The sequence below is a fragment of the Zootoca vivipara genome, chromosome Z (genome assembly GCF_963506605.1).
Source record: "Zootoca vivipara chromosome Z, rZooViv1.1, whole genome shotgun sequence".
NCBI lineage: Eukaryota > Metazoa > Chordata > Lepidosauria > Squamata > Lacertidae > Zootoca > Zootoca vivipara.
In genome coordinates, this window is record NC_083294.1 from 47,177,148 (window position 1) to 47,321,326 (window position 144,179).

The following is a 144,179-nucleotide window of genomic DNA, read 5'->3' on the forward strand; positions in this document are numbered from 1 at the left end:
CCTTCCTCCAACTGGACAGGCTTGGCACGTTAAATTTAGGACACAACCGTCTCTCCGATTTGCCTAACCAGCTCTTCAGTGGATTGACACAGCTCAAAAGCATCCACCTAGAGGCCAATCGGCTCACCAGGATCAGCTGCCCTTTCGACAGTCTCCAGAACTTGAGGAGGCTCTACCTCAACAACAACCGCATTTTGTCCATTGCAGGTAAGAATGGACAGGTCTTGTCCATTTCAGTTCATCTTAGTTCATCATGCCTCCCTCCTCCCATCTTAAATTCTAAAATCTCCCACATTTCTGTAGGAATTTGTGGTTTTAAAAGCAACAACAGCCTTATGAAAGTTCATCAGCATTTCCATGATAATTGTACCTAATAAACACATTTTTTGTATACATTATGCTAAGAAACAATGGACTAATATGTTGTTGTTGTTTGTTGTTGTTGTTTAGTCGTTTAGTCGTGTCCGACTCTTCGTGACCCCATGGACCATAGCACGCCAGGCACTCCTGTCTTGCACTGCCTCCCGTAGTTTGGTCAAACTCATGTTCGTAGCTTCGAGAACACTGTCCAACCATCTTGTCCTCTGTCGTCCCCTTCTCCTAGTGCCCTCAATCTTTCCCAACATCAGGGTCTTTTCCAAGGATTCTTCTCTTCTCATGAGGTGGCCAAAGTATTGGAGCCTCAGCTTCACGATCTGTCCTTCCAGGGAGCACTCAGGGCTGATTTCCTTAAGAATTGATAGGTTTGATCTTCTAGCAGTCCATGGGACTCTCAAGAGTCTCCTCCAGCACCATAATTCAAAAGCATCAATTCTTCGGCGATCAGCCTTCTTTATGGTCCAGCTCTCACTTCCATACATCACTACTGGGAAAACCATAGCTTTAACTATACGGACCTTTGTCGGCAAGGTAATGTCTCTGCTTTTTAAGATGCTGTCTAGGTTTGTCATTGCTTTTCTCCCAAGAAGCAGGCGTCTTTTAATTTCGTGACTGCTGTCACCATCTGCAGTGATCAAGGAGCCCAAGAAAGTAAAATCTCTCACTGCCTCCATTTCTTCCCCTTCTATTTGCCAGGAGGTGATGGGACCAGTGGCCATGATCTTGGTTTTTTTGATGTTGAGCTTCAGACCATATTTTGCGCTCTCCTCTTTCACCCTCATTAAAAGGTTCTTTAATTCCTCCTCGCTTTCTGCCATCAAGGTTGTGTCATCTGCATATCTGAGGTTGTTGATATTTCTTCCGGCAATCTTAATTCCTGCTTGGGATTCATCTAGTCCAGCCTTTCGCATGATGAATTCTGCATATAAGTTAAATAAGCAGGGAGACAATATACAACCTTGTCGTACTCCTTTCCCAATTTTGAACCAATCAGTTGTTCCATATCCAGTTCTAACTGTAGCTTCTTGTCCCACATAGAGATTTCTCAGGAGATAGATGAGGTGATCAGGCACTCCCATTTCTTTAAGAACTTGCCATAGTTTGCTGTGGTCGACACAGTCAAAGGCTTTTGCATAGTCAATGAAGCAGAAGTAGACGTTTTTCTGGAACTCTCTAGCTTTCTCCATAATCCAGCGCATGTTTGCTATTTGGTCTCTGGTTCCTCTGCCCTTTCGAAATCCAGCTTGTACTTCTGGGAGTTCTCGGTCCACATACTGCCTAAGCCTGCCTTGTAGAATTTTAAGCATAACCTTGCTAGCGTGTGAAATGAGCGCAATTGTGCGGTAGTTGGAGCATTCTTTGGCACTGCCCTTCTTTGGAATTGGGATGTAGACTGATCTTCTCCAATCCTCTGGCCATTGCTGAGTTTTCCAAACTTGCTGGCATATTGGGTGTAGCACCTTAACAGCATCATCTTTTAAAATTTTAAATAGTTCAGCTGGAATATCATCACTTCCACTGGCTTTGTTATTAGCAGTGCTTTCTAAGGCCCATTTGACTTCACTCTCCAAGATGTCTGGCTCAAGGTCAGCAACCACACTACCTGGGGTGTACGAGACCTCCATATCTTTCTGGTATAATTCCTCTGTGTATTCTTGCCACCTCTTCTTGATGTCTTCTGCTTCTGTTAGGTCCTTACCACTTTTGTCCTTGATTATGGTAATCTTTGTACGAAATGTTCCTTTCATATCTCCAATTTTCTTGAACAGATCTCTGGTTTTCCCCATTCTATTGTTTTCCTCTATTTCTTTGCATTGCTCATTTAAGAAGACCCTCTTATCTCTCCTTGCTGTTTTTTGGAAATCTGCATTCAGTTTCCTGTATCTTTCCCTATCTCCCTTGCATTTTGCTTGCCTCCTCTCCTCCGCTATTCGTAAGGCCTCGTTGGACAGCCATTTTGCCTTCTTGCATTTCCTTTTCCTTGGGATGGTTTTCGTTGCTGCCTCCTGTATAATTTTACGAGCCTCCATCCATAGTTCTTCAGGGACTCTGTCCACCAAATCTAAATCCTTAAACCTGTTCCTCACTTCCACTGTGTATTCATAAGGGATTTGATTCAGATTGTATCTTACTGGCCCAGTGGTTTTTCCTACTTTCTTCAGTTTAAGCTGGAATTTTGCTATAAGAAGCTGATGATCTGAGTTACAGTCAGCTCCAGGTCTTGTTTTTGCTGACTGTATAGAGCTTCTCCATCTTTGGCTGCAGAGAATATAATCAATCTGATTTCGATGCTGCCCATTTGGTGATATCCATGTGTAGAGTCGTCTCTTGTGTTGTTGGAAGAGAGTGTTTGTGATGACCAGCTTGTTCTCTTGACAGAACTCTATTAGCCTTTGCCCTGCTTCATTTTGAACTCCAAGGCCAAACTTGCCAGTTGTTCCTTTTATCTCTTGATTCCCTACTTTAGCATTCCAATCCCCTGTAATGAGAAGAACATCCTTCTTTGGTGTCATTTCTAGAAGGTGTTGTAGGTCTTCATAGAATTGGTCAATTTCACTTTCTTCAGCACCGGTAGTTGGTGCATAAACTTGGATTACTGTGATGTTAAAAGGTCTGCCTTGGATTCGTATCGAGATCATTCTGTCATTTTTGAGATTGCATCCCATTACAGCTTTTGCCACTCTTTTGTTGACTATGAGGGCCACTCCATTTCTTCTACAGGATTCTTGCCCACAGTAGTAGATATGATAGTCACCCGAACTGAATTCACCCATTCCCTTCCATTTTAGTTCACTGATGCCCAGGATGTCGATATTTATTCTTGTCATCTCATTTTTGACCACATCCAGCTTACCTCTATTCATGGTTCTTACATTCCAGGTTCCTATGCAATATTTTTCTTTACAGCATCGGACTTTCCTTTCGCTTCCAGGCATATCCGCAACTGAGCGTCCTTTCGGCTTTGGCCCAGCCGCTTCATCAGCTCTGAATCTACTTGTACTTGTCCTCCGCTCTTCCTCAGTAGCATGTTGGACGCCTTCCGACCTGAGGGGCTCATCTTCCAGCGTCATAACTTTTATATGCCTGTTGTCTTTGTCCATGGAGTTTTCTTGGCAGGAATACTGGAGTGGCTTGCCAGTTCCTTCTCCAGGTGGATCACGTTTAGTCAAAACTCTCCACTATGACCTGTCCATCTTGGGTGGCCCTGCATGGCATAGCTCATAGCTTCTCTGAGTTATTCAAGCCCCTTCGCCACGACAAGGCATTGATCCTTGAAGGGGGACTAATATACATATGGCTAATGTATTGTCGGCACATGTGACTTTTACTAATGTGAATTTTGCACACGGAATTTTCATCAATATTTATTAATTTATTATTTGATCTGCTGAATCTCTATTGACAGAGCATTCTACAGCACTGTGCTGATAACACTAAAGTCTCTTTTCTTGCTGTTATCAAATGAGCCTCACCAACTCAAAGAATGATCAATAACATGGGCGTAGACAAGGGGGGCAGGAGGGGGCAGCTGCCCCCCCCTAGAAGCAGAAAATTATTGTATTTTACAGACCATAACCAGCTCTTTCCCCCTCCAAAAACTGAAGTGGAAAGGGCTTTGCTTTAGCAAGAGCAGCTCTCCACTTGCTGGGGGCGGGGGGGGGCGGAAACACAGCTGTAACAAAAACATCAAATAAATAAAGCAAAGTGGCTACCGGTACTTAAGCAGTTAAGACAATGGAGCAGAATATCCCTTCAGGCAAGGTTCACCCTATTCACCCTATTGTTCTTCAATGGGAGTTGTTAATGAGCATTCAGGGATCGCATTAACAGTTCTATTGGCGATTTAATGAGGGTGCAGAGGATTCAATTTGACTAAGGTGGCCCTGCAAGGCTAAAAGGAAGTGAATAAGAAAGGGGGGGCTGTAGCTTTGATAGACACAGTGATGTTTATAAAAAGCAGTGGTGTCCCAGCCTGCCCCTCCTCCTGCATCTGTATACTTTAAATCAGGGGTGGCCACCTCCCAAGAGACTCTGATCTACTCACAGAGTTAAAAACTGGGAGTGATCTACCCCCTTTTGGGGGGGTTCAGGTCAAAGCTGTTTTTTTAAGGAAGGGAAGCCTTGTTTTGGGGGGTTTAGGTCAAACTTGTTGAGCTTCTTTTAGGAGGGAGGGAGGCCCATTTTTGTTTAGGACTTCAGGTCATAGTTCAGCTTTTTTTAGGGAGGAGGAAAAATTTGGGTGAGTTTTTTTTAGGGGTGCCAGTGATCTAGCAGTGATCTACCACAGACATCCAGTGATCTACTGGTAGATCACAATCTACCTGTTGGAAGTGCCTGCTGTAAATCAAGCAGAGAGAAAGCTGCTTACAAGGCTCCTGTACAGGTGTACCGGTATCTTCCTCTTGCTGCAAAGTTCCAGCATCACAGCGTCACCCAGAGGCACCCACAAATGTGAGTTATCCCTCTCTCTATTTCTTCCTTCCTTCCCTCCCTCTTCCATCCTCAATAAAATACTGGTGGGGGGGAAGATAAGCCCCACATAGAAAGCCCATCAACATGGGGGGGGGGGTAATGACTCTTTTAAATACAGTATTTACCAGTAATTGGGGTGGGGGAGGCACCTAGGCCTCTAGGAGTTGGCTGCTATGCCTAGGAGTAGGACAATTCAAGAAAGCAGAATGATGCATATGATATGGCAATATATCAATAGAATCATAGAATTGTAGTCGGAAGGGACCACAAGGGTCATCTAGTCCAACCCCCTTTTTCCCAAGGTGGGGCTTGAACCCACGGCATGGTTGAAATATTATCCTGATATGCAGCAACGCCTCGAAGCTGTCGTGACTGCGGCCATGCCTTCCCTCACCCTCACCCTTGCCCGCCCTGCCACCCCCTCTCGCCTGCCCGACCCTCCCGTCCTCTTGCTGCAGAGTTCCAGCATCACAGCGTCACCCAGAGGCACCCACAAATATGAGTTATCCCTCTCTCTATTTCTTCCTTCCTTCCCTCCCTCTTCCATTCTTAATAAAATACGGGGGGGCAGATAAGCCGTCGTGGCTGCGGCCTCGGAGCCGTCGTGGCTGCGGCCGTGCCTTGCCTCACCCTCGCCCACCCTGTCGCCCCCTCTCGCCTGCCCGACCCTCCCGTCCTCTCCAGCCAAGCAGGGTAGCCGCCGCTGCCAGCCCCAGAAGTACAAGGTGGCCGCTGCCGCCACCACGATGTCATTAGGCCAGCTGGCTCTGTAGCCCTGCCCACGTTCCCACTTTGTGGCCCTGCTCCTGAACGACCATGGTTTGCCCCCCCCCCCTAGTTTTGATCCTGGCTACGCCCCTGATCAATAACCCTCCTACTGTTGATCTCACTGATCAAGCAAGGAGATAAGGGTTTAGGTGGTCCCTGAGCTGCCCTAGCCCAAGTTGTTCAGGGCTTTGTAAATTCATGCAAAGACCTTGAACCTTGTGTATATACAGTGGTACCTCCTGTTACAAACTTAATTAATTCTAGAGCAGGCATGTCAAACCTGCGGCCCTCCAGATGTTTTGGCCTACAACTCCCATGATCCCTAGCTAGCAGGACCAGTGGTTGGGGAAGATGGGAATTGTAGTCCAAAACATCTGGAGGGCCGCAGGTTTGACATGCCTGTTCTAGAGGTCTGTTCTTAAGCCGAAACTGTTCATAACCCCAGGTATGCTTTTGCTAATGGTGCCTCCTGCTGCCGCCAATGTAACTTCTGCTTGCATCCTGGGGCAAAGTTCACAAGGTGCATCTACTTCCGGGTTAGCGGAGCTTGTAACCCCCTAGTGTTTCCAAGGAGGACGGTACATAACACAAGGTTCCACTGTATACAATATGGTCACAGCTTATGTGTGGGTTAAGTTCAAAGGCTTCTATGTATACTCGAAAATGTGTATGCTCAAACTGTGCCCTTGGAACTGCCGCTGCACAAGCACCCACAGCCTTCTGGAGCCAGAATGCTAAGTGGGCCTTGCCCCCCCCCCCCAGTGAGGCAGAGAGCTTAAAAGCTCTTTCCACACCTGGAAAATGCAGTGCAAAAAATTCTTCCAAGTTCTCCATCTTGCTTGCAGAGTTTCAACCAGCCAACCTACAACTGCACACGGTTGGAATCACGCCAGTTAAATGCTTGTAAATTGTGATTGTACTGTGTATATTTATGCACATTTCTGCCTAATCTGTGCTTTCGTTGCCTGTAGAACCACATCACAAAGTTCTGAGAAGGGCAGGTGTCAAAAGACCAGCTGCATTTCAGTCTGCCTATTGGTTTGAGAAGCATGAATTTGTCTGCTTGCCATCGAAATGTAAATGAAATCCAGTTTCTCTCCCCTCCCTGATTCCAGGCCCTGCTTTCGCTCCCTTGAAGGAACTGGACTTCCTCCACTTGAACAGGAACAACCTGAGCTACCTCTCCAGCCACCTCCTGGTAGAGCTCCCCAAGCTGAGATACGTCTTCCTGTCACACAACCCTTGGCAGTGTGACTGTGGAATGTTGTGGTTCGCCACTTGGATCCTCACCTACCAAGGGGTCATCGAGGGCTTGCACTGTGCCTTTCCCACCATTTACAACACATCTCTGCTTGGCCAGCATGCTCAGGTGGTCTTACCCAGCTGCCCGCCGCAGTCTGGGGTCATGAAGGAAGAAGGCTGCGATGGGCCCTACCCAAGTGGGGCATCTCACCTGGTTGTTGCTGCTGCTGAGAAATTGTGTTGCCTCCTCCTTGCCTGTTGGGCCTCATACTCAGCTGTGTTCTCCATACCTAACCAACTAGGTATCCACAATCTCCTTGCCAAGGCTTTGTAACCCACCTCAATTTCTTCAAGCTGCCTGCTATAAAGGGACAGATCATTTTTCTAATCCTTTTGGGGGGGGGGGTTGTTCCCTGTTTTACATACTGGGTTAGCCCCCGCCAAGCGACCAACTAGCAAAAGTGTGATTAATGCTGCAGGCAGTGGCATAGTGTGGGGGAGGGGCACAGGGACAGCTGCCCAGGGCGCAAAATTGTTAGGGGCGCAAAATTTCAACACCCAGTGCTGCCTCAATACACCTGTGTGCTTCTGTCGCTGGGCTTCTCCATGCAAACCAGGAAGTGGCCTCTCCAGGGAACAAACAACTCTTCTTTTCAGATCTCTGTGGCTGCAATCTCCTGGGTGATGCAGGCGGTGTTGGGCAGTTGAATGTGCATGTGTACTTTGTCTGTTTCCTTCCCCTCCCCACCGCTCCTTGTGGCCCTGGGCACTGGCAACCTATGCCACTGCCTGCAGACATGCTTGTGAGTTGCTAATTTCATGGTGGTTTGGCTGGGCATATGGATACTTAAGAGAGCCAAAAGTTCAGTAGGTCAAGTTAGCCGCCAGGGTTCTGGGCTTTTAATCTGGAATGCTGTTGCCTGTTCCAAAACAACTGCGAAAGGATGCTTTGGTGTGGGACCTGTGAGCTGCAGCTCAGCTTCCCCATACAGGTCTTATGCAGAGAAGGGTCCTTCCCAGGACCTCCTATCTGAGCTTTCTGTGTGATGATGTCAGGAATTAGAGTTGAGTCTTTGTGTGCACAGCATGGGGATCATGGGTTGTAAAGTTGGCTTGTTTCAACAGGCAGTAGTTAAGATTAACCACAGTTTAGGGTTTGAGCATGGGGCACTGTCTTTTCTTTGAAGCATTGTAACAGCCTGCAGGCATAATTTCAGTTCTTCTGTTTTGGTAAAATTCTACTCAGTTCTTACTGTATTTTGATACTCTATACCTTTCTCTTTTTTTCCTTGTGGTATCATGATTGCAATCTGTCAAACTATTTGAAGATGTTGTTATATTAAGTGGATATTTAAGTTATTAAAATAATGATGAATATGACAAACAAACAAACAGAGGAAGCTGCCTTATGCTGAGTCAGATCTAGCCCAGCAGTGTCTGCATTGACTGGCAGCAGCTCTCCAGGCTTCCCTGTCCTACCTGGAGATGCCAGGGGTTGAATCTGGGACCATCAGCAAGCAAGGACCATCAGCTTTGCCGCTGAGCTTATGACCGTTCCCCAGAAAGTGCGGTGCTGTTGAGCTACACCAGTGGCCAAAATTATGGGAATGTTTAGGAAAAGTTGTTTTTCTGAGGCTTGATGGCTTATAACATCAGTCTCTTTTGGAATAAGATTATAATGCAGAATATAATGCAATAATCTGGGTTGAATTATGTTTATTCTATAAAAAAAACTACTGTATAGCCAAATAAAATACAGTGGTACCTCTGCTTACGAATTTAATGCGTTCCGAACGCACATTTGTAAGTCACAAAAAATTGTAAGTCGAATCCCATAGGAATGCATTGGGAGAAAAAAACACAAATCGAAGCAACCCTATCTAAAAATTTGTAAGTAGAAAAAATCCTATCTAAACTGCATCCAAGATGGCGGACGGAGCTCCGTTCGTAAGTAGAAACATTCGTAAGTAGAGGTACCACTGTACTGTAAGTTAAACACAAAACAACATGATAAAGGGTATTTTATAACTTCTCGCCATTTCTGTTTTAATACTTTGTATGGAAACATTTTGCCACAATCACAGCCCTACATCACCATCCCATGGAGTGAAACAAGCAGTTTAGGTCATCAGGTGTTATAATGTGAAACCAAGATTGCATTATTGCTTCTATCAATTGTGCTTTATTCCTTGATTGCCTCTGACTAAAAAAAGTTTCTTTCATTGGCTCCACAGATTTTCTATTGGATTTAGTGGTCTATGACACCACTTTGTAGGTGACTAGTCAAGTCTTTGCACTCCTTTTGCCATGGTCAGTTTTGAGTTAAGGAAATCTACTTCTTGCCACACAAGGCAGTTGTGCTTTCTTTTTCTGGTCATTTGGCTATACCTTTTGATACAATAAAGATGATTCAGCAAAATTTGTTGCATTATATTCCACATTAAATCATCTTTCTATTGCTATATGTTTTTATGGCATCATTTTCTCGTATTATTTCTAAAACAAGATTTAAATTATGAGCCACCAAACCTTAGAAATACAACTTTCCCTAAAGGTTTCCACAATTCTGGCCACTAGAGTATGTTCTTTGCCCCCAAATTACAGTACAGGAAGCCATCTCACCAGATCCTTTCAGATCTATCCTTTCTTCTTGCAGAATATTCTGGTCCTGATGCCTTCACATGCTCCACAAACTCTCTGAGGACCATTCCCTAACTTGCAACATCTTGGAAGCAGGTGGGTTTGGTCAGGGATGGAGAACCTGTGGTCCTGAAGATGTTGCTGGGACTACAATTCCCACCACCCCCTGAACATTGGCAAGGGAGTTGTAGTCTGATAACATATGTAGGGCCACCAGTCTCCCATCCTTGGGGAAAGGGGAAGGAAAACCTAAGAACAGGCAGGGCAAACGTAACAGTGGCCCCTTCTAAGTTCTGAGTTTGTCAACAGATACCCCCAAAAGGTTTTCATTTTGTTCCATCTAATAACGACTAGAATCTTTGATAACCCTCCAAAGTGCAAAATGTCCTCTTTCATTGCAGAGAATAATTTCACTTTTTAGGATACTAGGAGCCTTCCTAAGATTTCCAGCAAGTTTGCAAGGTATGGATACATATTATTTACAAGGTATGTTTTGAAAGATGCATGCTTCTCCAGCTAGTAGTAAAGAAATGCAACTGGTACAGAATAATCTGTGATAGGTATGCCAGAGGGATGAAGAAATGTACAAAGCAGCACCATTTGGGCTTCATTGCAACCAGAGACACAGGGCCAAACTACACATTACACCAAGTGAAACGTTATTGAGCTTCTGAATTCCGCACCCAAAATACAGCCATAAGGAGAGCTGCCAGTTTGTTTGCAACAGGAGCACTGGGGTCATTGTTTTGTGCCATTTCACAATCAAAATCCCAAACTGTTTGTTGCAAAAAATTTTGTCCCCAGAATCTCTTACATAGAATGTTGCTCAGTCCTGTGTGCATTCCTGGGTGAGTTGGTTCAGCAAGCTGTTCCTACAGGAATGGTGAACACCTCCAATGAAGGAGCCCACATCCTAATTTAGGGTCTCCTATCCCGTCATGTGAGTGAAAAGGAGTGTTCAGACTTTGAATTGAGAAGCAGGGTTGCAGCTGCATGCCTCCCTCCCTGTGCCAACACACCTCTTACGAGCCACGTGTTTGATGATGCAGGAAAGGGCTATTACATGCGTGGAGCTGAATTTCACTGGGCATTCAATGAATCTGAATTTAGGGCAGACAAAAGGCAGTACCTCCTTCACACAGTGTTACAGAGTTAAATTAAGGAATTTACTCCCCTAGGAAGCAATGATGGCCATCAACTTAGGCAGAGAGGGCTGTAAAATGGGATTGGACAAATTCATGGAGGAGAAGGCTGCAAACAGCCACCGGTCATGATGGCTATTCTCTGCCTCCACGGTGAGAGGCAGCCATGCTTCTGAATACCAGCTGCTGGGAAAGGGAGCAGGGGGGAGCTGCTCTTGTGCTTGGATCCTGATTGTGGGCTTCCCACAATCTCTGGTTGGCCACTGTGAGAACAGGATGCTGGATTGGCTGGGCCACTGGCCTAGATCCAGCAGCAGGCTCTTCTGACATCCTTATACTGGGCTTGAACCAGGAGGTGCGAGAAACTGGTACGCTGACAGAAATCAGATTTGGTCTGTATTTTAAACAACTTTATTTCAACTTTAAACAACTTTTGCTTTGTCTCCATATTACATCGTTTTGAATAGCTCAGAATAACAATATGACCTGAAGGGTAGCTAACAGCTCGCCAAAGCCAGAATACACTTGCTCCTATGGATAGAATGCCTTCTCATTGCTGACAACATATCCCTTTTTTATTTATATAAAAAAATAGTTTTTGAAATCTCAGCACATTCCGCAATTACTGGTCCCTGCTGTTTGTGGAATAGGCCTGGTCCCATCCACCATGCTTTTCTCCACACACACACACACACACACACACACACACACACACTCACACATGTTGTTTTTCTACAAAAAGAGGTGCTGGAACTCACCATGAACACCTCCCTTGCTCTCTTATAATGGCAATGGTGCCCACCTGAGAGGGCCAGAACTGAGTTCCAGTGAGCTGGGTTTGGGAAAGCCCTGTAGATAGATAGATAGGTGTGTGTGTGTGTGTGTGTGTGTGTGTGTGTGTGTGTGTGTGTGTGTGTTTCGCATGCATATTCTGGGGTTAAACAACAAAGATCTCTAGCAAAATACAAACTGAACCAAGATAATATTACCCAAAAAAATGCATTCATTTGGTTCTTTTGGTTTACTGAAGCAGTTGGCAGTAGCCTTTGAAGGTGGTAGTTCTCAAAACAAAAGAATTTGTTTTATATATGAAGAGAAAACTTAGCCAAAAAAGGGGGGAACCCTGATATGCTTGTGCCTGCGAAGGAATAAAAAGCATCGTTAGGCTGTACAGAAGAAAAATAAAGGTAAGAGCAGCACCATGTTTTGAGAATACTGCTGGAAGACTCATCTTTGGAAGTACCATTTCCACCCTGTTCCTTCCTGTCTGTGTCCTTGAGACAAGCTGTGTGCAGGTTTCCATCCCACAGGACCACTGGGAAAAGAACTGGGTGAGGTTAATTGGGCTTTTGTTTTCAAAAAACAAGTTTCTAGCTTTACAGAGGGGGTTGGACTGGATGGCCCTTGTGGTCTCTTCCAACTCTATGATTCTATGATTCATGTTTGAGGAAGTGTAGGCCATGCTAGCTGAAATTTTAGAAACCACTGGCATTTTACATCAAGATTACCAGTGTGAAAGTGGTAGGGAATAAGCACCTGGCATAGCCTCTCCCCGTGACTGTCACTGCAATCCTAACCGTGCCCACCCAAAAGTATTATTTACTTCAATGGGGCTTACCCCTCGCAAGTGGGGTTAGGGTTGTGGCCCAAATCATACAGGACAAATTAAACCTACCAGCTTATAATTGCTGAGAAAATGATGCAGAATTACAGAACGTATACAACCTCACCCAGTTCTATAATTTATAACTAGCTGCAAAATGCAGCCTTTTATTAGCCAAGATCCATCCTTCCTTCCTTCCTTTTTGTGCCTGGGGTAACCCACAGTTCTGGTTACTGCCTTTGCCTCAATGGAACTGCAGCAAAAATTCAATGGAAACTCAGTGCTGTCACACATTCTGTCACACTTTCTAAGACCACCTTAAAGAAAATAAACACTAGATTCCCCACCCCCTTTTGTTAAGACAGAAGAGTGAGATGCATCACTATTAAGGACTGATGTCAGCCACCTCCGACAGCCCACTAAAGAACTGAGCATCTAAGGAAGGAAGCCTCAGCTGCCAGCCCAGCAGTCTGCTCCACAAAGATATCCAAATGCTTTCTTTCAGGCACTTGAGAAAACAAACCTTTCTAAAAAAAATCTGGGGGAAGAAAGCTCTTGTGGCTGGTTAACGCTCCCATCATCTCTTTCTCTGAGAATTCTCATCGCATTTCTGCCTTTTGCAGGACAAAATACAGAGTTCACCTTTAAAAACAAAACAAAACAAAACAAAAACCACACCAAGAGTTCTGTTGTTGTTGTTGCTGCTGCTGCTGCTACTGTAGAAGCTGGCAGCCTTTCCCTCTGGAATCAGCTGCTCTTGCAAGACACAAACTGGGGTGGGGGTGGGGGTGGGTTGGTCTGGGTGCTTTGGTTTTGGTGCTTGGGCTCTTAAACTCTCTTCATTCCTCGGCCCATCAAGCAGGCAAACACCGTCATTACCATCTTGGGTTTCACCTCCACCAGGTCCTCGGGGAGAGCATACACACGGGCCCCGATTCTCCTAGCCATCGACACAGCATACCTAGGAGAAAATGAGGGGATGTCAGGTGTCTTGAACCCTTTTGCCACTTCACAACAATGATGGAGGAGGAGGAGGAGGAGGAGATCTACACCCAAACATCTGGGGCCTGCAGTGCCGGATTTAATAATAATAATAATAATAATAATAATAATAATAATAATAATATATTTATTTATACCCCGCCCAACTGGCTGGGTTTTCCCCCACCACTCTGGGCGGCTTCCAACAAATACCAAAATACATTAAAATATCACAGATTAAAAACTTCCCTAAACAGGGCTGCCTTTAGGTGTTTTCTAAGTGTCAGGTAGTTGTTCATCTCCTTGACCTCCAATGGGAGGGCGTTCCACAGGGCGGGCGCCACTACCGAGAAGGCCCTCTGCCTGGTTCCCTGTAGCTTTGCTTCTCACAGTGAGGGAACCGCCAGAAGGCCCTCGGCGCTGGATCTCAGCGTCCGGGCTGAACAATGGGGGTATATAGGACCCTCGGTCCTTCAGGTATACAGGACCGAGGCCATTTAGGGCTTTAAAGGTCAGCACCAACACTTTGAATTGTGCTCGGAAACGTACTGGGAGCCAATGTAGGTCTCTTAGGACCAGTGTTATGTGGTCTCGGCGGCCACTCCCAGTCACCAGTCTAGCTGCCGCATTCTGGATTAATTGCAGTTTCGGGGTCACCTTCAAAGGTAGCCCCACGTAGAGCACATTGCAGTAGTCCAAGCGGGAGATAACTAGAGCATGCACCACTCTGGTGAGACAGTCCGCGGGAGGGTCTCAGCCTGCGTACCAGATGGAGCTGGTAGACAGCCGCCCTGGACACAGAATTAACTTGTGCCTCCATGGACAGCTGTGAGTCCAAATGACTCCCAGGCTGCGCACCTGGTCCTTTCAAGGGCAGTTATCCCATTCAGGACCAGGGAGTCCCCCACATCCGCCAGCCCCCTATCCCCCAAAAACAGTACTTCTGTCTTGACAGGATTCAACCTCAATCTGTTAGCCGCCATCCATCCTCCAAACGCCTCCATGCACTCACACAGGACATTCACTGCCTTCACTGGTTCTGATTTGAAAGAGAGGTAGAGCTGGGTATCATCCGCATACTGATGAACACCCAGTCCAAACCCCCTGATGATCTCTCCCAGCAGCTTCATATAGATGTTTAAAAGCATAGGGGAGAGGACAGAACCCTGAGGCACCCCACAAGTGAGAGCCCAGGGGTCTGAACACTCATCCCCCACCACCGCTTTCTGAACACGGCCCAGGAGGAAGGAGCAGAACCACTTATGACAGTCCCCCCAGCTCCCAGCCCCTCTAGACGGTCCAGAAGGATGTTATAGTCGATTGTATCAAAGGCTGCTGTGAGATCCAGCAGAACTAGGAAACAGCTCTCACCTTTGTCCCTAGCCTGCCGGAGATCATCAACCAGCTAAACAAACAATAGCTTAGGGGCCCACTCTCTTGGGGCCCCCCAAAAAAATGAAAGAAAAAAACCCCTGGCTGTACATTTCCAAAACAAATAAAATAAAACCTACATACAGCAACAGTGTTTTGTGTTATGTAGGCTACTATTTGTTATGTGCAAATGACTTTGGATACCTATTAGTTCCATAAATTACCATATAGCATATATTCAACACAAAAAACAGCGACAATTTGTTGTTGACAAAGGACAGCTGGACATATAAAGGGCCCCATTACCTTCAGTAGCTTAGGGCCTCATCAAACCTCAACCCGGCCCTGGGGGTCTAGAACTGTCAAAGAATAGCTTCCCCCATTTTATCAACTATGGGCAGATCCACAACATACATGAAAGCACATCCAGCTCACATTTAAAGCACATGATTTCACCCTCCTAGGAATCCTTGGAATGGCAAAAGGCCCATTTAGTCGTGTGTCCTGTTCTTACAGTGGCCAAACCAGGTACCCCACTGGGAGGAAGAACACAAACAAGAGCCCTTTCCCCTCCTGCTGCTTCCAGCAACTGGCCTTCAGAAGCATTGCTGCTCCCAAGTGGGGAGGCTGAGCACCACGGCTAGTAGCCACGGATAGCTCCAAATTTCTCTGTGAATTTGCCCAATCCCCTTTTTCCACCTACTTGGCGACCCTCACTGCCATCTGTGGGAGTTCCGCAGTTCAACTAGGATTCTTTTCAGGGAGTCATGTGCTTTAAATGTAAATGTGGAATCCTGAAAGCAAAAATTCTGGGATCGGAAAATATTTTTGGACTATGAAGTCTGCACACTAGACCTGGAGCCAGAGTTTCAAATGAGGATGCATTTGGTACAATGCTAAAAAAAAAAAAAGGACATTAAAGAAGAAGGAAAGAGGCTTACTTGGCATTATTGTGTTTATCTTCCTCTGACAGATCTCCTGTCTTCACAAGATCATAATTTATACAACCAGGTTGAATGGCATCAATTAAGTCCACAACGGCTAAGCTGCTACTAATACTCTTGTCCTAGATGAGAGAAGAGGGGCAGTATGTTAACGTAATTTAAAATTTGAGGAAGCGGGTGACAGACAATTCATACACAGAACACACATAGTTGAATTTAATAATAATAATAATAATAATAATAATTAATAATTAATAATAATTAACTAATAACTAATAATTAATTAATAACTATTAATATTATTAATATTATTATTATTATTTATACCCCACCCATCTGGCTGGGTTTCCCCAGCCACTCTGGGCGGCTTCCAACAAAATATTAAAATACAATAATCTGTTAAATATTAAAAGCTTCCCTAAACAGGGCTGCCTTCAGATGTCTTCTAAAAGTCTGGTAGCTGTTGTTCTCTTTGACATCTGGTGGGAGGGCGTTCCACAGGGCGGGCGCCACTACCGAGAAGGCCCTCTGCCTGGTTCCCTGTAACTTGGCTTCTCACAGCGAGGCAACCGCCAGAAGGCCCTCGACACTGGACCTCAGTGTTCGGGCAGAATGATGGGAGTGGAGACGCTCCTTCAGGTATACTGGACCGAGGCCGTTTAGGGCTTTAAAGGTCAGCACCAACACTTTGAAATGTGCTCGGAAACATACTGGGACCCAATGTAGGTCTTTCAAGACCAGTGTTATGCGGTCTCGGCAGCCGCTCCCAGTCACCAGCCTAGCTGCCACATTCCGGATTAGTTGTAGTTTCCGGATCACTTTCAAAGGTAGTCCCACGCAGAGCGCATTACAGTAGTCCAAGTGGGAGATAACCAGAGCATGCACCACTCTGGTGAGACAGTCTGCGGGCAGGTAGGGTCTCGGCCTGCATACCAGATGGAGCTGGTAGACAGCTGCCCTGGACACAGAATTAACCTGTGCCTCCATGGACAGCTGTGAGTCCAAAATGACTCCCAGGCTGCGCACCTGGTCCTTCAGGGGCACAGTTACCCCATTCAGGACCAGGGAGTCCTTCACACAAGGGGAAAACCAATAAAATGGAACAAACAGAAGCTCTTACACTTGGGAAGAATCATTATTTCTTTCTTGAGGTATACAAAAATCTCTCATCTCTAAGAATCTGGCATAGAACCTGATATTCAGTGCTGTTTTTCTAGAAAAAGAGGTGCCGGAACTCCCCATGAACATCTCCCTTGTTCTCTTATAATGTCAATGGCACCCACCAGAAAGGAACTGGAGCTGAGATCTGGCGAGTTCTGGCTGAAAGGAAGCCCTGCTGATATTCAATATCTACAGGTTGTATCCAGCCAAGTCCAGCTACTCACTCAAGTGCAGTTCCAGTGAAATTAAAGCATCTTGGTTAGCCATGCCCATTTTTAATCAGTTTACTCTGAGTTAGGATCAGGACTAGTGAAGCCCTATAGCATTGAGAACCGTGTGGAACTATGTGTTGGGTGAACCAGACTGCAGATGGGGGCCACTCAATTGGTGGGTTGCACCTCCATAAATAAAGAGCAGTAGCATGTCACAGAGGATAGTTTGAGTGTAGCCTCCTTATCTACAAGCAGGGAGATGTTTAAATGGAGGAACAAGAACTCATGGCAGCCACTCACACCCAGATACTGCTAACAGCCTGAAGTCTCACAGACTTCCGTTAGAACAAGGCCTAAGTTATTTGTGGATGATGTCAGATTTAGAAGAAGCTAGCAAACTGCTCAGTCAGAGATGTGTCTGCATGGGGAAAATTATTCCACAAGAGTAGCCTCCTGTTTTTCCCTGTCAGGATGGCTACTTATGCAGGGCCTCAAGCCGCAGAATGTGACTTCAGACACACCCACCTAAAAATAGCAGGCCACACCATTCCAGGAATATTTATGCAAGCATAAAGGCAAGAAATGCAACACCCATTTTAAAAGAAAGAGAGAAATGCTTTGCACCTTAAAGCTCTGGATAGAACTTGATTTTCCAGCTTCTGCCAAGGTCCTGTTTACCCAACTTACGATAATGTCATCATTTGCCTTCTGACCGTCTCCAAGATCCTCTAGGACGTTCAGAGTATATCTAGGGGCAAGAAAAGGGAGATATCATTGTTCATCACAGAAAGGCAGATGAGAGCTTTCAAATAAAATAACCTGCTTGGGGCTTAGCAGTGAAAAGCAGTGAAATGAGCAAGAAAAAACCCTCTGTCTCCCAAGGATAACCAGGGACAAGAGTTGCAGGCCTTGGGCTAAATCAGGAGGGGGCGCCCTCAATACGCTGTGGGGTTGTCAGCTCTTGATTTGTCAATTTCTGCTCATTCAAGACATTTCCATAGTCGTTCCCATACAGCTGGAGCTTGAAATTCTTTCCAGACCCTAATCTTCCACATGAATAAGCAAACAATTTTTTATTTCCCTTTTTTAAAAAAAAGGAAAAGAAAGAAGCTGCACCACTAGAGCTTCTGTTTTTCTGTGTGAGAGCAGAAGCTGGGTTAACAACAGCAAAAGCAACAACACCAGACACAAAAGGCCCCAAGCCCTTTCTGAAATGTTTGCAAACAGTGGAAGCACTGTGGCTAGCCCACGCCAAGGCCTTAGTCCTGCAAGCAAGCATTTGCACATGTCAAAAACTAAAGCTCTACGATACCTTCTCATCAGCTGCCACACTAAAGCCAGAGTGAGAGTTGGGTTGCAGTCATTGAGGTCTTGTCCGCCAATGCCAACCAGGGAGAACTTTGCCGGATGCTTCCCTAGGTCGATGGCATAATTGCAATTTTCCAGCTGCTCGTGGGGAAAGGGGGCAATTGTGGGGAGAGGGAGAGGGAGAGAGAGAGAGAGGTTAGATTGTGTGATGTGCCTTATACTGATGCAATCCAGCTAGCCTACTATGGTGCAGTCCCACCTGGGCAGACACATGGAGTTGAATTGCAGTTTAGTGTGTCAGGCTAGGACCTAGGAGACCAGGGTTCTAATCCCCACTCAGCCATGAAGCTCTCACATGGTGATTTTGGGGGCCTCTCAGCCTAATCTACCTCACAGGGTTGTTGTGGGGATTAGAACAGGGAGGAGGAGAACTATGTATGACACTTTGAGCTCCTTGGAGAAAAAGGAGGGATACAGATTCAATGAATAAATAAAAAAATCTTGGGAGTTACCTGGAATGATATTCCCCAGCTGCCAAATGCCTGGGTAAGAAGGAAAAGTTTTTGAATTGCTCCTGAATGTTAATAATAATGGAGACAGGTGCACCTCACTAGGGAAGGCATTCCACAAATTGGGGAACCACCACTGAAAAAGCAAATGTTCTGCCACTGAGTTACAGCCCTTCCCTTTCCTTCCTCCATGAAAACAGCAATTATGGGCAAACCTTCCTGGGAAGAATCTTTGTTGTGATGCCTGCTCTACTCCTACCATGCACAGCTGTCAGGTGTTGTGTGTGCTGTAGAACACTATTGGCTTGTGCAAGCTGGGGAGGCGGGGGAGGCGGCATGCTCTGTCAGTCTGTGATGTGAACTGAATCTGAACCCTGAATTTGTACAAAACAGTTTCTAAGGCAGCAGTGCCTCCAGCAGGCATCATTACCTTTTTCATGTTTGCTCCAAGTTTTGGGTACGGGGGTTTGTTGACCTTACTCCAGTCAACAGGAACTTTTATCTTTTCATAGAGCTGCAAGATAACCAATGCATCCTGCAGATCACTGGAAACAGAGAGCATCAATTAATGGTTGATGTGTTTTTGCCACATGAGACATTTTCTTTTTAAAGCAAAACCAGCTCGGTTTTTAAAATACAGACACTACCCCCACCACCCCGCAGTTACATGCATTTGACTCACACACAACTGGACATACACACAGTGCCAAGAAATAATTAAATAGTTCAATTCAAACCCAGAAAAGGTGGGAGAGAGCTGGAGTCTTCGTGGCTCATGAAGAGACCCTCCCCAGAGCCCAAAAAGGACAAGTGAGGAGGGAGGAAGTCCCAAAGAGACTGGGGGCACTGAAGCTTTGTTTATACTGCTCAACCTCCCCGCCTAACAGCTGATGTGTGGGGTAGCGCAGCAGCAGCAGCAGCAGCAGCAGCAGCGGCTTTCTCCCCAGAGCTTCAATTCTAGTTGTCGATATTTTTGGATACAGTATTTTTGGTATGGATTGAAGAGGAAGTGGCAGAGAGGGTGTTGAAAGGACATTTAGAGGGTGCTTCCAATTTTACACAATTGCATGCACAGGGCCCCAGAACATAACCCCCACATAAGTACAGAGTCACCTGTGTGTTCCAGCAGGGATGAGGAACCTCTGTGGCTCCCCAGATGCACCTGGACTTCATGACAGCAAGGCCAATGGTCAGGGACAATGGGAGCTCCCCTTCTATGTATCAGAACCCGATTGCTCCAAACAAGGCAGGGAGAGTGAGCCTGCTACTTACCCGTAGAGATGGTTCACATGGGGGTTCACGCCAAGAGAGTTCATCCAGTTGCGAAATGTTCTTTCTTCTCGGGTCTCACCTAAGTTAACGGGGGGGGGGGGGAGGACAGGAAATTAGATGCCCCCTTTACAAAACAACAACAACACTGAAGGCAGCTTACAAAGTTAAATATCAGAAAACTTTTAATGCAACCACAGTGAAAATTAAAGTTATCCTAGTATACGAGAAAAAATGCATTTAATCCTAAAAATCTGCAAAGCTTGGGCAGAATGGGGCAGCATGGTTTCTGAGAGAGAATGGTGAACACACCAGGTGAGTCTCCAGGAAATGCCTTCTTCCCAGTGGCCCCCTGCATAACTTCTGAACATAAGAAAATGTGCATGGCTAATTCTTTGAGTGCAGGAGAGAGAAAAACACCTGCAGCTGTCCATCTCTGTAACACACACACACACACACACACACACACACACACTACCCTCTTCCCTCCACCAATAACCCTGGAGAGGAAATCCAGCCCTTTCTTACCTTCCAGCAGTGTCCAATCAATGTCCTGGTTTTCAGGCTTGGTGAGTGCCGGGTACTTGTTGAACAAGTTGGCCACAAAAGCTAAGTTCAGTTTGGGGTTGCCACTCACAACGTCTGCTGGGGTGACAAACTGACGGCAGCCCAGTCTGTCTGCCTGCTGAAGCATGCACTCAGCCCTCTTCAAGTCGTCTTTCTCCTGGAAAAGCAGGGATAGCACCATGAACTACCACGAGGACCTCCTTCAACCTCATCACAGGGCAGTGATGATTGGTAGACTGATCGCCCAATCCCACACCTTCAGGGCTCGTCGTCCTCACCACCCACCACCCACAAAAAAGCTGGGGTGGGGGAGGTCCACAGCTCAGTGCTAGGACACCTGCCTTGCATGCAGAAGGTTCATTCCCCAGCATCTTCAAGTAGCGCTGCAAAGCCTAAAACCCTGGAGACTGCAAGTCAGTGTAGGCAATGGTGAGCTAGATGGACCAACAGTCTGAATCAGTATAAGGCAGCTTCGTATGGTAGGGGAAGCAACTGCTCTGCATGCAGAAGACCCAGGCTCTACATAGGGCTGTCCCATGCAAAATTCAGTGGGAGGGTGCCACTTCTTTAATTTCTTTTCAACAGCATCTGGTGTTTTAAATTAACGAAAGCCAGGCAACTATAATGTCCTGATGCTAAAGATATTTGTAGCAGCCTAAGAATGGGGATGACTTACACTGAAGCCAGACATGTTGATGTCAATTTGCAGCTCCCCTTCCTTCTGTCCTTTGGGTGCAATTTGGTTGAGCAGATGGTAGTATGCTCTGGAGTCCTGGAGCAGACCAAAAACGAGGAAGAAGAGAGTCAGCAAGTGATTTGCCTACTGCAAGGCAGAACACACATACAAGACCAGGCACCATTAAATTAGTTAAAACACTGAGGAGGTATACATTGCTTTGATACCTTAACAGAGTTATTGAAGTCAGTGAGCTTGCAAAAATAAAAGCAAGTGGAGAGGGAGGGAAAGGAAGGCAAGAGAGCGAAGGAAGGACAGCAGAAATCCAGGAAGCATGAGAGAAAGAGAGAGAGAGAAGAGAGGTGGTTAGAATGAAACAAGTGGAAAATAGTTTCAATTCAAAAAACTAGGGAATATTCCCTAGTAGATAATCCAAACCAGGCAGCCTCAGCAAAACCCCTCAACCCAGAAGAGATGTGCGTGAAATTCTCCCCCGTTTGCATTCTCTGTAGAAAGAGAGAACTATGCCTGTAGCCAGATGTTTAAGGTGGGATCATTGCAAGGCAGTCAGAACATCAGTTGGAGTAGCCCAGGCATCCCCAAACTTTGGCCCTCCAGATGTTTTGGACTACAATTCCCATCATCCCTGACCACTGGTCCTGTTAGCTAGGGATCATGGGAGTTGTAGGCCAAAACATCTGGAGGGCCGCAGTTTGGCGATGCCTGGAGTAGCCCATTTCTTTATTGCTTAGACAAGGCACCCCACTGTCTCCAGCCCCACAGATACCTTGATCTCTGAGCTGAAGTTGTTGATCTTGTGCCACCCAGCATTTTCCAGGTGGAAGTTGGCCCATCTCAATAGCAGCTCCTCTGGAGACAACTTCATCAGGTCTTCCAAAGTCTCCCCATCTCGGAGCAAGGCAGCCAAGGCTGAAACCGAAGGATGGGGTCAGGGATGTTGAACAGCACCATTGGGAGAGGCTAGGTTTGCATTTCATTCCTCCCAAATGAAGCTATCTTAATTTAAAAGAGGCACAATCACATTTGGCAAAGGGAGGAAGGAAGTTGTCTTAATACTGAATGAGGCCCTTGGTCCATCTAGCTCAGTACTGCTACACTGACTGTCAGAGGCTCTCCAGAGTTTCAAGCAGGGAGTTGTTGCCAGCCCTACCTGGAGATGCCATTGGAGATGGAATCTGGGATCTGCTGCATGCCAATCAGGTGCTGTGCCACTGAGCTATGGCCCTTCCCTGGCACTGTTGAGCTATGCTTTCTGTCCCCAACTACAGAATCCAGAGTTCTCCACCTAGATATGTGATGGACTGAATCTGGGACTTTCTGCAGGAAACACAACTTTGACCCTCCACTTATTGTAGGGAACTGCCTTATATAAAATCAGACTGTTGGGCTATATGTATTAGCTCAGTCTCCCTCAAGAGGTTGTGGACTTTGCTTCTTGGAGATTTTAAAGAAGAGGTTGAATGGCCATCAGCCATAGATGCTTTAGTGGTGATCTTTGTGTTGCAGGGAGTTGGACTAGAGGACCCTTGGAGTCCCTACCAATTCTACAATGCTATGATTCTGTTCCATCAGCCTCAACAAGCACAGCCAATGGCCCAGGATGATGAGAGCTGTCCTTCAGCAACATCTAGCAGGTGAAAGGGTCTCCACACCTAGTCTACACTGACTGACAGAGGACCTCCAGGGTTTCAAGCAGGAGGATTTCTCAGTCCCACCTGTGAAGTTCTGGGGACTGCACCTGGATATCTTAAAACATCTTTGGGATACCCTAACCATGGCAAAAAACCAGCGTTCTAACCATGGCATCCTACTGGCTTGCTCACTCCCACAAGCAGGGGCCAACCTCTTTCCAAAACAGCAGCAGCAGTGATGACAATGAAATGCAAAACTTGGCCTGCTCAAAGGAAAGGAAAGCGTGTTGCTGGGTCCAGCAGTGACATTTGCTGAGTAGTTGTTAGGGCAGCCTTTGGCTTACCTTCATTTCTGCTGAGTTCTATGTCTGCAAACAAGCCAATCTTGATGATCTGCCACAGAAGCCCTAGGACCAGATGTGGCTTCCCTTCCCTCAAATCTTCTGCTCCAATGTTGACCACATGACACCCAATGGCAGAGGCCGAGTTCAAGGCCAAGTTCAGGTTTTCCTGAAGACAGAAGGGGCTCAAGTCAGAAGGGATCCCTTTCATACCGTTCTCTCTTGCCTAAGAGCTGTCCCCTCTATGGGTGGTCAGGTGCACTGTAGCTAAATTACTGAAGCCTAAAATTGCTTGACTGTTCCTTCACCCACTGCCTCTCTCCACGAAGGGGCTATTTGTGCAGTGGTTCAAATGAAAATGCTAGACCATTGTTGTTGTTGTTTTAAAAAAATCCTGTCTTGTGGATCTTGAACCCTATGCTGGCAAACTGCAGGAGCACAGGAAGCTGCCTTACACAGAGTCAGGCCATTGGGTCCATTTAGCTCAGTGTCGTGACTGGCAGCAGCTCTCCGAGGAGTCTTTCTGAGTTTTACCTTGAAGATGGTGGGGACCAAACCTGGGAACTTCTGTGTGCAAAACAGATGTTCCAGCACTGAGCTATTTAGCCTTCCTTAACATTTAATGCTGTTTCACTGAAAGCAACATTAAATACGGTAGTTAAAGCTTTTTCTGCCTGTTGAATTGGGTTTTGGGGCCCTGATGGGGGAAAAACAGAAACGAATCCAACAGGTTTTGGGGGTGGGGTGGGGTAGGGCTCAAAAAGACCCTCCCCAAAAGGTGTTGCTACAATGCATTTCCATTTAATAAGCTTCAAACTCAGTGGTGGTTTTTTCACCTGTTATTTAACCTTTATTAATATTATTAATATTTTCGAAAGCACGTCAAAATGCAAGTAGATAAATAGGAACCGCTACAGCGGGAAGGTAAACGGTGTTTCCATGTGCTGCTCTGGTTTGCCAGAAGCGGCTTTGTCATGCTGGCCACATGACCTGGAAGCTATACGCCGGCTCCCTCGGCCAATAATGCGAGATGAGCGCGCAACCCCAGAGTCGGTCACAACTGGACCTAATGGTCAGGGGTCCCTTTACCTTTACTTCGAACCTAGCAGTTTGAAAGCACGTCAAAGTGCGAGTAGATAAATAGGTACCACTCCGGTGGGAAGGTAAACGGCGTTTCCATGCACTGCTCTGGTTTCGCCAGAAGCGGCTTAGTCATGATGGCCACATGACCTGGAAAAACTGTCTGCGGACAAACGCCGGCTCCCTCGGCCTATAGAGCGAGCGAGATGAGAGCCACAACCCCAGAGTCGTCTGTGACTGCACTTAACCGTCAGGAGTCCTTTACCTTTATACTTTTAGATATAAAACAAAAGCACAGAACAAGAGGCCCCTTCAATAACTAAAAGCAAAAATACCCTTCATCCCCTTGGGTCAATGAACAACTCCTGTATTATTTTAACACACTGGGGAGGGGGGGGGGGAGAGAAAGCCAGTTGGAAGAGGATTCCCTACCTGAATTATGAATGGTGTTAGTTTTTTCTTGTTGATCGCTCTTTCATCAATTGTGTCAGGAACAGAAAGGTTGATCATTTTACTGGTGGAAAGAAGCAGGGGAGAACAAGATTCAAACTGTGATTAGTCAGGATCTATGCACTCATGTGAGAGGAAGTGCAGAGCATGTTTAACGACGTTTGCAGAATAACTCCCCTCCTTTAAATAATTTTAGTGCTATATTACTGCAATGTTGGTCAAAGAAGCAAGGAATTTTAAAAAATGAATTCTTCATTAATATATGTGAACTTATAAGCAGCTGTTTTTCTTATAAGCAGATCAGTGTGTGGAGGATTTATTTCCTTAAAAAAAGTTTTCCCCTCCTGTGATCTAAATTATTTTTAGCAAAGTTACCCTTAAAAGCAGGGGTGCAGAGCCTTTTTTGCTCCGTGTCCTGGATTCTTACCAGGACTGGCCTTGCAAACCAAACTGGGCAGGTAGATGGGGCCACACAACCAGCAACCACACATCCTTATGATGCCACATGATTGACAGGTGGCTTATCAAAATCGCTTGTATGAGGCCTGTGAAATGTGTGAGAGAGAAGCCTGGAATTTAAAATGCTGGCCTCTTTCCTGTGCTTCCCATTGATGGCTGCAGGTAGAGGCTGGAGAGAGGGGGATACAGTATTATTAGTAGCATTAGAATTAGAATTAGTATTTATATCCTGCCTTTTTCCTAAGCTGGGATTCAAGACAGCTTCCAACAATTGTTAAACGACTTTATAAATACTAAGTTATAAAACAAACCAGTTAAAAACAACATTTAAAAAACCTCAACAGGATGAATTCAGAACCAGCGATTAAAATGCAGTTTGCCCTAACAGCATCCCAGAGATCAGAACAGTCTGCACTTCCATTTCAAAAGGTCTGTTTGAATAGGAAGGTCATAGGCTGCCGGAGGAAGAATACCAAGGAGGGAGTCAGTCCAGCCTCTCTTGGCAGCGACCACAGAAATGGCTCTTTTGCATCACCACCAGCTGGACCAAGTCATGGGAGACCCTATTCAGACATGAAGCCCCCCCGGGTGACCTTAGGCCAGCCCCTGCCTCTCAGCCTAACTTACCTCACAGGGCTGTTGTGTAGATGAAAAGAAGAGCAGGGAGAACTAGGTACGCCACCTTGGGCTCTTTGGAGGAAAGTAAGGTACAAATGTAATGAAGAAATGATGAATAAACTGCTACTCTGAAGTTGATGGGACGAAGAGAGGGCGATGAACAAAGGATCTTGGCACCCATGTAGGTTCGTATATGGAGAAACGACTTTTGGGTAAACTGGATCCAAGCCATATACTTAAGGCTTAAATCATGTACTTTTAGCCAGGGAATAAGGAAAGTGTTAAGGAAACTGGGGGAAACAACCATGGGGTTTGCTCTCCATGAGTTGGCAGAAATGTTATTTTGCCCATGTGCAGCTGCAGGCATCTTGTGACTGTCATGTCTCTGTTGCTGGGCCAACTACCACTAGGCACAGGGTAGATAAGGGCTCAAGCTGCAGTGCTGGGGTTTGCAGGAGAATCTGTGGGAGATGTGGAGATTGTTGGAACAATCCTGTGAAAATGTGGAAGACGTTCTAAAGGGTTTGTCTGACAGAAGTCGGACAACTTGCAAGACCTCTAGACTCAGAACTTCTGACTCTGAGAACTCTGGAAGTTGCAGGACTTTGTTAGCAACTAGATTTTGCATTTGCCTTGTGGACTCTGCAAGGAATTGGCAAGCAAAGAACCCCTCTGGGCTCAGAGAGAGAAAATTTACTGTAGCAACTTTAAATAGTGTGTGCATATTTTGTGCATGTGTCTGTGTATGCCAAGTAAAAGCAATCTCTGCTACAGTTTTTTTTTCTTCCTGTGGTGAGCCCCTTTCTGCACCTTTCTAATTGCATCCATAACTCCAGAGAACAAAAGCCCTCTAAAGAAAAAACTCACCACAGCACAATCCCATCCGCAACAGCTTTGAAGAGATCGTCTGTATTTGGATTCATTGGAATGACATGCTTACAGTCCGGATCGTTCTCCAAAGCCTTGTTTATCCAGTTCACAAAGGCATATTTTTCTTCCTCTGAAGAAGAAGGAGACTGTTAAGTTCATTGTATGTTTAGTGCTCACACAGGTGGCAAGCAAAACAAGAGGACTCAGTGCCTCATCAGGCACCAGAAAACCCTGGGACAGGCTCCCCCCATCCACATCTAATCACTTTCAATACAGCAGAAGGTGGGGGCAGGCCCATGGGGAGGTTCAAGGCCTTGGAGTTTGTGTGTTCCACAATGAAACACCAAACGGGCTCAAGCGATCAACTATGGGCTTCCCACAAATCTGCAAAACTTTTAACAGTGTCACATACGCAGAGATGACTTTTCAGATAAAACTCCTCCCCAGTGCACCCCATCTTTGATAGAGAATTATTCACAATAGCAGCTTCCATGACCCACTAAGGCAGTTGTAATAAATTCAAAACAGTAACGCTTAATTGCACATTGACTTGGAATACAATTAAATTGATTTAGTTTAATTAATTCCACGAAACTGAACTTTGATCCAATGGTATCTGGGGTTAAATCCCCCATAGTACACAGCCAGCTGATCTTACTGCCCACCAGGGAGCGCTACCAATCACTTTGGGAACTACTACTGCAAACTGAATTCTTGAGTTTTTATCCGTTCCACCCTCTGTGACTTATTTAGCCTTCACGTGTCTACCACAGATAACTGATGGGATGGCTCTCTCTTTCACCCTCACAAAAACACAGGGAGGCAAGCTGGGTTAGGCCAAGAGAGCATGACTGGGTGAAGAAGGCCCAGTGAGATCCCTGGCTCCACGAGGCCCCCCTTAGAATCTCACACCCAAGGGGGAGTGCATTCCAGTAATGGCTTATGGCAAAGCTGGGGAACCTGGTGGCCCCCAGGTATTGTTGGACTCCAACTCCCATCAGTCCCAGCCAGCTTGGCCAAGGGTCAGGAAGGAAAGGAGCTACAGGGCACAACATTCATCACCCTGTTCCATCATGGGCACCCAACACAGCTGAATGCTGGAAGATTCACGACAGACAAAAGGAAGTCCTTCTTCACACAGCGCATTGTTAAACTATGGAACTCCCTCCCACAGGAGGCAATGATGGCCACCAATCTAGGTAGCTTTAAAAGAGGACCACCAACCATGACAGCAATGATCTGCCTCCACAGTAGGTGGCAATAGCGCTCTTAAAATATCTGTTGCCGGGCAATTGTTTAATTGTGGCACTTAGTGTCACGTGACAAAGACACATGAGAGCAGAAGCAGCAAAGCAGGCTGGGAAGTGCTGGGGCTCCACTATCATTCGGGCCTACTAAAGTTATTCAGGCCTAACTGCTGAGTCACTCCGACATGTGACTCCTTCTCCTTATAAGGAGCAGCCATTTCTCTCTCTGTGTTTTCAGTTAAGTTTCAGTCAGAGTCGTGTTAGTATGGAACAGAGTCTGTACTCAGCACGTGATCTCTTAAACGTTTTTGGAACTATGTTATGAAGATGTTTATTTTAAATTTAGTAAAGATTTCATTGCTTCAGTGAAGAACTCTGCGTCATTAATTAACGCTGCTTGAAACTTAGATCCTAGTTTTTCCCCTCCAAGGAGCTCAGGGTGGGATACATGGTTCTCCCCCTCCTTATTTAATCGCCACAACCACCCTGTGAGGTAGGTCAGGCTGAGAGGCAGGGCCCGGCCCCCAGGGTCACCCAGTGAGCTCCATGGCTGAATGGGGATTTGAACCCTGGTCTCCCAGGTACTAGTCCCAGCAAGCTAACCGCTACACCACACTGCTGTGGTGTGCGACTCTGTGCATCATTTCAGCCAGGGCACATGGATCCCAGGATGCAGCTGGAGCTAGGGATCTGCATCACTGGCGTGGAGATAATTCAGGTGGTGCCTGAAAGTAACTGATGGGGTCTTCCTAGGAGTGCCGTCTCTGCACCCAATTTACACCTCAAGGGCACAAAAAAGCAGAGAAAATAAACCTCAGTAGCATAGGATGCAAGAATGCATTTCAACTTAGTCCAAAAGATTATTTCAGGGGTTACCTGAGTAGGAGTGCTGGGTGCCTTCACTGGAGAGCTCAGATGTCCCACCGATAGCACAAATGCCTTCTTTTCTGTTGATGGCTTTTCTGAAAGTCTTGGCGATGTCACTGCTTTTCACCTCTTGGAAGATCTGCACAAATAAAAACACATGCAGCCAATGATAGGCCTGGCTCTTAGAGACATATTAAATCTATACCTGAAGTGCACCATGTCAGACTTGAAGCTTGGAGCTGATTGTGGTTGTACGCTTTGCCTACCTCAATAATAAGGAGTTTCAGCAGGTAGAAAATGGGGATCCAGGTGTTTATGTGGAGCAGAATGCTCAGCATGAAGGAGCACCCAATCCTGGAAAACCCTTAATAGATGTCTCAAATACTGCAACCTCAATCTGGGTTTGCCTCCTCAGTAAGAACCAGCTCACAAGACAAAACACTGCAGTGTCTTTTCTGTTCAGGATTCCAGCTACTCCATTCTAGTGCACTTGGCACATGTTTTATGATACCCCACCCATAAAACAAACAGTAAGCATTTCATGACCACTGAACATAGTCTGCATTGGGCAGGTATTTTCGAGTCTCCCCACCCCCACCCACAAGAGTCCCACCCCTAAATATTTCATGGTACTTCTACAAACTTTGGAGCTTCTACAAACTAGCGCAGTTGGTAGAGCATGAGACTCTTAATCTGGGATCAACAGGCAAAGTATTCCTACATTGCAGGGGGATAGACTACATGACCCACACGGCCCCTTCCAACAACAATTCTATGATTCTACACAACTTGCTGATAGTACTCTCTTATCCCTGGGTGGTGCTGTTTTGGCACTTGGAGGACTGAGATCAGGACTGGAGAACCAGCAGCCCTCCAGATGTTGTTAGAGTCTAGCTCCCATAAGCCAGGGCCAGCACAGACAAACATCAGGGGTGGGGGGTGGGAACAGTAATTCAGCAACATGTGGTGGGCTGCAAATTCACCTCTCCTGAAAGATATGATGATACAAGCACTGAATAGTCTTCTGCGCTTGTTGGCGCAGGCTCCAAAGCACAGCAGGTAGGCATCCTGCATGCTATTAGATCAGAATCAAATAGAACACCTAAACAAGTCAAAGGGCTAGAGGACGTCTGGGGAGATTTTTGTCTTTGGATAGCAGAGCCCCCGACTGCCAAAATACCATACCACAAACTGCTTTTGAGACTCCCTCAAGTTTTCCCAAGTGGTATTGGAGGTGGATGTGGATGACATTGTTGTTTGGGAAAGAGAAGCCCAGAGGTTTAAGGCCTTTAAGAAGTGGAATAAAAATTTTAAACCTTGCCAAATTTCAGATCAGCCATTCAGCTCTACTGTGTGTGGCACAATGCCTCCTTACCATCACAGATAAAAGGCTGGGTGCCTTGCAACCGAAACAGGCACCAAAGTTCTATGACTGGAAGAGACATGGAGGACTAACAGCAGGGAGTTTTTTTAAATGCTTACGTAAACAAACTCTTCAAAGCTGATCTTCCCATCTTTGTTCTTGTCCCCGTCTACCATCAGTTTCTGGATGATCTCCCTCACTTTGTATCCAGGAAGGGGAAGGTTGGCTTCTCTGAAGAGTTCGTGCAACTCATAATCACAGATGAATCCATTGCTGTTGAGATCTTTAATGCAAAAGAAAAAAAACACGAGGCACTTGAGAAAAATGTTGAATGCATTTTGTGGAGTGGAGTTTTATTGTTTGATATTAGGTTGTTCTAAGCTGCTTCTAACTCACAAAATATAGATTCATTCATTCATTCATTCATTCATTCGCTTGCTTACTTACTTACTTACTTACTTACTTACTTACTTACTTACTCAAACGAGTCCACAACACCCACATTTATTTATTCGGTTATTTATTTAAAAACATTCTTAAAACAGTTAAAAAATTTTAAAAACATTATTTCATCCAGTGATCTTAGGGTTGCCAGGAACTGTATTTCTTAGCCAGCAAATCCCTGGGTAAACAGGAAAGTTTTCAAATGACTCCTGGGAGTTCATAATGATGGAGACAGGTGCACCCCATTAAGGAGTGCATCCCATAAAATGGAAAAAGCAAGTGTACATTCTCATATACAAGCATGCATTTGTAGCCTGCACTTCATCTTGCGGTCCCAGGGTGAGGCTACATACAGCTCAACGCAGCAAGGGAAAAAAGTAATATACAGTATAAACACTATTCAACCAAATAAACAGCAAACAGAAACCAAAGCAACATTGTAATGGGAGGGACAGCCTGATCTTATCTTCCATCTCTCCAAAAGGTGCTTCTTGACTTGACTTCCAAAGCACATCCCATGCTGAGGCCACAGGCTCCTTAGAAAAGGAAGGCAATTTGCAGCTTGGGGAGTGCCGCAGAGAAGCCCCTCTCATGCCCCATGAATCTCACAAGGGCGGCATTAAAGCAGTAGCAAGGCTTCCATTGCAGATCAAGACCAACCCAAGTATACTTGGAAGGAAACACTGCTTTTGCTATGTTGGGTCAATGTTGCGGGGAAAATACAAGATGATGCTGGGTCACAACCTCAGGTGCTTTTAATTCTGTTGGGAGCCACCCAGAGTGGCTGGGGAAACCCAGCCAGATCGGTGGGGTATAAATAACAATATTTATTATTATTATTATCTATATATATAAAGTCCATGTTGTCCCTGCGTCCAGTTGTCCCGTGTGTCCCTGGGTCACTGCGCATGTGCCCCAGGGATACAGGGATTGGACAGCAGAGACTGCGCACGCGCACTCTCCCCCCACTCTGCCTCCTCCAACCGCCGCTCCCGCCGGACACCGCCTCACTGCAGGGCACGTCAGGGAAGCGAGGGTGGAGGCCGGCGAAGGCCTCCTCACAACCCTCCGGCGGTTGGAGGAGGCGGGGGGGGAGAGTGCGCGCGTCCTTCCTGTCGGCGGCTGGGGGAGAGGAAGGAAGGAGGAGAAAGCAGCGCTTTCTCCTCCTCCGTTCCTGTCCCCCTGCCGCCGACAGCAAGGACGGGTCCCAGGGTTCGGAGAAGCGCTGCGCAAGCGCTTCTCCGAACCCTGGGATGTCTGCTTCCCTGTCCCCCTGCCGTCGACAGCAAGGACGGGTCCCAGGGTTCGGAGAAGCGCTGCGCAAGCGCTTCTCCGAACCTTGGGATGTCTGCTTCCTGTCGGCGGCTGCGGGAGAGGAACGGAGAAGGAGAAAGCAGCGCTTTCTCCTCCTCCGTTCCTGTCCCCCTGCCGTCGACAGCAAGGACAGGTCCCAGGGTTTGGAGAAGCGCTGCGCAAGCGCTTCTCTGAACCCTGGGATGTCTGCTTCCTGTCGGCGGCTGCGGGAGAGGAACGGAGGAGGAGAAAGCAGCGCTTTCTCCTCCTCCGTTCCTGTCCCCCTGCCACCGACAGCAAGGACAGGTCCCAGGGTTCGGAGAAGCGCTGCGCAAGCGCTTCTCCGAACCCCAGGATTCTAGCGCCCGTTATTGAACGGGCTGAAAACCACTAGTTATTAAATATTTTCAATAAATATATCCATCTTTCCATGGTTATTTAAATAGCATTGGTTCCTTTCAGTTCAGACTTTTGGCTCAGTCCTGTATTATCTGGCTGCTTGGCTAAGATCACCCACTAGGGGGCAGCACTAACAACCTGGCACAGAGAGACACTATGCTGGAGAGAGTTTGGGGTCCAGTTTGCTGCTCCCAGAGCAGAGGCGCCCACTCCTGACACCCGGATGCATAATTCATGGTGCTGTAAGCCATAACAGACACTCACCGACTTTGGCAAAGGCCTCCCTGAGTTCCTCTAGCTCATCTTTGGATATCTGTGTAATGCTGGCCATTTTCATGCATTAAAACAGGCACCTGCAGGGGAAAGGGAGAGGGGAGGTGGAAGAGAAGCAGGAATACTGAATAAATCAGGAGCACCAGTCCAGTTTTGAAATCCCTCCTTTCCCAACAGATTGCAACAGAAAGTGGGCTGCTGTGTCTGGTATTCCTACAGTGGGATTTCTCCAGTCATGAGAGAGCAGTGTGCTAGCTAAGCCATTAATGTTGTCAATATCTAACCATCCCCCTGTTTACTTTTGAGAACAGGGCACACTGTGGCTGCCTGTTAAGCCAAAGAATTCGCTCCCGTCAGAAGAAGCGCCAAAGGCCATCAACTTGGATGGCTCCAAAAGACTTATAGACAAATTCTCCTGCTCTGTAAGGCAGGACTCGAACCAATGGCTTCAAGTTACAAGAAAGGAGATTCCAGCCAAACATCAGGAAGAACTTTCTGACAGTAAGAGCTGTTAAGACCATGGAAGACACTCCCTCTCCTTCTTTGGAGGTTTTTTAAAGCAGAGGTTGGATGGCCACTTGTCATTGATGCTTTAGCTAAGATTCCTGCATTGCAGGGGGTTGGGCTAGAACTCTACAGTTCTGTGATTCTATAATTCTATGAGTATCTCAACAAGGCTAGTAAGAGAGAAAGTGTAAATCAAACACAACAGAAGAAGAAAGAGAACATGGAGAGGTGGAAAAATAAAAAGGCAAGATTATTATAGATTCTGATAAAGGACACTGAAGATATTGCTTCTGTTCCCAATAATTAAATTTTACTCAACAAAGTGTTTAGATTTATGGTCTCTTGTTCTTATTGCAAAATAAAAAGGATTCTCAATTAACATGCTATCCTGTTATCTGCCTTAATTAAACCCTGCCATGTTTTCTGTCTACAACCACTCCCCACAACATGGCATTCTCCAGACATTTTGGACTACAATTCCCACCATCCTGAAACATCTGGAGGGGAACAGGTTGGGGAAGGCTGATGTATATATCCCATCCCAGATTCTTATTATCCAAGTCAATCAACAAGCAGAGCTGAAATCTCCTATTTGGCTTGGAGATCTCACCAGCTCAAGGGTTTTGCAAAGGAACGACGCTGTACCCTGAATAGTATCAAGGAGGAAGCTCTTTAGGTACCTCCATTAATACTGCCAGCCAGGATGCTTCCATGTGTGATTTATTCACAGTCTGGTTTGGGGGAGAGTGTTTCCTCAAGGCTCACATAGAACCAAAGTTTTGGCTTATTATCACTGACTGCATGCCGGGCAGCTTCTTCTCTACTCTTAACTGGTTTAGGTGTCATGGCTTCTGTTCACCCAGGGATGGAAATGTTTAAAACAAAACTTGCAAATCAATGGTTCCCAAACTTTTTCACGCCACCACATCCTTGGTTCCATAAACTCCTCTCCAAGTGCTCACTGCCCTATCTAATAAAAAGCATTATTCAAAACAGCGTTTTCCACAACCCACTAAGGCCGTAATAATAACACTGTAAAATTCCAAGTGGTGGCAATTAACTGTGCAGTGCTCCAAAACACAATTCAAACTACTAGTTATCACTGCTCCATTGTGCACACCTGTGTATGTCCCTTTGCTTTCCACTGTGGAATTCTGGGACACTCAATGCAGCTGAATGTTGGAAGATTCAGGACCCACAAAAGAAAGTCCTTCACACAGCACATAGTTAAACTGGAACTCACTCCAGGACGCGGCATAATTAAAATGTCATGACCAGCCAATGGTAATGAAGCAACATCCACTATTTGCCCTCAGGAACAAGCAAGACCTTTTAGAGAGATTTTGTGGTGCCTGGTCAGCTTTGTAAGAGAAGTGCCATTCATAGACTATTTTATATTACCTTGCATGAATATAAACCTTATGTTGTGAGAATATAGGAAGGCAGTATAAATGCTGGGGTTATAATTCTTTGCTTATGGTGCAGAACAAGTTACCGCTTTACACAGTGTGCATATTCTTGGAAATGTAACAAATAAGTAAGTAAATTGGGGTGAGGAACCCTCTTCAGCCAAAGGGCTGCATTTCCTTTGGGGCAACTTCCCAAAGGTCACAGGACAATGGTGGGAGGGGCTAGAGGAAAAAATTGGGAAATTTTACCTATGCACAGGAGGGTACTTTCTACACATCCAGGTGAGCAAGAGGCATGATCAGAGTTCAAGGCCATATTTCCAACCAGGCAAAAGCGCTCAAGGAGAGTACATAGCAAAGGGCAATGAAAGGCTGTTGCCTGGGGAAGAATCCCAAGGGCCAAAGAGAGGGGCACATTTGTGCCCTGGCCCTGAGGCTCCCCACTCCTGAATTTAATAAATAAAAAGGGTTGTGTGTTTTCAGGTGAATATGGGCTGCCGGGTACCACTCAGGAGAGGAAATCAAAGCAGAGTGTTTTGTTGTGTGGCTAAAGGTGGCCACCTGCCAGGATTCTTTGTTTGAACTGGCACCAATGAACATTCCCCCTGCCTCTGTTTGCAGAGCAACTCAATAGGCCCCACTTGCTATTCCAAGCTAGAGGCTTCAGCATGTGCTCCCAGGCGATGGAGATGTCTGGAGGCCCTGTTTGTCTGGGGTTGCAAACATTTGCTGAGGTTTGGTGCTTTGTTGTTGTTGTTTTTATTCTGTGTGCTTAAGAATCCATTTTCACAAGGGTTGTGGGGGAGAAGGCAAAAAACAAGAAAAGGTTAAATAAACATGGCACGTTCAGTGCCCCTTTCCAGCCCAATAATTATATATGCCATGCCCTGTGCCATACATGTCACCAGGTGTGGCAGAGGCGGTTGCCTGCCACCGCCAATCTGCTGATCAGCAATGCCTTCAAACCCCCAAGAAAAACACTCTGTGAGCTTGAAAGTAGCTTCTTAAGACCCAAAATACTGGCTAATTGTGGGATCTGGAGAAGCAGCATTTTGAGCAGCACTTTACAAAAACACCCCGCACCATGTCGTCATTGTGACACTGGGTTACTGGCAGGTGGGTGGCTCCAACCACCTGCCAGACTTGGCCCACAAGTGGTGGGGGGTGGGAATGTCCTGGTCCACTGGTCAGATGCAGCTTCCCCACCTCTGATATTTGGGGTGACCTTTCTTTACTTCCTGCCCAGAGTCTGGCTGCTGCCATTGAGCACCAGGAAACAATTCTCTACTCCATCCAGCCCCAGATCACTGCAGCAGGTGACCAGGATAGGTAGAACATGGGGGGCATGGCATGAAGCTTGGCTCATGTGCTTCAGGGATCCTTCACTGTGAGGCACCGTGGCCAGAATGCAGACTGTGATCTCCCCTGCTCTCAGTTTGTGCCAAACACATGGCATGGATGAACCAGTGATAGGGACACCTGCCTTGGTGCTGAGGTGGTGGAAGCAGCCTTGAATTTATTAACCTTCTGACCCAGGGCTTGCCCATCTTTTATGGCCAGGTGGCACATCTGCAAATCAAAAAAACTCTGAAGGGCACAAAAACACAGGACCCAACCTACACCTTTTAGGCTTAATTTCAGTGCAGGAGGGCCCCCTGTGGGTGCTAGGCAAGGTCTCTGTTGGTGCAGGTGCACCTCTGGGTACCATGCTAGCAATCCTCATTCCAGCCCTTACTGTCCCTATATATATACACTTTAAAGCCTGACGCTCAGTTTAGGATCTGTCAAGAAAGGAGTGGAACAAAACATTCCCTCTTCCCCGTTTGCTTAACAAAAGCTTTTATTCTGCTAAGCTTTGCAGTTTTCACCTTTTGCAATCAGGACACACTGAGCTCTGCACAGGGAACACACAGAGGTCAGCTGAATAGAGCAAGACCAGCCTGCTTGCCCGTCCATCACTGTAATTCCATAAAATCAAAGGGGAGGGAGCATAAGGCTACTAGTGACCACTAGCCACAATGGCTGTGTTCCCCTCCTGCTGCTGAAGGCAGTTTGCCTCTGAGTTCCAGCTGCTCAGAAACAGGAGTTGGGGAGGGGGCTGGTGCACTGGGGTCCTGCTTCTCACAGACACCTGGGTGGCCACTGTCAGAAAAGGGTGCCAGACTGGGTAGACTCTTCTTAAGTTCTCACCTCCCACCAAGCAGGCAATGGGCTTCCAGAATGATCTTGGGCAGGGTTTCCCAAACTTGGGTCTTTGTTGGACTACAACTCCCATCACCCCTAGCTAGCAGGTTCAGTGGTCAGGGATGTTGTGAACTGTAGTCCAAAAACAAGAAGTTTGGAAAGCACTGGTCTACCCTGACTGGCAGCAGATCTACAAGCTTTCAGGCAAGGTTCTCTTCCAGCCCTACCTGGAGATGCCATTGGAGACTGAACGCGGGGCCTTCTGCATGCAAGCCAGACCCTCTGCCACTGAGCTGCAGCCCTTCCCCAGCTTCAGTTTATGAGGTTTATGAGGAAAGGCATTTGGGGCTTTTTACTTAAGAAAAAAGGCAAGTTTAAGAGGGGACGTGATAGCAGCGCATAAAAATTACACATGGAATGGAGATAGTGGATAGAGTTGTTCTCCCTCTCCCATACACTAGGATTTGTTGACATCCAAGGAAGCTGCATGTTTGAAGGTTCAGGACAGATGTGAAAAAGGTACTTTTTCATGCTGTTCAAAGTTAGACTGTGGAACTCACACCCACAAGAGGCTGCTATGGCCTTGGATAGCTCTAAAAGAGGATAAAGTTCTAAATGGCTAATAACCCTGACATATACGTTTCACCTTTATGCTTCTGAATACCAGTTGCTGGGAATCGCAAGTGAGGAGAGCACTGTGGCGCTCATGTCCTTCTTGTGAGAGTCCAGAGGCAGCTGGTTGCCCACTGTGAGAACAGAGTGCTGGACAAGGCGGGCCATTGGCCTGATCCAGCAGTTTCTTCTTCAGCTCCTTTCCCCTCCAATGATGACTAGAAAAGACAGCTGCTTCTGTGCAATCACACACACAAAAGTTGTCTCAGTTCTTCCAGCTCAAGCCAAAACCCAGTCAGAAAGGGATTTTCCCCATGCATACAGGATCTTTGGGGATTTCCTGGCAGGAATGGAGAAGTGCCTCAAAATATACATATATATCAGGCATGTCCAACAGGTAGATTGTCATCTACCGGTAGATCACTGGACGTATGTGGTAGATCACCAATAGATCACTGGCTTCCCCCAAAGAAGCTCATCAACTTTGGCACCCCCCACAAAAAGCTCAACAACTCTCCCCATTACTCCTAAAAAACAGGGTTTTCCTGCTCCGTAAAACAATCTCAACAACTTTGACCTAAACCCCTAAAAAACAGGGCTTTCCTTCCAAAAAAAAGCTCAAGAACTTTGACCTGAACCCCGCAAAAGGGGGTAGATCACTGCCAGTTTTTAACTGTGTGAGTCTCTTGGGAGTTGACCACCCCTGATATATAGAACTAGCTGGCCTGGCCACGTGTTGCTGTGGCTCATCACTGTGACTGCCCCCACCCTGTTCCGACCCATGACCTATTCTTCCCCCTACTCCCCCCACCACCAGCTCATTCCTGTGATTGGTCCCACCCTGTCCTGACCCATGACCTATCCCGGCCCCTCGGGCCAGTCTGCAAAGCCAAGCCAAGATGCTGTGGAGAGGGAAGCTTTCCTAGGTGTAGTACCAGTGTAGCCGTCCCTAGAGGGCACTGTTTTGCAATCTCTCCTGTGCTCCCAGCATCCCCAGCTGTCTGAGTTTTGTGTTCCGGAACAGTGGGTTTTACCTGCTTTACCTGGCATAGGTGTGACATCTATCTACGCAACCTGTATATGGACACTCACATATTCACTTGAGACGCTGTGTCCAAATTTGAACGCAATCGGTCAAGTGGTTTCAGAGAAAAGTGGAGACTAACCCACATGCCCAATTTACATTCATATATATACTAGCTGGCCATGCCACGCGTTGCTGTGGCATTGTTTGTTAAATGGCGGGTCAGAGTCCCCCTTCAGATTCCCCAGACCATCAGAGTCCCCCCTGTGTTATGTTTAGATAGGGGGATACCTGTGTCTCCCCACACTCTGTAGCAACCCATCCCAGGGAAGGTCTTAGTTATCCCTGTCAGCTATTGACAGACCCCCCCCCATCCCAATCAGGGAAGGACTTACCTATCCGTGTCCCAGGGCCGTCTCTAGCAGGTCGGGTGCCCTGGTGCGGAGATCGCTCCGGCGCCCCCGCCCTCACAGTGCGTGGCACGGCTTCATCGCACAGCGCCCCCCCCCTGCCGGCCCCGCGCCACCAGGACTGCACCTAGAGCCGGGCCTGCCGTGTCCTCCATTTTGAACCCCAAAACCCACCCCAACCAGGGAAGGGTTTACCTATCCCTGACCCCTATTTGCGCCCCCCCCCCCACCGACTGAAGGTAATATGGAGGGGGTGGGGTTTGGGTTTGTTCAGGGTGGGAGGACGTCGTGGGAGGCAGCTGAATCACCGGGGGCACGATCCATGGGGTGGGGGGGTGTCTGGAGTTGCTCGGGGCCTAAAAGCGGCTTAGGCCTGAGGTGGTGGGTGGGGTAGGCCTGGGGCATCGGGATCAGAGGGGTGGTCCCCGGGAGACGTCGGGATCGGTGGGGGTGGAATCCGTGGGGTAGGGGGTCCGGAGTGGGTTTGTTCGGGGTGGGAGGAGGTAGTGGGAGGTGGCGGAATCCGGGGGGGCGCGATCCGTGGGGTGGGGGTGGGTGGAGTGGGCTTGGTCGGGGGGGGAGGGGGTTGCTGGTACGTGATCTTCTGGGCAGGCAAGGGTCCCTGGGGAGCAGCCTGGTCTTGGATGTGCGATCTCCGAGGCGGGCTTGGTTCCCTGAGGAGTGGCTTGATCTCCGAGCTGTTTGCTCTGTTGGAGGTGTGGTCTCCGGGGAGTGAGGGATTGTGGGAGTATGTTTGTCCGTTGTTCATTGAGTGTCCACTGGTGGGCGCAATGTTTTGGACCACAAATCCAGGTTTATACCTGTCTTAGGTATGTTAGCTAGTCAGTGTAAGTACATGATGACCTGCTCACATGTGAGTTTGAGGTGAGGTAAGGTTGTGGCCAAATTTCAGGACGATCGGGTAAGTGTTTGTGGGAGAAAAGTGGGGAATAACACACATGCACCTTCACCATTTTTATATAGATAGATAGACACATACACACACAGTGCTGTAGTGAAGGCAAATCACTACATATTAGTTGCAAGAGGAAAATAAAAAGGGAAGGAGAAAGAGTTTTCCATATTCTGCCACGCCTCACTCTCCAGCAGCTCTCTCTCTCACTCTCTCACTCTCTCACTCTCCAGCAGCTGAGAGCACCTGCCTACATGCAACAGACTAGCCATGCAACAACAACAAGACCTGCACACCAGCCAACCTTGGCTGGCTCTAATCTGGATGCATAAGAGTCCTGACCAAGTGTCTGCTGGTCTGGATGTATCAATTCACCTCGGGGACTGGCTGCTTTAAGTCCACACACCATTTAAACTGACCAATGGAAGTGAATGAGTCAATGGCTGAGGTTTTATTTCACCAGCTGCTAAAAACCTGAGGAACACGCCCACAGTTTAAACACAGGTTAAGCAGCACCCAGGGGGAGGGACTGGAGAAGGTGGGGTGAAACGGCAGGTGAGCAGAGCACAGGAAGACTTCAGCTGCAACTGGAACCGGCGTTCCCATTTGCTGGTGTGAAGAAATTGTTGTGAGCGAGCCTCACTGGCTGATGCAGCTCTCGTGTCTCAACAGGCCAACCACACAATGCTACTAGTGTGAGTTAGACAAGGGTCTGGTGCACCCTTGTTTGCACCCATGTTGGGAAATGAAAGCAACTTCTATCAGGAAAAGCAAGAGGGGGAAAACTGGAAAGGCAAAAACTGGAAAAGCACATGGTACAGTTAGAATGTCAAGACTAAGTTTGAAAAAAGGGCCCTGGTGGATTCAAGTCAATGGCCCATCTAGTCCAGTATCCTGTTCTCTCAGGGGCCAACCAGATGCCCCAATGGGCAAACGCCCACAAGCAGGATTGGCACACAAGAGCCCTCTCCTCACCTGTGTTTTCTGGCAACTGGTGTTCAGAAGCATGGCTGCCTCCAACAGTGAAGGCAGAGCATCAGTCCACATGCCTAATTCATAGCCCCATTTTCCATCAATTTGAACCCAGCCATATAGTTTCTGAGTTTCTCTAAACAGGGTTTGTTATGAGGATGCAGAATGTGAGGCGGGAGGAAGAAAAGCAGGCATTGCCATAGCCTCTTCCTCCTTCTTGGAGAACCACTGGGATAAATATACACATGGTTCGTCTTACCTATATATTGTCTTGCGTGGGGGGCGGTTGCCCTCTGAGCCAAGAACGCAGTAAAATCACAGCAGACACCAAGTGGAAACCACTGCTGTTGGCTTTTCAGGTCCTGTTGGGGGACAGAAAGAGGGGCAGGGTGGAGAGAAAGATGCATGCAATGGTTAGTAATGCCTCGTTGACTCTATTAAACAAGGAGAGAGTGAGGTCAGCTCCTGTTTCTGAAAGCAGAGAGCACTAATAAAACCACTTCTGCTGTTTTAATATGGAAGAAAAGAGACTCTGGAGGAGTCAACCCCCACCCCGCCACAGAGACCTGCTTAGAGGATGCAGCAATTGGGATGCAGGTTCAAGGGTCAGAGCAGAGCAGAATAGAGTTTTATGAGCCACAGAGCCCTTTTCTGAAGCCTGTTTGAGAGAGAAACTCAACTTCCACCTGGTAGAGGATTACTATGCAGGAAGCAGCAGCGAAGTCGATAGGCGAAAGCCCCTAGCACCCTGCATTCACCCATCACATGCAGACCACAGAGAGTATCATTGGTGCAGCAAAGCATAGGCTCCTCTCAGTTGCAAGCCCCACAAATCTTGAGTCACGGGGAAGCTCTTAGTTGAGGCAGGGGCTCTTCAATTGCATATGAGCACAGGAAAGTCCCCAAACATTTCTGGCTGTGATAGAATCATTTCAACTTCCCTTTCTGGTACTTTATTGGCTTATTTCTCAAAATTTACATATACATATACAAAATTTACATATACTTCTCAGTTGTAACTAAACCTCAATATGTTTTGTGAAAGTATATATATATCCATTAAGGAAACATTTTAAAACAACATTTTACAACATTCAAAAATAATTAAAAGCTAAAAACCATCTTAAAGCAAATGTCAGATTTCTGCATGCCTTGATGGGCTCACCTAAACAATTCTCAGAGTGGTTTAACAACCAATCGTTCTTCACAGGAAACTTTGGAAACTGTAGCTCTGGAAGAGGAATAGAAGTCTCCTAACAATTCTCAATACCCTTCACAAACTGGACTTCCCAGGATTCTCTGGGGGAAGCCATAATCATTTCAACTAGAGTGACAGGGTGTTGCTTTAAATGTTTGGTGGGAATGCAGCTGAATATTTCCTCTCGGGAAGCAAAAGTTAATGTGTGAAGGAGTCATCAGATGGGAAAGATCCTCTATTCATGGGGCTGGCTCCTACCACCCATCCCAAGAAGCTCAGAAAGAGGAGAGGAGGGTGTTTTCAGATTAAATATCTCCTCTCTTTTTTTTGCCATCCTCCCTCCAAAGCCTGAAGGATTAATTTACTTCCTTGTTTATCAAATTCCTTCAAATTCCTTCCGTGCCAGAGGCTCTGTTTGTTGCTGAAAGATAATTCTGAAGTTAACTGGCTAGTGTCCCTTAAAACTTATTTAAAGAGAGAAGAGATATTGCAGGACCAGACTGCAGGGGTGGGGACCAGATGAAAGGGTCCTTCATCCTTCTAACTTGGTGGTTCCCAAAGCAATGCCCCTGGGGGGGGGCAGGAAGGGGGATTACCTAGGGGAGTGCTAAGAGGCAAGTGGGCAGCCGAGGGGGGCTGGAGGTGTCAATGACTAGCAGACTTTGAAAAGCTGGTATCACTGGATCTGCTGAATTAATTAAATGAAATAGTTTTAATTGGATTCTGAATCAATGGGCAATTAATTGTTACTGTTTTGGCTTTTACTGTTTTCCTATCGCACTTAGCGGGTTGTGCAAACTGTTATTTTGAATACAGTGGTACCTCGACTTACGAACGACTCGACAACTGAATTTTTCAACTTACGAATGGGGCAAATGGCCGCACGCTTATGAATTTCTTGACATCCGAACGGAAACCGTGGCAGTTTTAGATAGGGTTTTTTCGACTTACGAATTTTTAGATGGGGTTGCTTCGACTTAGGAATTTTTCCGTTTCCAATGCATTCCTATGGGAAATCGCGTTTCCAATGGCGCTTTTCGGCTTACGAATTTTTTGACCTACGAAGGTGCCTTTGGAACAGATTAAATTTGTAAGTCGAGGCACCACTGTAATGCTTTTTACAAGGTAGGGTAGGGAGCACTGGGGATGAGTTTATGGAACAAAGTTCATAGGAAAAGGTTTGGGAACCACTGTGTTAACTGGTTGAGTTGCTATTTTAGGGGGCTCTTTGTGCACACCTGGTCCTGCAAGAGACACATATGCAGGTTTGGATTCCGCTTCTCCCTTCAGTTCCCTTCAGTTCAAAACATTTCCCAAGTGCTGCAGCACTATTACCCCCAGGTGGTACAATGGGTCAGTGTTAACGAGAAGATTTGTGGTTCAAGCCCTCCCAGGGATAGCTGTGGGAAGGATTACTGGACCGCAGGAAAATAGACTACAATATGGCCCTCTGGGTCCCTTCCAACTTGCAATTCTGTGATTCCCATCATTTTGGATGGTGATGGACAGGCACTCTGGAAGCTGTCAATGATCCATGTAGCTCAGTAGTGTCTCCAAGGATTCAGAGTTCTCCAAGGATTTAGAGAGGGGTCTCCTCCAGCCTCACCCAGAGATGCTGAGCATTGAACCTGGGACCTTCTGCATGCAAGAAATGTGCTCTGCAACTGAGCTATGGCCCTCTGCTCTTTTCCAGAGCTCAAGGGCATCTCTCCTTCTGCATTTTTTCATTCACACCCTCTGTTTTTTATTCCATCATCTTTGCACTTCCTTTTCCCTGTTCAACACTTCCATTCTCTGCTCTAGCCAAACTCCCTTAAATGAATAGACGCTTACATTCTCCTTGCTTTCTAACACTTGTTAGATTAGGGCAAACGAACAGCATGCAGACTCAGCAGCACAGTCAGAGCCATAGTCAATTAATTAAAATACTGCATTTTCTACAAATAGGTCTGTGCTCAAAGTGGTACACAAAAACTCAGGAGTGGTTCTCAGAGCCAGAGATCCCCCACCCCTGGGATAGCTCAGTGGGTAAAGCATGAAACTCTTAATCTCAGGACGTGGGTTTGAGCTCCACATTGGGCAAAAAGATTCCTGCACTGCAGGGAGTTGGGACTAGATGACCCTCGTGGTCCCTTCCAACTCTACAGTTCTAGGATTCCTTTGACCAGGAGTTGTTCTCTGGCTGGTCACTATGATAACATGATGCTGGACTAGATGGGCCTGTGGCCTGATTATACAGCACACTTCTTATGTTCTGCCCGAAACCCTGGAGAAGGCTCTTGCCCATCACCTAACAATGGAGGCTTTGAACTTTCTGCATGCAGAGTAAATGCTCCAACCGGCCAGCTGCAATTCCTCCCCAATACTTACCGTATATACTCGAGTATAAGCAGAGTTATTCAGCACAAAAAATGTACTGAAAAAGCCGCTCTTGGCTTATACTCGGGTGAGGCAGGTGGAGAAAAGCACAGGACTGGGGGTTCGGAGAAGCGCTGTGCTGTGCTTCTCCTCTCCCCCGTCCGATGTCTGCTCTATGCGAGGCGGCGCGAGGGGGGGGGGAGAAGTGGAGAGAAAGGGATCCAGCCCTCGGTGGGATTTACTTCAAAGTAGGCATGCATAAGATTGCCCTGGAAGACTGAAGTAGTTGAAAACTGTTCTCAAATAAATAATAATAATAATAATAATAATAATTTATTTATACCCCGCCCATCTGGCTGGGTTTCCCCAGCCACTCTGGGCGGCTTCCAACAGAAAAATGAAATAAAATAATCTATTTTATAAAAATAAACATTAAAAGCCTCCCTAAACAGGGCTGCCTTCAGATGTCTTCTAAAAATCTGGTAGCTGTTTTTCTCTTTGACATCTGATGGGAGGGCATTCCACAGGGCGGGCGCCACTACCAAGAAGGCCCTCTGCCTGGTTCCCTGCAACTTGGCTTCTCGCAACGAGGGAACCGCCAGAAGGCCCTCGGTACTGGACCTCAGTGTATGGGCAGAACGATGGGGGTGGAGACGCTCCTTCAGGTATACTGGACCGAGGCCATTTAGGGCTTTAAAGGTCAGCACCAACACTTTGAATTCTGCTCGGAAGCGTACTGGGAGCTAATGAAGATCTTTCAGGACCGGTGTTATGTGGTCTCAGCGGCCACTCCCAGTCACTAGTCTAGCTGCCGCATTCTGGATTAGTTGTAGTTTCCGGGTCACCTTCAGAGGTAGCCCCACATAGAGCGCATTGCAGTAGTCCAAGCGGGAGATAACTAGAGGATGCACCACTCTGGTGAGACAGTCTGCAGGCAGGTAGGGTCTCAGCCTGCATACCAGATGGAGCTGATAGACAGCTGCCCTGGACACAGAATTGACCTGCACATCCATGGACAGCTGTGAGTCCAGAATGACTCCCAGGCTGCGCACCTGGTCCTTCAGGGGCACAGTTACCCCATTCAGGACCAGGGAGTCCTCCACACCTGCCCGCTTCCTGTCCCCCACAAACAGTACTTCTGTCTTGTCAGGATTCAACCTCAATCTGTTAGCCGCCATCCATCCTCCAACCGCCTCCAGGCACTCACACAGGACCTTCACCGCCTTCACTGGTTCTGATTTGAAAGAGAGGTAGAGCTGGGTATCATCCGCATACTGATGAACACCCAGTCCAAACCCCCTGATGATCTCTCCCAGCAGCTTCATATAGATGTTTAAAAGCATAGGGGAGAGGATAGAGCCTGAGGCACCCCACAAGTGAGAGCCCAGGGGTTCGAACACTCATCCCCCACCTCCACTTTCTGAACACGGCCCAGGAGGAAGGAGTGGAACCACTGTATGACAGTGTCCCCAGCTCCCAACCCCTCTAGATGGTCCAGAAGGATGTTATGGTCGATGGTGTCAAAAGCCGCTGAGAGATCCAGCAGAACTAGGAAACAGCTCTCACCTTTGTCCCTAGCCAGCCGGAGATCATCAACCAGTGCGACCAAGGCAGTTTCAGTCGCATGATGAGGCCTGAATAAAATGATGGACTGCATATTCACATTACGTTATCCTCATATGTTCCTTCCAATGAGCTCAGGGTAGTGTACAAGACAATGTCTTGTCTCAACAATCCCATGAAATACGTTGTGCTGAGATGGAGTGAACTGCCATGGTCACTCAATGAATTTCATGGCCAAGTGTCTCCTCTGCCCAAGTTAAAAAAACTACCTTCTACACAGGCTCATGCTTATTTATTTCATAAAGTTTATACAGTATGCTGCTTGATTATAGGAAACCCCACATACTTGGGGTGCAATTTATGATAGGACATTGCTTTCATTCCTCTTTGTGTATTGTCATTCAACATTTAAATTGGCTCCCACCATACATGAATATAGTATCATTAGCCCATTTTTAGTTACATGAGCCTATTTCTCTTTTTATTTAAGTAATTTAAATGTAAGATTTTGTTTGCATTGTACTTTTAAATGTGCAAGCTGAAATTCACCCTAGCCCACTAGGCACAAATATAACCTGGAACACTGCTCGTCTGCATTCACAAGGTAGCACACAGCTAAAATTGAATGCCAAATTCTAGACATCTTGTAAACAGCCCAGATGATTCACAATATTTAGTGTTTAGGGACCAGATTCTTCTTTTACCTATCAGCAAGCTCACAATGACATTCCATCATGAGGTGGTCTAGCAGCAACAAACCAAAGGGAAGGGAGGTACCTATCTATACTAGTGGCATTTCAATGTATTTTTCTCTGTTACAAAAAACAAATTGGCTATCCAATTTCTGCAGTCAACATGAACCAGATGCTATACAGAACCATCCAATTTAACGGTATCGAGTCCATTTCTTTGGCTCAGTTCATTAATGATTAGGACAATTCAATGACAGATGTGGCACATTCTTGTGGCTTGGCTTGCTGTTGGTCACCCAACACAAATAATCAGGACCACCTTGGCCAGCGTGGAGTTCCAGCCTAGGCAAAAGCCTAGAGAGTGAGAAAGCTCCATAATCATGGAATGTATTTACAACAATACAGGAAATTGTGTAAATTGAACCATAAAACAAACCTTAAAACATAAAATGATACTCCATGTTGTCTAGGATAGAGTTCCCCTGCTTCTCTTAGTAAGAACCAAAACATTTAATTCTAGTGAGTCTTCTCATGATCTTAGTAGCACCTGTGCTGTATTGCCATTTTCCTGTCCTGTTGATGACAAAGATATTGTGCAGCATTTCCCACCCTCGGCTTATACTCGAGTCAATAAGTTTTCCCAGTTTTTTTGAGGTAAAATTAGGTGCCTCGGCTTATATTCGGGTCGGCTTATACTTGAGTATATATGGTATATTAGAACAGACTAGAAAACATACCAGATCCTGCTGCCTTAGCATAGGAACCTCCATCATGGGCTACTTTACTCTGAGTTGCCTAGAAGTTTAGCTGCTGCTAACAAAACACCTTTCCAACAACCATTAAATCTGGTGCAGTCTGAGAAACTACAAAATCAGCATCCTAGCAGCTGTGGCATAACCTGCAACTATCTGATTTTTTAAAAGCCACACGATTATACAGACTCGGAACTTGTTTCCAAGCATGCTTACAGGGAACCCACCCAAAAGACTGCTGACAGGCCAATGTGGCCACAGTGTCTTGATGACAATGTTGCTATTTGTTTACTCAAGGGAGGCATTAATCACAAATTAGTTAAGTGTTGGCTTTTGCTTTCTGAATGCAATCAGATGCCATGACAAGGGAGTAAACCACGAGGCCAGGGAGAAGCCAGGGAACGCCCAGCTGGCAGGGCAATCTTGTGGGAGAAGCCAGCACAATTAGATCATGCTGACTAAGGCCAGACTTGCAGGCCTGCCTAGGAGACAAGGGAGCAGGGAAAAGGCAACAGCTGCCTGGTCTAGAGCATGATCCGCTTCACCTGATGAATGGGCTGCCACCAGTGTTTCAGCTACTGTCAAATGCCTGTGTGTGTCTGCCATTTGCAGGTCATAGTTAAGAGTCCTGGCACACTTTCATTTCCACAAGAACTAGCTACTAATGTTCACAGGCATGCTCCCAGTGGGTGGTGCCCTATGTGCATGCCCACATTTCACTTTGCTCCTTCACATGCTGTGGCCGACCCTCTTAAAGCCACTTCTGTTCACATCCTGCGGCAGCTACGTGGAGACATTTTCATCCAGTGGGCCAAAGGCAGAACCAGGTGGAGCAACAACTGTAAGACTACCTGTATTTAATTATTGCATTTCTATCCCACTTCCCCCATCCACCCCAGGAGAGCATGGTGGCCTATGTGGTTCTCCTCCTCCTTGTTCAATCTCCACAACAATCCTATGTGGCAGGCTAGGCTGGGAGGCAGTGACTGGCCAAAGATCACCCAATGAGCTTCAAGGCCGAGTGAGGATTTGAACCCTGGTCTTCCAGATTCCAGACACTCTAGCCCAGGAGTCAACAAGGTTTATCTAGCCTGGGCCGGATTGGTCCCATGAAGATCCCTCCATGGGCCAGATTGCGTACACACATGAGCTTGCACGCCTGTGATTTTCCGAGTCTGCGCAGATGTGATTTTCGGTGCTGCAGAAGTGAGTTGCTGCACCGGTTTAGCGCAGCAATTGGGCGGGCAGCTCAGTGGTGGCTTGCCCTTCACCTAACAGGGCGGGCAGCTCAGTGGTGGCTTGCCCTTCACCTAACAATGGATTCCCACATGCACAATGAGATTTCCCCCCTCTATGCTCAAACATGCACCCTGTACTCTCCCCAAATATGATCTAGAAGGTTGGGGAAAACCCCAGAACAGTTTGTGGGGGGAGGGAAGAGAGGCAAGCAGGATGAATCGTAGAGTTGGAAGGGACCCTGAGGATTATTTAGTCCAACCCCCTGCAAACGAGGATGAAGCCTGCAACCTTGGCATCATTAGTACCACACTCTACCAACTGTGCTATCTATACCATGGGGGCAAGTCCCACTGCACATGAAGAAATCCTTATGCTGATGGGATGCTTAATTAGCACTGAACTGGATGCAAGTCTTCGTTGACAGCAACTCTCAAAGATCTCAGGAAGTTTTCATTTCCTTCTGCATGCCAAGTATGTGCTGTGACCTCTTCCTACACTTCAGTCTGGATGCTCACTAGGCAGCTATAGGTGTTCTGTCTGAGATCTTATCTCTCCACTTCTGATACACACATCTGTAATATGGGGATATTAATGGTCAACAACTTTCTCATGAAGACTATTGAGAAGCACTTTGAACAGATAAGGCCCTATAGAAATATCAGAGTTCTACAAATTTTGGTTGATAACCAATATCCTGCCCTCACCCTTAAACACATGTAAGTCCCAATCAGTTTTGGTCCCACGAAATCATGCTTGCTGCCATCCTATGAACATGGGGGCAAGCCCCATTGAGCTTTGCAGGATCGGCATATGACTAGATATGCACAGGAAGGGGGGCTGGTCCCTGACACCAGGTTATGTCTCCCAGTGAGCACCTGTGCCCCCCTTCCCCACACCCCAAGTTTGGAGGTGTAGATGGAATCTAGGAGTCCCCCACAGTTCCACTTCCCTCTGGAGGTCCTTCAAAGCCCAGTGCAAGTGCAGGAAGGGTGACTGCCACTCCATACTTAAAAACAATGGAGCTGCCTCCTGCAAGAGCCACCATCAAGGGTGGTATGTCTCTGAATAGCCGTTGCTGGGATACAGCATTTGAAATTCAGCAAGTGAATTTTGCACCTAGCTAGTAGCCACTTGCAACCAAGTGAGGATGCCTGGACGCCAGGATTGGCACCTGACGTCTCTACCATTTGGAGGTAAATGCCTGGGGATCCTAGGATCTTGACTGTTTTCACACACTAGCAAGACATTCTGTAGAATTCTATCTGTTATATTTTAGCTGCACATTCAGAATGAATTTCAGAACTGAAAAGTCCTATTGAAAAATACGACTTTTGAGCCATCTGGCCCCAAAATGGCAACTAGGCATTCTGTTTGGGCTTAAGGAGCCATCCTGGTTTAAGGAGTCATTTGGCGCCTGGCTTATATATATATCTGAATTTCTAACACTGGCTGGGAATCATGAGTTGCACTCGGATCCTGCTTGGGTGCTTCCAATTAGGGCAGGGGTCCCCAAACTACGGCCCGGGGGCCGGATATGGCCCAATCGCCTTCTCAGACCGGCCCACGGATGGTCCGGGAATTAGCATGTTTTTACATGAGTAGAATGTGTCCTTTTCTTTGAAATGCATCTCTGGGTTATTTGTGGGGCCTGCCTGGTGTTTTTATATGAGTAGAATGTGTCCTTTTATTTTAAATGCCTCTCTGGGTTATTTGTGGGGCATAGGAATTCGTTCATATTTTTTTTCAAAATATAGTCCGGCCCCCCACAAGGTCTGAGGGACACTGGACCGGCCCCCTGCTGAAAAAGCTTGCTGACCCCTGAATTAGGGCATGGTCTTGACCACTGTCAGAACACAGTGCTGGACTAGATGAGTCATTGGTCATTGTTGTTAAAAACAATTTAAAACATTCAAAAATGATTAAAATCAATGCTAAGGTAAAAACCAGATTAAAATGCACATCAAATTCCTACATGTCTGGATAGGCTTGGTAAGACAAACGTATTTTCACTGAAAAAAGCACAGCGAGGGTGTTTGCCTGATGCTAACAGACAAGGAGTCCCAAAGAGTAAGTTCTGCCACACTAAAATATACATTTCTAAAAATGTGAAAGCTAATACCTTTCACATCTACCCAATATATCTTTTAAGAGACCTCTGGCCCTCCAGATGTTGCTTTATTAATACTACTACAGTGGTACTCGGGTTAAGAACTTAATTTGTTCTGGAGCTCCGTTCTTAACCTGAGGTACCACTTTAGCTAATTGGGGCCTCCCACTGCCGCTGCTTGATTTCTGTTCTTCTCCTGAAGCAAAGTTCTGAACCTGAGGTACTATTTCTGGGTTAGCGGCGTCTGTAACCAGAAGCATCTGTAACCCGAGGTACCACTGTACCATGATTTATACTTGTAGTACTAGTAGCCTACTATTCGTTGCTGTTGTTCCCTTATAGTAGCTTTGCTTTAGGATGATTTTGTTTCCTCTGTGTTTGGATGAGCCTTTTTCAGGGTGGGGTTTTATTTTTCTGTCCCGAAGCCCTTTCCACACATACTGTGGAAGTTATACAAACAAAAATTTGGAGAAAAGAAATCCAGTCACTTTCTGTTCCAAGTGACCTATACTCAGAAGAATCCAGGTTCAAAAAGGTTAAGCTCTCATATCATCTAACTGTTTAGCAGCAGCAAGCAGAGATTACAAAAAGAAAAAAGAAAAATAGAATAAAGGCCTCTTGGAGCTGGTTGAGCAGAGTACTTACTCAATCTCCTTAAAGGTATGAGGAGTGAAACCTTTCCACATTCCTCTACCTGAAAGCCAGCAGCTTTCAAACATCTTTCAACAGTTCTTTTACTGGGTCCACCACCTCCCAAGGAAAAGAAACAAATAATACTCAGCAAGGTCACCACAGCTCTGAAACAGTCAGGCAGAGGCTGCCCTTAGGCCACAAAGGTTGGGAACAAGATGGCACAAACACTGCAGATCATAAACAATACATTCTAACAGGAATGAAATAAATTTCAAACTGCCAGTGAAGGCATTCCTAGCAAGAAAAAAGAAACAAGCCTACACCAAGCCATTAGTGTTTCTGCAATCAAGGATCTAGTGCCACAGGCAGCATTTCCCAAGCTTGGGTCTCCAGCTGTTTTTGGACTACAGTTCACATCGTCCCTAACCACTGGTCCTGCTGGCTAGGGATGTTGGTAGTCAAAAAAACAGCTGGGGGGACCCAAGTTTGGGAAACACTAAACTAGAGCAAGGGGGAGGAAGCTTCTGTAGACTGGGGGCCATGAGCGTAGACAGGGGGGCAGCTGACCCCCCCCCCAGAAGCAAAAAATTAATGTACAGTATTTTACAGACCATAACCAGCACTTTCCCCTCAAAAAACTGAAGTGGAAAGGGCTTTGCTTTAGCGAGAGCACCTCGGTCTCCGCTTGCTGGTGGGGGGCGGGAACACAGCTGTTAACAAAAACACATCAAATAAATAAAGCAAAGTGGCTACCGGTACTTAAGCAGTTAAGACAATGGAGCAGATATCCCCTTTCAGGCAAGATTTATAGCTCACCACTTCACCCTATTGTTTTCAGCGGGAGTTGTTAATGAGCATTCAGGGATCGCATTAAGAGTTCTATTGGCGATTTAATGAGGGTGTAGAGGATTCAATTTGACTAAGGTGGCTCTGCAAGGCTAAAAGGAAGTGAATAAGAAAGGGGGGGCTGTAGCTTTGATAGACACAGTGATGTTTATAAAAAGCAGTGGTGTCCCAGCCTGCCCCTCCTCCTGCATCTGTATACTGTGTAAATCAAGCAGAGAGAAAGCTGCTTACAAGGCTCCTTCCTCTTGCTGCAGAGTTCCAGCATCACAGCATCACCCAGAGGCACCCACAAATATGAGTTATCCCTCTCTCTATTTCTTCCTTCCCTCCCTCTTCCATCCTTAATAAAATACAGGGGGCAGATAAGCCCCACATAGAATGCCCATCAACATGGGGGGATGACTCTTTCAAATACGGTATTTACCAGTAATTGGGGGGGGGGGGCACCTAGGCCTCTAGGAGTTGGCTGCTATGCCTAGGAGTAGGACAATTCAAGAAAGCAGAATGATGCATATGCTTTGGTAATATATCAATAGAATCATAGAATTGTAGTCTGGAGGGACCACAAAAGTCATCTAGTCCAACCCCCTGCAATGCAGGAATTTTTTCCTAAAGTGGGGCTTGAACCCACGACATGGTTGAAATATTATGCTGATATGCAGCAATGCCTCGGAGCCTTGCCTCGCCCGCCCTGCCACCCCCTCTCGCCTGCCCGACCCTCCCGTCCTCTCCAGCCAAGCAGGGTAGCCACCAACGCTGCCAGCCCCAGAAGCACAAGGTGGCCGCTGCCGCTGCTACCACGATGTCGCCGGACCCGCTGGCCCTGGAGCCCCGCCCACATTCCCACTTCGTGGACCCGCCCCTGAACGACCATGGCTCCCCCCCCCCCCAGTTTTGATACTGGCTATGCCCCTGCTGGGGGCCTCATTTCATCTAGGGCAAAAGTGAGCCAAGTGATGGATTCCAGGCACCCAAAAGAAAAACCCTGCACACACACACACACACACACACACACACACACACACACACACACACACTCCACACACCTCTCTCCACTCAGGCGAGCAAAAGTGGCTATCAAGGATCATTTATGCACCCCAGCCAGGCAAAAAACCCAACATCTTGAGGAAGCCCCAGAGCAGCACGTGTGAGGGGAGTGGCTTGAGGAGGCCAGCCCAAAATGACATTTGGCTCCCAGGCCTCAGGTTCCCTACCCCTGCCACCCATAGATCAGCTGTTTTGGACTACAACTCCCATGAGCTATGCTGGTTGATAGAAGCTGTAGTCCCAAAAAACAGCACCAGGTTGTGGAAAGATGGAATAAATGCTCAAACGCAAGCAGTCTTCGAAGAGAGAGGCAGGCAGGCAGGCATGCAAGCAGTGGGGCTGGGGCTTTCTGGGCCATTAAAATTTGGTAAAGGTTAAGGGGCCCCTGACCATCAAGTCCAGTCGTGTCCAACTCTGGGGTTGCGGCGCTCATCTCGCTCTATAGGCCGAGGGAGTCAGCGTTTGTCCACAGACAGCTTCCAGGTCATGTGGCCAGCATGACAAAGCTGCTTCTGGCAAACCAGAGCAGCGCACGGAAACGCCGTTTACCTTCCTGCCGGAGCGGTCCCTATTTATCTACTTGCACGTTGATGTGCTTTCGAACTGCTAGGTGGGCAGGAGCTGGGACCGAGCAACAGGAGCTCACCCCGTCGCAGGGATTCGAACCGCCGACCTTCTGATCAGCAAGCCCTAGACTCTGTGGTTTAACCCACAGCGCCACCTGGGTCGTCTAAAATTTGGTAGAACTCCTAAAACTAATTAGCATTATATATATATATATATATATATATATATATATATATATATATATATATATATATATATATTCCTATTTTCCTGTTGTTATTCTGTCTCTCACAGCCACAATAAACCTACCATTAAAATTATGGACTTGTCATTTCTTCATCAGAGGGCAAACGGGCAAATTTAGCAGGGGATCAAATACTTTTTCCCCCCACTGTATGTTCTGAAGCAAGCAAGCAAAGATGTTTATTTGGCTGTACGCCCATCATAAAACACAACACAACAAAACAAATAAAATAAAATAAAAACTGCAGACTCGTACGAACCACAGATAATATAACACAATTCACAGCTCACAAGGACAAATATTAACAATTCAAAAAACATATCTTGAAGGTTTATGTTCTGAAATGGTTTGGAACTAGAGCCATGAGCCGGGCCCCTCCCTGGCCAAACCTAACATTATCTGAACTGAGCTGGAATTCAGGCCTCACAAGCTATTCTGAAATCTTCTTTTGTCTTCAGAGGGAGGGAGTGAAATGGAAATTGAGATTTCATTATCCCACATCATTATTATTATTATTATTATCATTATTATTAAGCTGATATCACTGCCAAGATGTTTGTGTGTTGTTGTTTGAAGAAAACGACAACACAAGTAACAGTTAACCTATTTTGTTAAAACATTTTCTAATATTGTTTTAGTGAACCTTGTTAATAATATGACAAAGAAATGACTTACAAGGTTTATACTTGACTTACAAGAATGACTTACAAGGTTTAGAGTAGGGGGTGTCCTTCTCACTTTACCCTGCCTTGCAAAACAGATTAAGTGGGAGGCAGTGAAATACTATACCCATTTTGGCTACCCCCCCCCCAATCAAGCTGGCTTGGAGAGAGAATCTTTTTTTCAGGTTATCTTACAATATAGGTAAGGAGTTGTCCAACTTTTTGTACCAGTGGGCACATTTTGAATTCTGAGAGAACACAGGGGGCACCAGTCCCAAAAGAACTGTTGTGTGGGAGCATAGGACAAAGTGGCCGCTGTGGGGAGTGCAGCAAAACACAAAATTAGAGGGGGGGGAATCCTTCCAGTAGCACCTTAGAGACCAACTAAGTTTGTCATAGGTATGAGCTTTCGTGTGCATGCACACTTCTTCAGATACACTAAGTGTGCATGCACACGAAAGCTCATACCTATGACAAACTTAGTTGGTCTCTAAAGTGCTACTGGAAGGATTTTTTTATTTTTGTTTTGACTGCATCAGAGCAACACGGCTACCTACCTGTAACAAAATTAGAGAGACAGTCACCTCCACAAAGCTTACCATGGGAAGTCATAGAATCAATAGAATTGTAGAGTTGGAAGAGACCCCAAGGGTTATCCAGTGCAACCCCCGGCAATGCAAGAATCTCTGCTCAAGCATCCATGAGAGATGGGTGCCCAACCTCTGCTTAGAAACCTACAAGGAAGGAGAGCCCACAACCTCCCAAGGGAGACCGTTCCATTATGTCCTACTGGTCCCGATTGTAGAGATCACAAGGTATTGATTTCACACAGAGAGAGAGAGAGGTGCTACTTCTGTCTGATAGCAACAGGGCGCATTCCTCAGAACCATTAAAATATACGTGGCTACACCACACCCTCATTTCTCAGAAATCACTCAGGAAGTACCTGCGTATTTTGTCTCATAACATTCTATGAGAGCTAGAGACTTGCTTTTTCTTTAAAGAAAAGAAAAGAAAGAAAGCTCAGAGTCTGCGGCACATGCCTAGAGGCACCAATGAAATCCTATGGCCCTGCTGACCAGGGATGATGGGAATTGCAGTCTAGAACATGTGGGAGGTCACTAAGGATGGTCTGCGTGCTGCAGGTCAATGCAATATGCATGTTTTGATGGCTGAGTAGGTGTCCCTTGCCAAGTCCCTTGAGAAGGAGATTTTCAAACTCTGCAAGAAGTGCTGAACTACAAGGGGGGGAATTCTCACAATCAATTTGGAGAAAAAGTATGGACAGCCAGTGCCTGAATTTCCACTGGTGAGATGGCTACACCCCGATTTCCAAAACGTGTGGCTTTGTACATCTCTACTTCTTTACACAATGCCTAGTTAAGATGTGGAACTGGCTCCCACAGCAGGGAGTGGGACTACCAACCTAGATAGCTTTAAGAGAGAATTAGACAGGTTCATGGAGAAGGCAGCTTTTAATGGCTACTAGGTAAGATGGCTCGGCTCTGCCCCCATGGTCAGAGACGGTGATGCTTCTGAATGCTGGTTCCTGGAAACTGCAAGAGGGGAGAGTGCTCTTGTGCTTGGATCCTGGTTGTGGGCTTCCCATAGCCATCTGGTTGGCTGCTGGAAGAACAGGATGGGGCCATCGGTCTGATCCAGCAGGCTCTTATGATGCTCTTGTCAATGCTGGGTGGGGCTGGTTTGGAGTTGCAATCCAAAACAACTGGAGGTCCCTAGAGCTGTTGGGCAGCCAATTTATTCCATTTCTAATGGGACAGTTTATGTTTAGTTTAACCTACTGCTGCCTGTTCTAAGGCTAAATGGGACAAGTTAAGAAATCATTGCAATATTTTTTACTCTCTAATCAAAGAAGAAGAGGTCAACCCGGCAGTATATGGGGCTTGGCACCTCTGAAGTCAAGGGATTTTGGGTGCTCTTCTCTGTGCAGGGTTGCAACCATGGAGCCTTAACACCTCCACAACAAAGAGCCAGGAGGTTGTAGATGGCTGGAACTACCGTATTTTTCACTCCATAAGACACACTTTTTTCCTCCTAAAAAGTAAGAGGAGATTCTGTGCGTCTTATGGAGCTAATGCATGGTCCCTGGAGCCGAATTGCTCAGGGGCAAAAAGCAGGTCATGCTTTTTTTTAAAAAAGAAAAGAAAAAAGAAAGAGCTAAAGACTAACAAGAGGGAGGGAGGGTGTTTAAGGAACCCGCTCAGCAGCTGATTGCAAGAGATGGGGAGGGAGATAAGAGAAGCTAGCTCCCTTCCCGGGCCCGCCCCCTTGCCCAGGCCTCCACTGTTGTGTTTCCCCAGCTGACATGTGGCTGGTTGATTAGATTATCTGTCTGGAAGCTGTAGAAATGGCTCCCTTTCCATTCCTAAAGAAGCTGCAGAACTGTGAACTGATCCCCAAAAAACCCGGGGCTTTCCCCCTTTGCAAAAGAAGCTGCACAACTTTGAGCTGATGCTCAAAAAAATGGAGCTTTCCTCCTTTGCAAAAAAAAAAAACCCTGCACAACTGTGAACTGATCCCAAAAAACATGGCTTTCCCCTTTTCCTCCTCTAAAAATTAGGTGCATCTTTTGGTCAGGTGCGTCTTATGGAGCAAAAATTACAGTAATCTCCCAGAATCCTGTTCAGCTTCTCTCACACACCCCAACCCTAGTTCTCACTCTAGAGCAAATGACGTTTTACATGAAGATCCAAAGCCCATTTTGCAATTGCTTCACGGTCCAGGTATCACATTACAAATGTCAGAATGAAAACCACAAGAAAGTTTGTTTTCAGCACTGGAGCTTGCAGCACCTCATTACTAGATAACTTAATTCTCGACTTAAAACATCAACACACTCCTGTCTAGAGCAACCTAGCAAATACCTCCCATTACCCAAATTGTAGCTTCACATATCAAGTCAGCAAAAAATATTTACCGGTACTTAGCATGCTCTGCAAAGAAGTGTCCCACCCCACTGAAAGCCTCTTCCCCCCCAAAAAAAAACCACAAACAAACACCGCTTCTCCTACTTCACAAAAATCAACTGTCAGATCTAAAAGCAGAAGCGTGTGCAGAAGAATCACCGAGAGAAGGAAAAAAACCCTCACTATTTTGATTGGCTCTATTATAATAGTGTACTGTGAGTTTTGGAATCATTTTTAAGGGCACAGTTCCTTTGCTTTTCCTGGGCTTATACCTAGAAAAAATGACTTGGGGTGGAGTATGACAGACCAGCGATGCTCTCGCTATACTCATTGCTTTATTGGAGAAGCAAACCAGAACTACAGAGCTATTAGTCCACCATCGTAGCCTGTCCAAAAACGTAGACACTGCTCAAATCTGCTCTTATTTTTTCACAAGAAAAACTCTAATATTAAGGTTTGTCTCCACAGAATTCCATCTCCTGTACACTTCTATCAAAAGGACTGCTTAACACACCAGTGGTAAAGAGGAAGTTAAATGTAAAAAGAGAGGGGAATCTTGCAAGTCAGCTTAGCCTCAAGAATTCATTTTGCCACACTGCAGCAAAACTGAGCCAAGAGTTCCCACTTTGGATCCCCAAAATTGTTTCAGTCTCCTTACCTCGCCTCTGTCTAGATTTCAGAGGATAGCAGATCTGTTTCTTCACTTAGCCCCACAGTAAAATATGGAATATTATTCCACGCCCAGAAAGTTAAATCTGGAAGCCCAGCATTCCTCTTAGAATTGTAATTCTAAGCAGCAAGTCACAACACTTCCTGCCAGCAAATGAGAGCTGACAGAAGCCTGAGCCATTTAAAAGCCCCCTCCCCACTGTCTAGAAACTTTGCATTACGCAGCAAAACTCCCAGCAAGTAGCTCTCCTTACCTGCCTCTAAGCTCCAGGGCAGACAGATCAAGAGATCCAGCCCAGCGGGGTGGGGCAGCGACTTCTCAGAAATTTGATTTGTGAATCAAACAGAAGCTTTCAGCTGCAAGCAGAGAGCGAACCAAGGATCATTCACAGCTTTCCTGCAAATTGTTCCGAAACTTCAGTACAAGAAAAAGGTACATCTTCAGGCATAAACTACTTCTAAGCAATGTGTTAGAACTTCTGTTTCATAGATATAAATTGTGGGTTTTTTCTCCATCCCAGAAAACGATGGGAGTTCCTTTGTTCTGCCGGTGCTAATGGCATGCAGCTTTACTAAGGAAAGATTTCACATTGTTAAAAGAGTAGTCCTGACCAAGGAGAGATTTAGCCAAAATGTTTCCCTGCTGCTTTTTTTCTCAAGAGGGAGTCTTCCTTGAGCCAGGAAAGTGAGTCACCCTCCTGACTGGCCTTCCTTAGCCATGACCTAGAAATTTAGCTACTAGTAGCTAATTCTCCAGAGAGGTAAACACTTGCCAAGGTTCTAAGTGTGTCTGTGTGTTTTAAATAAAAGGGCTTGGATCCAAGATTTTTGCAGAGATTGCATTACAGAGATTGTAATGGGGAGTTCCTGTCTCCTTTCCTACTGCAGATCACCATCCCCCAAATTCCATTATTGGGGTGGGGGGATCCTGAGAACAGCAGGTGATATGGAAGGGGGCTACAGCTGGAAAAGAAGAAACTGGAGAAGGCTAAAGCCATACCAGACCTTCTATGTGGAAGGAGCCCCATGGGACTAAGTATCAAGAAGGAATTCTGTTATCAGGCCTTTGGCTGCAAAGGAGAAGGAATCTGCTGGTCACATCACAGACTCATAGAATTGCAGACTTGGAAGGGAGCCAAAGGGTCCAACCTCTGCAATACAGGGAATCAAATCAGTTGAGCTTCTCTGTTTTTCTCTGCCTGGACACTATTAATTTGGCTGTACTTGGCTCCAACTGTACTTGGCTCCAGCCCCATCAGAAAGGCAGAGGTGGCAAGGAACTGTACCTTTAAAACATTGCTATGTCATCTCAACACCAAACACGCTCTTCCATGATAGGAGTTTTGGACCGCTGGCTTTTGCATTTTTCTTGCCACTTTGCATCAGGCCTACTCCCTTCAGTGAAAAAGCACAACATATGATAGGCTGGTTAAATAGCATTGAGGGACTAATTCCACCCTTACAAGCTGAAAGGCAGGGACGCAGGTTGCTTGCGCAAGAAAGAGACAAGCAACATGTGTACCAGGTAAGCTAAGAGAGAGCATTCAAAGCCCATATCAGTCTCCTCACAGTGCAACGTGCTCATGCAATTGTCATTTTATGGCCACCTAATAGACACAAATAAATAATAATAATAATAACAACAACAACAACAACAACAACAACAATAATAATAATAAATAGGGACGTGGGTGGTGTTGAGAGTTAAACCACAGAGCCTAGGGCTTGCCAATCAGAAGGTCGGCAGTTCGAATCCCTGCGACGGGGTGAGCTCCCGTTGCTCAGTACCAGCTCCTGCCAACCTAGCAGTTCGAAAGCACGTCAAAATGCAAGTAGATAAATAGGAACCGCTACAGAGGGAAGGTAAACGGCGTTTCCGTGAGCTGCTCTGGTTTGCCAGAAGCGGCTTTGTCATGCTGGCCACATGACCTGGAAGCAGTACGCCGGCTCCCTCGGCCAATAATGCGAGATGAGCGCGCAACCCTAGAGTCGGTCACGACTGGACCTAATGGTCAGGGGTCCCTTTACCTTTAATAGACAGAAAAGGCCTTGTTCACACATAACTTTTAGTCATGCTTTTGGTCAGGCCAAACCTCAAATTAACCACAAGTTGCCCCACAGATGATCTAGCAAGCCATGGTTTGTTTCTGCAAAGCTCGGTTTGCTTTTCAGAAGCTCTTGCTTTGTGCTTTTATAGCTTAGGGAGCTTCAGGACAGGGTGGCCAAACAAGGAAGGATGCCAGGTTCACACACCCAACACCTAACTACACTCAAAGCAAACCACGGTTCATAAACCAGTGCTGCTTTTCTGAGGCTGAATTAAAGCATAAGGATCCAGACATAATTCTTGTTTTTTGTTTTGAGAAAGATTGAGGCATGTAAGGAAATCAAAACCATGGCTCTTTTGCATTATGCACTGTTTGGCCCTGAGAGAGGAGCTGGGTGTGAGTGGGTGTCTTTTGCAAAAAACAAACAAACCAAAAACCAAAAACACTAGTTTTCAGATAATCCAGGGTTGTGAATGTTAGGCTTGAACATTCCAGCTTTAAACTAGGAATATTCCAGCTTTAAACTAGGAAACTTTTTTTAATGAAATATAAGCATAGGAGAAATGTGGGAGCCTCTTAGGTTGCAAGAACCCCCTTTAGCAATGCACTTTACTCCCCAATGCCTGTTTGGCTTTTCCAGAATAAAAATAATTATTCAGAATTGTTGGGAGTCAAGCATCGAGTAGGGGGCTTACCACGACTGGTTTGATGAGAATGACAGTGAGACTGAACGCATGATTGACAAGAAAGACCATCTATGGGCCAATAAATCATGGCATATGCCCCCTACGCTCAGCAGACGGTAACACACTTCTAAAAGATAAAGAAGCTATTGCACTGTGCTGGAAAGAACATTACCAACATCTTCTTAACCGCAACTCCTCCGTAGCTGCTGAGGCCCTCTCACAAATTCCGCAAAAACAAGTTAGAGCAAGTTAGAGATGAGCTTGCAGTATCTCCAAATCTGGGAGAGTTGTGTACAGCTATTAACCAAATGAAAAACAACAAAGCCAGTGGACCTGGTGGGATACCTGCCGAAATCTTCAAAGTGGGCGGAATTGAACTTACACAACAACTTCACAAGCTCATCGAAAAAATCCGGGAAAGAGAAGAAATCCCAGCAGACTTTAGGAATACAGTACCAAAATTAACAATCTCTTTTAAAAAGGTGACAGAACTGATTGTGGAAACTATCAAGGCATCTCTCTATTAGCTGCAGCCGGCAAAATTCTTGCAAGGATCCTAACAAACCGTCTGGTAACAATATCCGAGGTGATCCTTCCTGAATCCCAAAATGGTTTTCGGCCTTCTAGGGGGACAGTGGACATGATTTTCACCGCTCGACAGCTTCAAGAAAAATGCAGAGAGCAAAACCAACCCCTGTATATGGCGTTTATTGACCTGACTAAGGCTTTCGACACTGTAAATCATAATGCCCTGTGGACTGTCCTTCTGAAAATTGGCTGCCCACATAAATTTGTAAACATAATTCGGATCCTCCATGATAATATGACAGCAACCATCACAGATAACAATGGCTCTCAAAGTGAACCAGTCACAGTGGGATCAGGTGTTAAACAGGGTTGTGTTACTGCCCCAACTCTTTTCATTATTTTCATTGCCATGATCCTACACTTTGTCAATGGGAAACTCCCCACCAGAGTAGAAATCATATATCGAACAGATGGAAAGCTCTTCAATCTGAGCAGGCTGAAAGCAAAAAGTAAGGTTACCGTAACTTCCGTCATTGAGCTTCAGTATGCTGATGACAACGTAGTGTGCGCACGCTCAGAGGTTGACCTCCAAACCATCCTAAATATCTTTGTGGAAGCTTATGAAAAGCTTGGCCTATCACTCAACATCCAAAAAACCAAAGTGCTGCAGCAACAAGTACAAAATAACCCCTCTGCAGCGCCACAAATCCAACTCAGTGGTGTAATGTTGGAAAATGTTGATCACTTCTCCTACCTAGGCATTTACCTCCAGGGCCAACATTGATGCCGAAATCCAGCATCGCCTGAGCTCTGCAAGTGAGGCTTTCTCCCGATTGAAGTGCAGAGTGTTTGAGGACCGGGACATATGCAAGGAAACCAAAGTGCTTGTTTACAAAGCTATTGTACTACCAACCTTACTATATGCTTACTATATGCTTGTGAAACATGGACCACTTATAAACGCCATCTCCAACTGCTTGAAAGATTCCATCAACAGTGTCTCCGAAAATTTTTACACATCACTTGGGAAGACAGGCGAACTAATATCAGTGTACAGTGGTACCTCGGTTTAAGTACACAATTGGTTCTGGAAGTCTGTACTTAACCTGAAGCATACTTAACCTGAAGTGAACTTTCCCATTGAAAGTAATGGAAAGTGGATTAATCTGTTCCAGACGGTCCGCGGAGTACTTAAACTGAAGCGTACTTAACCAGAACAGAAATCAATTAAGTTAATACAAGCAGTATTCATGGTTGTGGATCCTTTCAGCCTGCAAATGATAAATAACTGATTACATTCCTCCCCACCCCATTTTCATGGTGTTTCCTTTGCAATGAAAGTGTGAAAAAGTTCACACAAAGTGGAATAACATAACAACATCAAAATGCATGTAATGACTTAAGCGAGTTATGTAACTTTGCCGCAGCAGACAGCAAGACCGATAATGTAATATTTGGTTGAAGATGAAAAGCTACAGAAAAGAAACAGTGTTGCATGCAACCAATAGAGTGCAGAATAATAATAATAAAACCCACTGCCTTCTTAACATCCCAGCTATTGCTAAGGAAGACAAGAGACCCAGACCACTCCAGCTCTAACCAGTGTGCTGAAAACTGAATCCTACACGCAGCAATTGGTGCCTTCGTAAAGTACCCAGCATATGCTACGAGCTTTACAAAAACAGAATGACCCGATCTCTTGACTGCAGGCTCAAAGGAGGATAAAGCTAAAAGAAAGCAACAAAGTGCATTAGAAGTGCAATAATTAACCTCGAGTAGGGAGAAGATCAAAGAAACCACACAAAACATGAAGAAGAAAAAGGAAGTTTTTAACAATTTCTCAAAAGTGGGACAAAGATGCCAAAGAACATCACAAGAAGGATGCTTATTCCCACAGCCACTTTCTCATGGGTCGGGGAGCTGCATGGAGCAGGCTTTCCCTCGCAGTGACCCAGCAACCAATGATCATGCAAAGAGGGCATCTGCACCCGACAGGCTGCTCAGAGTGGGCCACAGAAGCAATTCTGGCTGCCAACCTGGCATGCAATTTAGGCTGCACAAATCCCACTGAAGCCAATGCCCACCTTCATCCTGACAGATCCCTTCTCTCCCAACTGCCCAACAGTAACACAGAAGCAAAATGCTTTTGAGGAGAGACTGTCCAGCAAACCTGCAACAGATGTATATTTGGCTTTCATTACAGGGAATCTGCCCAGAGTTCTGAGACACAGGAAAGCCAGTGACTCAGAGCTAAATTTAAAACATGCCTCCTTCTTTGTTCAGCTTGTCAGCATCAGGAAATGAATGGGTAGGCGCTTATTAGAGGCTCCAAGAGAGACATTTGTCTGCATTGTGCTCAGATTATGCTTTTAGCCTACAATTCTGCATCTCTCTGTGGCAGTAAAGGCAGGGAGAAAGTGGTGCCAGGAGCTTCAGAGACTGCTACAGAAGACCCCCAAAGCAGCAGGGTGACAAGAGAGGAGACAAAAGGACAGCTCACATGATTGGGATATTTGCATGCAAAAGGTGGCTCTCTTACTAATGTATATTCCTCATCCTTAATTGGCTTGAAATCGCCTCTTAAAGAGGCCTGCTAAAGGCAAGGACATGGGACCAAGTGACAGAGCATCTACAATTCTATGATTCTGTGATTCATTTAGGAATCATCTACATTTAAAGTATAAGCCATTTGGGACATGACTATTCTGATCAGGAAGTCTTCAGAGACCGACTCCACGTCAACCACTAAGATTCTTTTAAAAGCAACTGGGGAAGTTAAGAACACAGGAAGCTGCCTTGTTCAAGTCATACCATTGGTCCACCTAGCCCAAAATGGTCTATACTGACTGGCAGAGGAGATGCTGGGGATTGAACCAGGGACTTTCCACATGCAAAACCAATGCTCTACTGCTGAGCTTTGACCCTTTCCACAGATGTTGTTTGGGGAAATAGTGGGGATCCAGATAGTCAAAGGAAGGGTTTAGCTCAGTGGTGGAGTGCATGCATGGTCTGAAGGTGTCCTCACAGTCTCTCACATCCCCACTTTGAAACAAAGAAAAGCCAGGTAGCAGGTGATGGGAAGGCTACTGGGAAGCTACTGCCATCAGAGTACACAATGCTGGATTAGAGGTGCAAATAGATGACCCATTACAAGACAGCTTCCCATGAAATACCTGAGCAGTGATTTCAACCCAGACTTGTCAGAGCCAATATTTTATCACATGGGGCTAGGCATGCTCTTCCCATGCACTCTTTGTATCTTATGTCTTCATTAATCTACCTCACAGGGTTTTTGTGGGGAAGGGGAGTACCTTGTTCACCACCTTGAGCTCCTTGGAGGAAAAAAGGGCAGGATATATATAAACAAAGGAGTGAAATGCTGTGCAGAAGACTGGATTACAACTCTCATTCGCCCTAGCCAGTGCAGGGGGTTGTAGTCCAAAATGTCTGGAGGCCACAGAGTGGGCAAAGGCTTTTGCAAAGCATCAACACAGTGGGAAGACACTGAGTAGTGCCCCTCCTTTCCACTGGTTTTTGGCACACACATCTCAAGATTACATTGCAAGAGTCAGGGCAGCAGCAGTGCCAACCATGGCACCAAAACAGGACCCAGAAATAATATCTTCCAGCCGTAATTGAAAGAGGGGACACTCTAGCTGTAATCACATGTGGGATTAAAGCCCCCCAACATGTTGGTTCTCCCCACCAAAGCACCAAATCAAAAACATCTAAGTGAAGAGTCACACAGTCAACACATCTCCATAAGGGTTTGAAGAAGGAAAATGACCTGATGGCAGAAAAAATCATTAAGTTGCTAAGCAGAAAGCAAATGACTATAATCATATTGAGCAAGAAAACCATGAGCAGAAGCTATGCCTTTGGATGAGTCAGGACAGTTGCCACAGGAGGGCAATTATGCAACCAAGGAGGGAGTTGGGAAATGCATTAAAAGACTCTTTCTGTAACAGGCTACGCACAAGGCAGATTTTGTGCTCTTGTTTTGAGTGTTTACCTTTCTAAAGGCAGACAAGAGACTACCTGCCTGAGCAGGTACCCACCACTTGCTTGCAGAAGTGTGTGTGTGCCTTTCTCTCTTCAAAGTAAGATCTCCCAAGCAAAGGAAAACAAGGTAGAAAAATAAACAGTTGACTCTTCCAGAGTGAGCTGGCATAGGAATGACCTTTGGAGCATTATAGTATAGATTTGCAGGCCATTTCCTTCTGTACTTATATCCAGTCACAACAGTGAAACCATATCGGCAAAAGATTGTTCATTTTCTCCCTTATCTTTGTAGGACAAAAGATGTCTGCATCTCATGCAGGAAGATGTTTATATTGCAAAAGTTGACCAAATGCAGTTCCCACATAACATGTTTGAAAGGGGGCACTTCCTGCTTTTCAACACATCCAGTAATTTTATTTTTTAAAACCTTAAGAGTGAAATTGACAAGTTAGACAGTTCCATCAATCAAGTGAATGATCAGGGAGAAGGAAAGCTGATGGGACTAGGAAATCAGAAGCAGTAAAACGAAAGCCCAGTTCTCATAAACATAATGAGGTGGAAAACCTCTGTCTGGTCTAGATTGCTTCAGTCTGGAGCAAATATATATACTGCATGAGAGCTATTAGGATGCTAAATCTATCCACTGAGACACATCCTAACGTGTGGCACATGGGTAGAGACAGTAGCTCAGGGCTTGAGCACAGGTTCAACCCTTGGCATCTTCAGGTTAGAAAAGGATCAGGCGGCAGATGTGAAAAGTTCCCTCTGCCGAAAACTCTGGAAAGAAGCTGCCAGTCAGGGCAGACAACACTGGACTCAATGGACAAATGGTATAAACAAGTTCTTATTTCCTTAACCATTATTGCAGCATCAACTTTAATAATGAGAAGCTGACTTCTTTGGAAGCAGAGGATAACACAGCATGTATGCATCAGTTTCTGAATGGGCAGGATTCCTGCGTTCTAGGGGGTTGCACTAGATGACCCTAGGGGTACCCTTCCAGCTCTACAATTCTATGACTCTACATGCATGCATGGAACTTTCTCACCAAGTATTCAGAGTAGCCTATTCTAAGAGGAAACAGTCTGAAACATTTCCAGTTCCTTTTCCTGAAATCATTTATAAAAATGATCCACTAACCCCTTTTAATGTTCTCGAAGCTACGAACATGAGTTTGACGAAACTGCGGGAGGCAGTGCAAGACAGGAGTGCCTGGCGTGCTATGGTCCATGGGGTCACGAAGAGTCGGACACGACTAAACGACTAAACAACAACAACAACCCCTTTTAAAGCTACTGTTTGTTTTGAACCTGGTTTTCTTCTCCTGGGTATCTCTCAGAAGGAAAGCAGTGAATTCCAAGTGTCTCAGCATGGTTAAGAGACACAGCCTCCAGAAGACAGCACTAAACATAAATTATCAGTCTGAATAGTGAGGATTACTGCTACAGTGCTGGATTTTATTCCAGATTTTTTCCAAGAAAAAGAACAGAAGATTTCACTCTCTACTCATCATTTTATCTCTGCTTGGGATCTGGCTGCAAGTTCCAATTTTTAATCCTCCCATTCTCTGGCAACAAAATCAGGGTGCCTCTGATTGCCAGATGCTGAGGACACAGACAGAACAGGAGGATATGCCTTGCTTGCCAGCTTTCCAAAGTCATCTCTGGTTGATCACAGCTGGGAATGTTTTGGCCATTCAGCTTCCTGGTGAATCTAATGCAAAGTCCTTATGACCCACCTTATCAATTCAGGGATCACTTTGTTGGGGGTTAAACTTCCCATTTATACATACCCTCTTACAAAAATATAAAAAAGGAAAAATACATCAGAGCAAAGAACACCTGCTGATAACTAGCTGGCCAAAATTACCTGGAAGCTTGCAGAATGGCTTGGAAACAGCTAATGTTTAACGTGGCTCCTTGAGTTACCACACTCTAGAAGCTCCAAATGTTCTTCAGGAAATTTTTTTTTAAGTTAAAATCCATGCTGCTCAGAATCCTCTGCAGATATGAGAGCACAGTGTAAATGGCTACTTACTTTATGGGGAAAGGGTTTTTTGGTTTTTGTTTTTTTTTTTGCAATAACCCAATCTGGGTGTGCCTCAGACTCTAGCAGAGGCCAAAATAACTACCAGTATTATGTTCTCAGAAGACCAATGTCTGGTGACCTTTATTTATAGATCTACATCTTCTGTTATTTAGGGAAACTGACCTCACTTCTTTGAGGTTTTTAAAAATACAGTAACATCTGCAGGATAATCAACTGGGAGGAAAATCCATTCGCCCTCTATATTTGTTGGCTAAAGGAAGGTGGGCAGTGTAGGCAGTTCAGAATGAGCATGGGGGGGGGGGTTGTTGTTTCTTCTTGGGATCCTGTAGTTGCTTTTCAAACACCCACCCACACATATAGACACATACCACTCCTCCTCTAGAAGAGAAACAAAAAGAAAAATCTGCATTTAATTTTATTTAAAACCAGGGCAAATGTAATGTTCCCATGCATTTATACAGGAGGCTTGCAAATAGCAACTCCTCTGGTCTCCTGTGGACATCAGAGTGAGCCTAAACAAAACAGCTTCTGTAAATTGTTTGATTCTTTTCTCACTCTTTTTGCCCTCCCTTCCAAGCTACTGAAATACCCAGCTAATTCATATATTCTGACAGCAGAAAAGAGCACAGCTTCCTCACACTTGTCTAAAGCCCTGCCACAGATTTTATATACTGCATCTCTGGGATGATGATATTTCCTCTACCGAGCTCCAAACAGAAACAGAATTGAAAGCAAACTTAGTTTCATCCATAATCCTCTAAAACCAATAGTACATAGTTCTGTGCATACAATACCTGGGTGCATTAACCACCTAGCATAATTAAGGAAGGAACTTGCATGCAAACAAGTCAGACAAACAAGCAGGTTCAATTTAGGGTTTGTGCTTAACTGAATACATGGCTTAGGAGTTCAGTATTCTGCCCACCGTGCAACATATCAAAGCTGCATGTCGCAAATTAACCAAATATGACAGGTGCACCTGCAGAGTCACATTTTCCATTTATTGACAGGAGACATCTGTACATAAGGTTTCTCTCAGAGGCAGCAGTCATAAATGCAAATGGAATTATGCTTGTTTACTCAAGAGTCTGATGTTTCTCCATCCTGGGGAAATGAAACACAGGGACACCCAAAAGCTGGTGCTAAATGGACAGGAGAAGGGAAAACTACATCCGCTTAAGAAAAGCAATCCTGACATGTGGAAAGCTTAAACTGTCACTCCTACATAGCCGTGAGAAATCACCACCCCTTTTCATTGTTATTTTAAAATGTATTTCTTGCTTGATCCCAAAAGGCTTAGCACAATTCATGTGCACAATATATGAATTAATTTTGAAAACCTATCCTCCCCCCACTCCTCCTGAGTTTCTTCAGTACTGGATTGCTAACTCTGTGGTTTTGTTTTATTTTGCATTTTTATTTACTGCCATTTATAAAATTATGACCTGCAGTTCTGTTCTTAAGACATCTTTATAACCAGTACACTAATGTTAAGTGATATACCAGGGGCTCCCAAACTATGGTCTGTGAGTTTCACTCAGGCAGTCCACTACATGTCTGCATTAAACATTCATACTGATTTTTAATTGTATTTTGAATCATAGAAAAGTAGGGTTGGAAGCAACCCAAATAGCCATCTACTCTAACCCCCTACAATGCAGGAATTGCAGGTAACCAATGCAGGAGTTGTAATCCAGTGGTGAATACTTAGCTTGTGAGCCAAAATACTGCCCCACCCCCTTACCTGTTGGTGGGGTCGATCAGCCCCACCCAATTCACAAGCAGCAGGAGCTCACTGGTGGCTATTACCCCAGAGGACAGGATCACACTTCAAAATGACAACTGGGCCAAAGCAAACAATATGAATTTTAACAGGGAGAAATATAAAGTACTACACTTGGGGGGGGGGAATGAAAGGCACAAATACAGGATGGGTGACACCCGGCTTGAGAGCAGTGAAAAGGATCTAGGAATCTTGGTAAACCACAAACTTGACATGAGTCAACAGTGTGGTGTAGCAGCTAAAAAAGCCAATGCAATTCTGGGCTGCATCAATAGGAGTATAGCGTCTAGATCAAGGGAAGTAATAGTACCACTGTATTCTGCTCTGGTCAGACCTCACCTGGAGTACTGTGTCCAGTTCTGGGCTCCACAGTTCAAGAAGGATACTGACAAGCTGGAACGTGTCCAGAAGAGGGCAACCAAAATGGTCAAAGGCCTGGAAACAATGCCTTAGGGAGCTGAGTATGTTTAGCCTGGAGAAGAGAAGGTTAAGGGGTGATATGATAGCCATGTTCAAATATATCAAAGGATGTCATATAGAGAGGGGAAAGGTTGTTTTCTGCTGCTCCAGATAAGCGGACACGGAGCAATGGATTCAAACTACAAGAAAGACGATTCCATCTAAACATTAGGAAGAACTTCCTGACAGTAAGAGCTGTTCAACAGTGGAATTTGCTGCCAAGGAGTGTGGTGGAGCCTCCTTCTTTGGAGGTCTTTAAGCAGAGGCTTGACAGCCATCTGTCAGGAATGCTTTGATGGTGTTTCCTGCTTGGCAGGGGGATGGACTGGATGGCCCTTGTGGTTCTAGGATTCTAAGTATGTCCCATGGAACATGCCAAACTTCCCCACATGGCAGTAGTGCTGCTGGAAGAGGGCAGGAGGAAAGGAAGGCTGGGGGCAAAGGACAGCAATGGGTTTACTACGCAGGGTGCCAAAGCCCCCAAAACAAGACATTTCTCTCCCAACCTCACACACACACACCCCAAAAAATCTTTTATTTCTTCTACTTTATTGTGTTTTATTGCATTACCATCTGAATTCTGTGGGATCATTTGGCATCTAGCAAAACACATTGCAATTGGCAGAACATGGAGAAAAGTGGTCCACCATGACCATCAGCAATCTTCAAGTGGTAAAGGTCATGGATTCAACCCAGGAAGGGCAGAGAATGGGAAGAGCCCAAGCCTGAAACCCTGGAAAGCCACTGCCAGCTAGACAAGCCAATGGTCTGAACATGGTAAACAGCAGCTTCCTCTGCTCCAATGACCTCACTATCCACACATAACAAAGCGAGGAATGCTATCAGGAAGCCAGTCACCAGACAACAATTCTCATGACTGAGTCACAGCAAGTGACACATGGGATTTAATCCATTTAAAGCAATTCCTGGTCATGCAAATGTGCCTTGTGCAGGGGAAGTGCCTGGCGGACTGTGCCCAGCAGCTATAAGTAAGCTCCAGAATTCTCACCAGCTACCGGTACATCCCAGACCAACTCATTTTTTAAAAGTATTCAGCAGCACCTGAACAGTGTGCAAACCTTCAACAAGACAGGAACCCACAGCAAGTTGTCTCAGAGTTCTCCATTCCTGAACATTTTCCGTCTTAAGCACGTTACGTGGAATGATTCCTGTTCTGACAGCTGAATTACTCCTGTATTCAAACAAAGCCTGACTCCACAAAGGCAAGTAAGCACTAGGCCTGGGCGATGTCTCAATACATCGTCCAGGATTGGACTGAGGGCCAGATGGTGATGGCGTTTTGACCCAGAGGTATACTGCAGGTACGTATATCGCTTGCCAGTTAGCAGGCACCTTGTCTTCCTTCTCCAGCCAAGCGGGCAGTCTGCCTCCTTCCTCCCTGCTCTGGCGGGAGAAGCAGGGGCTTTGCCCAATGCCTCGTGGGGCCAATGCCCCTTCTTCCTCCCTCCGCATGCTGGCAGCAGCAGGGGTGGTAGCAGGACCAGGACCAGTGCTTCTTCCTTTTCAACATCATCATGATGCTTAGCTGGGGATACATCACAATGTTGAGAACCTAATATCGCCCATCCCTAGTTGGACCGTAAGAGCAGCCCGGCTGAATCAGACCAAAGGCCCCTCGACTGCAGCACCCTGTTCTCACAGTGGCCAAGCAAATGCCCTTTCAGGGAAGCCTGCAAGCAGGACCAGAGCACAAGAGCCCTCTCCCCTCCTATGGTTTCCAGAAACTGGTACTGGGAATCATGCTACCTTGAATCACGGAGACAGAGCATAGCCATCATGGCCAGTAGCCACTGATTTAGCTTTTACCTCTCAAGGATGTGAAGGCTAAAGGTAAAGTGAAACAAGACTACTCTACCTGTATAAAATACTCATTTGCAGGCTCAGTAGATAGGGGCCTTTACATCTTTTTAAGTCTGCCATCTCCAATGTTCCTGGAGTTCTGCAGCATTCTGAGTTACCAATTCAGAGCCTCACGTCTTCCAGATTAATCATTTGTGAACACTATTGCAGAGATGGTGTAGAAAGAATGCAAGTTAGCATATGTTGCTGGGTAGCATGTATTGCGGGTTCTTGACACATGTATATCACAAGGCAGCTGTCTGCAACATTTGCTAAGGGGAGGGGAAAGAGGATAACTTCTGGGGCCATTTGCTTGAAAGGGACAGGTGGGAAGAGAACTCCTCGTGTAGTGTTAAGCCAGGGAGCTAACTCACCCTGCAGAGCTGAGGATTTATGAAACATATGGGCAGACAACTGCTGCGCATACTGAGCATCATCCTGCAATGTGTGCTAAGGAATTCAGAGCTGGGCAAAAGTTACATTTGAACAGGTGCCCCTCACCTTTCAAGACCCACTGAGCAAAGCAGTTCTTAGAAGATTCATTTATTACATCTGTTCACCCTGCATCAGTGTTAGATAATCTGGTATATAATCTAATCGCCAAATAGTACGGTTGCAACAATGGAATGTGCAGGTACTTTTTTGCAGTGGGGTATTATTATTATTATTGCTCATTTCACTTCCATTCCACTTTATATTTTGAAGAACAAATCTCAAAGTGGTTTGCAACACATTTAAACATCAAATAAAACAATCCAGTATAAAACAAACTCAAGCTCCAAGGGAAATATTCCAGATCCTTCTCTAAGTGGCATTTGGCTTTCCTCAGTCGCCAACCTGGCATCCAGAGAGCTCCATGTGGCTGCAATTGGACCGCGCCAGTTGCAAAATGGCTATTTTCTAACACTGCCCTGCAGATAAGATTTCTTTATTGTCATTGTATAATGACAATGAAATTGGATGCTATCCCATAAAAACAAAAACCAGAAACAAAACAAAAAAACACATTTTCAGCCACACATTCACTGTAAAGGAGCATGAGGTGAGACAGGTATTGAGGATGGTGAATCTGAGGAAGGCTGTTGGACCTGATGGTATCACAGGAAGGGTGTTGAGGGGCTGTGCAGATCAATTGGTGAAGGTCTTTACTAAGATCTTCAACATGCCACATTTAACATGCTGATAGAACATTGGGAGCACAGTCTTAGGTTTAGCATGGTTGAAATCCCCAGCAATGATGTGCACAGCTTCTGGATACTTGTCTTGCTGGCTGCTGATAAAGCTCTGCAGAGACCTCATAGCTAAGTTGGCATTGGCATTCAATCTTCATAGTGCAGGCTCTGAAACTCAGGGCTACCCTGACAGGGTAGTGTGTCCTATGCCTGGACCTGTTTTAATGCTCTTTTATATTTTTTAACTCAATGTGTCGAGCCTATTTTGGGCTATTTTATGCTTCACATATACCCGCATATTAGATTTTTGGCGCTGGCACCTAAACCTTTGCATCACTGTCTTAGGGTAATTTAAATGATATTACACCAACAATACCGCCTTGAATTATGTTTTGTTGCTTGTCTCTGGCATTTTTGTATTGTTTTATTTTGCTATGGCTGTATGCTAACGCAATAAAGATTTGATTTGAAAGGCATTGGCATCTGGTAGAACGTACACACCAGTTAACATAACAGCTGTGAACTCTCTAGGGAGATAGATTGGTCTACATCAGGCATCCCCAAACTGCGGCCCTCCATATGTTTTGGCCTACAACTCCCATGATCCCTAACTAACAGGACAGGACCATTGGTCAGGGATGATGGGAATTGTAGTCCAAAACATCTGGAGGGCTGAAGTTTGGGGGTGCCTGGTCTACATGAAAAGAACTTACATTGGAAAGGCAGCAGAAAACTGTAAGCTGCAACATTGTGAGAATTGCTTATTTTCCTTTAAGAACTGGAGCTTGGGGTTGCTTGCCCCCCTTTCTCTCCCCATCCCCTTTTCCTTTTGTGCCATGTCTTTTGGCATGGGTTGATAACATGCACCCTTAAGAGGCCCTCCCTGACATTCAAAGGGCCACCTCCCCTCTGTGAAATTAGGCTTGAAAGAAGCATTATATCATACTCAACAAAACTGGCTGAGTTGTGTGAAGTGCTCACTACAGCTTTGTAAATGTGTCCATGTGCCCAAAGGGACTGTTCTACGAAAAAGGGCTGTCTTATTTTAATTTGCTGCATTGAAGCTGCTGTATGAACTGTTTTGGCAGATGAGCAGGGTTAAAAAATGCTCCAAATAAATAAGTAAAAGGCTTTGGTGCCAATTAATTGGCTGAATTTGCACTACAACCTCGTGGTGACATTGTAGCCTCACAACAACCCTTAGAAGCTGGTCAGGCCAAGTTACTCCCTTTCCCCAAAGCACGTGAGCTTTAAAGCTCAGGGCAGCGGCGGTGGTGGTGGTAGGATTTGAACCAACATTCCTGTTAACATTATAGTCATTCTTGTGTGGCCTGAAGTTCCAGATTCTTTATACAGCCGTTTGCAATGTGAACATTCACACAAACACACATGGGCAACTGCAGACACAGAGTTTCTGGAAGCTGCCACGGTAGCAGAGGCGACAGGAAGGGAGGTTGAAAGAAATGTAGCAGAACCCCCTTTCATTTGAGCACCTCAGCTCTTGTAAAGGAAATTAAATGCTCAGTTGAATCGACAGCCAGAATGCAGCAAAATGAATACTCTGCCCATATGCACTTCCTGCACCTTGGCTGACAGCAACGTTCACAATTCCAGAGAGAGGGAGAGGGAGAGGGAGAGAGAGAGAAGGGGGGGGAGAGAGAGAGAGAGAGAAGGGGGGAGGGGGAGGGGGGCTGGGAGGTTCTACAGTTCTGCAACTCTAGCGCCCAACTTACCCCAGGTGCAAATGAGGTCATATCCACACCAAACATTTAAAACACATGGCTTTCCCCAAAGAATCCTGGGACCTGTAATTTGTTGGAAACTGTGGCCCTGTGGGGGTAAACTCCAGGTCCCAGGCATATGCTCTAAAAGTTATGGTGTGGGTCTGAGCAGAGAACACAAAAAATTTGCAAGGGGGTATTTCATGTTGAAGTCAGGTGGTTGTGCCCTACAAAGTGAAGTCAGCGGCCCTTTTAAACTAATGGGACAGTTTGACTCTTCTTTATAATTGCAAGTTTTCCATAGCCTCTCTTAAAAGCACCAAGACGACAGGAAAATGTTTTCAGCCTTAGTATCCTCTGATATTCCACATCTAATTTTTGTCAATAAGGAATGAGGAACTGCATAGGACAACTATTTTTTGCAATGACACTTACTCAACTAAGCACAGGAAGTCCTAACCAAGTAGTCATGAGTAATTCTGGGAAAGGATCATTTCCTATCATTTGCTCTCTCACTTTTGGAAGTAAAAACAGAAAAGACAACCACCATATATAGCAATATGCAGTAGCAAATGGTTCCCTGTGGTGAGTTCATTCTGTCTTTCTTTCTACCATCCTTGGGTTTGATCACAGACCCAGATGTGTGTGGGAGGGAGTGCTCTTCTGGCGCTTCCAGGGATGCCAAGGGTGGGCTTGTCATTCTTCTGCCATTTTGCACAATGTGGGGATTTCCCCTCCTCTCCTCCTGGGCTGAGCATGCATTAGGTATAGCAGTCACCCTGCTGGTACAAAAGTGCCACATCTCTGGTTTCGGTGTACAGTGGTTACTAATTCGCTAGACGAATGCCCTGCTAGACGAATTTTCCGCTATTCGAATAGGTTTTGCGATCGGAGGTTGCCTCGCAAGACGAGGTTTTCTATGGCCGCTGCTTCGTCTTGCGAAGGGTGGCCATAAAAACCTCAAATCACAAAACCTACAGGGCATTCCTCTAGCGAAAGGGGAATGAGCTGCAGCACAGGAAGAAGGCAAAGGAAGATCAGCTGAGAGGCGCTGACAGCTGTCACCGCCTCTCAGCTGATCTTCCTTTGCCTTCTTCCTGCGCTGCAGCTCGTTCCCCTTTGTGTTCCGCTGGTCTCTGCAGGTGAGGGGCAACCGGCAGAGACCAGCGGAACACAAAGGCTGTAGCGCGGGAAGAAGGGGGGGAAGAAGTGGATTCTTCCCGCCGCCGCCAAGCCATTCCGCGGCGGGGGCTTTTCGGATCCTCCGCTCCCCACCACCACCACCCAACAAGGCGGGGATGGGACGAGGCTTCTCCAGCCTTGTCCGTTCCCGGGCAGTGGGGGGGGGAATGCACAGGATCCTCCGCTCCCCCCCACCGCCCGACACTGCGGGGATGGGACGAGGCTTCTCCAGCCCAGCCTCGTCCCATCCCCGGGCAGGGGGGGGGGAAGCGGAGGATCCTGTGCATTCCCCCCCCACCGCCCGACACGGGCTTGCTACGCGCCATTGGAACGACGGCTAGCAAGCCTGCTGTTGCTAGGGGGGGGCGGCTCCCGCCACCCACCCCATCACCTGGGCGGGCTTGCTAGGCGTCGTTGGAACAGCGGCTAGCAAGCCTGCTTTTGCGGGGGGGCGGCGAAACACCCCCACACCGGCACGCTTCGGCCCCGTCACCCGGAGACGAAGCACACCAATGTGGGGACGTTTTCACTGGCTGCCTTCCCCAAGCCAAGGGGAAGGCAGCCGGCAAAACACCCCCGCATCGGCGCTCTTCAGCCCCGTCACCAATATGGTACCCTCCAGTTGCTGTTGGGACTTCAATGGTCTGATGGACAATGGTGAGGGGTGATGAGAGTTGTAGTCCAGCAACACCTAGAGGCCACTGTGTTGGCTATGCCTGCTGCGTCACATCCCTACCAGCACCTCCGTTTTAAACTAGTCCCAAACACTTCAACCTTTCCTCATAGAAAATATGCCCCCAAGCCCAGGCATTTCTCAATGTCATTATACTATGGACAGAAGGATCATCTCTCTTAATATTAACCGTCCCAGGCTCTGTTCATCATCTGAGGGCCTTCCTCATGTGCCTCCTCGTGAGCTTCAGAGGGCAGCAACATGAGAACGGGCCTTCTCTGTGATGGCTCCCCAAAAAGTACATAACGCAAACAGTGCGAAAGGGTTAGGTGCCAGGCAAAAACATTCCTCTTCAACCATAGCTTGGGCTTATTAATATTCTACAGCATTTCAAATATGTCTGTGGGAGGGGGAGGTTAATGTTTTGCTGTTTTGCTTTTAATTATTTACTTGCTTTTATTCTCTGCTTTATTCTGTCAATCACCATGAGATCTTATGACAAAGGGTGGTATATAAATCTAATATATAAATAAAAACTACCTGAGATGGCATATTTCAAATGCTATGTTGAGCTCCCAGTCTTCATACATGGGGCTCCCATGCAGCCGGCCCACCCTCCAACCCATACCTCAGTTACGAATCACAGGTTAGCTGAACTTTAAAGCAACAGCATCCCACTTTAAACAGCCATGGCTTTCCCCCACCCAAAGAATCCTGGGAGTTGTAGTTTATTAAGTGTGCTGAGAGTTCTTAGGAGACTCCTATTCCCTTCACAAAGCTACAATTCCTTGAGCTCCCTGGGAAAAAGGATTATCATCAAAATTATTTGGAAACTGTAGCTCTGCGAGAGGAATAGGGGCCTCCTAATAACTCTCAGCACGCTCATTGAACTATAGCTCCCAGAATTCTTTGTGGGAAGCCATGATACTGCTTTAAAGTACAGTGGTACCTCTACTTACGAATGTTTCTACTTACGAACGGAGCTCCGTCCGCCATCTTGGATGCGGTTTAGATAGGATTTTTTCTACTTACGAATTTTTAGATAGGGTTGCTTCTACTTACGAATTTTTTCTCCCAATGCATTCCTATGGGATTCGACTTACAAATTTATTCAACTTACAAATGTGTGTTCGTAACGCATTAAATTCGTAAGTAGAGGTACCACTGTATAGTGCAGAGGGGGCTATAGAACTGCTGTAGGAATCTTACAAGCATCCTTGGAATTATGCACATCATTTGCTATGCACAATCATTCCTAAACCAATGCTTCAATGCAGTAATGGCTCCTCCATCTGTTAATAGCAAAGCAGTATTGGGTGGAATGGAATCCTGTCAGCGTTCATTTGCAAGTTTAATTTATACTGTACATGAGATTGGAGCCCAAGATTTCTGCCTCCAGACTTAATCTAAAAGCTTTGTTACAAGTAGCAGCATCCCTGGCTTCCTTCTAAAAGGTTCATCTGAGATCCAAAAGTCCTCTCCACTGAGTGAATGGAGTAATTCCCCTGAACACAGAGTAAACCTGTTATGTCTTGACATACAGAGAGCTATAGAAGCCCCAAGATCAGGGATAGGGGAATTTTGGCCCTCCAGACATTACTGGACTCCAACACCCAACTGCCTCAGATAGTATGTCCAATGGACTCAAGGATTGGAACTGTAATCCCAACATCTGAAGAACCACAGGTTCCACATCCTTGCCCATGATTATAGGCTTGAGTTTCTCTGATGTTTTCCTTGAGGCAAAGCCTCTGTGCTGAATCTTTTCTCTGCACTGAATTCTCTGCAGCCCTAATATCTATGGTGACCTCTGCTTTTATACTGACAATTCTCTCGGTGTGTTATTTCAAATGTGAGAAAACAGATCAGATTCTTGCCTCCAAAATGTTAAAAACCTTAGACATCTGTTGCACTTAATAGCCTTTATCTGCAGAAAAGAGGAAGAAAAGCCCACAAAAAAACAGGAAGCTGAGTTTGGGTTGTACACCCACATTCCACTGGGATTATGCAAGATGTAACAGCAGCTTGCTCTTGTGATTCAGTGGTGTTTGCTTGGGGGTATATAAATAATACTCTGGGGCGGGGGAGAGTAAATAATGAAAGTTCTAAAACACAGGTAGCAAATTTCCCAGAGGACTTTTCAACCTGCTGTAAAGAATGCTTAATTTTATATTTCAACGTTTTGATATACAACCCCGTCAGCTCAGTGTGAGAAACGAACTAGTTTTTCTCTTCACCACAAGCTCGGCATCTAACCTTAAGCATCAAATGTCTCTGAAACGGTGCCAGTTTTGGCATTTGACAGGAAAGCCAGAGGTGCTTTCAATGCCTTCTTAAAACTGGGGGGCGAGGTGGGGAAGGACAGAGGCGCCAGCCTGAGAAATGGTCTAGCGTACAGATCGGTCTTTGCTAATAGAACAGTCATCTTGGAGCTAGGGTGTGGCTGTGTGTTCTCTCCAATAAAAAAGCACTACTACCGTTCTCAAAAAATATTAATGAATCATTGATGCTTCTGAGCTGCTAAGTGAAAATCAGAAGGGTCACCACCACATGGATGCCCAGGAGCAGCAGTAAAGGCTCAACAAAGCAAGTATCTATTGGAGTCACTGCCCCAGGGAGCCTTGAGCAGCCAGGCCCATCCCAAGCCAATTCAACTTAATGAATCAGCGCATTCAGAGAAGACTTTATCTGGCAGAAGTGCAGTTATCTCCAAAGGAGATCCCTCCCTTGCATCCCTCCAGTTTGAGGAAGAAGTTGAGGCATAGCATGCTGGGGTGAGGGCTTCTAAATTTTATTATATATATTTTTTAAATGAGTGCTTTAGTTTAATAAGAGCCACATGTGCTTTGAGAGGAAAGGGATGCAAGGAGGATTCCTGGGATGTGCATCTTCTTTGCAGCCAGGCTTCAGCCTGGAGGCTAAATCTTCCTTTCCTCTCCTGCTGTGCCAGTTCAGTGGGAGGTTATTTATCAGAGTGAATATACACCCCCCCCTCCGCCAATTATTGGTGGCGAAGGCATGGCTGGCTTTGTGGGGGGGGCACAAACTGTCCCCCAGCCACAAACTGTCCCCCAGCAACCCCAAAAAGGTTGATAGGTGTGTGGCGCCTTCCAGCAAGGAATGTGGGTATCGGGACAAAGACGTGATAGTAAAATAGGACCCTGTGAAGGAATGTAGGGGGGGAAAGGAGGGGGAAAGAGCAACAAAGAAAATAAAGTTGAGATTTGTGAAAAAGAAGAAGTTTTCCTCCCCCACTCATAGCATCAGAACTTGTGGACATCCCATGAAGCTGAATGTTGGAAGATTCAGGACAGAGAAAAGGAAATCCTTCTCCATGCAGTGTGTAGCAGAACTGTGGAACTCCCTCCCACAGGAAGCAGTGAGGGCCACCAACTTGGATGGCTTTAAAAGGGGATTTAAATAAATTCATGGAGGAGAAGGCTATTAATGGCTACTCGCTTTAGTGGCTTTGTTCTCCCTCCGCTGTTGTCTGAACTGCAGTTGTGCAGAGGTCCTCCATGTTTGCATTCCATAGGGATCTGGCTGGCCACTATGAGAATAGGAAGCTGGATTACTGTATATTCCTGTGTATAAGACTACTTTTTAACCCAAGAAAATCTTCTCAAAAGTCGGGGGTCATCTTATACACCGAGTCGTATTTCTTATACAGTGAGTATATCCCAAACACTATATTTTAACTGGAAAAGTTGGGAGTCGTCTTATACACCCAGTCGTCTTATACGCCGGAATATACGGTAGTTTGGATGGATCCAGCAAGACATTTATGTCTAATGGATTTGCTATACAGTATACAAAAAAAAGAGCAATAGATTTAAGATTTGACTTTACAAAAAACTGTTATAGTCACAAGTATTAACACAAAAAGTTTGATGCATCCCTACAGGAAAAGGAAAGGCATGATGTTAAAAGAATGATAGCTGTAGGTTCGTGTCCACACTCTTGCAGGGGCGGAGGCAGCACTTTTGGAGTTGCAGGGGAGGCAAGGAAGGGGGGGGGGGGACAAGAAGGTAGACAGAGGGTATTTCAGGTTTATGGCACAGCAACCACTAAGTCACATTGCACCACAATTACCAGAGTTGTTTGTGTTATTTGCATGCCACCCTTTCCCCTGACTGGGGATTGGTTTACACCAATTAATTAATTAATTAAAACTTACCGTACTAGTTAAAAAAAAACTAATCTATTAAAATCCTGATAATAAAAACAGCACAGCACTGTTAAAAGCCCTTTTTTTAAAAAAAAAAAACCCCACAAACGCATTCAGTTCCCAAGAGCCTGACAGAATGAAACAGGCTTTACCTGTCAGCAGAAAGACAACAAGGAGGGAGCCAGTCTAGCTTCTCCAGGAAGGGAGCTGCAAAATCTGGGACTAGCCACCAAGAAGGCCCTCTCCCATGTCCTTAACAAGTGGGTCTCTGAGGGTGGTGGGACTGAGAGATGATTCTTCCCTGAAGATCTCAGAGCCTGGGTAGGTTTGTATGGGAGAATATGGTCCTTCAGACAGCCTGCACCTAAGCTATATATGTATATATGTATAGGTATTAACCAGCAGTTAGAATTGCACTTGGAAACAGGCTGAAAGCCAGTGGAGCTGCTGTAACAAGCGAGTCATATAAGCTGCCCCGGTCACCAATTTGACAGCAGCTGTTTGAGCCAGCTGGAGTTTCCGAGCTCTTTTCCAAAGGCAGCCCCATGCAGAGGGCATTACAGTAATCCAAACAGGGTGCAAGGAAGACGTGTGCCAATGTGTCAAGAGTTTTTGCAAACGCTGCCAAGTTATTTTGTCAATGACTTGCTCCCAATAATCCAAACAGCCTTTCGAAAAGAAGATGACCAGCAAACCAAACTTGGAAATCCAGATTAAATGTCTCAATCAGCATTGGTCACATCTGTTGTGACCCACACATTCAAGGTATTGTTACACCACTTTTAACAGTCACAAGGCTTCCCCCAAGACTTTTGGGAACTGTAGTGTGTTAATGGTACTAAGTGTAGGTAGCTCCATGAGGGGTCTCCTAACATCTCTTGGTGCCCCTCAACGTACTACAGTTCTCAGGATTCTTTCAGGAGCAGCCATGACTGTTAGTGGAATAAATGGTGTTTTCGTTGGGAATTACAGAATCCGTTGCGCTTGAGGATTACAGCAACATGTGTTTTGATGCCAAGGCATACACGAAGGTGGGGCTTTCCCATTAGAAATTATAGGTAAGTCAAGTCAAGAAGAAGAAGAGTTTGGATTTGATATCCCACTTTATCACTACCCGAAGGAGTCTCAAAGCGGCTAACAATCTCCTTTCCCTTCCTCCCCCACAACAAACACTCTGTGAGGTGGGTGGGGCTGAAAGACTTCAAAGAAGTGTGACTAGCCCAAGGTCACCCAGCAGCTGCATGTGGAGGAGCGGAGACGCGAACCCAGTTCCCCAGATTACGAGTCTACCGCTCTTAACCACTACACCACACTGGCTCTCCAGTACATCCAGAGGAATTACTGTACATCCATTTCTCTGGGGGACATACCTGCCTATTTGGGAGTGGGAGCCTTTGATCAAGTGTGGCACATGAAGGGGAGCGAAGGGGAGATCCCAAGAATCAAACCTGGCATTTGAAACTCAAAGGGTGCTCTGGCTGAAGCTGAAGAAGGGAAGAGGAAGGTGAGGAGGCTCCTGTCTGTGCCAAGACCACCAGTCAGACACTCTGCCTCTCCCTGCACAGCTTGGAAATGGAGCAGCTGTGAAGCGCATTGCAATACTCTTCCCAATTCAACACTTCCCCCAGGGAATATGGAGCCACTTGCAAGTTGAGATGGGGGAAGAAGCAGAAGAAAGGCAAGTTTTGGAATGTGTCTCACACACAAAGATTGGTGAACACAGGAAAAGTCAATGAGTCATGCAGCTCAGTCCAGTCAGTCACTGGGACATGCAAAAGGTCTGCAATTCACTCAAAAAGGTCTGCGGCTCACCCCCACCCCCTTGAATGGCAGCAGGCAGAAGGTCACATGCAGCCAGCCAGCCATGCAGTTTTGCATGCCCACATACAAACTGTTGTCAGCTGCTTTTATGTCCATTGAACAGAGGGCCCCAAAATTAACCTTACAGCCAGCATTTGCCCTTATGCACTACATTTCTCAGTGGTGGAACCAAGCAGGTTGGAAAGCCAGAGGCACCACCTGCCTATGGCTGGAAGCAGGGCAGCTCGTAACTTTCCACTCACCTGAGAATCAGCAGCAAGTGAAGCAGAAGCAAGAGTCCATTCCAGTGTGTTAAGCTATGTGATGCTACAAGAGGCTCTCTCCCACTCTCTCTTGGTCAAGTGTAGCCTCCACAGAGCTGCTGCAAGAGTGAGATGAGGTCTTGCAAAGGGTGGGGCCAAGGAGCCAGTTGCAGAAGGAAGGGGGAGGGCAAGAGCAGGCAGGCTCACATCTGTGCCAGTTCTTTAAAGCACGTTCTTCCACCTCCCCCCAAGAACCTGCAATGCTAAGAGCTCTGCCTGGTGGCCTGTCACTGCTAGTGGAAATGTGTGCTGTAGGAGTGCCCATAAAGGACATCAGATAACCTGGGAGGGGGGAATGAGGGGTGGGGGCAAGTGAGCACTTCTCCCAACACACTTCATGCTGCTTCACACGCATTCATAGCTGCCAAGTTTTCCCTTTTCTCGCGAGGAAGCCTATTCAGCATAATGGAAAATCCCTGAAAAAAGGGATAACTTGGCAGCTATGCACGCATTTAGTACTGAACATGCAACCCACATGGAAGTGGTCAGGACCCACACTAGTTTTCCACTGCATAGGTGGGAACTAGGAAACAACGCCCCCCCTTTTTTTCTCAAGCACGTGCGACAAGTTTGGTAACGTCTGAAAGGCCCTTTTGGAAAGGGACGTGCTGACACTCCCTGCATGTTCCCAGAGCCCTTGCAAACGGTAGTCTTGCAGAGAAAAAGCGTTAGGACACAGGAAGCGCTGACTTGGTCTATGGGCCCATCTGGTCAAAGTATTCAGAGGTAGACTGCCCCTGAACATGGAAGCCCCACACAGCCACCACAAATAATTGCCGGCGACTGACCTATCACCCGCTTCCGGCACTAATTTCTCTTAACCCCACGCGCCCTTTCAAAGCCATCGAGCTTAGCGGCCCCCGTTGCATTTTGCAGCAGTCCTAGTCCGTCTCTCCCTCTCACTGAGGAGCATTTTTCCCTTCTGGGGAAAGCATGACCGCCGCCCCAACCCACCCAAGGCTCAAGAGTGCTTGGGAGAATTTCTCTTTGGAGCAAGAGCGCTTGGCGCCCCTAGCCCCCTGCCCTGCAGCAGCCCCCTGGAAGAGTCCGGAGAGCACCCCACCCGCGCCTACAGCAGGCCATCCTCCCGGCTGGCCTCGCTCTTGCTGCCCAGCCCGGCCTCTTGGCCAGTGGCCCGAAGGAGGCAGGGCGGGCGCAGCCCCCACGAGCTGAGGCAGGCGCCACTGATAAAGGCACGTGCGTTTTGCTTGCGGGAGCTGGGGCGGAAAACCTCCCCCAAGTTCAGCCAAAAGCGGCCGGCGGGAAAGTTGCAGCGCCAAAGGAGCCCCCGAGGGCGACCCCACCCCCACCCCGGCCTCGCTCGCTCGCGGGGACACTCACAGTTGTGCGTTGCGCTCTCCGGGTGCCTCTTTGGCTCGCGCTCTGCTCTCCAACTGGCACCGCGCGCGCTTCCCAGCTCCCTAGACGCCTCCCCAACCCAGGAGCATCGCTCGGCCCTCCCGCTCCCCCACCCGCTCTTCAAGCGCCGAGGTCCGCCCCTCAGCCGAGGAAAGATTGGGCCGTGCGCCCGCACATCAAGGCCGATCCGGGAGGCGATTCGGTGGCAAGGAATGCCTGTTACTCTCTAGAGGCGGGGATTGGAAGGAGGCCTGCCCGCCCAGGTAGAATTAGTGGTTGCTCAACTCTTAAGAGGTGACTCCGAAACTGTAGGAGCCGAGCCTGAATGAGTTAGTTTCATGGGCTGACACCTTGGGAATCATCAGGCGCTGCAAACAATACAGGTGAAACTCGGAAAATTAGAATATCGTGGAAAAGTGCATTTATTTCAGTAATGCGACTTATTATTATTTTCCTTTTTCTTTTAATTTTTACAAAAGCTTTTTTTTTAAAATTCCACAGTAATAAAAAAAATAGTTACAATAATACAAAAATAAACATTGCTATTACATTTCATTAATTACATTCCATTTATAATTGACCCACCTAACGACAAATAATTACAATTATAACAAATATAGGCTTGACATATCTTGCTTTGCATGTCATGCATCTATCTCATATATTGGTTTCACCTTTAAAGTTGCATTACTGAAATTAATGCACTTTTCGACAATATTCTAATTTTCCGAGTTTCACCTTTATATGCTAAATGCAATTGCATGTTAAAATGAGACATGATTTTAAAATTAAACACGCCTTAAGTATTTCTGCCACAAGGAAGTTTTTCTATAGGTCTCCTGCATCTATGTTCTCATGCATATGGAGGTGATGTGAATGTGCATTTTTGCTGTTTGCAGCTGTTTATAGGGGACTGTGTGGCGTGTGAAACAAACATGAGATGTGTGCATGAGATGCACATGACTGCTAAACTGGATTTTTTTATTTTAAAAATGACCACTGCACATGGGATGTGAACACTATGGACTTTTCTGGGTAGTGCAGGGCCTTTTACGGTCTGGCCTGAAAGAACAGGACCAAAGGCAGCTCGCTGTGACTTGTTTGCAAAGCATTTTGAGGACAAAGTCATTTGCATACCCTGAGAACTTGACTTTGCTGTTACAGCAGGTGAATCTCAAGGGGTGTCCAGAGCACAGAGCACAGGACTAGTTATGTTGGATGAGTTTCAGTTAGTAAGGCTCAAGGATGTGGACAAGGTGCTCGGATCAGGACAACCACTTGTACCCTGGAAACTTCATTCCATAACCTCTCTAACCTCTCCCACGCTGCCATTTCAATATTATAACACCAACAAAATGTTGGTACCAAAGCAAGGTAGAATCATGACGTCTTGAACTGAGACAATTCTATTACAGCAGGCAGGTTTCATATGTCATAGACCTACCCATACACAGTGGTGGAGCTTCATGCTCCGGCACAGTGGGGGGCAGAGAGCAGGCTGGGGTGCGACTGGTGCATGTCCCAGGGGCGTGGCGTGCTGCCCGTAGGGCCGTGGCACCCAGCACGGGCAGGAGGGCAGTGACGATGGCACCCCTCTGGGATCGCACTGCCAGGGGCGATGCGCTCCCCCCCCCCCGCACTCCTCTTTCTCTGCCAGTGCCCATACACATAGGGTTCAGAAACTAAACCGGAGGCAAAAAAAATGCTTTGGTATGACATTGGAGCAGCAGAGCTGGCCCACCCATGAGGCAAGGTAAAGCAGCCACCTCAGGCAATTCCGCCACAGGTGCCCTGCCTGCCCCACCACAGAGTGGAACAGCATTGTTTGTTGGTCTCCCCTGCCTTGCAGAACTATCAGTAGTTTGTGGGTTGGGTTCAAGCTTTAGGTTTATGCAATTAGAGTAGATGAGTGGGGAGTGCCTGGTGTTGCCTGGGGAATTTGTAGAAACCAAAAAATACGGTACTGCGATTTTCAAATGGCCAGTGCAATCTGTGAGTTTGGACCCATCATGCTGAAAGCTGGTTGAAGTCATGCCAAGGTCTCATCTTGGTTCACCGTTTTGAATCAGAATATATTCAATCTGATTTCGATGTTGCCCATCGAAAGAGAGGTAGTCCTTGAGGTATTGTGGTCCATGAGCCATTTAAAGCTTTAAAGGTCAAAACCAGCACAGTGAATCTGGCCCGGAAACTACCGGTAACTGGCAGCCAGTGCAGTTGGGCCAGGATCAATGTAATACAGTGGTACCTCGACTTACGAACGACTCGACAACCAAATTTTTCGACTTACGAATGGGGCAAATGGTCGCGCGCTTACGAATGTCTCGACATCCGAAAGGAAACTGCGGCGGTTTTAGATAGGGATTTTTCAACTTAAGAATTTTTAGATAGGGTTGCTTCGACTTATGAATTTTTCCGTTTCCAATGCATTCCTATGGGAAATCAAGTTTCCAATGGCGCTTTTCGACTCACGAATTTTTTGACCTACGTATCTGCATGAACCATTTATTTGTTCTTAGCAAGTAGGAGGTCTTTCTTTAATGGCATACCCAGGCACATCACAAATGTGCTTTGTCACATTGCAGGGAGATGAGTCAGCAAAACTATCAGCTGAAGAGCACTACAGAGGAGAGAGGCAGGCCTGAAGTTCCTGTCAATATTTTGGGGGAAAGCCCCATGCATCAGTCCTTCTGGGCAGCTGCCTAATGAGGTGATCACTGTCTAATCATGAAACATACACAGAACTGGAGAAGGAAGTTGGAAATGACAATCCTTCCCTTTTTCTCTTTCTCCTTTTATCGAGATTCCTTTTTCTTTTTCTGTCTCTTTTTCTGGGAAGGGAAGTTATCAGAAATGGTATCCATGGCACTTACTCAAAAATCCAAAAATTTGGTTACGTTCAATGTCAGACAATATGGTATCCATATTTTTTCCCCTTTTTCTAACTTGGCATATGTGTGACATTTTTAGGTAAGCATCACTTGGGTAGGTTCTCTTTCTATACATTTTTTGGTTTACATGGGCAATGAGAGAAGGTTGAGATTCGTTTGCATGTGTGGAAGGGAATCCAATGCACTATTAAAGTGCCTAACGGCCTCAAAAGAACCCTGGGAACAATCACATGCTATGGTACTGGGAATTGTATTTCTGTGGGGATTCTTTGGGGGAAGCCATGTGGGGGGAGGAAATCTGGGGGAGGAAATGTGGGGGGAGGAATTCTGCGACTTTCTTTGAATCGCTTGGCTTGGAGGTGTGGGAGCGTCCCGTAGCTGTCCCAGTTCTTCCCCAATTGGGTGGGGTGCGTAGCATTATTCCTCCACGTTCAGGTCTACCTCCAGCATCAGCTAGCTAATAGAATGGTTTACAGCTCAGATATCCCACATAATTGCTCCGTTTTGTTCTCCTGAGCAGCCTTGTGTCCTTAAGGCCTCCTGCTCTTTCCCCTTTGATTAATTCAGTGAGGAGCCTGCAAGGCCCATGTGAGCTAACGGCCTGATTATTGAGTCTGGTGGTGTGCCATTCGTGCGTTTTTTCCCACCAATAGAACAGCTACGTGTGACACTGAGGCTAGCTGTTTCCTCGTCCCCCTTTTGCAGCCTAATTGTTTTTTGGGGATAGCAAGTTCGAGTCACCAGTTTATTTCTGGAATGTTGGACCACAGGAGTGAGTGGGTGGCGGGAGTGTGTGTGGCGCACGCGCTTTGTGGCGGATAGGCTCTGGTTCACGCTGATAGGGGAGGAATGAGCCCTTACCACCCTATCCCCAGGTATTCCTCCTAAAGGAATCCATTGGACCACTGGTTGGTATTCCCCCAAGCGGGGTGTGCCCTTGCCATAGTTCTGGGCACACATGGGGGAATCAGGGCCTGGCTGGCAGGTGCCAGTCAGGTACCCTGTCCCAGGTGTGAACCTGGCTGCTGACTCAAGGTGAGTCCTGAGTCAGCGCTACTCTAGGTAGCTTTGGAACCAGAGCCTATGCAACCACTCACTTGATTTGTAATCAATAACGTTGTGGCCTAAATTCTGCCAAAAACGAAACCAAAAATATGAGTCATGTCTGAATTTATTTCTAGGCCTGAGTTATAGGGACTCCACACACAAATACAAACTCTTCCCACTGTTGTGGGCTCATTTCTCCTTGCCTCTCAGTGAAGCGCAATAACAAGCAACTTCTGCACATTCCCACCTCCCCTCTAGTACAGTGGTACCTCGGGTTAAGAACTTAATTCGTTCTGGAGGTCTGTTCTTAACCTGAAACTGTTCTTAACCTGAAGTACCACTTTACCTAATGGGGCCTCCTGCTGCTGCCACGCAGCCGCCACGCGATTTCTGTTCTCCTCCTGAAGCAAAGTTCTTAACCTGAGGTACTATTTCTGGGTTAGCAGAGTCTGTAACTTGAAGCGTCTGTAACCCAAGGTACCACTGTACTTGCTTTGCAAGCTCCTCTCAGAATCACTTCCTTTCTGCATTTATATTTTGCAGCAAATGTTGCTGGCTTGTTTGCAATGGGAAAATATGCACCAACTCTATGCATTAAAGGTTTATTGATTTGATAATATGAGCCAGGAACACCACACCCACAAGTGAGCATGACGGAGGTCTTCCCACACACCCCTGCGAGTATATTTTGCCTGTCTGGAATGTGTTCTTGAACTCTGGTAATTCCTCTTTCCACTTGCTCTCTGTATGACTGAAAACAGCACCATGGGGGTCAAAGCCAAATTTCCTCAGATTTGTTTACACCTAGTTAACCAGGCCTACTTAGTTCAGCTTCCTGTTTCCCATAGTAGATAACCAGATACCCCTGGATCTGCATGAATGCCCCCACATCTCTGCAAACAGGTCTAAGGGTAGCTGAACTAGTGCAGGTGCCCCTAATTTCCAAGGACAGTCCTACAAGGAGAGGGGGGTTAAGGTGGTTGGGCCGCTACTTTTGATAGGGTTCTTTATATCTAATTCATCTTTATATTCTGCATGCAAGGCTGCTTAAAATCAATACTGTTGTGACGTGGGGTTTGTGATTTCAGCTCTCTTGACAAAACATGCTGGAGACAGTTCTCTAGTAACAGCTCTTTATTAAAGTGAACAAGACTGACTGTGAGGGCAGGAAGGCTACATTTATAGGGACAGGGAACTAGCTAGGAAGGGATACATTTTAGAGGGAACAATATCAGGCAATCACAGTGCTGCCTTTTGGAGGAAACCAATAAGACAGGGGATCCAAATACAGCAGCTTAAATGAACCAATAGTAGCTGTACCCTCTGGAACCAAAAGGCAGTTACTTTATCCTAATGCAAATACAGACAATAATAATACAGATATAAAATCCTTTGACTCAATACACAACACCCCTCCCCCCCTAGTGAGCACAGCAGACGTAATCCCTCAGGTACTGTGGGGTCCTACAACTTCTACCTGATCTCCTGACAACAGGTGTTGCAGGTTCTGGATTGGGTGTTACCTGTGGTGGAGGGGCTGCTATAGGGGTTTCATCCGGAACAGATGGAGTCCCAGACATCTCAGGGTCCCCGACCTGTACCTCGTCATCATGAGGACTAGCAGACCCTGGTTCATTTGCTGAAGTCCCTGGTGACTGCACCTCTGGACCATTTTCACTCTGGTCTCGCAGCTGTGGGTCATTAGCCAGGGATGAATTATCTGACTCCTCCCTGCTGAGCGCCCGGCGCCTCAGCTGATCTATATGTCTCTTCCAAACTTGCCCATTTTCCAAGGTCACATAATAGGACACAGGTCCACTAGCCCGGGTGATCACACCGGCCACCCACCGCGGACCTCGTGAATAGTTCCTCACCCAGACCAGATCTTCAGGGGCGAGATACCTTGTTGTGTCAGTCTCAGCCTGGGGGGTTGCTCTTGAATTACGGTTTGGCATTTTATCTGGGTGGACATAATCCAGCACCGTTACCAGTCTTCTACCTAAGAGCAGCTCGGCTGGCGACTTGCCCGTCGCAGTACACGGCGTCGCATGCTGCAAAAATAACATTCGCGCAATGCGAGCCGACCAGTTACCCTCCATTAAGCGCGCAATGGATTCTTTGGCTGTTCTTACCATGCGCTCAGCCTGCCCATTGGAGGATGGGTGAAAGGGCGCGGATGTGACCCCTCTTATAAAGTTATCAGCCAAGAATGCCCTGAATTCTTGGGATACAAAAGCTGCCCCATTATCTGATACAATGGTCTCAGGTAACCCGTGGGTAGCAAACAGCTGCCTCAACACCTTGATTACGGCAGCTGATGCCATGCTAGGGACCATCGCCACTTCTAACCATTTGGAATATGCATCAACGATAACCAAAAAGACCTTCCCTTGGAATGGCCCAGCAAAATCTATGTGCAGCCGGCTCCAGGGAGTCCTGGACTGCTCCCACCAGTGGACTGGTGCTCTGGCCACTTCTGGCCGCACCTCTTGGCATGCCTTGCATGTTCGTACCCATTGTTCTATGTTCTGGTCCATTCCAGGCCACCACACATAACATCGGGCTAGCGACTTCATCCTGACCATTCCCGGGTGTCCCATGTGAAGCGTCTCAAGAACCCTGTTTCTCAGTGGTGCTGGGATGATCACCCTATCTCCCCATAGGAGACAACCCTTATGCATGGACAATTCGTGCTGCCTTGTCGCATAAGGCCTGAATTTTTCTTCATGCGGACCACCTGGCCACCCCCTCCCCACCCAAGTGAGCACACGGGAGAGAACAGCATCTTTCCTAGTTTTCTCAGCTATATCCGTAGCTGTTACAGGAGCCCCCGGAAGTGTTTCTAGCATCATAATGTGCTCCGCCGGAGCAGGATCCTCATTGCTCCCGCCAGGAAGGGGCAATCGACTCAGCGCATCAGCATGGCACAACTGTTTCCCCGGCACATGGGTCAAGGTGTACTGGAACCCATTCAGGAATATTGACCAACGCAACATTCTGGGGGAGAGAATTTGTGGCGTTTGTTTGTTTGGGTTGAACAACCCTAACAGTGGTTTGTGGTCCGTTTCAATGGAGAAATGGCGACCGTACAAATAATCATAGAACCTTTTGATTCCGGACACAATAGCCAGTGCCTCTTTATCAATTTGAGCATAGTTGCGCTCTGTGGGCGACAACGTACGGGAATAGAAAGAGATGGGCTTTTCCGACCCATCCGGTTCCCTATGACTCAGCACAGCCCCCAGACCGTATTGAGAGGCATCACATGCCAGGACCAGCGGCTTTGACTCATCATAATGAGCAAGGACGCTCCTGCTACTCAGCATTCCTCGCAAGGAGTCAAAAGCCTTCTGCTGCTCCCGCCCCCATCGCCACACATTCTTTTTCTGCAATAGTCTATGTAATGGTTCAGCTACCGAAGCTTTCTGGGGTAAGAACGAATGATAAAAGTTAATAAGTCCCAGGAATGACTGCAACTCCGTCTTGTTCTGTGGTCGTGGTGCCTCGATGATGGCCTTAATCTTAGCATCTGTGGGGTGGATGCCTGATGCATCAATTTTAAACCCCAAGAAATCCACAGTTGGCACCCCAAAACTGCATTTTTCTTTTTTCAGTTGCAACCCCACCTCCTTGAACTTGAGCAACACTGCACGGACACGCGCAACCAGTTCCTGTGGGTCTTTTCCAGCAATCAAAACGTCATCAAAAAATGGCAAGACCCCCGGAAGACCTCTTAACAGGCGTTCCATGAGCCCTTGAAAAATCCCTGGGGCCACACAAACTCCGAACTGTAATCTGTTAACTCTGAACGCCCCTTTATGTGTGACAATAGTCTGTGCTTCCGCTGATTGTGGGGTTACTGGCAGCTGTTGGTAAGCTTGTGCCAGGTCAATTTTGGCGAACACCTTGCCCCCAGCCAGTTTAGCCAACAGATGTGATACGACTGGAATGGGGTATGAGTTTCCCCTGAGTGCCTTATTGATAGTACATTTGTAATCTGCACATATCCTGACTTCCCCATTTGCTTTAAGGGGCGTGACGATTGGAGTCTCCCACTTAGCAGAGTCCACGGGTGAGAGAACTCCCTGCTTGACCAATTTATCCAGCTCTGCCTCGATCTTGGGTTGCAGTGCAAATGGCACTCGCCTTGGTTTGAGTCGGATTGGAGCCACCCCGGGGTCCAACTCGAAGTCAACTGGGGGCCCTTTATAACAACCCAGTTTTCCATTAAAGAGACCAGCAAATTCCTTGCATAATACCTCGCTCATCTCAGGGCAGGTTTGGATTGAATTAAGCCCTGAGATACTCAGTCCCAGGGCAGGGAACCAGTCAGTGCCCAGGAGACTGGGGCGACTGCCCTTCGCAATCACCAGTTTGAGTACAGCCTGTTTGTCCCGGAACTGTACTCTCACGGCACACATTCCCATAACATGGATGCGGCCTGCTGAGTACGACTGCAAGGTTGCCGGAAAGGGCTCCAGAGGGGGCAACTTACCCCTGGGGAAGAATGTCTTCGCGGTCTGGTCCGACACGATGGTGAATGCGGATCCGGAGTCCACCTCCATGTCGCACTGCTGACCCTCAATCTTCACCTTGACGTGTGCCTTGCCTTGCGCTGGAAACTGCACGGCCCTCCCGTTGATCTCCGTTACGTAGTGGCAGTCCTTTAGAAAACGAGTTGCTGTGGGCGGTCTGCGATGCTCCAGTCTAGGTGCTCCTGTCGCTCCCGACGCCGCCGATCTACAGACCCTGGCGATGTGACCCGTCTTTCCGCACGTCCGGCAGATAGCATCCCTGAAACGACAACTCTTCCTTTCATGGTTTCCGCCACAACCTGGGCAACTGCCTCGGCGATCTCTGTGCACTGTGCAGGCCTGACGCACCGACTCAACCCCACGGACTAGGCTCTGGCTCGGAGTAGCCTCTAGCTCGTCCATGGCATGCACAACTTCTATCTGTGGCTTAGTGGCCTTGTGACTGGCATCAAGCTCCTCTCTTTCATAATTCTCCGTGGCGGTGGCCTCTTTCAAGGCTGAAGCAAGGGTAACCTCTTCTTTAGCCACGATGCGTCTTCTGGCTTTCTTGCTGCTCAGACCACCAATAAACCGATCCAGGAGAGTCTCTTCCAGATTTTGGAAGCCGCAGTGCTGAGCGAGCTTCCGGAGTTCAGCCAGAAATGTGGATACAGACTCCCCAGCATGCTGCTGCCTCTTATGGAACTCCATCCGCCGGGCCATCTTGGTCTCAGTAGGCGCCAAGTGGCTTGTTAGGCAGGCAAGAATATCTTTGAGAGATGTCTCACTCAGCTTCGCTGGAGCAAGTAATGCCTTGGCCAGCTTGAAGGTCTCGGGCCCACAGTAGCTCAGGAATGTGGCCCTTCTTTTGCTGGCATCGGTGATCCCTTGAGCCACTGCAAAGAACTCGAAGCGTTCGACGTAGTCTTCCCAGGTGTGGGGCTCTGATGGCTGGAAGGGCTCCAATACCCTTGGACTCTCCATTGTCCTAGCGGGCAGGGTCGTCTTCTCAGCTGGCCAGTGAGTCTTGTTCTCAGCTGCAATCCGGACTCTGAGGCAGGGTTGTGTTTAACCGCTCCTCAGCATTCCGGATCCCATCCTCGTCGCCAGTTGTTGTGACGTGGGGTTTGTGATTTCAGCTCTCTTGACAAAACATGCTGGAGACAGTTCTCTAGTAACAGCTCTTTATTAAAGTGAACAAGACTGAAGACTGAGGAGAGGAAAGCTACATTTATAGGGACAGGGGACTAGCTAGGAAGGGATACATTTTGGAGGGAACAATATCAAGCAATCACAGTGCTGCCTTTTGGAGGAAACCAATAAGACAGAGGATCCAAATACAGCAGCTTAAATGAACCAATAGTAGCTGTACCCTCTGGAACCAAAAGGCAGTTACTTTATCCTAATGCAAATACAGACAATAATAATACAGATATAAAATCCTTTGACTCAATACACAACAAATACTAAAACTAGTACCAAAACTGTCTTCAGCAACTGTCTTCAGTATACAGCTCCCCACACCCCCAGGACTTTAAAACACACGCAGAGAAAGATCAAGGCCAGATTTGATCTCTAGCTTTATTTTCCAAGTGCCAGCCCTAGACTGGTGGCTCTGAGGCATTGCCAGATATTTCCTTGACAGCTAGATGCTGCTGCTGGAGTGTGAGGAATTTAAAAGAGGTTTAGACAAATTCAAGGAGAACTAGGTGATCGATGGTTACTGGCCACAATGGCCACGTTTTCCCTCCACAGGGCTCAGGTCCTGCTTGCTGGCTTCCCCGATTAAGGCATAGTTGGCCACCATGAGAGCAGCATGCTGGCCTAGATGGGCAGTTTGGCTTGACCCAACAGGGCTTTCCCTGTGTTCCTATGACAGCTGCTGCTCTGCACCTAGGCTGGGAGGAACTTGGGGGGGGATCAGCTGCGGCCACTTGTTCCTCTTAATTGCATCCTTCCCCTTCTGCCATTTCTGTGCTAAGGTTTTATGTTCTCAAAGCAGCTGCTGACAAGGCAGCTCATTCCTCTCAGCATCTGGGAGGGTCTGTGTAAAATCATCAGCTGCTAATATCTGCGGCACAAGTGAAACTTTGCACAAAGCTGTTTGTTCCCAGAACACTCAGGAAGGACTTTAGCACATGGCTGAATATTTCTCTACCTCAAATCTGAACAGGTGCCTTGCCACACTACTGAACACCAGACACACTCCAAACACCCAAAAGCAACATCCACTCCATTGCAGCAACTGTAGGGGACAGAGCCAACTGCATAGATAAGCAGGGGGGGGGGCAATGCTACATAGCATAACTGCTGCAACTGCCTCCCCCACCTCCACAAACCTTTGTCACATAGGAGTTCTGTATCTGTTTCAGTTAGATCGCTCTAACACTTTGCTCCCCCAACAGCTGGGAGCAATGTTTCTCGCAATGCATCAGCACTTGCCCCAGCAGCACACACTGCTAAGCACTTTCTTGAATCTTGACAAAAGTAGTCTCTGCAACTTTTGTCCAAACACTCATGTGAGCACATTGGCTCTGCAGGAACATGGACTGGATGCATAGAGAAGGAAAAGCTGCCTCTGAAAATTGTGATTGGCTGCAACTATACACCACATAAGCTGAAGCTGGGGAAGGGCTGCAGCTCAGTGGCAGAGGGTCTGCCTTGCATGCAGAAGGTCCCAGGTTCCATCACCAATGGCATCTCCAGGTAGGGCTGGAAGAGAACCTTGCCTGAAACCTTGTAGATCTGCTGCCAGTCAGGGTAGACCAGTGCTTTCCAAACTTCTTGTTTTTGGACTACAGTTCACAACATCCCTGACCACTGAACCTGCTAGCTAGGGGTGATGGGAGTTGTACTCCAAAAACAGCTGGAGAACCAAGTTTGGACCAGGTTGAGGTGACATGATAGAAGTTTATGGAACTATGCATGGCATGGAGAACATGAAAGGTTTGTCTCCTCCTCTCATAACATTAGACCTAGTGAACACCCAATGAAGCTGAATGTTGGAAGATTCAGGACAGATTGGGGGGGGGGGTAGTGCTTATTCACACAGAACTGAACTAGTTGGGCCATTGACCTGATCCAACAGCTCTTCTTATGTTCTTATGAGGTAGATGGGCCAAATGTCTGACTGTATAAGCAACTTCCCATGTTTATTCATGGGTAGGCAAACTAAGGCCCGGGGGCCGGATCTGGCCCAATTGCCTTCTAAATCTGGCCCGCGGACGGTCCGGGAATCAGCTTTTTTTACATGAGTAGAATATGCCCTTTGATTTAAAATGCATCTCTGGGTTATTTGTGGGGCCTGCCTGGTGTTTTTACATGAGGAGAATGTATGCTTTAATTTAAAATGCATCTCTGCGTTATTTGTAGGGCATAGGAATTCGTTCATTCCCCCCCCAAAAAAATATAGTCTGGCCCCCCACAAGGTCTGTGGGACAGTGGACCAGCCCCCTGCTGAAAATGTTTGCTGACCCTGATATAGATAGGTGGTGGATAGATAGATGATAGATTGAAAATACCTAATTACAAGTGCACAGAGCAAGAAAACACAAAAAGAAAACACAAAAATGTGGGGGGGGGAGTCAGAACAACAAAAAATTGTAGATGTTATTATTATTTAATTGAATTTATATACCGCTCTATAACCAGAGATCTCAGGGAAGTTAACAGAAAATATCACAATATATAAAATAAAAACAATAATCCATTAACAACCTCCCCCAAAGAGCCGCATTTTAAAAGGGTACAGGATGTTGATCAGGTCAACCAAAGGCCTGGTTAAAAAGGAAAGTTTTTGCCTGGCGCCTAAAGGTATGTAATGAAGGTGCCAGGCGAACTTCCCTGGGAAGAGCATTCCACAGACGGGGAGCCACTGCAGAGAAGGTCCTGTTTTTGTGTTGCCACCCTCTGGACCTCTCAAGGAGGAGGCACACATTACCAAAAAATGTTATTGTAGTCAACCAGATCTTATCCTAATATACAGTAGTATTTATAAAAATGAATTCCAGCTATCATTGAATTTGTCCTTAGCAAGTCTACATTTGTATGCAACTTGTTCACATGTAGCGAGCATGTATGTATCTTCAATCTAATTGTTGAATGGAGGTGCATTTTAATTTTTCCAGTTACAGGTAGGTAGCCATGTTGATCTGCCGTAGTTGAAACAAAATAAAAAAATTCCTTCCAGTAGCATCTTACAGACCAACTAAGTTTGTAATTGGTATGAGCTTTCGTGTGCATGCACACTTCTTCGTTTTTGCTGAAATAAGGGTGAATAGAAAGGGGAAAGTCTGTGCTATGGGGTGGGAGAAAGCAAGTAGGGAGGGAGCTGGATGCCAGCAGAGTTCGGGGCTACTGGTCCTTTTCTTTTCTGATCTAACATAAATCTAGCTGCTGTTATATAGAGATCTTTATTTGGGTAATTTTTATAAAAGATGTTCCCCCACTCCCGATACATTTGTTACAATTATTTTATGTCACAGCAGAGAAAAATTGTGCCTGCCTGTCAAAATTCTTAAAAATCATGTTGCAGCCATTGACTGTTAGGCAGGAAGGAAACAAGTCACACTTGAGCTGGAATGAATATTTGCATCTGAGGTTTTGTATTTATGAAAGGGATGATATGAATCACCCAGCCCCAACCTGCCTGTGACAGCCTCTGAACTCTCTTTGCTTTGCAGATCAAGCTTGTTTTGCCATAAATTCCTCTGAATATTTTATTTTTGAAAAAGGAGCTAAAAGCAGAGTCTTGTCTACAACTCAGCTCAACTGGGTGGGATGGGATTTGATTGGTCCTCAATTCCTGTGTAGCAGAAAAGCACACAATTGCAGCTTGTGGGGGGTGGGAGGTATCTTATCATGGCATTGCAACATTTGTACACACACAGGACTGCCATTGTTGGCCTCCGTCTGTCTTGCAAAACAATGGAGTGCGCCTCTGGGGGCAAAGTCAAACTGCTGGAAAATCAGTGCCTGCTGAGCCTGCAGAGACCAGGAACCGCTAACTTCTGCCTCCTGCATTGTCTTTGCTGTGTTAGCAGCACCGAAGTGACCTTTCTGGGGAACAAGTTTGGGAAGTGTGTCTGGAGGTCCTGGACTGCCCAGAGGACAAGACCCGCCCCCCTTTCAGCTCCCTTTCAGCCTCTCTAGTGTGGTCCAAAGGAAAGCAGAGCAAGACATTTGGCACCAGCTTGGCTGCAGGAGTTTCAGAAAGGAGGCGTACAAGACGCCACCCAACTGCCTTAGGGTTCACCCCTTGGTCTTCTCTTCTCCTGAAGATGTCCCACACAGAGAGCAATAGCAAGTTGATAAATGGGGCTGTATACACACCTTGCATTTAGAGCACATGGATTCCTCAAAAGAATACTGGGAACTCTAGTTTGTTGAGTGTGCTGGGAATTTTAGCTCTGTGAGAGGTAAACTGGTCTGGGGGTGCGTCGGGATTTTATCTTTGTCGCCAGAGGCCCAGGTGCCCATAGGGGCTGGGACTAACTTCTACCAGCTTCAGCTACAGCTGTTTCTCGATCAGGATAGCCTGACCACTGTTGTGCATGCACTGGTAACCACTGGCTGGATTACTATAATGTGCTTTACAGGGGCCTGCCCTTGAGGTTGGTCTGAGAGCTGCAGCTGGTGCAAAATTTGGCAGCTCAACTGCTCACAAGTGCAGGATATTGCCAGCATACATAGGTGCCATCTCCCTGGGGCCCTGGGTGCTCAAGCACCCACAAATTTTCCCATTAAGGGGCTAAGCACCCACAAACTGTGGCAGAGGGTGCTTGGGCACACTGCAGGGCATGTGCATGCCATGTCAGGCCGCCTCCCTGCCTTCCACCCTACCAGACCAGTAACACCAGTAACAATTGCTTTGAGAGGATATATAGTATGTGTTTGGTTAAGAAACAGGATGTGAAAGGAACAATTTGCAAAACAACAATGAAATATTTAACAAATGGAGGAAGTTGTAAGATGTTGAAAACTCTGCATGAGCCCAGAGCAGAGTCTTGAATTTCCTTGCATTGAAGCATCAGAGTTTCTGAAGCTGAGAAAATAACATTTTCAGTCCTCAGCTAGTGAGTCATGGGTACCTTTGATGTACACCTGCCATTCCAAAGTTTTGATGCAGGTAAAAATGGTCACAATCTAGGCACTGTATGTGACACTGTGAAGTCACACTGGTTTCAACGGGAAAGAGTTAAGCCTGCACTTAGCTCCCCACTGAAACTGAGGATGTATGAAACTGCTTGCTTGGGGTTGGAATGAACCTGATATGTAAACACATAAAATTAAATGCAACCAATTAATTAAAGTAAAATAGCTGGAACCCTTACAATATTAAAACTGAGCCCTCAAAAAAAAACTCTGAACCCGGCTTTCTGAAATAAGCATTGCAAAATAAGATCTGCTGGCAGTGCTTTTCTTCCTTAAAAATGTTTAGGGGTACTCTCATTTTCCTACTCATACATATTGAAATACTGTCCCTCAATGAGGCCAAACTTAGATTCACAAAATGTTTAGGGGTATATGCGTATCCCTGCCTCCCCCCAGAAAAAAAAGCACTGTGTGTTGGTATGTCTGCAATGGAAAAGAGTCCTGCAATTGATGGGCAGCCACCACAAATGGTACCATGATGAACCAATTAATTAAACTAATTGATGAACTAATTAATTAAACTTGTTAACTACTTAACAAGACAAAACTTGTTAACTACTTAACTACTGACAGATTTTACTTTCTTGGGTTCCATGATCACTGCAGATGGTGACAGCAGTCACGAAATTAAAAGATGTCTGCTTCTTGGGAGAAAAGCAATGGCAAACCTAGAGAGCATCTTAAAAAGCAGAGACATCACCTTGCCGACAAAGGTCCGAATAGTTAAAGCTATGGTTTTCCCAGTAGTGATGTATGGAAGTGAGAGCTGGACCATCAAGAACGCTGATTGCCGAAGAATTGATGCTTTTGAATTATGGTGCTGGAGGAGACTCTTGAGAGTCCTATGGACTGCAAGAAGATCGAACCTATCCATTCTGAAGGAAATCAGCCCCGAGTGCTCACTGGAAGGACAGATCCTGAAGCTGAGGCTCCAGTACTTTGGCCACCTCATGAGAAGAGAAGACTCCCTGGAAAAGACCCTGATGTTGGGAAAGATTGAGGGCACAAGGAGAAGGGGACGACAGAGGACGAGATGGTTGGACAGTGTTCTCGAAGCTACGAACATGAGTTTGACCAAACTGCGGGAGGCAGTAGAAGACAGGAGTGCCTGGCGTGCTCTGGTCCATGGGGTCACAAAGTGACACGACTAAACGACTAAACAACAACAACCTCTCTTATTTTGAACCAACGTGGACACTGTGATAGTCATCTGAGGCCTTTCTTTGTGTGCTTCTTCCATGAGAGGCCCAAAGGGTGGCAACAGGAGAAAGGGGCCTTTTCTGCAGTGACTTCCCATTTGTGGAATCTCCCCAGGGATTCTCACCTGGTGCCTTCATTATACACCTTTAGGTGCCAGACCAAAGCGTTCCTTTTCAACCAGGCCTTTGGCTGATTAACATCTGATACCCTTTTAAATGTGTTGTGGGAGGTGGGGTTCTTAGTTTGTTTCTGTTTCTATTATGTATTCTCTGTGTGTTGGGGGGGGGGTAATCTTGCATTATTGTGTTGTGAAGCGCCCTGGGATCTATGGATGAAGGGCTGTATGCAGATTTAATAAATAATAATAATGGTGCGTGTGCCTTTTGTGCAGGGTTGTGGAACTTCACATCCAGGGGCTGAATACACACTCATTTTTATTTATCATCTGGTCCTAGGACTCTTCTCAGGCCTCACTACTCATTGGCCCTGCTTTGAACTCTCATTGAGTGTTTTGGCCTGGCTGGACTGGGTCCTTAAACTCAGAGGTTGCCTCTTGCTTCACCTGGAGGGACGATAAGAGAGCAGGTGAAAGAATGTATGTAGAAACTTGAGTGTTGCCAGGAACAGAATATGGCTCTCAAGTTGAAAAGGGTTCCCTGCTTCTGCATTAGTGATTTCAGTACTTGAAAGCACTGCACAGGTAATAATGTTTTTCAGCATTTTGGGGGGAATGAACAAACTCTGGCTGCTCAGGAAACATGTCATCCAGGTTTTGAACTTTAAAAAGAAAAGAAAAGACAGCACGGGCTGCATTGCTCAGAAATCACAGTTAATGGTTGTCCTCAGCTGAGCACTTTCCCCATCTTTTGTTCCTGGGAAAGCCATGCTTCCTATGCAGAGGTTGATAGGACTGTTGCAGCTGTACAGTCATACCTCAGGTTACAGACACTTCAGGTTGCATCTTTTCGGGTTGTGCACCGCGTGAACCTGGAAGTACCCAAACGGAATACTTCTGGGTTTCGGCGCTCGCACATGCGCAGACACACTAAATCACGCTCTGCGCATGCGCAGAAGCACCAAATCGCAACCTGCTCGTGCACAGATGCAGCACTGCAGGTTGCAAACTCTGTGGGTTGCGACCGTGCCTCCCACATGGATCATGTTCGCAACCCGACCGTCCACTGTATCCAGAACTGAGGGTGGATGGGTGATCCTTGAACCCATTTGATCCCTCCCACTGGATAAGAGTGACTTGTGATTAAGAGATGCTGATAAGGCTGTGGTGACTGTCGGACCACACTCTTACACACCGGCTTGCCTCTCCCTCCCTCCCTCCTTCCTGCAGGGCCTCAAGAAATGTACTTAAAAGGTGATTAGAGATGAGGAAAGGAAACTGCAGGATGTGGCTTTTGCAGCTGAGGTTGCACTGCTCTCAGACAGCATTGCTTAAGCTGAGTTTTAGATGCTTGAAAAGGAGTTGTGAAGAAAACAAAGATTAACGGCACTTTTCAGCAAACACACACACACACACACACACACACACACACACACACACACTTCCAGCCACAAGGGTCTTGCTAGATAAACAAAGGAGAAGGAGAAACCTGTTCTGGGAATGAGCTGGACCTTGCCATATCATTGGCTTATGATAATTAGTCAAGCTTAGTCCCCAAAAAGGAGGGGGGAAATAGGACCCAGACAATTTCCAATTGGTCAGCTTGACCTCAATATCAGGAAACTGCAGACCCTCCAAGTGCCCCTATTTTCCAGGGGTGTCCCTGATTTAGAGAAGCTGTCCCGGTTTCTGATTTGTTCCCAGAATGTCCCACTTTTCCTTAAGATGTCCTGATTTTCATCAAAGAAATGTTGGAGGGTACAGAGTTATGTTGGAAGCCGCCTAGAGTGGCTGGGGCAACCCAGTAAGATGTGTGGGGTATAAATAGTAAAATTATCATTACGGAATGGGATGTCCCTATTTTCATTGGAGAAATGTTGGAGTGTATGAAAGCGTTGATGCAGGAACTGGGTTGGCAAAGGCTGACCTAGGCTGTAAGATTTCAGATATGGCTAATTTATGGCTCTGTACACACACTATATATTTAAAGCACATTCTTCCCCTCAAAGAATTCTGGGCACTGCAGTTTGTTAAGGGTTGCTTGTGTCAGAGGTGCTGATGTGGCTACTCTAGAGTAACGACTCCTCGCAGCATAGTCCTTTTAGACTTTTATTAAGTGCTGATTATTTACAGTGCTCAGAGCGATCTATATACATGCTTACGGTGAGGTGTCAGAACCTCCAAATGGAGATTGGCGCGTTTTCTTCCAGCAAAGAAGCTTTGGGAGACCTAGCCTCTTCCCCCTACGTTTTCGGCGCAATTCCGGAGTTGGGGGAATTGGCCTTCCCCCCGGGCTCCCCCTTTCCTGTCCCACCTGGGTCATGGGCTCCGCAACCTTGCCTGAGCCTCGGACACCACTTCCTGATTCTCCGCTGGAGGCAGAGCTCTCCCTGCTCTCCCCAGCGCTTGGGGATGGGCTGGAACTTAAGATGGGAGGGACTTCCCTGTATCCCTTGTCCCTCACAGCTTGTAACAGTGCCTGTGAGGAGTGAAACTGCAGGTTATTACAATAATCCTGCCAAACTTCCTGTGGGAATGTTCAGGAATGCAGATGAGGAGATATTGTCTAATAAATCCTATCCTAGCTTGTGTTAACAAGCTTCAAACTAAGATGTGGTTTGAGTGTGTAGTCAAAAAAGATAGAGAACATGGCCGCTGCCCTGTCCTTATATTTTACCTGGACAGGTTATGCCCATCTCAATTACATGCAGAGGAAGTCCGTCCCATATCAGTGGCAGGAAGTCCGCTGCTGACCTGGTCAGGTGTCCCTCCATGTGGTCACTCTAGAGAATGTTGTGACTTGACTGCTCCTGTTTTACTTCCCACAGTTCCTATCACTTTGCAGTTTGTTTGTAAATACTCAATAAACAAATTTCTGTACAGTCTGGGTGCAGACTGGGTACAGAAAAGCTTCTGTTTTTTTTTTTTACAAACATTATTTTCAATATCCTTTTCAATTCATTATAATTTCCCAGTAAGCTTTAACCTTACTGCAAGACCACCACATACAATAAAAAGAACCTTCGTTCTCTTTGCATTTCCAGCACTTCTTGATTTAGATTTATACATTTTTGCCAGTTTACTCGGTGTTAGATACCAATGATATATCATTTTCATATAATTTTTTGTTAAACCATAACATGCTGTAAATTTTATATCCATATTCCACAATTGTTCCTATGCCTCCATATCTACGGTATATTATGACCAATATATAGCCCAGTGTGTCATTGAGGATTTTACTTGCTCATCCTTTGTCTCCCATTCAAATAATATCTTATACATTTTAGACAGCACTTTTACATTACATTCCAACAGGTCTCTCTCCTGTTGTGATATTTGTTCCCCAAACCCTTGTATCCTCTTTCTTAAATATTTCATTAAAATGATGATATTGTATCGGTGTTATTAATTTTCCTGATAATTCCTTAAATTCTTTTAACAAAAAAGATAATCATCTTTGTATCTCTCTTTATAAAATCCAATAAAATTTATTCCAAAAAGAGAGAATAGGGTAGGGAATAAAGATATACATTGGGATCTGCCGCCCCTGTGGATCCTGCCACCTGAGCCAGTTGTCTCACTTTGCCTTATGGGTGGGCCGGCCCTGGTGTGTACACAGCCTATGTAACTGAGCAATAAAAAGAGAGATATTTTACATTTTTAATTCTTTTGGAGGGGGTGGAGCATATTTCTTACTGTAGACAAATGGATTAAGGAAACCTGGTCTATACTAACGATGATTAAGTTAACTTATTACAAAAGAATACATATAAACCAGGATACATATAATTTTACAGATTAATGTAAAATGTGGAGCAGGGTAGGGGGTTAGTGATGTTTTGGAACAATAAGTTTAATGATCACATTCAATATACCCTCCAACCTTTCTCTGATGAAAATAGTGACATTAATACTACTACTACTACTAATGTTATTATTTATACCCCGGCCATTTTACTGGGTTGCCCCAGTCACTCTGGGAACCTTCCAACATATATAAAAAGATAATAAAACATTAAATATTAATTTTTCCCTATACGGGGCTGCCTTCAGATGGTTTGGGGGGTCAGATAACTCCATACCCTCTAACACAAGGGCCAGCAACCTTTTTCAGCCGTGGGCCAGTCCACCGTCCCTCAGACCATGTGGTGAGCCGGACTATATTTTGGAGGGGGGGGGAGAATGTATTCCTATGCCCCACAAATAACCCAGAGGTGCATTTTGAATAAAAGCACACATTCTACTCATGTAAAAACACCAGGCAGGCCCCACAAATACACCAGAGGTGCATTTTAAATAAAAGGACACATTCTATTAATGTAAAAACATGCTGATTCCCGGACTGTCTGTGGGCCGGATTTAGAAGGCGATTGGGCCACATCCGCCTGCAGGCCTTAGGTTGCCTCCCCCTGCTCTAACATTTCTCCAGTGAAAATAGGGACATCATAAGGAAAAGCAGGACATTCTAGGATCAAATCAGAAATGGGAACAACTTCTGTAAATCCAAGGCTGTCCCTGGAAAACAGGGACACCTGGAGGGTTTGCATTCAACCTTATGCTGCTTTCAATCTGCTATAACATTGTGAGTATTTCTTTATGCTGCACCCCACATTGTGTTTATTTTACGTAATCTAAATGAAGTAATTTTAGGGGGGGACACGCACACACGAGAGAGATTGTACATAATTAGCTACTCATTGTATAATAATAATAATAATAATAATAATAATAATAATAATAATAATAATAAATAATTCTGTTATTAGTACCCCACCCATCTGGCTGGGTTCCAGCCATCCTTCTTGCCATTAATCTTCAGGATTGCCTTGACTTTTTGCAAACCTTGCCAAGGCTAAACCAGGAAATGTTATGGTTCCTTTACCTCTTGTCAATGATGTCTACACTGGGACCACACTGTTTTCTGCCCTGGATTCATAACCAAACAGCTGTCAATGAGGATTCTTCTCGACAGTCCCCCCTCCTCACCCACAGCTTCCCTGGCATGATAAGGAAGTTGGTTGAGTCATATTAGCTCACAGGGAAGTCCCTCAAGCGTAGAGAGAACTAACCCAGGCAGCTGGGGTTGGGGGTAGACTGTAAGCTTCTCCATTTTATTGCTTCTCTCAAGAGATGTATAATAAATCCCATGAATACTGATGTGCCCAATTGTGGACAAACTTGGAAATGTTTGCTTTAATGCATGATGTTGGCAGGTAACTCCATGGATTAAAGGAAGTCACAGGGAAATAGAAGCTCTAAAATCAGAGCTTTCCATATTTTTCATTTGGGTGACACACTTTTTGGACATGCATCATTTTGTGACACGGTAATTCAGTTTTACTAGCAAACCGGAGGTTAAACTAACCCCTTTCAAGCTTCTGGAGAAGCGTGGGGAGCATTCGCTCGACACACCTACACACAGCAGCCGACATGCTAACGTGTCGCGACACGCAGTTTGGAAACCTCTCGAACAACCTTGTGTCCTCCAGATGTTTTGAACTACAACTCCCATCAGCCCCAGATACCACAGCCATTTTGGATCAACACTTCCATCAGTCCCGACACTTGATGTCATTTTGGACTGCAAGTTCAATTAGCTCCAGCCAGTACTAGCTAATGGGAATTGTACTCCAAAATATCTGGGGGGCAGCAACTGAGAAACATGCCTGCTTCCCCCTTTTAAAATATAAAAACTAGGGCTGTGCATTGGGTCCAAAATAATATCCTCCAACACATAGACATCATATATACACCTGTCACCTTGAGCCAACTACAACCTCTTACCCCGGCCTACCACACCTCACAGGGTTGCAGCTGTGCTGCTGCATTCTGCCCTAGCAGTGCCTTAGCTTAGAAGATCCTATGCATGTTTATTTGGTGGTTTTGATTTAGTCCCCCAGTCAGTGGGCAGAATCCAGGGCTGCCCAACTGGGCTTCTGCTTATGCAATGGAATTTCACTTTCCTCTCCTGCTGCCCACCCTACACCAGCAGATGTAGAGGCTGTGCATGCAGGGTGGGGTGGGTGGGAGAGGAAAGTGAAGCCCTGCTGCACAAGCGGAAATCCATTCTCCCTGTGCATTGAAGTCTGCGGCCTTTGCCAAGCTAGGAAGACTTATTTTTAGACTTGGCTGGGGGCCAAGGCAGGAACTGGCTATGAGGTGGAAAACCAAAATTGGAACTCAGTATCTTAGTTCTATGTTTTAGTTCCATATTTCAGACCTGCTTCCTTATTTCTTATCCTTGATATTCTTGGTTTAATATTCTCTTACATATCTCTGCAGTTGTAGGGCTAACAAGAAGAGAGTGAGAGAGAGGGAACACTGTGTTCACTGAGAAACAAAAAGTTGAACTAGTTGGATCCCTGGTTTAACACAACAAAGTTGTTCTTATGTTCTCTTGCTTAAAAAAAAGTTGTAAGTTTCAGGGAGGGACAGATGCAAGTACTGTATTGTAATGAGACCAAGGAGTCTTGGAAAAACATTCCCAGCAGCCCCGGCTGCAATCTGTGTCTCTGACTGTCAGTATTTTGCAAGAGGGATTAAAGCACATATTGGCATGAGAGTAGCCAGGATTTTTGTTGGGGGGGGAGGCTTTTGTTGGGGGGACATAAACTTGATTTGTATTGATTTTTTATTGATTGGGGGGCAGCTGCCCCTCCCTCTTAGCTAAGCCCATGCATACTGGAAATTTGGGTTTCCTGTAGGAGGGCATCTCCTATTATCCCACCCTAGGAAAACCTCCTTCATGATCAAGGTGTCTCCCCTGCTGTGCTCACTAGGCCTGGCCTCCTGAATCAACCATGTTTTCTTGAATAAAGAGTTAACTTCACTGATGGTGTGTGATTTATTGCTGACCTGTTCCTGACCCGCTCCTGACATCTGACCACACTGAAAAGCATATGGAGGTGAATGTTGGAAGATTCAGGAGAGTTGAAGTAAAGTGGGTTTGTGATCAAAAATATTTCAAAGCATTTATCATCATATACTTTTTTTTAAAAAAAAGCATACAAAGTTTCTTATTGACTTCTCACCCCTTCTTTCCTGATGCTTGTTTTTTACTCCTTTTTACTAGCTGTTTTATAACACACATATTTTTATTATCTAAATCCCACTACCGTTAAATCTTTAGTAATCCACTGCTTATATTTCAAATCCTTCCCCTGACTTCATTTGATAGATAATCCATCAGTGGTCTCCATCCTTCAACACTTTGTCATTATGTCCTCTTAATCTGGCAGTTAATTTTGCCATTTCAGCATAGTCAATCAGTTTCATAAACCAGTCCTCCTGAGTTGATAATCCTTTCTCTTTCCTCTTCTGTGCATATAAAGTTCTCACTGCTAAAAGAAAGGACTTCTTCACATAGTGCACTGATGAACTGTGGAACTCGCTCCCACAGGAGGCCATGATGACTACCAACGTGGATGGCTTTAGAAGAAGATTAGACAAAATGAAGGAGAGGGCTACCATTGTCTACCAGCGATGGCGGTTATGCTGTGGCTCCACATTTGGAGGCAGTAGTTGCTTCTGAGGACCTATTGCTGGAAGACACAGGAGGGAAGGGGAGCCCCTACTGTAATGACTCCTGTTGCCAAACAGAGGACATCTTCAAACAGAGGTCTATTCTTTGTTAGCCTTTCAAATAAATTACTGTTCCTCTGTAAAGCAGCCACATGCTTACCCTACTTCTGATGGATCCGTTTGCTCTTCCATATTTTAAATGCTGGTTGCCCACCAATACAAATGTTGTGTTTCTTTGCAGTTGCACTGCTCCAGGAATTTTGTAGTCTTAATGCTGCAGAATACCAAGCCAAAAACCGAATAGTCATTCACATTTATGGAAACACAAAAATACAACACCTTTACCACCCAGCCAAGGAAACAAAACAGCATTGCATGGAAGGAAGGCTGCACAGGAATTGCAGCAAAATGTACTGTATGTGATTTTGTGTATTTGAATTCACCTACCAATTCAGAGTTTAAAACCCAGAAATCTGCTACTGACATATCCAGACACGGCTAGCTGGGGAACAAAAACATATTCATCTATATACAGAGTTAAAAGCCTGACCTGAACTTAGAATCCTAGAGTTGGAAGAGACCACAAGGATCATCCAGTCCAACCTCCTGCAATGCAGGAATGTTTTGCCCAATGTGGGGCTTGAACTCACAACACTCAGATTAAGAGTCTCATGCCCTATGGACTGATAAATTGACAAAATAAATTCCATCTATTTTGGATGGAATTTGTTGTTGTTGTCATCTGCCTGTCTTGAGAGACAATGGAGTGCACCTCTACTGGTGAAGTCAAACCACTGGAGAAACTTGTAAATGCTGCCTCCCACATTCTTTTAGTTGTGTTAACAGTCACATTTTTATTTTTTATTTTGCAAAACTTGAAGGGAAGGTATTTGAACAGTAATCTATGATGGCTTGGACATTTTAAACTTTAATTCAACTTCCCCACCTTCATATTTTATTGGCATAAGCCGCTTTAAGACTCTAATATTCTAAAGTTCTTACATCAAATCCAGCTGAAATCTTGCAGTCAAATATCACGTTCATTTGAACTTGTTTTGATGTGTGTTTGTGTTTGTGTGTGTGTGTGTGTGTGTGTGTGTGAGAGAGAGAGAGAGAGAGAGAGAGAGAGAGAGAGAGAGAGAGAGAGAGAGAGAGAGAGAGAGAGAGAGACTGCTTCCCTCAGAGAAACAAAGTTACAAAATTAAGGAGGAGGAAATACTGTCTGCCATGTCATTTTTTAATTAAAAACCCTTTACAGTTTTCAGCATCCCTCTGCTGTGTCTGCCGCTCTCTGGCAGCTGCATTAAATAAAGGGATGGATGAAAATATGTGTTTGGGTCCCAGGCAGGGGCTTAATATTGCAAGTACAGTAGTCCTTTCAGATATGGAGTGGCATTTAATGCTAGTCCTACTCAGGTGGGGTTTACACTCCTTGTTATGCACTCACTTCATTTTCAGTGCTGGGTTTTGTAAATCCTTGTTCACATGATGCACAATGTGTCTCCTGAACATTCTTATAAAACACTACTGTTTGATGTTTCTCAGACCAGCTTTGCTCCAGTTGGAGCGATTAAGCTGTTCCTAATTTGTTTGTTGGGGGGAGGGGACTTCATTGCACTCTAAGGCAATAACACAAACAAATCAAGATGAATGCTCATCAAATAGCCACTGTTAGCTGGGTACACACCATCACACTTGAAGAAACCCCTACAAAATGAAAGAATTGTGGGAACTGTAATTTGCCCCCCCCCCGAGCTACAAATCCCAGCATCCTTAACAAACTACAGTTCCCAGGATTTGGGGGGGGGGGTTAAAGGCTTTAAATGTATGGTGGGCATGCAGCTGTCACTGAATCTCTTTGCAAAGTACAGTGGAACCTCAGTTTACGAACACCTCGGTTTACAAATTTTCGGTTTACGAACAATCGTAAACCGGAAGTGTAAACTGAAGTGTTCAAGGCCTGGGCTGCAGCTGCGGAGGCCGGGCCTTCGCTCCGGGCTTCAGCGAAGGCATCAGAGCACTTCCATGGCTGCATCCCAGTCACGGAAGTGCTCCGATGCCTTCATGGAGGCCCGGAGCGAAGGCCCGGCTTCCGCATGCTCCGCTTAGGTGCCCTGAGCGAGTCTAGGCATCCCGGAAGCCACGGAGTGCCGCTGGCCGTTGGGCACCCCTAGCAACGCACCTATGCACGCCCTCGCCTCCCTGAGTCCCCGGCGATGCCTTTGCCCACCGCCCCTCGCTCGCCCTGGTGACGCCATGAAGCCCTGCGCCTCCGACGCCCTGCCGAGTAAGGGAGGCATCCCCTGGGCAGGGGCAGAGGGTCCTTCTGCCGGGCTCCTCGGGGGGCATCTCTCTCCCTCTTGGTTTTTTGGTCCGGCCTTGGATCCCCCTCCATGCCCTCCTTGGGGCAGATGCCCCAAATGAGAAACTCTCCCGTGGTCCCCGGACCTCTTCCCTGGCGCCCTCCTGGAGTGAAGGCCCCGCCTCTGAGAGGCATCGGAGCGAAAAGGACCCTGAGCCTCCATCCAAACAATGACTATCACCAGTCCAGTTAAGAAAAAAATAACATTTTAATTTTGTCATAATTATTTTATAGTACAGTACATTGATTATTGCCTTCATTTTATGTATCAATGGTCTTGGTAGACAGTGAAATGTGTGCTAAATTGCTGCTTTACGGGGTGTTTTTCATCGTCTGGAACGGATTAATCCATTTTCCATTACTTTCAATGGGAAAGTTTGCTTCAGTTTATGAACGCTTCAGTTTATGAACAGACTTCCTGAACCAATTGTGGTTGTAAACCGAGGTATCACTGTAGTCAGAATGCATGCTGTTAGCTGCTTGCACACCATATATTTCAAGCATCTGCCCTCAAAAGAATGCTAGAAATCCCAGCACCCTTAACAAGCTACAGTTCCCATGGTTCTTTTTTTAGGTGGGGGAGGGGTGAGTGCGCTTTAAATGTATGGTGTGTGGTGTGCAGCCATCATCTGATCTGTCTGCAAACAAATCAAGATTAATGCTCATTAAACAGGTTGTCTGGATGCATGCTCAGGAGGAGATTGTGCAGTGATGCTCTGCTCATAGAGGTCTTGTGGGGAGGGGGGAGCATGCTTCTTCAATTCCAGTACCCATGTGAAGCAGAAGGTTACACAGGCAGTACTAAAGGACATACACACAAAGAGAGACATACACCTCACTTCAGTGACCAGAATTACTACCCAACCCACCAAGTCTTGCACCTCCCGGCCATACCTGCCAAGTTCCTGCCTGAAAAAGAAGGGATCAGACCAGAAGTAGCAGACCGGAAGTAGCGCTGCTGCCATTTTAGAACTGGGTGGAGTATGCTCAGAAGTGACTTTTGATGCTGCTCTGCCCAGTTCCAAAATGGCGCCGCACCAGAAGTCGCGCTGCAGCCATTTTGGAACTGGACAGAGCAGCATCAAAAGTCGCTTCTGAGCATGCTCTGCCCAGTTCCAAAATGGCCACCGCACCAGAATAAACCGGGGGGAAACAAAAAAATCTGTTTTTTCTGGCTGGGAACAGCCGGAAAAACGGGGGTTTCCCGGGGAATACGGGAGACTTGGCAGCTATGCTCCTGGCTCAGTTTCAGCAATGCATTCCTGTGGTTTCTCTAGCTGTGGGGCAGCTCTTGCCGCTGGCTGCGCCTCCCCTCCACAGATGGCCTAGGAGATAGTGATCCAAGCAGTCTGAGGTGATAGCAATAATCTAGAATCTAGATCAATGAGAAGGCTGATCTATAATTAAATACTGACTTTCAGGCATCTTGAGTACCTTTTTAATGCCAACAGCTCTGTGCTATCATTTAAACATTTCTCGAGCACCCAGACATTTTATTTTTACTGATTTTAATGTCCACTGTCCACCTGCTTTTGTACATTGATGTATTTTATGGCATGCCCTAGCTTCTGAGAAGCCTTTCACTCAAATCAGTTAGACATAACATTAATTAATTTTATCCTTGCAGCTGCCCCAGTTCTTCTCATTCTGCACAACTAGGGGGATTATTTGATGAACTGCCCCTTAACTACTTGGTTTCTGTTCTCTATGCACACAGAGCTGCTTTAATATGTTTCTTTTCATTATCTCCCCTCCCCCTCCCCCTCCCCCTCAACAGTTCACAAAAGAAAACAGTAATTGACACTTCTTTCTCCACCCTGCATGTACAGTATGGAACAGACCCTGATGAATCAAATGACAAACCATAATTACTGTAATCCCCCAGCTGAACTGAAGAGGGAGCAGCAGCAGGGGTAGAACATGCAAACAAGAAATTATTACCGTAGTTTAAGGTACGGAAGCCCCAGAACACCCCAACCACATTTTACCAGTCCACACTGGGCATGATGACATGGCAGTTGGGTTTTGTTGCTAAAATGAAAAAACGCCACAAATGGCATGGAGAAACACAGGAATACAGTGCAACAACACTGGGTAATGAATGATATTACATGGAGTTAAGATCAGCAATTCCAGATAAAAGAGACATTTTTGAGACATTTGTTCCTTCCTTTTTTCCAAGACAGGTGATGTTCCTACGAATACATTGGAAATTTTGAAAGGGCTGTGGATATTTTTCCTCTTCAGCTGAATATTCAGAGCTATTCTTAAGAGGGGAAAATACCAGGTCTTGCTCAGCTGGAGATGTCTTATTTCCTTTGAAGATATAATCTGATGAGAATTTTAGGCTGCCGGGGGTGGGGCAAAATCTGAGGATGGGGAAAATGACATCACTGCCAGTCACATGGGAGGCTGCTGAAAATGCAAATGGAGAAACTGTTTGGCCTGCAGGAGGAAGCCGGTTGTTGAAAGAGAACATGGATCTGAGAAGGAGCTTGGAGAGAGATTTCAACATCCAGCTGGAGCAATCAATGGCAGTCACTAGTTTGGAGTTGGAAAATCTTTTTCAGTCTTAAGTGCCACATTCTCCTCTGGGAAGCCTTCCAGGGACCATGTACCAGTGGTGGGAGGGGCCACAAGTGAAGGTGGGTGGAGTGATGAATGTAAACTTTGTTTTCCTAAGGGAGACTGATTTCTACACACATTCACCTCTCCACTCTCTGTTCTTCATGGATGACTCAAGGGTGCAAGGGGAGGGGTAGTACCTCTGGTGGGGGGCACGTCATGCTCCTTCTGGGGTTTTTTGTCCGCTTTTGGTCACTACAGCTCTCACCTGTGGCTCTTAGAAACTGTCAGCCTGCGGCAGCAGCAGCCACACCCCAGAAGCCACACCTTCAACTGCTTCTGAAGGAATAGGCTATGCCTGCATTATTATTATTTTTGTGGTCCTAAAATGCCACTACTCTTTTGTCTCTTCCTTTTGAAGGATCCCGATGATCAAGCAAAAAGCTCTTGCTTGTTCAGAAGAGGACAAGACAAGACAGGGCTGTGCACCACAAATCATCCCAAAATAAGCCTCCATCCCCCATTGATCAATATTGGGCTAAAAGCTATAGAACACAAAGCTAAATGCACATAAAAATTGGTTTTGAAATAGCCTTGGTGGAGAAATCCTTTCCTGTCCTTAACCACAACATTTCTCATTTCCTCCCTTTCCGTGAGGTCAGGTTGTTACAAAGTCAGCCATGTTGCATTAGCATCCTGTTCTGGGGTGGAGGGAGTGCTGGATGAACGAGATGTTGGTACCAAGGACCAGCCTGAGACTGAATGCTGAACAGCTGCCTTGTCCCTATTCCCTCATCCATCACTCATCTTCACTTTTCCACCTGCTACAGCAATGCTCTACGTCCCATTCTTACAAGCTTCTTTGTAAGTTAATGGCCTTAGCTGGCCATAGTTAAGTACTTCCATTTACATGACCGAAGAGGTTGCTTTTCCCACTTAACCTGGTTGGGATGCCGCATCATTCTAGGATGAAGAACAACAGATGGGGGTGGGAGTGGATTGGCTGATGCTGGAGACTGGAGACACAGGGACTTGTCTTGCTCTATGCTGGACATAACTCATAGCATGGCAACCTAAAAAGATCTGTTGAAGTATAAATGCTGCATGCCCCTTCAGCCTATGCTCAGGTGCATAAAAATGTATAAATAAAACCATCTATCTGAAAGACCTCACAGTCTCCAATGAACTTCACTCCAAGGAAACTGAACCTAGGGAAGCACAGACCACGGAGAGATTAGGTTGCACTCAGGGCTGTTTTAAGCATATCTGGCGCCCTGGCGCAAAGATCCCTCCAGCGCCCCCCCCCCGCCCCATTTCCCAGCACGGCTGTCTGGCGGGCACAGCAGCACAGCGCCCCCCCTGGCGGCCTGTGCCACCCAGCGTTGCCGTAGGGCCGGCCCTGGTTGCACTCAACAAATTGTCTAGAAGTGGCTCTACAGCAGCCCTAGCAAACTACAGTATCTTCAGTCCTGGTTCTACTTTCACTTTCAAAGCAATACCATATAAGGCATTGTCAGTTTCTCCAGGATCATATTTCAGCACATTTCCTCTCCTGTGAATTCTAAAGTATCCTGAATACAAACAACTGTGTCCCAGTTAGACAGAGGTGCTGCTCACAGGTTAGCCGTGCTCTGGCAGGTAAGTGTGTCTTGCCTCAGCCTTGTGAGTTTGGGAGTTAGTCTGCAAGGGTTAAAATCTAATAGAGGATTCCATTATTGAATTAACCAAGCAAGGGTCAAAGTTGCCACCTATGTACCTTTAGGTTGCTCTGTGCCAGAGGGCAAATGGAGGTGTGAGAGAGCTGGGCTAGAAGTAGGCAGGAGTCAGAGAGAGACTTCTTCCTGATTTCTTCTTGATTCGAAAGCTGTAACTGGAAGAAGCAAGACCTTCTGGGGCGTTAATGCTGTGATCCTCTCCATCTTAGGCTCAGGTTATATATATGTGTGTGAATAAACCATATATCATAAAGACACCACAGTCTCCGCTGAGCCTCATTCCAAGGAAACTGAATCCTGGGTAAGTGCCTTGGACCCTGGTATCTCAGGGCTCTCAGCCCTGCTCAGAGATTGTGTTGGCATGCAACAATAGGATAGCACTGGGGCAGCATCACAGCACCAAATAAAGCAGAATAAATCCACTGTTGCTGAAATTGCAGCAGGAACATGTAGGATACACACACAATAAAACACCCATCTTGGAGGACCCCTAACTCTTAATGTCTAAAAGTGCTTATGCAAACAGCTCTAACAACCTCACTAATGCAGCCCCTTCAGTCCTTTATTCTACTTCCCCTTTCCATGCTGTACCATACAAGGCTTTGCCAGTATTTTTAGGATCATCTTTCACCACAATTTAGGGTTGCCATACGTCTGGGAAAACCTGGACATGTCCTCTTTTTGGGGACCAACATGCCTATCGGCAATTTTTTACATTTTAAAGGAAATGTCCAGATGGGGGGGGGGAGTTGTTGGGGGGCTCGGGCTCAGGTGGCTCAAGATTGGGATTGGGCTGCTCTGCCTGCCATGGCCCCTGCCAGCCCGAGCTGGGGAAAGGGGTATGGCAGTGGTGACCCCACACACCTCTTTCCCCAGCTCGGGCTGGCAGTGCCTCAGGCTGTCCTCTTTTTTTGCTCTTCAATATATTATTTTATTATTTATTATTTATTGAATTTATATACCACCCTATACCCGCAGGTCTCAGGGTGGTTCACAGAGTAAAATGAAAATATAAAACCATAAAATAAATACAGCTGTACCTTGGTTTTCGAACAGCTTAGTTCCCGAACGTTTTGGCTCCAGAACATCTGGAGTGTTCTGGTTTGCAAACTATTTTTGGAAGCCAAATGTCTGATGGGGCTTCCGTGACTTCTGATCGGCTGCAGGAGCTTCCTGCAGCTAATCAGAAGCCGTGTTTTGGTTTTTGGACGTTTTGGAAGTCGAGCGGACTCCTGGAATGGATTCTGTTCGACTTCCAAGGTACCACTGTAGAATCATAGAATCATAGAGTTGGAAGAGACCACAAGGGCCATCCAGTCCAACCCCCTGCCAAGCAGGAAACAAAATAAAATAATAAAAATAAAAACAACAACAACCCAATAACCCACAATTGGATGGCCCTATTGGGTTCTAGAATTATGGAGGGATGAAAAGCTTCTCACATTCCACTTTCTCTATACTATGCATGTGCCCCTGATGGTGTCCTCTGTTACTCATTTCCCCCCTAAACTAGAAAGCCCCAAATGTTTCTGCTTCTCCTCTTCTAGGAGTTGCTCGAGCCCCTTGATAATTTTGGTTGCCCTCTGCTTCCTTCCTGCCCCCCCCAAAACCCCCAGCTCTGCCTTCAACTGCAAATGTGGCAGACAATGCCTTCCCTGCAGTTGCACTGCCAAAAAAGTTCAGTTTTTCTTTTAAGGACAGGAAATTCTTCTGCAGGCCATCTGTGCTAAAGAGAGGGTGCAGATATAACCCTCCTTGTTTTGGACCCCAAATTTGCATAAAAATAAGACATGATTAAAAGTGTTGGGTTTTCACCACCCCATAGAAAAGAATCAAATTAAAAATCCTCTCCTAAGCTGTGGCTGCTACTTCCTAAGCATGAGAGATGAAAAGGGCCTGTATGGATTTGGCAAAGTCAGCATTCAGAGTTCGAAAATCACACTTGGTTCATGACCAGGGTGTCAAAAAATAGCAAAAGCCAAACTTTTGGCTCAGAGTTGAAATGTTGGCGTTCCTCTTCTCTATGACCTGCTGGTCACTGGATGCCTTTACAAAGACCTGGTTGTCTAACTTTAGACCTTTCGCCTACAGCTTCTATTCTGAGCTATGAAACAACAACAGCAATTCAGCCCTTGGCTCACTGCAAATCATGTGTGCAGATATAGAACCTGGCTTTTGGCTGCTTGCCTCTGAGTTACTTTGCAACATCCTCTCTCTCCAGAGGAATCTTGATTTCTTGCTTTGAACAAAAGTAACCCACAGTCAGTGGCGGACCTTCATGCTCTGGCACTGGGCCGGGGGGGGGGGGTGGCGGGGCTGGCGCACATCCTGGGGGTGTGGTGTGGCACCTATGGGGGCATGGCGCCCAGTGTGAGCGGGGTACAGCCACAATGGCATCCTGCTGGGATCGTGCTGCTGGGGGCGGTGCGCTCCCCCCCCCACTCCTCTTCCTCCGCCAGTGCCCACAATGGAGGATCATCTTCACTTTATAAGCCCTGCCCCCCCACTCCACTCCACATATGGGGAAAATAATACTGTTATAACTGATCTCTCCTGAGGATCCCTTGCTGTTATTCTATGAGGTCCAAAGCTTTTCATGACTCTACCAAACCCCAAATAATGTGGTCCTTTAAAAAAAAACTGCACCCAGATTTATACTTCAGTGGCACTTACTTTGACATGTCCCCCTCCCAAAAAAATATTGACCACAAATCAGTGTGGCCCTCAGCCTGAAATGGGGTTAGCTATCGCTGGTCTGCCCCTTAACTCAGGAGTTGCTGGATCCACATTTCAAAGCCTGCCTTAAGACAGTAACACTTATTTTTCTACAGCTGAGGTGGGGGGGGATCTGTCTCCCTCCAGATGTTCCTGGCCTCTAATGCCCATCACCATCATGACCAATGATCTGGGATTATAGGATATGGAGCCCAGAAACACCTGGAGACCTGAACCTGAAATTAGGAGTGTCAATTTTTCACATTCTGAACAAAGGGACAGTCTCTGCAAGAGTGCTCCAATTCTGAAATGAAAATTATGGCATGTCAAACAATAGCTTGGGATCACATATCCACTCTGGAAGTCCTAAGCCCAGATGTGTGGGAGCTGTTTGGACTTACTCACTGATCAGAGAAATGAGTTCTCAGCACATCATTTTTTGAAAAAGCATTCCCTTCCTTTCCTTTTTTAATTTATGCAAGTGGGTCCTGAAACAAAATGCTGCAATGTGGCAAGTACTTATGCTCAGTGTTCCTACCAGTCCAAGGCCAGCCTAAGACATTTTGCTGCCTGAGGGAAAGGACAAAATGCACTGAGGTCAGCTGGGTTGTTTAAAAGGTGGAGGGCAAGGCACGTGACAGCTCTCTTCTCCCACAGAAGCAGCCTAGTCAGGCAGCTCAGGAGGAATCGCTGAGGGGAATATTTTGCTGATAACTCTCATGGTATTAATGTGCCTAGATAACATTTTCTATACAAGTATGATATTGGTATTGTTTAAACAGTTGAATCAAAAATATATGTTTCCTAATAACATCAACTCCAATTTGGGCCTATTTATGGTATATCCTGAGATTTTGCCAAAAACACCTATAGTTTGCATTATCCTCCAGACGTGCCTGCAGTTGTTCACTGACCACCTGCTCAATCACCTTGCCTACGAATGGAAAGTTTGAGACTGGACAATAATTGGACATAATGCCCAGGTTCAAATATGTCTTTTTAATAAGCAGTTTAATAATCACTTCTCAAAGGGGGTCTGAGAAGACTCCCTCACAGAGGGAAGCATTCACCAGCCCACGGAGCCTATTGCTCAGCCGTGCCTGGTTCCCTTTTATGAGCTAGGATGGGCAAGGATCAAGGAGACAGGTGGCAGGTTTCACTTGTTCAAGTTTGTCCACATCCTCAGAGGCAACAGGTTGTAATTGATCCCATACAACTTGACTAGACCCAGTGGCATAGTGGGGGGCGGAGGCACAGGGGCAGTTGCCCCAGGCAGATCAGATCAGATCAAATTTATTGCAGCTATAAGCTCATACAGCATAAAATAAATACAAGATGTGCTTGCTTTACAGTCAGTAAAAATGAGATACAATCAATACAAATAAATATAAGGTTAAAAATATAGTACTTCAGGTAATATAAGAATAAAAGAATAAAGAATAAGAATAAAGAATAAAAGAAGCCATGTGATAAAAGGTTTCAGGATTCATATAACAGTCCATTTTGCCTCTTATAGGACAGAACAGCAGTTAGAAATCTTGCCACTTGCAAGGTTACAAAAGAATCAAGTGTCTTGCAGTGATAGGGAGAGGAGAGTCTCTGCTGGAAGTCCAGAGAATTTTTGGATTAACGGACTCAGTAGATTTCTTCTGGCAGCACTATACAGGGGGCAAGTAAGAACTATGTGCTGGAGGGATTCCGTCGACTGGTTGTTACAGGAACATAAGACTGAAACTCGGCCCTTAGAGCAGCGTTTCTCAACCGCTGTTCCGCGGCACACTAGTGTGCCGCGAGATGCTGGCTAGTGTGCCGCGACGTACGGCGACGAGAAGGGCGATTTGCATTGTCACGTGCCTGGCGGCCGCCAATACACAACGCTGACCCGCCGGAAAGCAATATTTCTCCTCCTCTTTCCCAAAGCTCAGTGCAAACGAGCCTGGCGGCCGCCAATACACAACACTGACCCTCCGGAAAGCAATATTTGGCAAGTGTTTCTTACAGTCATAATTATAATATAGGGCAGCACAGAGTTAAATTTTTAAACTTTTTTAATGGTGGTGTGCCTCGTGATTTTTTTCACGGAACAAGTGTGCCGTGGCCCAAAAAAGGTTGAGAAACACTGCCTTAGAGAATCTATGGAGCAGGACATTGGAGGGAACGGTATTGAACCTTGCTTTGATAAACGCAAAGCGGTGCCTAGCAATGGAGAGGGAGGAAAGATAAACTGGGAGATGCTGTATGGGAGTAACACCCATGTGCCGAGGCGAACATACCCCCCCCCCCGCCCAGCATAAGATTACGTTGTAAATCTGTGTCGACCAGTCTTTGGTTAATAAGTTTTTTGGCAGAGGTAAGATCAAGGTTCAGAACTTCTAGGGGGGAGATTCCCAAGTGCAAGAGTTTGGCATGAATCTTACTGGCCCAGGGACTGGTAAATTCGTCACGCCATAAACATTGGACTAGGTAATAATTTGGTAAAGGTAAAGGGGCCCCTGACCCTCAGGTCCAGTCGTGTCCGACTCTGGGGTTGCGGTGCTCATCTCGCTCTATAGGCCGAGGGAGCCGGCGTTTGTCCGCAGACAGCTTCCAGGTCATGTGGCCAGCATGACAAAGCTGCTTCTGGCAAACCAGAGCAGTGCACGGAAACACCGTTTACCTTCCCGCCGGAGTGGTACCTATTTATCTACTTGTACTTTAATGTGCTTTCGAACTGCTAGGTGGGCAGGAGCTGGGACCGAGCAATGGGAGCTCACCCCATTGCAGGGATTCAAACTGCCGACCTTCTGATAAGCAAGCCCTAGACTCTGTGGTTCAACCCACAGCGCCACCTGGGTCACCTATGCCAAAGAGTTAACCAGTAATTTAGAGCCTGTTTCCACAGGAGTGTTTCTATCGAAGGGATCTTCAGTTCTAAACGTATGGCCGCATTGCTCACACATGGGGGAAGTTTCAAGAGACGGCGTAAGAATTGATTTTGGAGAGTCTCCAGAGGGGCAAAATTTGCCAAGGCAGCCCAGAGTGGTGCCGTGTATGAGAGTATGACGGCTACTTTTGCATTATATACCTTCAACATGTAGAGCCCCATCACACAAATAAAACTGGAGGAGAGCATGGGACACCATTTTAGCCTTGTTGAGGAGGTAATGAATATGTGCTGTCCATCTCAAATTTGGTTGAAAAAATATACCTAAATATTGAAATTTGGAGACTTGTTCCACTGCTTCTCCCTCAAGCTTCCATTTATTCAATTTCCGGCTTCTAGAAAAAAACATTATTTTGGATTTAGAATGGTTAATGGCTAGCTGATTGGATTGACAATAAGAAACAAAAATCTTCAGCCCCAGGCACAAAATTGTTAGAGGTGCAAAATTTCAGCACCTGGTACTGCCTCAACACAGCTGCACTCTTCCATCACTGGGGTGCGATGACAACAGCTTGTCCACGCGAACAGGTAAGTGACCTCTCCAGACAATGGGATGACTCTTCTTTTCTTATCTCTGTGGCTGTGATCCCCTGGGTGATGTGGATGCCATTAGGCAGTTGAATGTGCATGAGTTCTCCATCTCTTTCCCTCCCTCCTACCCCCTCTTCCACATGGCCGCAGGAACTGGCAACCATACTATGTCTCTGACTAGGCAGAGCTCTGGCACCCTCCCATCCTGGCCCTGCTACCATGGTGGAGTCTACCTCTTTCCAAACCTGAGTGATTTTATCTGCAAAAAAAACTTATTACAGGAGTCATTACAGGAGATCTTGGAGTCTTTATAAGACCCTGATGGCGAAGGTGGTTCTGTTAGACTATGAACCACCTGAAGGAGTCTCCTGGTACTGTTTTCACCAACAGATCCAGCAACTATGGTCCCCCTGGCTCCTCCTCCATCACTATTGCCATTTGGTAGGCTCTACATTGAGGTCCCAGGTGGCACTGTGGTTAAACCACTGAGCCTAGGGCTTGCTGATCAGAAGGTCGGCGGTTCGAATCCCTGTGACGGGGTGAGCTCCCGTTGCTTGGTCCCAGCTCCTGCCAACCTAGCAGTTCGAAAGCACGTCAAAAGGCAAGTAGATAAATAGGGAAGATAAATGGCTTACCTTCTGGCGGGAAGGTAAACGGCCTTTCTGTGCGCTGCTCTGGTTCGCCAGAAGCGGCTTTGTCATGCTGGCCACATGACCTGGAAGCTATACGCCGGCTCCCTCGGCCAATAATGTGAGATGAGCGCGCAACCCCAGAGTCGGTCACGACTTGACCTAATGGTCAGGGGTCCCTTTACCTTTACATTGAGGTCTAGGGAAGCAGGTGGCACTGTGGGTTAAACCACAGAGCCTAGGGCTTGCTGATCAGAAGGTCAGCGGTTCGAATCCCTGTGAGGGGGTGAGCTCCCATTGCTCGGTCCCAGCTCCTGCCAACATAGCAGTTCAAAAGCACGTCAAAGTGCAAGTACATAAATAGGTACCGCTCCGGGGGGAAGGTAAACGGCATTTCCGTTTGCTGCTCTGGTTTGCCAGAAGTGGCTTTGTCATGCTGGCCACATGACCTGGAAGCTGTACACCGGCTCCCTCGGCCAATAACGCGAGATGAGCGCTGCAACCCCAGAGTCATAGAATCATAGAATCTTAGAGTTGGAAGAGACCCCAAGGGCCATCCAGTCCAACCCCCTGCCAAGCAGGAAACACCATCAAAGCATTCCTGACAGATGGCTGTCAAGCCTCTGCTTAAAGACCTCCAAAGAAGGAGACTCCACCACACTCATTGGCAACAAATTCCACTGTCGAACAGCTCTTACTGTCAGGAAGTTCTTCCTAATGTTTAGGTGGAATCTTCTTTCTTGTAGTTTGAATCCATTGCTCCGTGTCCGCTTATCTGGAGCAGCAGAAAGCAACCTCTCTCCCTCCTCTATATGACATCCTTTTATATATTTGAACATGGCTATCATATCACCCTTCTCTTCTCCAGGCTAAACATACCCAGCTCCCTAAGCTGTTCCTCATAAGGCATCGTTTCCACAACTGGACCTAATGGTCAGGGGTCCCTTTACATTGAGCTCTTACCTGTGTTTGGTCTCATCTGGAATGGGTTTTCTACCACCAGCACTATAGTTGTCTCAGTTACAGGTAGGTCTGGTGTAGTAGAAACAAAATAAAAAATTCCTTCCAGTAGCACCTTAGAGACCAACTAAGTTTGTCCTTGATATGAGCTTTCGTGTGCATACACACTTCTTCAGATACACTGAAACAGAAGTCACCAGATCCCCACATATAGTGAGAGGGTGGGGGAGGGGCACCACTCAAAAGGGTGATGGGAAACCGGACTGTTTATGACTGCATTTGGTCGAGATAAAGGGACCCCTGACCACAATTCAGGGAATATAAATGCATGCCCAAGAAATTTAAGAAATGAGCTTTCAGGTGCATGCTTGGGTTAAAAGTGGGCTCTGTGTCTCAAAAGGCTAAACTACAACTTTAAGGGACAGTGGCTACCAGATTCCAAAGAACCTGTTCTGTCCAGGGGGAAGGGGGGAAGGGAGAAACCTCAACAGGATCCCGAGAATACTTCTCTGGACAAGTATGGCAAGGACTACAACAAAACAGTGAGATATAAAAGGCAAGAGCAACAAGGGATTTCTTAGCAGCCAAGTGCTGCTGATCTTCGGAAAACCTTTTCACAGAGTGTGCTCAGAAGACTAATCTCTATTCAGTACAAATACACATATTGCTAAACTTTTAAAATAATTATAGGAATATAACTGATAAGAGAAATATATATGAAAATATATATCCTCCAGTTTACTTTATTTTTCCATCATTTCCTCCTGCTGCTCCTCCTCCTCCGTCTCCTGTTCCTCACCTGAGGGAAAAGCCAAAGAACCACTGGTTAAAATTGGTGCCTGGTATGTGCAACCATATGCTGTATTTTCATTATTTTTGGCAAGAAAATGCACACAAGGAAGACAGCAAACCTTTGTGCCCTTGAGAGGACACATGCACAGCCTGCTCCTGGCCTCCGGCCTCCTGGGGGGGAGGGTGCCACCCCTTCCACTCAGCAAAGGCGACCCTGGCATGGCTACCAGCTCCCCACAAAGGCACACTGAACTGTGCTCCAGACTGGGGGCGGGGTGTGGTGGGACTACCCTAAGCCCCAGCCAATTTAGCCAGCGCTCATAATGGATGATGGAACTTGAAACCCAACATCATTGGGAGGGCCATGTCCCTGGAATTTATGAAGACAGGATTCTCAATAATACCTCTTGCTTGCGACACTTGGAGTATTGCTGACAACTGCTGGAGTTTTTATTCAAGCTCCTGGACCTTCATAAGAAATACTTGAGCATGCTTAAATACTGCTTCCGCCCCCATCGTAAGGCCATCGAGTGCCTTCTTCAGTATTTCAACGTCCTGGAGAAGACAAGGCACAGAGGCACTGGTTGAAGAAGTTGGGAATGAGCAGGCAGTGCTATTGTTGAAAAGGAGCACCACCCCAGGGTGCTAAAGGCATTGCAGGCAGCGCCCAGAGAGCTCTTTCCCTAGCCTGCAGGTGCTAGAAGGCCAAGCGCTAGTGTTCCAGTGGTGGCACTTCAGAGGAGTCTGGGAAAAGGATGCTCTGGATTACGGGTATATAAATGAAGCTTTGGATTGTGCTCTGCATTAGCAGAGAGGTTCTACTTAGTGGCAAATGAAGCACATTTCAGTTATTATAGAAACCATTTTTCCATGCATGCTTGTTCAGGAACTACCGGTATGTGAACTAGACACTTTCTGTTTTTAATTGGCTCTTTTTTCTGGCAATTTAAATGATCCAACCAGATTAAGTTAACCTGCCACCCACCCTAGGGTTGCCATACATCCAGAATTTCCCAGACATACATGGAATACTGCTGTTAGAAGCAATGTCTGGACAGAAATTGGCAAAATGTCCAGAAAAATCCAGACGTATGGCAACCCATGTCAGCAGTGCTGTTTTTGGCAATTTTACTATAAAATAGCTCAAAGAAGTCCATTTTTTCTGCAATTTCCCCCAAAAGCTCAACAACTCTTCTAGGCTTATCTCAGCAGATATCACAGCAAAACTTGGATGATCCCCATTGATTGTCACATTTGTGACTATCATGGCCTCAACTTAATACAAAACAAGTTATTTTACATCTCCATTCCAACATAAAACCAAAGCCTAGAGATTTAATTCCCCCCTCATCTGGAATATGGTCACTTCCAGCCCCCTCCAAGCCAAAGCAGTTTCCCCCTCTGTCATGCAGTGCTAGGATACCTCATGTTTTCAGCTGTAGAGGATCGCTTGTGTGACAGAGTTTTTTTCCCTGTAGAGTGCTGCCTCCCTCTGCTGGTGTAAACTGTTTCTCCAGCAGAAAAATGCTTCCTAGTAGATTGAAAGTGGTCACCCCCAAATTTTCTATGCAAGCATGCATGCCACACCTCAGCCAAAAGAGCTGCTATAACTCAGAAAAAAGGGAGCATCTGTGCATGTCATTCCAGTCAAGTTGGCACGGAAGTGGGACTTGTTCATCTGAGCTCCACAGGCTGTTTTTTTAAATTGTTTGGGGTTGTTTGTTGTTTTTCTTTAATTTGGGGTAAGGCCTTTCAATCCCCAAGAGCCAGCATTGTAAATCAGTTTTAAGGGAATCTTACAACCCCACCTGCCGCCACCCTCCAACATCATCATCAGTTACACATACAGGCTTTTAAAACTTTTAAAATATCTTTTTAAAAAGTTAACCTTGTAATTCCTATATCATTTAAAATATTTTAAAATACTTTTTAAAATTCTGCTTTTTAACATTTATGTAAATGAACCAAAATGGCCAGATTTTTTCCCCTGTTTCAGTTTTGTCCCATAATGTATCCATTTTGCTACATGCCAAGTGGGTATGAGGCAATTACTAAAGAACTTTGGGAGACTGTCATAACAAAGATTTGAATACAAATTGTTCCTAGACAAAAGCCATTGTATTGGAGGCACAGCCCACGAAACATAAATGGCTCCAAAATGGACAATCCATTGAACAAGTGAGGCATTTCAATGATTTGATGATAGGATTCTCTGATATGACTTATTGGTCACATCAGATGACAGCCTCGGTCTTGAAGTCATCAAGATCTGCACAAGCAATTCTTAGCTTTACCAGAACTCAAGGCGGCAGTAGGATTGCCCCTGCTCTGAGAACATATACAGTGGTACCTTGGAAGTCAAATGAAATCCATTCCAGAAGTCCGTTTGACTTCCAAAATATTCAGAAACCAAGGTGCAGCTTCCGATTGGCTGTGGAAGCCCCGTTGGACGTTCGGCTTCCAAAAATAGTTTGCAAACTGGAGCAGTCACTTCTGGGATGCAAGGTACGACTGTTTTTTTTAAGATGCACACACAGTTAACATGTGGGGAAGCAGGAGAATGAAAGGAGGGGATCAGGAGAGACAGGGAAGCCATGAGGGAACGCACCACCTAGCCCAGGTCTGACTCAGCATGTGGGGAGGTTGCTTTCCTGCCTGGCTTGTGGGCTTCCCAGAGGCATATAGTCAGCCAGTGTGTGGAATAGGATACAGTGGTACCTCGGTTTAAGTACACAATTGGTTCCGGAAGTCTGTACTCAACCTGAAGCGTATTTAACCTGAAGCAAACTTTCCCATTGAAAGTAATGGAAAATGGATTAATCTGTTCCAGACAGGTTCGCAGAGTACTCAACCTGAAGCATACTTAACCCGAAGTATGAGTGTAATTGGTTCTGGAAGTCCGTACTTAACCTGAAGCGTACTTAACCTGAAGCGAACTTTCCCATTGAAAGTAATGGAAAGTGAATTAATCCGTTCCAGATGGGTCCGCGGAGTACTTAAACTGAAAGTACTCAAACCGAAGCATACTTAAACCGAGGTATGACTGTATTGATGTGCTTATTGCATTATCTCCAATGGCTAGACTTCACCCCGAAGGTGGCTCCCAGCCCAAAGTGGATGGGCATTGCCCTTCAATTGGTGCGTGTGATTGATTATGCAGGGAGGGACTTAACCTCCCCCCCCCCATTTTTATTCATGTTGGCAACCCTGGTGGAGGCCAAGTATTATTCTCCCACCGTTCCTCTATGGCAGTGGTTCCCAACAGGTGGTCCACGGACCCCCAGGGGTCCGCGAGCTATGCCAGAGGGGTCCATAAGATGCCATTAGAATAAAAAAATAGATTAAATATATTTTGTATGATAACATATTTTTTGTTTTGGCCGCTTCCTGCATGAGCAGAGTCTAGCGCAAAACTAGAATTAGATAGAGGCAGTAGTTCTGCTGTATGCCGTTAGGTGGCGCTTTACAAACACTACTGTTTTGCAAAGAGGCAGCGCGTGCATTCTACTAATGCTCACCTCCCCAAGATGCTTTGCGCGCATCAGCTTCATTTGTGCGCTACTGCGCAGGTACCCTGTCTTCTCCATTCCCCTCCCTCCTCCCTGCCTCTTTGCAAAACAGTAGTGTTTGTAAACAAAGCGTTGTTTTTCGCGGAAGCTACAGTTCGCGTAGTTAAAAATGGACCGTTGGTTAAAAAGTGGTTCGTTAAAACTACAAAGGCCTACAGATGAAGAGAAAGATACTGCATTTGATGTTCAAGCAAGTAAGTCAGTGACTCTCGAACCGATCTTGTCAGTGTCCATTGAACCTAAATCGTCGGCGTCCCTTGAACCTAACCCTTCCAAGATCAGTGTTAAGCTTACTGGAAAAATATCGGTGTGGGCAAGCATTTTCTTCCATGTGTTTCATGAAAAACAAATATAGGAATCGGCTCGACATGCGGTCGGATTTCAGAGTGAAAGTTTCAAGTTTGGAACCTAATATTTCAGAAAGAGAATGTTGCAGCTGGTTTTTTTGGACGGGGGAAACGACCCTTTCATGGATGTAACCAAGAGCCATACCCCCAAAAGGATATCTGGCGTAGCCACCCTAACTCTATAAAAAATAATAAAAAGCCGAGGTTCTGCCAAACAAGAGAGGGCTGAGCTGGGTGGACTTGGCTTTGCAAGGGTTAAAGGAAACCAAGCTGCCTTCCTAGAGAGGACAGGAAGCAAGAGGGGCCCAGCTCCTCCAGAGCCAAGGCCCCTCCCTCCCCAGTCCATTCCTGCAAGGAAGGGGGTGTTGCTTTGGTGTCCCTCCTGCAAGGGCTACATCGCTGTCCCCTCCTGGGATCTGGTGAGTCTCCTCTCTCTCCCCCAAGAGGGTGCAGTGGGGAGACGGTGGGGGTCCCAGGGCTGCAGAAGGGGTGGATCCAGGGGCATAGCCAGGATCAAAACTAGGGGAAGGCAAGTCATGGTCGTTCAGATGGCAGGACAGCTTACTCTACGATGATAACCCCTTCATGCATTATTAGACTGAAGCATGTTGGTTATATGAGACTGGTTATCCCACACAACATGCTCTCACACAACCCATGCCCTCCAACTGAAACCCATTTCCTGGACAATATCAACATTGTGTTTTGTTCCTCTGAACTCCACAGTGAATAATTTTATTAGAAAAGAAAACAGCCCATGTTTCAGCTTCTAAAAGTTGTTTTATTCAGTGCACTGCTACAGCTTGTCACACCCAAATCCTCAAAAGGAATCTGCCAAAGTGCTTTTCCAGGCTAAAGGGGGCAGAGGGAGAGAAACAAAGAACCTCAAATTCACTAGATCAGAGATGGGGAATTCTGTGGCCCTCTAGATGTTGTTGGGTTCCATCATCCCTGACGGTCTGCCATGCAGGCTGGGGCAGAAGGCCATTGGATCTGGCAGTATCTGGGAGCCCACAAGATTCCCTGCTCCCACACTACACAAACAACTCATCTGAGAGGCATGCCTATTACAGGAGGGATGGTCACTCCAGAGGCAGCTGTGGCATGAGGGTGCTTGATCATGCCTTTGTGTGCATATCTGATGATTAAAGAGGACCCCTAGGAAGTGTGCTTGGAGATCTTCCTTACCACATGGCTCTCCGGCAAAAACACAACAGTACTAGTGGCCCTACAGAATCACACTTCAATGCTGGATCAGACTGTAGGCTACATCAGGAGGAAGTCTGGAGCAGAGGGGCGTAGAGTGGGAGTCAGAGCCGCTCTTAGGGCTGCATGTCTGAAGCATGGGCAGAAATCTTTGGTTATGAGGTTGCATGGGGCTGTCTATTTGTGTATTGGTGATGCCAAGCTGCCACCCAGACAGAGGCAGGCATCCAACCAACTGGGTTTAGGGGCAATCTCCTTTGCAAAGCCAGTCTGACTTCACCGAATGCAATGGCAGAGTGACCATTCGGCCTGTGTTCTGCTTCGCTGTGAAATGGTGTGTGTTCCTCAACCCAGAGAACCTCTCATTCAATGTCAAGCTTGTCTAAGAAAGAAAAACATAAGAGTTAGTCTTGAATCCCCACACACATGTGCTGGGAGATGCCTGCGCACTGCACATTTAAAGCACATCTCCTCCCACCCACACCCAAAAAGTCCTTGCCATTTAAACTGCTGATGTGACGTAGGAACCCAAACAAAGAAAAGGAATGAACTACCCAGAGTCTGCTTCATATTGCCCTCATTCTCAACCTCCCTATATCCTAATCAACCACAAACAAGAGTTAAGATTTGAAAGCCATGTTATTGGTCTTGGACTTCCGGTCTATCACCATTGCTGACCGGTGGGAGAATCTCGAGCGCTGAGATTCTCTGGTGCTGTGAGGTAGGGGGGAGCCGTGAGAGCATCGCGGACCCCCAAAAGAGCTCCAGATTGAGCATTCTGGAGATGTGGGGACTCAGCTGCACCTTTTTCTGTCTCCTCCGCCCCCCGGTAAGCCCTATTAAGGGAGCCGAGAGCGAGCGGAGTGGAGACATGGTGCCTTGAGTCATTCTGCTACCCTCGCAATGTGAAGCTCCGAGCCGGCAGCCTGTGGAGCGGTGGATTTTTCCAGATTTAAAGGATTTGAAACATTGGACACCGTGAGTAAAGGAAAAGGATTTTTAAAAAATTTAATTGAAAAGATTTGGACACGGGGGGAAATTAAAAGAGGAAGTTGATTTCCCCCATTGAGTGAATTGAGATGCAGTTAACTTGCCCGAAGCCAGGAAGTTGACAGGAAGTTTTTAATCACCAAAAATCGGACTTAAAACTTTCCCCCTAAGGCAGGGTAAAGGGGAGAAAGGTTGAACTTCGTAAAATCCCTGTAAATGTTCTTTAATTTGGTCTAGGGAAAGTCCCCCTGGAAGCTGGAGTCAGGTCCCTGGAGGGATCAGCAACCACCATTATGACATCACAATAGGATTGAATTTGTTTACCTCTTTGAGGCTGAAAACTGTCAACATTGAAGAGAGCGTAAAATATAAGGTTGTGAATAAGAAGTTTGACAGGTGCTCTTTTCATAAACGGATATATGAGTTTTAAGATATGAAGAAGAATTAAAAAAGAGAGTTTGTAACCAGATCTAGCATAATTTCTGTTTCTGAAGATTGGAAATACGAACTGCGCCATTTTCTGCTGTAATCTGTGCTGTTCCCATGAAATTGGAGACGACCAGGATGTCAGTAGACACAACATCATCTGACTTTATTGACTTTCAAAATGAACTTTTGGTATTGCTTTTGGATTTTAGGGATGAACTGCATCAGAATGCTATACAGATTTTATTTTTTTTAAAAACAGAACTGTGCAGAAAGTGAGAAAGGACTAATCCCAACAAAGTATGAAGAGAAGCTAGGAAATTGGGGTGCCAGCAGGGGATGAAGAATGGAGAGTGGTGGAAAGGTGGTGAAAGAGCAGGAGTGGGGTGAGGAGTAATAATGGATGTTATTTTATGACTGATCAAGATGGCCCGAAACTGGAAAGACCTATGGAACTGGCTGATTCATCTGGAAGACCCTGAGAAGAAATGAGGAGTCACCCTCAGACATTCCAGGGTCCACTTAGTTGCTTAATTATGGACAGCTGTGACTTCTGCTTTACACCTAAAGTCATTGGCAAGTCTTAATTAATACAGCTATTTGATAGGTTCAAAAAAGGAACCCCACGGGGGCAAATTGGAGAAGAATAGTTGCTCCGGTAATGGAACTTTGCACTTTGCAAACTGCAGCTTGCCATGAGGCTGTGAGAGGGAGTGGTCTGCGTCCTAAGACTTCACTTCATGTATTGGAACTCTGATCAATACTTATGTATTAGCTAGAGAAACTATATGCTTTTATTATTTTCCTGTCTGTAACCTCTTTAAGAAATGTGCACTGATTTATTGACTTTCAAAAGGAACTTTTGGAATTGCTTTTGGATTTTAGGGATGAACTGCATCAGAATGCTATACAGATTTTTTAAAAAAACAACTGTGAAGAAAGTGAGAAAGGACTAATCTCAACAAAGTATGAAGAGAAACAAGATGAACAACCATCAGCCATGAACAATGTAACTGAATTCAAAGATGATGAAGAAGCTGCATGGAACAGTGAGGGGGGGGGGAACAGGACTCATGCTTGATTCAAAGAGCCTTCAAGGAAGAACCAGCATGGACTAATGCCCTCCCAGTGAGAGAGGGAGGACAGGATCCATGCTGGGGCCAGAACTTAAGGGGTGTCAAAATTGGGACAGGGCTGGAAAGTGGAAATGTAGTTGGATGGTATTGTGCAACAGCTAGGAAATTGGGGTGGCAGCAGGGGATGAAGAAGGGAGAGTGGTGGAAAGGTGGTGGAAGAGTAGGAGTGGGGTGAGGCGTAATAATGGATGAAAAATGCCTAATAAAGGTTTGATAAGTAAGTAAGTATAATGGATGTTATTTTCTGACTGATCAAGATGGCCCAAAACTGGAATGACCTATGGAACTGGCTGATTCATCTGGGAGACCCTAAGTCCAGGGGAGGGGAGGCTGAATTAGATTTAAGTGTTTAAATGTTATTATGATAAAATAAATAATATTTGAATGTATGGAAAATTTTGGGGTATAAATTTGAGGCTTAAGGGGAGAAATCAAGGATAAATGGATAGGAAAATAAATTTAGATTTGGATTAAGATGAATTACAGGTGGAAGATAGTCAAGGCTTTTAAGAATAGAAATAGCTGATAATGAAAAAATGTGTTGGATGATGAAAAACAAAGATTTAAACAAGGAGACGAGGCCGACAAGGAGAAGCAAAGTGAAGTGAAGATTGATGGAAATGAGGACCCTGGAGGGACTGAAATGTGGAGTGGTGGTAGTGAAGGAAGGGATAGGCAGGGAGAAGGGGGAACAAAGGCCTGGAATTGGAAGTGGGGAAGAACTGGTGTGGGGTGAAAACTTTGGTTAAAGGTTTTCTTTGGTTGGTAATAACGGTTTCTGAAATCTTGGCTTGTTAAAGGAAATGCTGATCCAATTGGGGGAAAAGACATTGGGAGGGGGGGAGGGAGAGTGTTTTAAAAGTTTAGGGTTAGGAGTTTTCTGGAGGGATTAGAAGAATGGTTGAGGAAATATTTTAGATTTTGTTTTTAATATTTTTTGTGTTTAGAGAGGTGTTTGGGTAGAGAGCTGCCTGTCTCCCTCTCTTTACTCTTTGCACCCAGTGGCAGGGGGTGCTCTGAGGGGAGAGGGAGGGGTAGAAGGAAACCCAGACACAAAAATGGAACCTTTAGAGTGCTGGGCCCCTCGGGTTACCCTAGTGGCAGGAGGGGACTCAGAGGGGGAGCAGCATGAAGAAGGAGAAGGATTAAGTTAATATGATAAGAATAAGATTTTCAATCAGAATAGAAAACCCGCCATAATCAATTAAAGAAGTTAGGGAAACCAGGAGGAAGAGAATCGAGGAAGCCACAAATAAATTGTTAAGAAAATAAGATTTGGGAACTTATATTTTTTCTTTTTCCTTTTTTCTTGTTTTTCCTTTTTTTCTTTCTTTTTTTCCATTTGTTGTTTTATTGTTAAGTAGATTGTTATGTTGAAGAATTAGCTGGGGGGGAAACCAAACCTCAGAGATCCTCTGCCTCTGTCCTTTCAGTGGCAGGGGGGGATGAGGGGGGAGGGGGGAGGTCAAACCCAGCTTAAAATGGACCCCTTTGTTTCCCAATGCCCACGGATTGCAGAAGTGGTCTTGGGGGTGGAGGGAAAATGAAGAGACAGAGTTTATTTTGTGTGTTTTGTTTGTCTTGTTTCTATAAAAACCAATAAAAATTATTTTAAAAAAATGTGCTAGAATGATTTAAGATAATAAATGAAAATTGCTTAATTTGGAGTTAAAAATGGACCCAGTGCGAGGGGAATCGAGGAAGTCTACAATGTTAATTAAAATGTTAGAATTGATATGTTTTTCTTTTTAATGTTTTTATTCTTGGTTTTTTGTCTTTTTGTTTTTGTGAATTTTTGTAACTTGTAATGTTTGAAAATGAATAAATTATTTGAAAAGAAAGAAAGCCTTGTTATCACCTCATTCCCTTCAATTAGCCAGCTGCTCTGTCAGATGACATCAGTTCCCCCCCACTCCCAATATTCCTGCTCCAAAAGCCTCCCAATATTCCTGCTCCTAACCTGGTTAGCCATAGCCCGGAAGTTGAATCTCAGGGGAACGCCTTTGGGCTGGGAATGGTTCATCTTTTCTGGGCCTCTTCTCCCCCTCAGGAAGGGGTGCTTGGCTCCTGGCCTGTGAAATGCATGCAAAATATAAATATGCCTTCTTTCCACAGAGCCAAGGAAGAAGCGTGGAATTTGTTAATCCCCCAAACCTTCCCGTAAGAGATGCCGGAGTTGCATCACCTACAACTTCCTCAGGTATGAAGCAGCTAACAAAAATGAAACATCTCACCTGGGCACGGTTTCTGAGAGAGCAACAGCAGAAGTTCTGTACTTTGAGGGCAGAAGACCCACACTGTGGAAAATGAGCATTTGCCCAGTGGATTCTGGCCGGTCCATGAGGGCAGACAGGAGATGGCGGCGATGGCTGCCAGCCCCTTCCCACTCCATCTCAGGCATAGAACACATTGGCTCTGCCACTCCTTGGCCCTGGCACCACCTACTGTTGGCCTCCTTGCCTTCTCCCCTACCAGTCCCAATGAGCACCATCCACCCCTGCATTGGTCCAGAGGTGCAGAGCCATAGCTAGGTGATCTTACGACTCAGACAGAAACGTCCAGATTGCGCCCCCTCGCCACGGACAAGTTAGTTCTTATTTCTGCCTCTCCTCCAACGCCCCCCTCCACCCATTCTATTTACCCTCTATTAAAAACCTTTCCTTATGAGGCAATAATCAATATTTTTATTTATTTATTAGCTGGCCTGACCACGCATTGCTGTGGCTCAGTCTGTTAAATGGACCCTCAGAGTCCCCATTCAGATTCCCCTGACCTTCAGAGTCCTCCTTCGTTGTGTTGAAATGTTTTAAGCATGTTCTGTTTACACAGGGTCATCCCTGTGAGTCCCCCCACCCTGTCCCGACCCATGAGCTATCCTGTCCCCTCCTCCCCCCACTCCATCTCATCCCTGTGATTGGGCCCACCCTGTCCCGACCCATGACCTGTCCGGCCCCCCTCCATCCTCCACTCAGGCGAGCCTCCACCTCCACCTCCACTCTGCCTAGTCTGGAAAGGCGAGCTGAGATGTTGTAGAGGGAAGCTTTCCTAGCTGCAGTACCAGTGTAGCCGTCGCTAGAGGGCACTGTTTTGCAACATCTGCTGTGCTCCCAGCATGTACTTTGAGGCTGATTTGTGAGTTCTGGAACACGGGGTTTGGTTTTTTTTATGTGGCCCAGGTTTGACATCTGTCTATGCAACCTGTATATGGTCACTCTCATATTTGCTTTGGATGTGTCTAAATTTAAACGTAATCGGTCAAGCGGTTTCGGAGAAGAGTGGACACCCACCCACATTCCCAGTTTACACACACACACACACACACACACACACACACATTTATGGACATATTTTAGCTAATTTTGTGCCCCTTTGGATTTCTGCCCCCCCCCTGCCTATGCCCCTGGCTTTGAAAGAGGAGCTGGCTGCAAGCGACATAGGCCTGGTGGGCCAGAAATCCAAACAGAGGGCCAGCATGGCACAGTTGTTGGAGTACTGGGCTAGGAGACCAGGGTACAAGCCCCCACTCAACCAGGAAGCTTGCTGGGCTCACTCTCAGCCCAACCAACCTCATAGGGTTGTTGTGTGACCATAAAATGTGGGGGAAGGAATCTGCATGCCACCTTGAGCAGCTTGGGACAAAGGAGGGAAATAAATATGTGAAGAAGGAAGGAAGGAAGGAAGGAAGGAAGGAAGGAAGGAAAGAAAGAAAGAAAGAAAGAAAGAAAGAAAGAAAGAAAGAAAGAAAGGGTGAGAGCAGGAAGGTGAGATACACAATAGAGAATGGGCATTGTTTTCACACAAGGCAACATAACGTACATGCTTGCTTGACTTGCTTGGGGGTTAGACACAGAAACGGTCAGCACACCTCCAGGATTGGGTTCTGGCTGCCACCTGGAGAAAGAGAGACATGGAGAAGAAGCAAATAACCAGACTCCTAGCAGCAGCAGCAACAGGAGGAGGAGGACTGGAGTGAACAGAGCACAGATTGATGAAGACATGACAGTGTTGGAGGAGGTTGAGAAGGCTCCAAAGGTCAGACACTCATCAAGACCCAACCAAGGTGCCCTCTATGATTCTCCTACAAAGTGAGGTCAGTGCAAACCTAGAACCTCCCACCTGGGGAAAAACAGAGCAGGTGCTCTGGTTATGCCATGAAGGCATATTGCCAACCCTCTTATTGCCAACCCTTACTATCTCTCCTCCACCACTGCTTTTTCTCCCTTCAGAAAAGGGGGGTTCTTTCCCCAACTTACCTCCTCCTCTTTAAAGGCTTCCCCTCCACATTCGACTTTGTTTGCTGTAAGAAGGAAGAGAACAACAAGCATGACAGAAACTATCCCAGAAACCAAAACTCCCAAAGCAAGGAGACTTGGTTCCACAGTGTGGATCGAGGCTCTCCACAGACTGTAGCTTAAAGTGGTGTTTAAGGGCTCTTTGAAAAGCCTCAAACATTACTATAGGACTTCCTGTTTGGCCGCCGCTATTTTAAGGAGTGCAGGATCATTCCTCCAGGAAGGTCCTGAGCTTTGTGAGGGGAAAAGAGGTTGCGCTAGGGCTCTGCGGACCCCAAAAATTGAGGAGGTAAATTCTCGGGGTCATGGGATTCAGCTATGTTCAAGGCAAGCCTCCTGTACTTGGGCTAGCCTCTGTTTTAAGCTAGTGAAATGAGGAAGCAGGAAGGAGAAGCGAATGCTTGAATCCACAGCTAGCTAGCCTCACTCAGCGATGCCAAACTCCTATCTGAGAGCGGCTAAGCATTCTGTGACTTAAAACCCATCTGGATTAAAGGACCAACAAAGAACACCAACAAGAACAAAGAACACTAACCTTATAACAAAAGGAACTAAAAAGAATTCGGAACATGTCTTAAAAGCTGAAAAAAAGGGAAGTCCTCCCTGGCACTGGTGGAGAAAAGGGTGTGAGGAAAGATCACTATGAGTGAGGATTTGAAAAAACCTGTTGAGTGAGTAATTACAAGACCAAAGACCTCACAGCCTGAAGGGATGCAAATCAAACTTAAACTGTGGAGTTTTTTTTAAAGGAGTATCCCGGTCGCCCTGAAGGGGAGGAAGCAAGCTCAACCTTGTGGCTGAAAATTAAGAGCTGCTGCTGAAACAAAACATTTATAAAATACTAGTATCTTGAAGCCCTTAAAATAACGGGTGCTAGAGCAAACCTGTTGTTCTAGCAACCTCGGGGACATTGGTAGAGGCATCTTTGGGGCCTGATCAGGAGGCTAGGGGTTTCCCCGCTGCCCCGATTCTGGTGCTTACGATCCCCGCATCACATGCCACCCAAAGCCTCCTCCTCTTTGCAATGCATTGGCTCCCTCCCTTCCCCGTCAGTGCAAAAGCTCTGCCTCGGGAGCCCAAATGCCAAGGCCGCTCCTCCTTTCCCACGTGTGCTGCCGGCGGAAGGGAAGCAGCACCCACAAGCCCGAGTAGTGTGGAAGCGTGGCCGGGGGCCCGTGTAGGAGGGGTGCCGCTGCTTATGGAGTGCGCACATTTGTGGAGCCGGGGGCTGCAGCCCGTCGCGCTGCGCATGTTCGCCTCGGGGATCTGCTGCTCTTGGACTTCCAGAAGAGAAGAGGAAGTTCTTGGAGAAACATGCAAAAGATTTTGAATTGGATTTAAGACCAGGGCAAGGAGATCCACATGGAGCAGCAGCAACCCCAGGGGAAGATCTAGTTCCAGGAACATCAGGAGCAGGAGCAACTGCATAAATACAAGAGAATATGGCTCCAAGAGCCTTAACTTGGAACGTTAATGGGCTTAACTCTCGAAGCAAAGGAACCAGATTCATCATGTGTTAATAAAACAGAATGTAGATGTGATTTGTTTACAAGAAACATGTGAAGAGGACACATAGGAAACTTCTGATAAATAAGAAATTAGTACAAGCTTACATCTCATCTGACAAAGTGAAAAAAGAGGAGTGGTAATCTATGTGAAAGATAATTTGGAATCTAAATTGATGTTTAAGGATGAAGAAGGGAGATATGTTGCAGTTGAAGTAACAGTGCAGGGCGAAAGATATCTATTTTTTGGAATCTATACACTGAATGATGCGAAGGCCGAATTCTTTAAAAAGATCCACAATGTTTTATTTGACTATATCAGGGGTTCCCAACAAAATTTTCTCGAGGACCCCTCATCGAGCCGCTATTGTGACAAGGACCCCCATTAATTCCTAATCCTAAAATTAAAAAGTGAGAGCCAAATTAAGAGTCTTTTTATATTTTATATTTATACGTTTTTTACAGTTACAACAGAGTACTCCATCAGTATACAGTTAGTTTTAATTTTCAGTTCTTAATGAGATGAACCACTTTTTAACCGACGGTCCATTTTTAACTACGCGAACTGTAGCTTCCGCGAAAAACAACGCTTTGTTTACAAACACTACTGTTTTGCAAAGAGGCAGCGCGCGCCAGGGAGGAGGGAGGGGAATGGAGAAGACAGGGTACCTGCGCAGTAGCGCACAAATGAAGCTGACGCGCGCAAAGCATCTTGGGGAGGTGAGCGTTAGTAGAATGCGCGCACTGCCTCTTTGCAAAATAGTAGTGTTTGTAAAGCGCAACCTAACGACATACAGCAGAACTACTGCCTCTATCTAATTCTAGTTTTGCGCTAGACTCTGCTCATGCAGGAAGTGGCCAAAACAAAAAATCTGTTATCATACGAAATATATTTAATATATTTTTTAGCATCTTGCGGACCCCTCTGGCATAGCTTGCGGACTGAAGGGAGACTACCAAAGACATTTTTCGAGATGGTTGATAACTTTAATTTGATAGATGCTTGGAGAACAAAAAATCCATTGGAAAAAGACAGTACTTTCTATTCAGATTCCCAAAAATCGTGGTCTCGTTTGGACTACATATGGATATCTAGAGAATTGGCCCCGAGAATATGACAGGCTCAAATTTGCCCAAGGACTTGTTCTGATCATAATGCTGTAAGTTTAGATTTAAAGTTATCTCTACAAGGCTCTTTTAGATGGAGGATGAATAATGCCCTGATGAGAAACGATGAGGTGGTAAAGAAGGCCCAAAAAACCCTAAAGGACTACTTTGTACTTAATTTGAGCACTGAAACAGATAGAAGGGTAATTTGGGGTGCAAGTAAGGCTGTCATGAGAGGTTTCTTCATTTAGCAGAATGCGATTAGAAAGAAGCTACAAAATGAGAAAAAAGAGACTATTTTGTCACAATTGAAAGAGAAAGAGAAAAAAATGAGATCTGACCCGAAAAACTAGCAGATTGAAAAAACAATTAAATTATTGCAAGTTCAGTATTCTCAATTAATAAATCAAGAAATAGAATGGAAGATTAAAATGACGAATCAAAGGACATTTGAATCTGCAAATAAATGTGGGAAATTATTATCATGGCAGCTGAAGAGACAAAAATTAAATACAATTACAGGTGTCAAGATGGAAGAGAAAATTATACAGAGCCCGACAAAGAATTGTTTTCAGAATTATTACAAACAGCTTTACAAAAAGGAAAAAGAACAATTGGATAAAATAGAGCAATTCCTGGGCAAAAATGGATTGCAAAAGATTCCGAATGAAAAGAGAATTCTATTCAATTATAGAATAACAAATCAAGAAGTGGATTTTGCCATAAATCAACTGAAAATTGGCAAGGCACCAGGACCAGATGGATTGACACCAAAATATTATAAAACATTGAAAGACTGGTTAATAGAACCATTGGTGGATGTCTCTAACAAAATTTTAAGAGGGGACAAAGCACCCGAGACCTGGAGAGATATGTAACTCTGATTCTGGAGACTCTGGAGAGATTATGTAACTCTGATTCCAAAACCAAATATGGATAGAATGCAATTGAAGAATTATCGCCCAATATCCCTGTTGAATGTGGACTACAAAATATTCTGGCTGCCAGATTGAAGAAGGTGTTGAAAGATCAGATTAATCAAGATCAAGCAGGCTTTTTGCCTGCAAGACTTATGAAAGATAACATTAGAAATATAATTGACATTTAAGAAAAATTAGAAGTAAGGATCAACACCAAAGCATCTTTATAGGTGCAGAGAAGACCTTTGATAATATTTCATGGAATTTTATGATGAAAATTTAGGAAAATATGGAGGTTGGGCAAGGTTTTATAAATGGTATAAGAGCAAAAAGCTAAAATTATTGTGAACAATATGGTCTCTAATTTCTCAGATGAAATTAGAATTGAAAAAGGTACCAGGCAATGGTGCCCAGTTTCCCCTCTGCTTTTTATTCCAGTCCTGGAGGTTTTGCTGAATATGATAAGAGAAAATGAAGAAGTGAAAGGAATAAGAGTAGGTTCGAAGCAGTATAAATTAAAAGCCTTCGCTGATGACTTAGTATTGACTTTACAGGACCCGGAGACCAGTGCAGTAAAAGCAGTAAACTGATCCAAGAGTTCAGGCAGCTTGCAGGATTTAAATTGAATAAAATGAAAGTCAAAGTATTGGGTAAAAATTTAACACCAGAAGAAGTAAAAAATATTCAGGAGGTTACAGGTCTGACATTTGTTAAAAAGTGAAATACCTGGGTGTAAATATGACTGTGAAGAATATTAATTTGTTTAAAAACAATTATGATAAATTATGGAATGAGATTAAGCATGATCTAGAAATTGAAATTGTCTTTAATGGGCGGAATATCGGTCATAAAAATGAATGTATTGCCAAAAATGCTGTTTTTATTTCAAGCGTTACCAATTGTTGATAATGTGGGATGTTTCAAGGAATGGCAAAAGGTTCTATCAAAGTTCATATGGCAAGGGAAAAAAACAAGAATTAAATATAAACTCCTAACAGATGCGAAAGAAAGCGGTGGTTTCTCCCTACCAGATTTGAAGTTTTATTTTGAAGCTGCAGCCTTTTGTTGGATGATAGATTGGTTTTTGTTAGAAAATGCTGATTAGATTTGGAAGGTCATGACAATGTATTTGGATGGCATGCATATTAATGGTATGATAAAGTCAAGGTCCATAAAGGTTTTAAAAGTCATATTATTATAAAATACTTGTATAATGTATGGAATAGATATAAAGATTTGCTTGAACCGAGAACACCAAGATGGATTTCACCTTTAGAGGCTAAGATGCAGAAAAGACTGAATATGGAAACTAAGTGGTTAAAATACAAAGACATTCGCCGTCACGCTCCTGCGGCGTCTCTTCACCTTCGTGGAGAGGCGTCACAGGAGCATGACGGCGAAGGTGGAGAGACATCGCAGGAACCTTTTCTATGCACGAGGCAAGAGCTTCTGAAGGGGAAACACACACCCCCCGGGTTTCCCGTGCTGTTCTCAGCGTCTTGAATGAGACATAGTGCCTGATGATGATTACAGTTCATCATGGGTTAATCTATCACTCCCAGTATTGGCAGGTGTTCCTTGGGAGGCAGAGCTTGAGGGGATTCTAAATGGCAGTTGGCAGTTGGGAGTCGGCAGTTGTGGGGAGTAGAGTGTTAGAGAGGAATGCAAGAGCTTTATTAACAAGTCTGTGTTATATGAAAAGAAGATGATGAACTAAGAGTTTAAACAAATGAAACCATAAAGAAATATACATGTTCTCCAGTTAAATAAAGCTTTCATCTAAGTTGTGTCAAATTGGATGTTCCTCCTTATTCCAGCAACGGATCAAAACTCCAAAGGGTGGTGACTGAAGAAGGGAGATAAAACTGAGCCTGAGGAGCAGGTGGATAGTTTGCATCCAAAAGTCACGCACAGAGGAGGCAAGTGGAGGGAAAAGAGTGCCTTGCAGAGGCTAAAGTGCTGAGGCAATAGCTGCTGAGGTGAACCTGAGTTGAGAGGGAAACCTTACTGAGGGCACAAGATCGTTCCTGTAACATTTGCCTGGAGTTTTTAAGGATACAGAGCCACGTTATTTGGAAAGCTGGAACTGTACTCTGTGTACTAGCAAACCAATATAAAAACAGGGAGTTTATTTGGGAGAAAGAAGGAATAGTGGGTTGTTTGAACAATAACTGAATTCCTTCAGCACACTGTTAGTAATAGAGAAGGGAGGAGGATCGTCACATTTTTGGTGGCAGCGTCGTGATCAAAATTCAAAGCTCACGCGCCTAGTTTGATCTGATTTTGGTCAGGAATTTCCTGTGAGGTAATTGACACATGTAAGAAAGGCCAGAGAGGCAAAAGGAGATGAAATAATTGAAGGGGTTGGAGAAAAAGAAGACCCTAATTCAGAACTGGAGATTTTGAAAATCCGTCTAGAGATGGCCAAAGTTGAGGCAGAAAAGGAGATGGCTAAAGTTGAGGCAGAAAAAGAAATACAGCTGGAACGATTGAGGACAGATAGAGAGAGAGCGATGTATTCTTTTCGGCTTGAGGGATGAAATTATGGGCAGGATTACCTCAGAACCCCGTTACCAATGATAGTACCTCCATTAGTTTGAAGAGATTCCCAAAATTTGTAAAAGGGAATGACTTAGCCAAGCCACAACAGGAGGTTAATGTCATTACCCGAGTGCAAGCTCAGGTGATAGAGAGTCACCCACCAGCCACTATTGAAAGGCCTGAAGTTGCTGAGGAAAGCACCTCACAGTACAACGTGCCCATAGCTCAAGAACACAGTAATCAGTTCTTGGAGGAGCAAGAAGGGGATATAACATCCAAAGAACTTTGGGGAAAAGCCCAAACAACTGATGCACAGGTGTATATAGAGGATCCCTGTGTATTCAATAATATTGATGAGAGTTGTTCCCAAAGAGGGATGGTCTTTCCTAAGGAGCCTATAACCAACTTGGGAAATGCCTTAATGTCAAAAACTAGCAAAGAGATTCTGACACTTTATGGGCGAAAGAATTTTGGGACTACAACTGAGAGGATGCAAACTAGTGCACCTTTAAGCCTATTGCTTTCTGAATATAAGGAAGAAGAGAGCAAAGAATGTACAGTGTTTGTATATATCATACAGAAACTGCAGAGTTATTTTTGGGAGCTTAGAAAGCAAGCTGCTGGCAAAATATCAATTGCACAGCATTGCCTGAAATCAGGTGAAGAATACCCATGGATGTATGAAAATCTAAGGTATGACAAAAGAGCAGCTCAAAGATGCGTATATGCTCTTCATTCATTTTATTGTTGTCCTGCTGATGCGGAATCTGATCCTGTAAGGATTCGAAAGCAAAGAGAAGCCCACAGGAAAATGATTGCCAGAAAGTGAGAAAAGGAAGGGAGCGAAATCTATAACCCTATGGTTAAGGTTTCACGTCCCCTGGAAGATGTACAAACAGGATTGTACCGGGTCAAGTTTGCCAACTACATCATCGAAGGTGGTTTGATATGCCAAACAGATGCTTTCTTAGTGAGAACGGATGGTTCCTTGTGCATCTAATCAAAGACTGAGACAGTTAATTCTCAAATAGAAGTAAGCGAGCTCTTTAACTTCAATATATAAGTCAAACCAATATTTAAAGTTTTAGTTGAAAAAAACGGGCAACAAGCTTTGTTGAAAGTCACAAGGAAAGAATGTCTGATCTAGCTTCAGAGTAATTGGTGTGAGTCTGGTGGTCTACGCATCGCAGTGACAGATTAAGTGCAGCGCAGTGAAGGAAAAGCGACGCGGCAGAAAGAGGAAAAGCAACGCAGTAAAGTACAGCACGTTTCTCCTAATGCAGAGTCATCAGAAGTTCAACAGACAATTCTAGTTTGAGACTTTCCTCTACATCACTTGATGGAACTTATGTCTACAAAATCAGTATTGACTTTTGTGAAAAGGATTTTTGTTTCTTAGATATTGCAGGGAGAAATGTTGAAAACATGATCTTTTTACTGCAACACACTTAATTGTTCAAGTCTATATTGTAGGTTTTGTTCGTATTTATTGCATTGGTTAATGCTGAAGCTGTATGCAACAGGTTAGTATGAAGGTAAAATGATAAGAGGATTATCAAAATGTTCAAGCGGTAAAATGGAAACATAGGATGGGTGAACATCTAACTGACGTGACTTATGGGGAATGTATTTTACAGCAATGTATTTAGATACTGGTAGCATTTTGAAAAGATTTTTAAATGTATATAATCAATTCTGTTTTATTTGAGACACAGAAATGTTTAGTATAAAGTTTTGAGATATACACCAATTTTGACTGTAAGGAAAGGTTTAACCTTACACTGAATATACCTAGGTGGATGTCAATAGGAAAAAGTATTTGGGTCCTTTTGAAAAGCTAAAGTGCATAGTGAATATTTGTTGGTGGAAGTAAGATAAAGGTAAATGAAAAGAATCTGTTAATAATAATAATAATAATAATAATAAATTTTTATTTATACGCCGCCCTCCCCAGTCAAAAACCGGGCTCAGGGCGGCTGACACCAACAGAACCACAATAAAACATAAAAACAATTAATTAAAATACAGATTAAAATACAGTATTAAAATTTAAAGTGCAGCCTCATTTCAAGTAGGCCATAAGTGGCTGACACCAACAGAACCACAATAAAACATAAAAACAATTAATTAAAATACAGATTAAAATACAGTATTAAAATTTAAAGTGCAGCCTCATTTCAAGTAGGCCATAAATCCAAGCCATGAGGGAGAAAAACACAGGGGTCAGGCTGAGTCTAACCCAAAGGCCAGGCGGAACAGCTCTGTCTTGCAGGCCCTGCGGAAAGATGACAAATCCCGCAGGGCCCTGGTCTCCTGGGAAAGAGCGTTCCACCAGGTTGGGGCCAGTACTGAAAAGGCCCTGGCTCTAGTAGAGGCCAATCTAGCCATCTTATGACTTGGGATCTCCAGAATATTATTATTTGTGGACCTTAAGGTCCTCCGCGGGGCATACCAGGAGAGGCGGTCCCGTAGGTACGAGGGTCCCAACTCACATAGGGCTTTAAAGGTCAAAACCAGCACCTTAAACCTGATCCTGTACTCCACCGGGAGCCAGTGCAGCTGGTAAAGCACTGGATGAATGTGATCCCGCGGCCGGGACCCTGTAAGGAGCCTCGCCGCGGCATTCTGCACCCGCTGGAGTTTCTGGGTCAGCTTAAGTAATGTTAGAACATAGAAGTTGTTGACAAAGGGAATTCTGAGTTAATTGGTTTTAATTAAGCTCCAAGACATTGCTTCGGCATTGTTTAAAAGTGTAACTATGCCTATGCAATGACTTTGGGGGAGGGACGAATGTGGCGGAATAGTGCCTGATGATGATTACAGTTCATCATGGGTTAATCTATCACTCCCAGTATTGGCAGGTGTTCCTTGGGAGGCGGAGCTTGAGGGGATTCTAAATGGCAGTTGGCAGTTGGGAGTCGGCAGTTGTGGGGAGTAGAGTGTTAGAGAGGAATGCAAGAGCTGTATTAACAAGTCTGTGTTATATGAAAAGAAGATGATGAACTAAGAGTTTAAACAAATGAAACCATAAAGAAATATACATGTTCTCCAGTTAAACAAGACGCGGCTGCTGCGCAGGGCACTTTCGTCAGGGAAAGGCTCCTTTTCGCACAGTTTGCCTCCGTAAAGGCATCGGAGCGCTTCTGTGGCTGCGTCCTGAGCCCAGCCCCAAAGTTAGGTAAGGAAAATAAATGTTACAGTAATTTTTTTCATCTACAATAATTATTTTATACATAGTACAGTACATTGATTATTGCCTTCATTTTATGTATCAATGGTCTTGGTAGACAGTAAAATTCATGTTAAATTGCTGCTTTAGGGGGTGTTTTCCATCGTCTGGAACGGATTAATCCACTTTCCATTACTTTCAATGGGAAAGTTCACTTCGGTTTATGAACGCTTCGGTTTATGAACAGACTTCCGGAACCAATTGTGTTCATAAACCGAGGTACCACTGTATGAGAAAAGGACAAGACTATGGAATTTAGAAATAAGTTTTTTTCCACATGTGGTGGTTGTATGACAAGGTGAAGACTTTTTGGGATAGTATTATAAT

The 144,179-nt window shown here is 45.8% G+C and overlaps 2 protein-coding genes across 5 annotated transcripts in view; both read right to left on the bottom strand.

The window, feature by feature from the left end:
- Positions 1–11,031: 11,031 nt before the first annotated feature.
- PLS3 (plastin 3) lies at positions 11,032–84,057 on the bottom strand. 4 transcript variants are annotated; one of them, XM_060270329.1, is made up of 18 exons: positions 83,931–84,027; positions 58,390–58,492; positions 40,891–40,993; positions 32,592–32,680; positions 30,311–30,474; positions 28,838–28,967; positions 26,712–26,844; positions 24,750–24,831; positions 23,241–23,406; positions 22,032–22,174; positions 21,245–21,340; positions 20,530–20,725; positions 20,005–20,083; positions 19,163–19,277; positions 18,228–18,361; positions 17,540–17,663; positions 15,540–15,664; positions 11,032–13,207 (listed from the first exon to the last, which is right to left on the bottom strand). In XM_060270329.1, the coding sequence occupies exons 4-18, from the start codon at positions 32,662–32,664 to the stop codon at positions 13,075–13,077; spliced, it is 1,893 nt and encodes a 630-aa protein (XP_060126312.1). In that variant the 5' UTR covers positions 32,665–32,680; positions 40,891–40,993; positions 58,390–58,492; positions 83,931–84,027; the 3' UTR covers positions 11,032–13,074. The 4 variants fall into 4 exon arrangements, with proteins under 4 accessions (XP_060126312.1, XP_034968442.1, XP_034968444.1 ...); XM_035112551.2 differs by lacking the exon at positions 58,390–58,492 and having other exon boundaries at positions 83,931–84,057; XM_035112553.2 differs by lacking the exons at positions 58,390–58,492; positions 83,931–84,027 and adding an exon at positions 82,530–83,554.
- Positions 84,058–127,260: 43,203 nt separating this feature from the next.
- Positions 127,261–144,179, bottom strand: part of LOC118084150 (UAP56-interacting factor) — a 33,209-nt gene continuing 16,290 nt past the window's right edge. Inside the window, exons 6-9 of the mRNA XM_035113497.2 lie at positions 134,512–134,555; positions 134,075–134,149; positions 132,219–132,330; positions 127,261–128,088 (exon numbers count right to left, since the gene is read on the bottom strand). Of these exons, the coding sequence (XP_034969388.1) occupies positions 127,948–128,088; positions 132,219–132,330; positions 134,075–134,149; positions 134,512–134,555 (372 nt within the window). The 3' untranslated portion in view covers positions 127,261–127,947. The remainder of the gene's footprint in view (positions 128,089–132,218; positions 132,331–134,074; positions 134,150–134,511; positions 134,556–144,179) is intronic.

What these genes read in the sequence shown, in the direction of transcription:
- PLS3 (XM_035112551.2), bottom strand. Translation starts at nt 32,664, where the DNA reads ATGAAAATGGCCAGCATTACACAGATATCCAAAGATGAGCTAGAGGAA. An exon ending in AGAACTCAGCAGAAATGAAG is followed by an intron (nt 22,175 to 23,240) that starts GTAAGCCAAAGG and finishes CTTCGGTTTCAG; the next exon opens with CCTTGGCTGCCTTGCTCCGA. An exon ending in GATAAACACAATAATGCCAA is followed by an intron (nt 13,208 to 15,539) that starts GTAAGCCTCTTT and finishes ATTTTCTCCTAG; the next exon opens with GTATGCTGTGTCGATGGCTA.